The following is a 144179-nucleotide window of genomic DNA, read 5'->3' on the forward strand; positions in this document are numbered from 1 at the left end:
AGAACTGGCTTAGAGGCTGCAGTCTAACTTTAAGAATAATCTCCCGATGATGATCATAAACTCTAGAAGTTTACAATCCAGGCAGTTTTTGTTTTTGTTACACTTGATGTGAGATCTCAGATGGACTCCATTTTCAATCTGACTGTAGCCATAATAATATTTTGTGGATTACCAAAAAAATGGGCAACATGCTTTGTCAGTGATCACGTCTTTCTGTGTTTGACATTGTTCATAGGAGAAGGGTGATTACCTGTTTGCATCTTTAAAGACCAATCTCCATCCTGTTTGCCTCCTCAGCAATTGGAGCAAAAAACAAATCGCTCAAGGAACTCAGCAAGTCGAGCAGCATCTGTAGGAGGAAAAGTTGTTCATGTTTTGGGTCAAAACCCTACAATTAGAACTGTGACTTGTTCTACTTAAACACTACCCCTGTGCAAGACAGATATTTAAAAAATTCACTATATAACAATATCCAGATAAAGCTCATGACTAAATTCAAAATATCCTTCAGAGAAATGTGGTTATATACAACGGAGAATGATGGATCAAAATTAGATCAAGGCAGAGAATATGAGAGATGGTTGCCATGTTCAAAGTAGGTTTATTATCAAAGTACATATATGTCACCATATACAACCCTGAGATTTGTTTTCTTGTGGGCATACTCAGTAAATCTAAAAACCATAACAGAATCAGTGAAAGACTGGACCCAACAAACAGATGCAGTTTGGGGTTCAGCTCAGCGCTAACAACTGGTCAAACAAAACAGCAATGAAGAATCCTTCTACATCTGTATGCGACGGTATTCCCGAGTCTCCATCTGGGACTTGCATGACTGACAATAGTGAAAATCAAGAGGAAGCTACTGAGACGAAGAAGGAAACCCTGAACACCGAAAGACAGAGATGGAGGACCTTCGTTGCCTCCCTAAATCCCAGCAGCTGTAATGGGCAGTAAGCAAATAGGTAGAAATTCATTTCCATTAATGTTAACGTTTGAAGTAAAGTATTTCCTCACTAACTTTCACGTGCATTATTATTTATGTAATTTTTCTCCGGCACATTCTCTAATATTATGTTGGACCTAGAGTATTTCCCAGCACAGCAAATATAAGCCGCTTGTAAAATGGAACTGGATACATGGGTGCACTGCTATAAAATACTATTTGATGCAAAAGTTCATTCATTTAGACAAATGCAATTTCTGTTATTTATGATACAGCATTTTAGCACTGCTTAAAGAGCTTAGAAAGTGATGGCCTATTTAAACTGAGTAGAAACAAAGATACTCAATAAAGGGATGTTAAATATACCAGCTGTCACGAACAATTCAGAGGTTAATATGTAAGAGGGAGAATAAAAGACTGGGTTGAATGGCGATGCGCATTGGTGAAAAATTAACTTCATTAGGTCTATGATAGTGCATAATAACTTTTGAAAGTAATAAACAATCAGATTCCGAACACAGTAAAGAACTGACTTGAGCTTATAAAACATTGTCTGTAAATATCTTCCAGAAATTGTTCCAGGTAACAAAATGGCAATCGTTACAGATAGACTAGCTGCCTGTTCCAGTAATGAAGTTGCTTCAGACCAATATAATACAATATTAATAAGAAATCGAAAGCAGAACACATGCTAACAGCAACCAACTGAAATACACTCCATTGGTTATGTCTACATATCGCAACATGTGACACACTGAAAGAGTAAGGTAATGGACAAATGGGAAACTGCAGTGCTGAGCACTGTAACATCCATGATCAGCCCTGTCCATGGTCTTATGGCCACTGATGGATTAGATACAAATAGATGGGTCTAGGATGCTGCCTGAGGTCCTCCTGCAGAGACAACCTGGGGCATGGAGATTGATTTCTATAAATCAGAGTATGGTTATAGCATAGAGAGAGGTAATTTGACCTGTCAAGCTCATTCAGTTGTCTATAAGAGCAATACTTTCCCGAAATATCTCCATGGCCCTTCAATGATCATTCCTTCTCCATTCTAAAAAAAAACACTTCTGAAACTGCTTTCATTACCTCTTTCTGGTCGTTCATTCAGATCATCAGTCTTTGTACATTTCAGAATGTTCCAGCTTTAACCATTAGTTCCTTTGCCACTCGTCTTCAATTTAGGTTTACTGGTTCTCAACTCTTTCAACAAAGGAAAGAATTTCACTGTGATGCAACACTTCATGACATTGAACTTCATGACACTGTTCTCAGCCTAATCTACATAGAACCTCAACTGCTCCAAGTAATCCATCTAAATAAAATTCAAGTGAATCTGTTCTGAACTCTCTCAATGTCATGATATCCTTCCTAAAGCGTGGTACCAGAATTCACCATGGATGTCCCAGTTTATATCCAAACTCATTGCTTACATAGGACATAGACCAGTACAGGCCCTTCAGCCCACAAAGTTGTGCCAACCATTTAACCTACTTTTAGATCAATCTAACCCTTCCCTCCCACATAGCCCTCCATTTGCAACACAAACAAAATGTTGGAGGAAATCAGCAGGTCAGACAGTATCTACAGAAATGAATAAATAGTCGATGTTTTGGCCCAAGACTCCATTTTTCTTTCATCCATGTGCCTCTCTAAAAGTCTCTTAAATTACCCTAATATATCTACCTCTACTACCATCCCTCAAAGTGCATTCCATGCACATACCATTCTGTGTAGAAACCTACCTCTGACTTCTCCCTATACTTTCTTTGAGACACCTTAAAACCTCGTACACCTCTATAAAGTCACCCAAGTAGGTGTTTGTTTTTGTACTCCCTTCCGCTTTTTATAAAGGGGAATCCTTTATGTTTCTTTTCGTCAACCTGTCACATTATCTTCAAAGTTCCGTCATATACCTTGTGATCTCCCTGTATTTGATGATTTAAAAAAACAAAAAAATTGACACTATTAAAAAAAAAGGTATATAAGGTGCTTCTGGCAAAATCACTCCGCAAAATTGAACTGTCAAAATTGAGATTAAAATTATATCATAGTCATAGTCATAGTCATACTTTATTGATCCTGAGGGAAATTGGGTTTTGCTACAGTTGCACCAACCAAGAATAGAGTATAAATACAGCAATATAAAACCATAAAAAATTAAATAATAATATGTAAATGCCAGGAAATAAGTCCAGGACCGGCCTATTGGCTCAGGGTGTCTGACCCTCCAAGGGAGGAGTTGTAAAGTTTGATGGCCACAGGCAGGAATGACTTCCTTTGACGCTCAGTGCTGCATCTCGGTGGAATGAGTCTCTGGCTGAATGTACTCCTGTGCCCACTCAGTACATTATGTAGTGGATGGGAGACATTGTCCAAGATGGCATGCAACTTGGATAGCACCCTCTTTTCAGACACCACTGTCAGAGAGTCCAGTTCCATCCCCACATCCAGCTCCCAGCTCCCCTTTGGGCCAAGACACTCAAAAAATGGTGAAGTTAGAGGGCGGTAACTTGGTTTTTAGGTCTCTTGCCTTTTCAGAGAAATTACATATCGGCACCTGGTAAACATCTTTTTCTGTTTTGGGTCTTGATGAAAGGTCTCAACCCAAAATTTTCACTCTTTATTCCTTTCTATAGATGCTGCCTGACCTCCAGCATTTTGTTTGTGTTACTCTTGTTTTCCAACATCTGCAGAATCTCTTTATAAAGCTTTTCATTTTTTTCATTTTATGACAAATTCTTTATTATTTCATATCTCTCTGGATGTTTTGCCTCTAAACTGTTGCCTGTCTCAGGTGTCAATCTCAGTTATCTGTATTTAATACAGTTAACAAGAAGTCCCTTTGAAACACTGCCATGGCATCTGTCCTTCTTCTGTCTCAGTAGTAATCCTCCTTGCAATAAAATCCTGAGCTTTCCTATGTTTGCCAATGATTTTCTCTGTACGATTGGAATAAAGGCATAAGAACCCAATGAATGACAATTCTTCTTACCTGCCTATCACCTCCCCACTAGGTTTTTTATTCCTTTTCTCCTATGGTCCACACACCTCTCCTATTTGTAACATTCATAAAACATGGAACACCTCTTATTCTGTCAAGGTAGCCTTCAATCTGATGGCATGAACATTGATTTCTCTAACTTCCAGCAATTTTTCCTCCTCTCCCCTCTTCTTCCATTCTCCACTCTGGCTCCTTTCCTAACTCTTCTGTTTTCCTCACCTGTCTACCTCCTTCTCCTGGATCTCCTCCTTCCCGTTGTCCTGTGGTCCACTCTCCCCTCCTGTCAGATTCCTTCTTCTCCAGCCCTTGACCTTCCCCACCCACCTGGCTTCACCTATCACCTTCCAGCTAACCTCTTTCCCTCCCCCCACCTTTTATTCTGGCACCTTTCCCCTCCCTTCTCAGTCCTGAAAAAGGGTCTCAGCCCAAAACATTGACTGTTTACTCTTTTCCACAAATGCTCCTGACCCCTCGAGTTCCTTTACATTTTGTGAGTGTGTTGCAAATGGCACATTGTATGTGCTTGTTACATGAATCCAGAAATCTGTATCAAGAGTTTTAGGTGTCCTTTTGTGTGGAACATGTTATGATAGCAGCTGCAGTAATTAGGAATTCAGGTGAAATATCAGCTTTTATTGCCCATAGGAGGCTGCATCACAGCTTGGTATGGAAACATCAATGCCCTTGAATGGAAAATCCTACAAAAAGTAGTGGATATGTCCCAATCCATCACAGGTAAAATCTTCCCCACCATTGAGAACATCTACACGAAGCATTGTTGCCGGAAAGCATCAACCATTATCAGGGATTCCCACCACCCAGCCCATGCTCTCTTCTCACTGCTGCCAGGAAGAAGGTACAGAGGCCTCAGGTTCATAAACAGTCATTACCCCTCAACCATCAGACTTTTGAACCAGAGGGGATAACTTTACTCAACTTCACTTGCCCCATCACTAAACTGTTCCCACAACCTATGGTCTCACTTTCAAGGACTCTTCATCCCATGTTTTTATTATTATTATTTATTTCTTTTTGTATTTGCACAGTTTGTTGTCTTTTGCACACTGGATGAATGCCCAAGTTGGAGCAGTCATTCATTAAGTTATTGACCATGCCCACAAGAAAATGAATCTCTGGGTTGTATATGGTGACATACTACTTCGATCATAAATGTATTTTGAACATTTGACGAAGTATAAAAGTAGGAAGTCTTGGTACAACTGTACAGGCACTGGTGAATTCATACCTGAAGTCATGTGCACTATGATGTCTCTTTAGTTTAAGGAAGGAAATACTTGGAGACAAGTCAGATAAAGTGCACTAAATCACCTGGGATGGGAGTCTTACAATGACTGATTGAGCATGATGGGCCCATGCTCATTGGACTTTAGAAGAATGAGAGGTGATCTAATTGAAACATAAATGCTTCTTGAGTGGGCCTTGTTTTTGCATGAAAGTCTGGCTTTTTCTTTCCCTCCCTCCCTTCACTGTCTTGTATAATTTATAGTCTGTCTGCATCTACATGCCTGAGATGCAGCTGCAAGCAAGTCTTTCATTGTACCTACTCCTCACTGCACTTGAACGTATGACAATAAACTTGACTATTGTTGAAAAATGCTTCTTCTCAATGGGGAGTCCAGAAGTGGGGGGTGGAGGGGTGCAGGTTTCAGAATAAGATGTCACCCATTTGAGTTGGAAATACAAAGCAACTTATGGGGAGGAGGTAGAGTTGAAGCCAAAGTCAAATCAATTAAAAAATATATATTTCAATTCTATTATATTGAAAGACAACACAGAATACCCCTTCTGGCCCTTCGAGCCACACTGCCTAGCAATCCCCCGATTTAATCCTAGCCTTTTCAGGGGAGAATTTACAACGATAATTAACCTACCAACTGGTATGTCTTTGTACTGTGGGAGGAAACTCGAGCAACTGGAGAAAACCCACATGGTTATGGGGAGAACGCACAAACTCCTTACAAGGCAGCCGCAGGTATTGAATCTGGGTTGCCTGTTGCGTAAAGCATTATGCTAACCACTGCAAAAGAGGAAATTGTACAAACCTTTACTTTCAGTCGTGTTAACGGATTCAAAACCTAGAGCACCATTGCGACCTCTGGGGCTCCTTGGGGTGATGCATACTTTCATTATTTGAGGGGCTTCTCCACCCTATTCTGCCTTTTCACGTCTGGTAGCCTAGACTGTGGCCCTTTCCCACAGAGCCCTAGTATTGGCGCACTGAGCTCTGTGCATCCCATAGCATGCATTCCTGCAGCTCGGAATATGCCCCTCGGCAGCATTTCCTTATGGGTGTTTTGCTGTGCTGGAAGACCAGCAGTTTTCAGGCAGACCAAATGGTGTCTCTCACCAAACTGATGAACTTCCAGGGACACTCGATGTCTGTCTCAGTGTGTATCCCTGGGAACAAACCATAAATTAGAGACTACTGTTACCCAGCTCATGAGGATCATCCCGTACAAGGACCTTTCCATCTTTCTCCACATCTTTTTTTTTGCAACTTCACAGTCTGCGGAGAAGTGGGTGTCTGTCTTTTCCCCACCACAACTGTACTGAAAGGAGTGGCACCGAGGATGTGGGGATGGTACGTCAACTGAAAAGGAACAATCTGACTGGCAGGGACACTCTCACCGCCAGCCAAGAGACATCTTGGTTCTTGTTAGTGAGTTCTGGTGATGAGCTAGCTGCCATTTTATGTACATAATCTTTATTTATATTTTTAAAAATTACAAGAATAAACGATGCAATTACTTTTTTTTCTTGCATTCTTACCACACAAATGGCCCCATAGGGTGATTAGAGGAATTCCTCACTCGGCCCATTCTCTCCCTGTCCAATTACAGAAGAACCCTATACTGTAGCCCCTCTCCACCGACAGTTTGCTCCTTACCAAATGGCAGACTAGAGGGTCCTCCTGCTCTGATCTTTATGTTCTCACCAAATCTAAGATATGCAGGCTGTTTATTACAAAACTTAAGCTCTGCCACTAGCACTACAAGATTATATTAATGGGCGGTGCAATCTGGCTGGAAGAAGGTTCGAATTTGGATCTTTCACACCACTTGCAGACGGCCACCATCTCTTAAAGGGCAAGTGCCCACTGGCTGAGGCATTTCCAAGACTGAGAAAAAGATGTTTGGCAGAAGGTCCCAGTAAGGAATCTTCATTCTGTAAAATTGTATTTTTCCCTGGGGTTCAGAAGAAGAGCAGGAAGGCAAAAAAAAACTATTTTCCCTTATCAGGGCCTCAACATGCCACCTCTAGTGCTGATTTGAAGGAATTACCGAAGTTCATGTAAGATCAAGTAAATAAAATATTGTATTAATGTCAGCAAATCATGTGTGTGTGTATTGGACAGCATCTATAAGTAGGAAACAAGAGTGAAATTCCCAGATTTCATTTGGGATTTGCCAACAATTCTGCTGCTGTCATGCTCTTCTGGTAACTTGTATCCCTGGACACCGAATGGTGGATCTGGAGCTTGCTGAAATTCTGGAAAATTTACACTAAGGATCCTGGTCCTGGCTTTTGTGCCAGGTTGGAAGAAGAAGAGTCAACTGAACAGAGACTTTATAGCCGTGAGAGAGAAGTTATCATAAGTTACTTTTATTTTAACTATTTTTTGTTTTAACATTTTATATCATGTGCGTGTTTTAAATAATCTTGTGGTTTTTATTTTTTATTAACTACTTTACTTTTATTAGTTGTTAAAAATGTTTGAGTGTCAGAATCATTCAAAAGCATTGAAAAATCTTGATTTGTTTTGACATAGCAAAGGCTTTAGTATCTGCCAAAAGCTTTCAGAGAAGTTACATAGACAGGACTTATACTGGCCCACTGACACAACTTGATAATCTCATTTGAGGTTGATTCCTTTCAGTGGCCTTCACTCCGCACCCTGAGCACTCTGCTGGCCAGTGACATTTGACTTCCAGCTCCAAAGAAGACACAGCAGTGGAAGTGCAGAATATAGGCACCAAGTGTAAGCAGTAAGCCCAAATCAGAAAAATCCAGGCGCATGTTTCGTAAAAATACTCTCATCTCATATTTTCACTTCTCCTCCATTTTCTCCTGCTGAAGAGACCTGAGACACTCCGCCCCTTCCAGGATGAATCTTCTCTATTTTGAGCAGTTGCAGGCCAAGAATCTCTGTGAATCAGTGACTATTTTTTATTTCAAGGAGGCTTTGAATGCTTTTCTTCACTGTGAAAACCTTTTGCTGTGATGAAGCCTGGGTTAGTTATGTCTCGTCTGGGATGTCACATTGTCTGACTGTCTGACACCGAACTCTTTAAACAATCTTTTTATGATTGCAATAATTAAAATTCCAAAGAAATTAAATATGCCTATAATTCATTTCTGGTTAGTAATGCTATATGCATTCAACAGGGACGCCATGCATTTTGTTCCACTTCCAAAACTCTGTTCCGTTCCTTTCAACTGCGACTATATAGTATATGCGTTGTTATTGATTGAAGGGTGAGTTTCTCTAAGCACTAGTTTTACAATAGCAAATTTATCACTCATGTCTAATGTCATGAGATACAATATGCTTTAACTGCAAAATGAGAACATACTTCTCCCTTTTTCACTGCCTTTTAATTCTCTAGATTTAATTAAAATCTTCCCACAAGAGCAATTACGTATTGTGCAAGTACGGACACCTTTGTTCACACCCCCCCCCCCCCACCTTGTTCTGTTTAAAAGTTTTGCATTAAATTATTAAATAACATTATTTAAAAACATTTAAGTAACAAAAAAGGGAAGACGTTGGCTTTTAAAACAATTTCTGTTCATTACTTTCTTCGTTTTTTTTCTTGGACAACTTGGAGGTGGGCATTTTGACTCTATGGAAAGCAAAGACACTAGATTTCTGACCTAGTTGTTCATGGCTAGAACATATATGTGTATTTTGCATGGGCTGATTTATTTTGCATAACCATTGGAAATGAACTAATAGAATACAAACTAACCATTTATTGTTGGCAATAGATTTTAAAGCAAAAATATGCAGGCAATTTGCCAACATTTATAAGTAAAAAATTGTGCTTAAGAACTGGGACATGATATAATTAGAAAAGATGAATTAATATATGATCTCATTGCTTGACAAACTGCACATTATCCTGAATTTGTCTCTATTGATGTTTTTTTTCCAATTTATGATTTCAAAGGTCCGCAGTATATTATAATATATACCTATACACAGAGTGATATATCAGTCCATAGTTCAAACTTAGCATTATTATTCAATTGTCAGTTTTACTTCCTTTAGAATCCCATAGTTTTCTGACATTCACTGTGATCGCTGTTCATAAAAAGTATTATCTACTTTATATAAAAACATGGTGCCTAAAGACAGTAGGTTGTGCCTCCTTGAGTTATAATTGTCAAACCAAATATTTTATAGTGGCTAAATGCTTTGAGAAATCCCTTTTTAGTTGACTACAGTATTCAAATTATTGGTTGCATAGGATTATTGAAAGTCTTTTTGTTTTATTTTTAGCATGTGATCATTCATAAGGAATTTATGATATTTCTCCTTTTCCTGTGAGATTAGATTCTAAAAAGAGATAAAAATAGTTCACATTTTATTTTGCCATATTTTGAGTGAACAATGATGCCTTGCCACCACACCCTGTAAAGCTATCCATTTGTTCTGTACTGCAGAAGACATTCAGTCCTCCGGAAAGGTTTCGGCTGGAGCCGTGCTCCAAGTCCCCGCACAAGGGCATATCTCTTGTTTCAGTGTGCTAATGGAAAATGCTATTTTAGTGGCATTGATTGACCGCTGAGATTCTTAAAATGGGCAAGTTCCAATATCTGTTAGAAAATGGATCATAACCTCCTTGAGTATTGTGCTGACGAAATGCTTAACTGGATGACCTCAATTCTGCCAACTTGCCTTTCTACACTGAACCTGCAGGAGGAGCAGCAATACCATATATAGTGTGGGGTGCATCGTTCCCAATGCTTCCACTATTCCACTTGACTGCAGATGAGCAAAGATTTATTTGTTGTTCATGTTTGGAGGGTCTTGATTAAGTAAGTACAAAAAGATTTTACACAGTAGAATAATTCCGAATATATTGTAATTTATGCCTAGCCTCAAGTTCAAAGAGTAATGTCAAAGTGCAAAGGTATTTCGTCCGCCATATTTTACCATTAGCACCAGATGACTTACTTCCCTACAAAGCCACCAACATGCAGTTTTTCAAGAAAAAAAATATAGAAAAAAAATAATTAAGATGGCCACCATCTTGTATCCTGATTAATTCTAGTAATCCTGATGTGGTGAATTTAATTGAAATGAGAAATATCAATCTCAAAATGTCAATTAAAAATTATAAAAGTGCATTTGACTTCCTCCAACATATAACTTAATGGCTGTAACTTTCAGAGGAACATCTGATATTTGCAAGAGTTTCCAAAGAAATAAAACTTTAGTAACATAGCAATATAAGGTTCCAACTAAAAGGGCATTATTATGTTATTTTTATTTTAGCTTGTCCGCTACCTGCTCTTTTCTGAGTGGAGATTAAATCAAATTTCGCATCCAATTGTTACTCCACTCAGACCCTGGCCATCAAATTTCCCAGTTATTCGAATTAGTGATTAGAAAGCTGAGAATTCAAAATGTAAAAAAATCTCAACCTTCCCTCCCATGCAAGGAATCACAAACAAGAGAAAATCTGCAAATGCTGGAAATCCAAGCAACACACACAAAATGCTGGATGAACTCAGGACTACCAAAGGGTCTCAACCCGAAACGTCGACTGTACTTTTTTCCATAGGTGCTGCCTGGCCTGCTGATTTCCTCCAGCATTTTGTGTGTGTTGCCCCAAGTAAGGATTTGTATTGGGGGTGTTGGTGATGCAATTAATCACCTCTGGGAAAGTATAATGGGGGATTTCAACTCACACCCAGTGTAATACCTTCTCAACCACGTTTGTTTTTCTACCAATATCGATCTAATGCTTTCACCATGTATTAATTGCAGATTATTGACACATGCAGATTCTCTTTCAATCTCAGTGGCTGGAGAATATCAAGGATTTTGGACCTCCATCTGCTTTATACTAGATGTATTTCCCTGGATCAGGTACCATTCGTTGTTCCTGTTGGCTTCCTTCTGCATCCAAGCTCCCTGTTTTGATCAGGAAGGTAGAAAATGGTTGTACACATTTGTACTGCTGATGTGGTTATCTCTAGTAATTCTATTATTTATTGACAGATCTAATTGAATATGTGAAGGTTTTTAGATTCAGATTAGTTTATTTATCACAGTGAAATGCATCATCTGTGTTAACAATCAATACAAACTGAGGATGTGCGGGGGGCAACCAATCAAGTGTGGCACATGACGTGTCCAGAATAGCAGCAAAAACAAACCAACAATGACAATACAAGCCTCTTTCTGCGCGCGCGCGCGCACACACACACACACACACACACACACACACACACACTACCACTAACACTTCCACCAGCTCCAGGCTGCCTCTGGGCCTCCAACATTCAGTTCCAGGCCTGGTCTTGCAAACATCAGGCCTCAAACCTCTGGACAAGTTTTAGCCATTGTAATGCCTTTAATTCAGAAATACACACTATAATGAATCAGCTGCCACAACACGATTCCACTACATACTTACATAAAACATGGAACATCAAACATTACAGCACAGTACAGGCACTTCAGCCCACAATGTTGTGCCAAACTTATAACCTATTCTAAGATCATTACAATGCTTTTCTCTTACACGGACCTCAATTTCTCTATCATCCAGGTGCCTGTCGAAGATGTCTCTTATGTATCTGCCTCTCATACCACCCCTGGCAGCGTGTCATATTCACAGTCATAGTCACAGTCATAGTCATAGTCATGGTCATACTTTATTAATCCTGAGGGAAATTGGTTTTCGTTACAGTTGCACCAAACAAGAATAGAGTATAAATAAAGAAATATAAAACCATAAATAATTAAATAGTAATATGTAAATGCCAGGAAATAAGTCCAGGACCAGTCTATTGGCTCAGGGTGTCTGACCCTCCAAGGGAGGAGTTGTAAAGTTTGATGGCCACAGGCAGGAATGACTTCCTATGACGCTCAGTGTTGCATCTCAGTGGAATGAGTCTCTGGCTGAATGTACTCCTGTGCCCACCCAGTACATTATGTAGTGGATGGGAGACATTGTCCAAGATGGCATGCAACTTGGACAGCATCCTCTTTTCAGACACCACCATCAGAGAGTCCAGTTCCATCCCCACAACACCACTGGCCTTACGAATGAGTTTGTTGATTCTGTTGGTGTCTGCTACCCTCAGCCTGCTGCCCCCCAGCACACAACAGCAAACATGATGGCACTGGCCACCACAGACTCGTGTCCCACACACCCATTACTCTCTGAGTGAAAACCTACCTCTGACATCCCTGCTATACTTTCCTCCATCATCTTGTTGTATCATTATGAGATTTTAAGGCATTGATTTTGGAAATTTACTTTCCTCGCCCTCCCTTGACCTTAATCATGTAATTTGCTTCAATGCCATTGGCTGTCTTGCTGAACAGCCTTCAAATCAGTTGTCATCCTTGGACTTGTGGCATTTCTGTCACAAAATATGCAATCAACACAAAGTTCCCCTCTGTTTGTCTGTAGCTTTGATATACCGTTATATTCGTGAGGACATAGTGCACGTGGGAGTGACAGTAAACAATAACTCGTGCAGCCTGGGAGAGGGAGGAGTTCAAGATGGCACCAGATATTTTTGTGGACCTGGGCGAGTTCTTCCAGTTCATCGGTGAAACCATTTAAATCTCCTGTTCGCATGTCTCTAGGTCTCTATGGTTCATTTTCAAGGTGGCTGGGGTCCTTTCGGAGCCCATGATCTACAGCTGCACTATAAAACCAAGAGATATAGGAGCAGAAGTAGGCCATTTGGCCTGTTGAGTCTGCTCCACCATTCAATCATGGAATGATCCAATTCTTCCAGCCATCCCCACTCCCCACCCCATACCCTTTGATGCCCTGGCTACTCAAGAACCTACCTATCTCTGCCTTAAATGCACCCAATGACTTGGCTTCCACGGCTGCTCGTGACAACAGAATCCACAGATTTACCACCCTCTGCCTAAAGTAATTTCTTCGCATCTCTGTTCTAAATGGACATCCTTCAATCCTGAAGTCGTGCCTTGTGGTCCTAGACTCCCCTACCATGAGAAATAACTTTGCCATATCTAATCTGTTCAGGCCTTTTAACATTTGAAATGTTTCTATGAGATCCCCCCTCATTCTGCTGAACTCCAGGGAATACAGCCAGATGTTCCTCATAGGGTAACCCTTTCATTCCTGGAAGCATTCTTGTGAATCTTCTCTGAACCCTCTCCAATGACAGTATATGCTTTCTAAAATAAGGAGTCCAAAGCTGCACACTATACTCCAAGTGTAGTCTCACGAGTGCCTTATAGAGCCTCAAAATCACATCCCTACTCTTATATTCTATACCTCTCGAAATGAATACCAACATTACATTCACCTTCTTCACCACCCACTCACCTTGGAGGTTAACATTAAGGGTATCCTGCACAAGGACTCCCAGGTCCCTTTGCATCTCTGCATATTGAATTCTCTCCCCATCTAAATAATAGTCTACCTATTTATTTCTTCCATCAAAGTGCATGATCATACACTTTCCAACATTGTATTTCATTTGCCACTTCTTTGCCCATTCCCCTAAACTATCTAAATCTCTCTGCACTCAAACTACGTTCTTCATGAGCGGTGGGTTCTCGCTCTTCAGAACTCACTGAGCAGCCTGACGTTTCGGCATCTCCACAAGCAGCTAGGAAGACATGCACCTTCGGGATACAGCCCTGTGGACAACCCAATTCCTTGCCGATGTCGCTGACATCATGGGAGATTGAAATAATGATACAGCAGGTGTGGCTGTTGGAGGCCTCTGCACTCAAGCAAACTCTGCCTCGATGGTGAGAGTGAGTTTGCTGATTCTCAAGTCACGGGAACTCAAAGAAGCGACGCTGCAGGTTGTAGCATCGAAAGAGCGAGCTGTTGCCTTCCCTCACCTTTCTCCCTCGTTAGTGAGAGAGAAGGACTGTTGAGATGTCGAAGTGTTGGGATAGAGAGTAGTTTTTGATGGACTCTAAATTATGGTCTGCAGGGGCTTCTTATTGCTTGCATGGTGAGTGATGGGAGGACTGATGCTTTAGCTAGAGTAGGTGGGAGGAAGGGGAGTGGAAGGCCTGATGCTGCTTTTGTATTGGAGGGGGCTTTGGCATTCTACCATTTTTCTGTCAATCATTCTTTGTTTTTTTTTCCCTCTCTGTTTTGTGGATGTCTGGGAAGAGTAAGAATTTCAGGTTGTGTACAGTAGACATTCTCTGACACTAAATTGAACCATTGAACTATTAAACTATTGAATATTTCTCCATTTCCTCTTTATGTCTCATTTAAATGCTCTATTTGCAAAACTGAAGGAAAATTTGTTCATATCCTCAGCATTCTTCAAGGAATCCTCCATTTCCCTTTGAAGTGGAAAACATACTCTGGTTTTGAATCAGCTCTATTTTTGTATAGAGAAGATTCAGGTAAAGAACAGAATTAAGACACTCACCTGACCTGTGAAAATAGATATGCAACTTTTGATTATAAGTGGCAGTTTTCTTTTTCTGTAACTGAACCGAGAGAAAATCCCAATACCGTGATTTATTGCTGAGCTTTCAAACTACTTTTCTGAATTGGATAGTTCTAGTAGAACTCTTATCTTTACTAACTGAATAGAAAATCGCTCACAGTAATTGAAGAGACATCCCCAACAAATCAGAATTTAGTTAGGATACTAAAAAAAATCCTCTTGAAGGATTGTGAAATGGCTGTACTGCACGTCGAACCAGACCACACCTCATCAACATGACACCTATAAAATGTGATTCCACTGGAGTTAGATTCTTACAGATTTTCACATGTACTGAGATCCAGTGAAGAGTTTTTCTTGCATACAGATCAGATCATTACACAGTGCAGAGAGATATAACAAGGTAAAACAAGAACAATGCAGGATAAAATGCAGAGAAAGTGCAGTGCAGGTAAACAATGAGGTGCAAGATTATAACAATGCAGATTGAGCTCAAGTGTTCTGCAACTAGAGGCACTGGTCATTTTGTATGCAGTTCATTTGTACAGACATCACTTCAGGTTTGTAAGCTGTTTTTTTGCATCATTTCCTGCACAGGTGAATTGGGATTTCAACTCAGAGCGAACACAGTAAAAAGACATCCATCTCCATCCACTCTTTATTTGCCCTTGAAACAGCTATACTATCTTTTCACAAAGTTTTCTCTTTAAAAACACTGAAGAAAGCTTCCTGCTCTGGTGATTTTTGAGAAGGTGTTTAATTCTCTGCCTAGCTTAGTACAGAACACACTGAGAGGGCAGTCAAGTGAGAAGATAACTTGTCTTCAAAAGCATCGCTCGCAGACTGAAGACACATCTGAACGGCGTCCGTTACGATGTCAGCTTCTGACGCCAGCAATGTCGCTCACCAAGCCCTGGGAGTCAGACCAGAATGCGGGGCATCAATCGCGTCTTCATGATGTTCAACTATGATTAGCATAACTGGAGCACGAGCCTGCATCAGAGCAGAAAAGGCGAGACTGGGAGCTGCGTATGCTAAGCGCAAAATTGAAATGCAAATGGAAAAAGCTTGTTTAGACATGGAGAACGCTTGTTTAAGTATGGAGAAAGCTCATATAGAAGCTACAATGAGTGCGCTCAAGGGAGAGGGTGAAGCTTAGGATGCCTTAGTAGTGACAAAGGTGCATGACTTATACAGTGGCAGTAATCTCTAGGAAGGTAACTGAAGAACTGGCCATGTTGCAAGCCCTCTAATACAATGGGGTTGCTCAACAGAGAATAAAAGCAAAGCAGCAGGCAAAGACAGCAACCAGCTTCCTGTCATGCTTCACACCAAATTTTTACCCAGTTCCCCTCCTAACCCTTTATCCTGTGCTTCAGATTCAAATCCAAAGAAAGATGAACTCTCATCTAAGGTAGAGTAGTATCTATATGAAAGTGAATTTTGCAGGATTAGCCAAAGACAGCCTTTGTAATGGTTGGAACATTTGTAAGCAATTTCTCAGTGTACAGCAGCTGAATTACGCAAAGATTAGAAACCTTCTTGTTCAAATACAGGTAAGTACCGTGGAAGCAAGCAGGAACCTCTTCCCATCCAAAGTTTCCTTAGTGAACTTTGTTCCTTTCTTGACTCTGAGGGGCTACAGTGAGTTGGAGGACACATTAAGAAAACACAACTCACTTCAGAGGTATTTCATGTAATTGTCATTCTGGGTGAGCACCTCGTCACCCATCTGTTCATCAGCCATTACCACGAGCATAAATGTCCTCAAGGATTCTTTGAAGTGAGAAAGTTTAAAGACTGTGCAGTAAGATTGTTTTTAAGACCAGTCTCTGGGACTATCTCTCTTTTGCCAAAGACTTAATGAAATGATCATTTGACTTTTAGTTTCACAAGTTAAGATGTCAGGCAGGGAGTTTTCTGCCTTGAGAGGCACTGTCCATTTTGTACAAACATCACTCCCTGTTCATAAGCTGTTTTTTACATCATTTCCTGCATGGGTTAATTCGGATTTTGACTTGAAGCAAACATGATAGAAAGGCATCCGTCTTCATCGACTCCTAATTTGCCCTTGAAGCAGCAACAGCAAAGAAAAATTTTGGCAGGGTGATTAGAGAGAGTAAATTTGGTTGGGTAAGGGAAGGGATCACGTTGTGTGTCTGAGCTAGGCTGATTTCCCTACTTTCCATGGGTAAGTCAGAGGAACCCCCCCCCCCTCCACTTATCCCCTTTGGTCTGACAAAGGAAATCATTTGGCTTACCTGAAGGTCCTTATTAGTCCTCTCAGTAGCTGACAACCTATGAATATACTCTCTGTCTTGGGCTAAAGCAAAGTTACATTCCTATTAATCTAGAGTACCAAACTGCAGAATCTTCTCCAGTTCCTGCTGTTTCTAGTAACAAGCCACAGAGAGTTGTGAACATAGCTCAGTACATCAAAAAATCAACCTCCCTTCTATGGACTGTCTATACTTCTCACTGACGCAGTAAAGTAGCCTGTGTAATCAAAGACCCCAATGGATGTTCTCTCTTCTCCCCTCACCCATTGGGCAGAAGATATAAAAACTGAAAGCATGTATCACCAGACACGAAGAGAGCTTCTATCCCACTATTATCAGACTCATAAATGGGCCTCTTGTATGATAAAATGGACTCTTGGCCTCTCAATCTGTCACATTATGATCCTGCACTGCATTTTGTCTCTAGCTTTTACACTTTATTATGCATTGTTATTGTTTTATCTTGCTCTACCTCAATGCATAGTGTAATGGTTTGATTTGAATGCAAACAAGCTTTTCACTGTATCTTAGCACATGTGACAATAATACGTGAATATTAACACCAAGTAATGTGGCAGACTATGAGGTAAAGAAACCATCTTATCACACAAGAGGTCTGTTTATGCATCTGATATCAGTGCGATAGAAGCTCTCCGTGTGTCTGGTGTAGTGGCATTGGCACTGAACTTCGGGGTGAATGGTCCTGACTTCAAATCCGGCTGGCTCCTTGCACGCTTTCTGTCTGTGCTGGGTTGAACATTGACCTAGCAACCCAGCCTCATAAAGAAACAGTCAAATGTTATGGAAACTGCAAAATTTCACTTGAGGCACCAGAAGGCATTACTTTCTCCATTACTTTATCTTCTTCTTCTCAAGCCTATCACCTCCACTGGGTGATATCAATAGCATCCTCTGTCCTGGGCCAGTAGAAGATTGATTGGCCCTGGGGCTTCCAATTTCACCACATGATTTCATAATTCTATGAGCCAAAGGTCCTTCCTCTGCCTGGAATGAGTTCTTTTGCACCTCTGTTGGCATTTCTGTAGTTTTTTATTTTTTTAAATATGGGATAGGGGTTGCTATCTCTATGCCTATTATTTTATCATGTTTTCTAGGAATAAAACCAGGATCACTGATTTATGATTTGTTCCTTAAACTTCAACAACCATTTTGGAAACAGATTGGTCAGTGTTTCTTCTTGTATTCTATATGCTGTACATACTGTTAAATCCTGATGCTTTTGCGATTCTGAGGTTCTTCAGATGTTTAGAATGAGGCATAAACTTGTTGCTTATGATCGTTTTATTAAGTGTTACAAGAGCAAATCAGGAAGAAGGTACAGGAACCTTTGGACTCACACCACCAGGTTCAGGAACAGTTATTACCCCTCAACCATCAGGCTCTTGAATCAAAGGGGATAACTTCACTCAACTTTACTCGCCCTTTTATTGAAATGTTCCCACAACCTATGGAATCATTTTCAGGGACTAGTCATCTCATGTTCTCGATATTTATTGTTTATTTATTTATTATTATTATTATTATTATTAGTTTCTTTTTGTACTTGCACTGCTTGTTGTCTTTTGCAAACTGGCTGAATGCCCACGCTGGGGCAGTCTTTCATTGATTCTTTTATGGTTATCATTCTATTATGATTTATTGAATATACCTGCAAGAAGATGACTCTCATGGTTGTATATAGTGACATATCATCATCATCAGTAGCAGCATCATCATTATGTCCTGTGTCGTATGACATAGGTGATGATAGTCTCAGGACCATGATTGTTCTTGGCAAATTTTCCGACAGAAGTGGTTTGCCATTTCCTTCTTCCGGGCAGTGTCTTTACAAGATGGCTGACCCCAGCCATTGTCAATACCCTTCAGAGCTTGTCTGCCTAATGTTAGTGGTTGCATAATCAGCATTTGTAGTAAGCACTAGCTGCTCATGTGACCATCCACCACCTGCTCCCGTGACTTCACATGACCCTGACCAGGGGGCTAAGCAGGTGCTACGCCTTGCTCAAGGGTGACTTGCAGGCTAGCAGAGAGAAGGAGCTCCTTACACCTCCTTTGGTCGAGGCACATCTCCTCCCCGCCACTCTATGGTGACATATATGTACATTGATAATAAATTTGTTTTGATAAATAAACTTAGAACAAAGAACAGAGGAGGAGAAGGATGGTGAGTGGGAATGGAGTAGGAAAGAACAGACAGAGAAAGAACAGGGGAAGACAGCCTAAGGAAAAGAGAGAGATAAAAGTTGGTGCGGTCTTCTTATACAAGACTAAATTTCATTTATAACATTAACCAATCAAATAGACAGATTCAAGTAATATGATGTCTGCCACTGAAACCAAGAAGTTTCCTGCAAAATACAGAGGCAATTGCAACCACTGAAAGACTTGCTGCTGAAGTATCACATGTATATAGATGACCAGGTGAGGGTAGCTGACGGGTCTCAAACCCTTGGTGAGATAGGAAGTTGTCTATCCCAGCATGTGAAGACAGACTCCGGCGGACTGAGTGGACGAGACCAACAGAAGGTCCAACGGTCAAGAAGGCGGTCTCTGCAAGCGTCGTGGAACGTGTAGAGCAGGACAAGGCACAGAAGACATCCTGGTCATCCATTGCGTCTAGTCCCATCTCCAGCCGTCTCGACTCTTGTCTTGCTGCTGGATCCAGATGGGAATTGGGAAGAGAGAGTGAGGCTGACGCTGCGCAACTCTCCCTCACTTAAATCCAAATCAAGCGCTGGTCTCGACACCATCATAATGGTGTCGAGGTCTTCATCAATGACAACAACAACATATATATATAAAAAAACACAAACAAGCATAATAAAGTTAAGCTACAAGAAATATAACAATCTACAGCCCAACCCTGTGATACCCAATTAATGTTTGTTGAGGGACAACCTGTGAATCCCAGCAGGTATAGTGGGGCTTCTGCCTGGGGAAAGAAGTGACTTAATTCAATAAGGATCTCAGTCACGCGCTAAACAAACAACCAGTGTGTGTCCATGTGGTGTAGCTCTTCTACAAAATAAGTGTTTATTGGTAAATGTTAACCAAACAAAGAGGAGGTTCCAGGAGCCAATACCCAAACTATAATTTTCTGCTTTGTATAAATAAATGCATATGCTGTATCAGGTTACTGCAGTCTTTCAAGATGGGAACCGGACTGCAGATTTCAGATAAAATGTACTTGCTTAGTATTATTCCGGCAGTTTTGCAGTTCTAACCAATGTCTATGATGATACATGAATTATTTTAAACTGAGCTTGAGTCTACTTTTGGCTCATTTTTTATAAACACAGTGTAAGTTACATGGAAAGAAATTTGGCCTCTGATGCAAATGTGATTCTTTTGGCTTTTTTATAATTGAATTATTATTTTCCCAGCATCATGCCAGATAATAGATCTCTAAAAAATATTTTTCTATTTTTTTCTGTCCATTTATCTAAGTTATCACATTATATTTATCATGGTTTAAATAAATATGAGTCATAGAAGTTCCAAATGAGGCCTCAGTTTGTAAAAATCCAGAGATTAGTCATTCAGGAATCTGTATTTGGTTTATAGAAAATAGTACTGAATTCAAGTTAAACAAATCTCAAATTACCGTGTTAATTAAAAAATTGTGAATTATGATTTAATAGTTAATGAAAATATTTTGATTTTCACTCATATCCAAAGGTTTCTTGTTGTCTGTTTCTCAGTTCCCTGCTCAAGACTTTTAGTTCACACTGATGTTTTTCAACTGATTACATTCAGAAAATATTTTTTTGCTCTACATATCCCTCTGAATCTTATATGCTTTGCTCATTTGGTACTTAAAAGAGAAGCAACTAATAAAACTGAAAATAATAAATATAGAAATTGGACTGGATTGGATACCGTTACGATCTTTTTGGAGCAGCCTTTTTATGTGTTAAGCTAGGTACTTTTAATTCCTTGATGGATTCATTGACATACCTCTTCAATATTGAAATACAGTTTTCAAACTACAAATAACTCTTATGAAAGTAATATTCATTCATTACAAATTCATTGTCCCAGAGCCTGTTCCAAGCTCTGAACACCTTCCTGCACTGCTCACTTCAAGCTTTCTGCTTGCAAGCTTGCCATGCTCAGTTTGCCCTCGCAGGCTGATCCGTCCATAATGGTGAGGATGGTAACAGGGCCTTCTATGCCGTGAGCCTGTTGTGAGTAGGGCTGGGGAGAAAGGGGTGCATGACCAATTCACAAAGTAGTTGAAAAGCGATTGATATCTGGCTAAGCCACCGCCTGTCGGCAAGATAGCACCACAGCAGCACAGTGCTTAGCACAATGCTTTATAGTACAGCCAATCCAGGTTCAATTCCCTCTGCTGAGAGTAAGGAGTTTGGTTCTCCCCATGACCACGTGTTTTTTCTCTGGGTGCTGCAGTTTCCTCCCACCTTCCAAAGACATATAGGTAGGTTAAATGATCATTGTAAGTTGCCCCATGATTAGACTAGGATCAAATCAGGAGATTGCTGGGCGGAGTAGCTCAAAGATTGATAAGAGCCTATTGCATGCTGTATCTCAATAAATAGTAACTCAAAATAATCAAAAACCTGAATGCATGACATAATAAAATGTTAAAAACATTTTAAAAGTTAAGTTAAAATTAATCATAATTATTATTGCAAATGTACATGGAATTTAAACAAATAATAAAATACTTAACCAAAATGAAGAACATTTAATTGAAAGTAATTCATTCCTTTGAAAAGCTTTGGAGCATTGTTCCTCTTTCATTTCAAATTTTTCATAGTTTGTGTGGGCAGATTCCCCTGCCTAACCACTGTGGAAGTGTGGAAAGTTTGCATGGCTCCACCAGATACCATGAGACATTGAGGTGCAAGACTGTGTTGCATGAACAGAAGGTATGAGAGAAGACAGTGGACAGCAGAAATAATTAAAGCAGGTTAGGAAATGCTGACAAGGGATTTCTAAACACAAAATACTCTGCAGATGCTGGGGTCAAAGCAATACTCAGAACACGCTGGAGGAACTCAGCAGGTCGGGCAGCATCCATGGAAACAATCAGTCAACGTTTCGGGCCGGAACCCTTCATCAGGACTGAAGAGGGAAGGGGCAGAGGCAATGAAGCCTTCTCCTTCCCACCCTCCTACCACCTTCTTTATAGGGCCTCTGTCCCTTCCCTCTTCAGTCCTGACGAAGGGTTCTGGCCCGAATCGTTGACTGACCGTTTCCACGGATGCTGCCTGACCTGCTGAATTCCTCCAGCGTGCTGAGAAGGGATTTCTATCATGAGGTGAAAATAGCTTTATGTCAATTGACCTAAGTGAGTTGTTCTGGTAAAGGGTGGAGTTTACATGAGTCCATTGGTGGGTATGCCATTGGTGTATCTGAATAAGAGTGTTTTTTTTAAAGGACAGAGAATGATTAAGAAGATCTCTGGAAATGTCCAGCATTGACCTGACAAAGGTGTAGACCAGGTTTCTGGCAAAAGTGCAAGAGGAATCATGTGCTCTTCAGAAAGAACAGAGTCAAGTGATTTTCACATAGGGACCACTCTCTTCATAACTTAATGGTACTCATCCCTTCCACCACCCTATTCTCATCCCTTGCTGTTTGCAAAAGCAGAAGGTGTAATTCCTGTCCCTTCTCTTCCTTCCTCACAACTATCCAGGCATCTGAATTACCCCTTCCAGGTTTCACCTGCACCTCTTCTAACCTGCTTAAAATAAGATGCATCTGGAAGCTCAAGATGATAGTTGTGGACAGAGAGAGCTACTCCACTAGTGGGCCCTTGTACAGAGAAAACCACATCACATGCATCAAGCGATGTCCTGAGAAATGATACAGCAGGCAGTTTAACTGGGAGATTACAAAGGAAAGGACTGCAAATGCTGTAACTGGGAAGTTTGAAATAGAGTTGTCAGCAGTTACATGAAAGACTGCAGATATAGGTAACACGGGCTCCCCAGTAAGATCAACATAAAGCAGATTCAGATTGCAGCCCTTCTACAGAGAGTGGGGGCACTTCTTGTGCGTAAACGTGAATACTGGTAGCAATTAAAATCCTTTCCACAGCCTGAACTTCAGAGAGCTTGCAGTATAAAGCAATTTAAATAAGTTTAGTTGTGTATACAATTTAAGAGGTTGCAATTTCCACTACTTTACATTTTGTATAATGGCTGGCAATCAATGTTAGAATGATTAGGCCACGAATCCTTCTTAGTTGACTATTGAGTATTCCAATTACCTACAGATTAAAGGGTTGGGCTGCTGATTTACATGTCAACGAGTCAAGTTTACCATCAGCTGATTAGAGAAAAAAAGCACCTTTATCCTTTGGTGGAGTTGTAAAGCTTGAAATTGTCACCCTGGGGCTCTGCTACTAATTCTAATTATTATCAGGTTGTAGAGATAATGGAATCTCCTGCTGTTACTGATCTAATAGGTTTTGGGACCATTTTACTGCTTGCCTTTCATTGGCAATGAAAGTTACCCTACACACACACACTATTTCGCCTTGGTCTTTCTCTCTCTCTCTTTCTCACTCTCTCTATCTCTTTCTTTCCTCTCTCTCCCTAAATAGAAACATAGAAATATAGAAAACCTACAGTACAATACAGGCCCTTCGGCCCACAAAGTTGTACCGAACATGTCCCTACCATAAAAATTACTACGCTTACCTATAGCCCTCTATTTTTCTAAGCTCCATGTACCTATCCAAAAGTCTCTTAAAAGACCCTTTCATAGCTGCCTCTATCACCATTGCCGGCAGCCCATTCCACGCACTCACCACTCTCTGAGTAAAAAAACTTACCCCTGACATCTCTGTACCTACTCCCCAGCACCTTAAACTTGTGTCCTCTTGTGGCAACCATTTCAGCCCTGGGAAAAAGCCTCTGACTATCCACACAATCAATACCTCTCATCATCTTATACACCTCTATCTGATTACCTGTCATCCTCAGTTGCTCCAAGGAGAAAAGATGAGTTCACTCAACCTATTCTCATAAGGCATGCTCCCTAATCCAGGCAACATCCTTGTAAATCTCCTCTGCACACTTTCTATAGCATCTACATCCTTCCTGTAGTGAGGTGACCAGAACTGAGCACAGTACTTCAAGTGGGGTCTGACCAGGATCCTATATAGCTGCAACATTACCTCTCGGCTCCTAAACTCAGTTCCACGATTGATGAAGGCCAATACACCGTACGCCTTCTTAATCATAGAGTCAACCTGCGCAGTTGCTTTGAACGTCCTATGGACTCGTACCCAAGATCCCTCTGATCCTCCACACTGCCAAGAGTCTTACCATTAATACTATATTCTGCCATCATATTTGACCTACCAAAATGAACCACTTCGCACTAATCTGGGTTGAACTCCATCTGCCACTTCTCAGCCCAGTTTTGCATCCTATCAATGTCCCGTTGTAACTTCTGACAGCCCTCCTCACTATTCACAACACATCCAACCTTTGTGTCATCAGCAAACTTACTAACCCATCCCTCCATTTCCTCATCCAGGTTATTTATTAAAGAGTAAGGGTCCCAGAACAGATCCCTGAGGCACACCACTGGTCACCGACCTCCATGCAGAATATGACCAGTCTACAACCACCCTTTGCCTTCTGTGGGCAAGCCAGTTCTGGATCCACAAAACAATGTCCCCTTGGATCCCATGCCTCCTTACTAATCAGGAATAACCTCTTTAAGAATACACAATTGGATGATAACAGTATTAGGAAATGTTTAGCAAAAAATAATGACAATAAACTTAACTTAAGCAAAGGGCAATGCTTTGGGTGTTGTGAGAGGTATGTTTACCTCAGTTCAAGCAATGGACCTATGTAATTTCAGTGATATAGTGTTCTGATTTATGCACCAATTTGAATGTACCTAGTTGAGAAGATTAAGGGAAATCTACCCTTTATTGCAGATATGACTGGAGTTCAACTTCACCAATTTAATTTGAATTTAAATTTAACACAGCTTGCTGAATTTCTGCTTGATTCCATTCTGGGCCTATACATTTTAAAAGACACCTGAAATAAAATTTGTAGTCAGTTTTAACGTGCTGAACAATCTACAAGAAATCCATTTTTGAATTAAATCTAAGCAACACACACAAGGAACTCAGCAGGCCAGGCAGTATCTATGGAAAAAACAAGTAGAGTCGACGTTTCCTGCCATAATCCTTCAGCAGGACCCACGATCGCAGAGCGGAGGCAGTGAGAGAAGGATTTACTGAACTCCCGTCGAAGGGAAGATTTAAACTTCTTCAGGATAGGCATCCCTGGAAGACACTTGGCATTGTAGTAATCAAATCAGAAACAAGAGAAAATCTGCAAACAAGAGAAAATATTGCTTGGATTTCCAGCATCTGCAGACTTTCTCTTGTTCGTGATTTGAGTTAAATCAGCTAATTTTTTTTTAGACTTACATACATACTAATGTTTTACCTGTGCACTTAGTCATTGTCTTACAACATGGGAAGAGGCCCTTTGGCTCAAGTCAGAAATTAAGTAAGGTTACCTTTGGCATTTCCAACAATTCATGCAAAATATATATTTGAAAGGTATGTTGCATAGAATACCAGTTAAAAGAATACCAGTTATGTATTTTGATAGCTTTAAAGTGGTCAGATACAACATGGAGAGCTAAGAAACAATATTGGTAAACATGCATTATTCTACTAAGTTTACTGATGTAGTTGTCAGTGGAACATAACAGAAATTGTATGTGTCGGTGTGTGTTTGTAGAGTAGAGGCTGGGCCATGTGGAAAGGGTGTCTTCACAATGAATGATCAGAACCACGGATTAAGTTGCTCTTGGCCTACCTAGATCAGTATTCCAATGAAGTGATATCTGAGGTATGGAAAAAGGACATCTGCCCATTAGCTCTAATAAGTGTGTTACCAGGTATTTGTCGCCCTGCATATTGAAGTCAGTCTTACTAGAGTCCTGATGCTTAAATCTCAGTAGGGCAGTTTCATTAACACATGATAGTGTGGTGGCCATGAATGCACTCATAAGTGAGAAGACCTAACCTCCATCTTATGAAGGCAAGAACATTACATTGTTATGGAGGTCCAAAGGGGAGCAGGTTGCTAGAACAATGGTAAGAAGCCAAGAAAAGACTAGAAAGCATGAGGATAGGTGATTTAGCATCTATAATTTATGCTAGCAACAATCATGAGTTCTTCAACCTCAAAGGTTAATGCCAATTTTAAGCTGAAGTCTTTAAAGTACATGCCAGTGATAATTACCAGGGATTCATGGAACTCTCCAGGCACAGACCAGTGTGATTTTGGGGAATGAAGTGTGGGTTGCAAATTGTACAAACACTCACCTCTCATCTCCAGTAGCTTTAATGCAAGACCTGGGTATTGTTCTAATTTATAATCTCTGAGCAACACCAGAGTAACATCAGAAGTCATTCCAGGCGCCAGAGGGAACTTGTTGTCCTTGACATTATACTTAAAGGTTCACATCAGAGTTTACAGAAAACACCCTGTGAGTTACAGGCAGCCTCTGTGCCCTGCAAATCAAGCTCCTGCAGTCTAAATACTTCAGTACAACACACAATTCTGTTTAAAGACACAAAGAGGTATTGCTGATGCTGGAAATCCAGAGCAAAGCACACAATGTGCCAGAGGAGCTCAGCAGGTCAGGTAGCATCTATTAGTGAGAATAAACAGCAAACATTTTGGGCCCAGTCCTGATGAAGGGTGTCAACCCAAAATGTCAACTGTTTATTCCTATTCATAGATGCTGTCTGACCTGCAAAGCTCGTCCATCACATTGTGTGCAATACACACTTTCCTGTCAATGCAATTTTCCTGTCATGGATCTAGAAGAGATATTTAGCAATTTGTTGATATAAATTAGAAAACCATCATTAGCTAGTGGCAAAACTCAAAACAGATAAATTTAGTGAGGGTTCCATATAAATTTACAAGGCAATTATAACAAACTTGCAATCCAGGAGGACACCTGGCAGGAAAACACACTGGGAATTCAGAGATGAAGTTCAGTACTCCCATAGCATTTAACAACTGCTCAGCTGAATTCTGAACATGAGCTAGTAGTCTGCATTAGAAAGACAAGTTTGTAAAATCCACTGTTGTCTCTGTCCATTATGTCACACACACACACACAATCACAAAAACTTGGACACCTCTGTCTTTTACCATTACATGACATTTTCAAGGATGCCGTACAATCAAAGTTCAAACTAAACTTATTATCAAAGTACATATATGTCACTGTTTCCAACCCTGAGATACATTTTTGTGGGCATACTCAATAGAATAATAACCATAGTAGAATCAATGAAAGACTGCACCCACTTGGGCATTCAACCAGTGTGCAAAAGACACAAACTGTGCAAATAAAAAAAGTAAGAAATAGTAACAATAAATAAATCAGCAACATTAGAGATGGTGCTGGTGAATCACGATGTTCTGAGGGCTATGTACAATCCTGCTTTGCTGAGCTATGCTTTGTTGGTTGATAGAATTTGTGTTATTTGATCTTTAATAATCTTTATTTCCTCAAATAATGATTCTGTCCAAAACAGGGCAATGCGCAACTTCAGGAATTTAATGTTACGTTGTCCGATTTTCTCTCAGATTCACCTCGTTACAGTTTGATGGCAGTTTCTTATTGTCCAATGTAATTTGACATAAGTCTATGATTAATGATCAATCAGTATAAAATGAAAAATAAAAATTTGATAATTATTTGTAATGGTGTGGTTTGTAACATTGAAGCAGATAGATTTATTGCATTTTAAGGTTCACAATAATAGGACCGGCCATCGGAATGATCAGCACAGTAAAATCAATGTTCACATCTTTGGGTTTTATGCGGCTGCTGTGGATTCATCTTGCTCCCAATTCCAGTAAACTGTAAATTGCTTTCACAAAAGTAAACCTAAAAGAGAAGCACAGACTGGGAAAAAAAAATCAGACAGCAAACTAGGTATGCACGAAACTGAAAGAAAAAGTGATAGAAAAAAGGACAGGATTGATAGTTTTACAAAACAGTGTTAAATTCTATCCAGTTCCAGGACCAGGAACAGGTTTTCTATCAGTGACATATACAGAGAACAGAGAACATAGAAGAGTACAGCACAGTATCGGCCCTTTGACCCATGATGTTGTGCTGAGCCTTTAATCTACTTACGAAGTTTGTTGTGAAATGTGTTGTTGCAGCAGGAGTGCATTAAAATAATATAAATTACAATTAAGAATATAATAAAGATAAATAACCTATACAGAAAGCTGGAGAAACTCAGCAGGATCTATGGAAAAGAGTAAACAGTCTCTTCAGGACTGAAAAGGAAGGGGGATGATGCCAGAATAAAAAGGTGGGGGTAAGGAGAAAGAGACTAGCTGGAAGATGATAAGTGAAGTCAGGAGAGAATGGTCAAGGGCTGGAAAAGAAAGAATTTGATAGGAGAGGAAAGTGGACAATAGGAGAAATGGAAGGAAGAGGTGACCCAGGGGGAAGTAATAGGCAGTTGTAAAGAAGCGAAAGGTCAGAGTGGGGACTAGAGGAAGGTGGGTGGGGTGGGGTGAGGTGAAATTTGTTCACTGGAAGGAGAAATCGATATTCATGCCATCAGGATGGAGGATATAAGGTGTTGTTCCTCCATCTTGAGGGTGGCCTCATCTTGGCACCAGAGGGTCACAGCCTGAAACGTCGACTATCTATTCATTTCCATAGACGCTGCCTGACCTGCTGTGCTCCAGCATTTTGTGTGTGCTGCTTTGGATTTCCAGCACCTGCAGAATCTCTCGTGTTTACAAAATAAATGAGTAGTGCAAAAAGAGATGAAAATAGTAAGGTAGTGATCATGGGTTGATTGGAAATGCATATAAATTTGACCACTGCAAATACCTGCAATTTGGTTTCACAGTCTTAAATCTGAACCAAGCTATTTGTTTCCACTGATCAAAGGACTGACACTTCAAATCAAACATGACACAAAGATACACAGCTACATGAAAATAATCCAAGTTAAGTTTATTTATTCAAAGAAGCATCTGTTAATAAAATGCTAATATCGGCCATCCAGCTGTTTCAAAATCCCATTGACTTGGCATCAGACTCATCAGTTGATTATTTACGAGTACTGCACTCCCAGCTCCCCGTCGCCCTGCTTCCTGCTATCCCATCTGATTCACCAAGATCCCAAGTTTCCATGTTCTCTTTCAGCTCAGTGGGGTTTTGCTCCCTTGAAACTCATCTAGTTCTGTTTCCCAAGATGCCGTTAAGCAGTTCACTGGAACACTTATCAATCTACTCTGTATACATAAAATAGTGAATTAAAGTGTTTGAAAGCAATGAATGACATTGAATAGTCTGGAAGATCTGCTAGTCTAGCATTATCAAAGTACTGAGAATTTATGAAGTTTTACATTAATTGAATTAATTTAGAAGTGGTAGGCTAATAATTCAAAAGTAATCTATTTCCTTGCTGTCTCCTGATCCGGAAGGGGTAATCAAATGACCATATTAATTCTAAAGGATACAACACAAAAAGCAGGAGTTTGACCCTTCAAACCTATTCTGCCACTTAATATTTTGAGGCATATCAGTTTGTAACTTCAACCTTGCATTGTTCGTCTACCTATGGTAACACATTTCTTGATCTACAGATGCTCCCAGACCTGTTAAATATTTCCAGCATTTCCTACACCAATTTCAGATTTCCAGGATATGCATTAAAAAGATTAAAGCATCGTGTTAGCTTTCTTAATTATTTGCGGTATCTGCATATTCCTTTGTAGCCTACTTATTTCACTTTCACAACTTACTTTCCTATTTTCTGTTATGTATTGTAACGCTAGAAACTAATTGAAAGAAAAACTCAGGAGCCCAGGATAAATTGTCTGCTTAATTTTTTCTTAGTGAGTTGCTCACATATGACGTGGTAGTGTAATGACATATGCTATTCATATATCTCTTACATATGACCATGAACTATGTAAACAATTTGATGACACGGTGGAGATACGTCTCCTCCAAAGGAGGTTTAAGCCACTTCTTCCCTCCTCTAACCTGCAGGTCACCCTTGGGCAAAATGTGGCCCCTGCTAAGACCCACCCCCTCCCTCTAATCAGGGTCACGTGAAGCCGTGGGAGCAAGGGGTGGATGGTCGTATGAGTAGCTGGTGCATATCACAAGTCCTGGTTATGCAACTATTAACATCAGACAGGCAGTCTCTGAGAAGTATTGATAATGGCTGGGGTCACCAGTATTGTAAAGATACTGCCCAGAAGAAGGCAATGGTATTGCACTTCCGTAGAAAAAAATTGCCTGGAACAACCATGGTCACGAGACTATAATTGCATACATCATATGACATAGCATATATGATGATGAGGATGATAGAACAAATAAATACTGTTTAATAAAATAATATATTTAAAATATTACTCAAATATAACAAAAATATTGAATACATTAAACTTACCTTCACACAATTAACAAAGTTAGGAACACCGAAGGACATTTTAATTCACATGGAAGTGATACAGTCCATATCATAGGCATTAGCTGCAACAGGCTGTGATAAATGAGGAATAAAGGAGGGAGACCTTCAGAGTACTAAACAGCTTGCCTAACAACTTATTTGAACTCCTTCTTGTTTGAACTCACAATGAATGAAATTTCACCCATTATATTTAGTTGCTTAATTTAATATGAACCCTCAAATTGCTCACTGTTTTTGTGGTCTCAATAAATAGGGACAGTTTACACTTCCACAAATTTGTGCTCTTCATTTACAGATGAGCACTAGTAAGCACTTGAACTTGAGCTTGTGAACCCATCTGGCTTCACCTATCATCAGCCAGCTTGTCCTCCTTCCCTCCTCCCACTTTTTTATTCTGCTATCTTCCCCCTTCCTTTCTGGCGCTGGTGAAGATCTCGGCTCGAGGCATTGGCTATTTATTGATTTCCACAGACGCTGCCTGACTTGCTGCGTTCCACCAGCATTTTGTGTTTGTTGCTGCGAGCTAATTGATGATTTGTCGAACTTGAATGTAAAAGCCACCTGACACTGCATAAAAATGGATTTGTTTTTTGTTCAAATTGTGCTTTTTCTTGTAAAAGTTGTGTAAAATTTAGTATGTTCAATTTATAATATTTTTTGCGAATGGTTCTCAAAATGATGCTGCTGCAAATATATTTTCCATTGTACCTGTAGATACATGTACTTGTGCATCTCACAGTAAACTTGTCTTTGACTTTTTAACAGAAACACCAGAGGCAGCAAATACTCGGAAAAAATAACATTATCAAAACTAATGAACTTTCCATGAATTTTAATGAAACAGAACAGTGACAAGTATTTCTAAACATCATTTGGGTATTTTCATCTACTTACACAAGTAAATTATGCATAGCCTTTGATAGCCCTTGCAGTATGCATGTGACTTTCAAACTGCTTCTCTTTGCAGAGAAGAGCATCTTTGTCAAAATAGAAAAAAATAATGTGTTTTCAAAGTTCATTTAGAAGATTAACATACATGTTTCTAACACTGAGTTGCTGGAAAGCTGACTTTTGGCCTAGGAAAGTTTTTGAATTTATGATTGTACAAATGAATTTTTTAGTTGTAACAGGAAATTTAACCCAAGTAGTGAAAATGCCAGGAGAATTTGAGAACAATTACCTGATTGAGACCAAAAGAGAGCAAATCCAATCCATGATATATGATGCTGACATGCTTGGAACCTGCACAGAGCAGTAAGATATGGCTATTCATCCCTGGGATCAATCACTTTTCAGTAGAGATCTGTTAAGTCTTCCACACTTCAGTAAAAACCAGTTAAGTCATGTTGTAATTTTTTTCAGGTTTCAGTGAAGATGGGTCAAGCCATAATGTATGTTTTCGCCTTTATCCTGTAAGTAACAATGGTTAGTGAGAAATTAAGGAACCAATGGAATTTAAATAATAGGGAAGGGTCCTTTGGTCCATTACCAGATCTCACCTTTAAGTATGTACAATCTTGCATACTTCTTAGTCCACTTGGCCTCCACAAACATGCCTTGCTGCATATCATCCAGTTTCAATAGCTAGCTCTTGAAAAATAATTGGTATTTATTGGTACTCAACCAATCGGTGTTCCTATGTTCTGCTGTTTCTATAACATTACAGTCCTTTGCTTCAGTACGCCAACACTGCAGATAATCCTCCTTGGAATTATTAAATATGACCAGCTGTCAAATAATAAAAAGAGAAAGGAAGAACTTTTTAGTTTGTCTGTCTATTCCTTCAGCCCGTATTTCTTCCCATTGTGGTATAAATTGTAAACCTGTAGACAGTGAGCAATGAGAACAGTCTTTACACAATGTGAGAGTCAACGAATCAACAGCAGGATTTAAGAGACTCATCAGCCTTTGTTTTCTTTCCTTTTATAGAAAAGATTGGTCTTTGAAAAGATAGACACTTACACAACGGGGTTAGTTTATGGCACCAGCTAGTTGGTGCAAACCAAATAAACAGAAAATACAAACAAGCAAATATTTTGCATGGCAAAGAAAGGGAAAAATAAAAGATGTACAGATTGTTAAAGGAATGAGATTTAGTTAATATAACTAAATACAGTATAGATTTAGGCTCTTGCTTTCTAACCTTTTGTACTGTTTCTGGATTGTTCTGCTTACATTGATCTTTTTCCTTTGATTTAAGCATTCCACACAATTTTGCCTGCTGAAAGCATAAATGTCTGAAATTATAAATAAAAGCGAGCATTTCTAAAGTGTTTTCAGCTTGTCTCAAAGCACTTCTGAAATATTTGAAATAAGCAGCCAATTCATGAAATACAATTCAGCCAATACATTTTGTAAACAATAGTGTAGCAATTGCTTTAATTAACTGTGTTCCGTTATATTGGTTAAGAAATAAAGACAGGATGGACCACTGGAAAAAGTTCTGCTCCTCTTCAAGGCAACATCACAAATTCTTTTATATTTAGATGAGGGGGTATTAGAACAAACTCAAATGCAGAGGGCCCCAATTGTTAAGTGAAAGACTCCCTTGACATTGCAGTAGCACAGGGGTTCCCAACTTTTTTATGCCATAGACCATTACAATTAATCAATGGCTCTAGAGTACCACCCTGACTTTTGTACAAAGTCTATGGTACCGAATGAGAATCCATACCCAACTGACTCACAGGCAGGTATTACCTATGAGTGCACACAAGTACTTGTCCACTGAGAAGGACAGAGTAACATCAATTATTTGGTGAAGATACAGTATATCTTCTGATCCAGTCTTTATCTATTGAGATGCTGGACCATGAGATTTTTGATATATGCTGAGTTAATTGATATAGGTAACTTTCCAAGTGGTGCCAGTCAAATCAATAACAAAGACCTTGCCTATTTAGGTTTGGGCAACACCAAAGTACTTGGTCTTTCCTAAGAACATAATCTAGCTGAGATTGTTCAAATTTAAACTTATTCTGATTTAAGATGTGGCAGGTGAAACACTGCGATGCCTTACCAGCAGCGTACAAATCTACTAGCTTCTCAATCAATCACACTTTTTCAGGACAATGGTCATGGCAATCAATAGTCTGTAACAAATAAACTCTACTTGGGCTTCCAGCCAGGTACAAGTATCAATCATAGCTGACGTTTTGATGACAAACACTGCCATCTTCTTAAGTAATGATCCCAGGTATGTCTAGTCCAGTGGTAGTTATACACCCCATAGTCCATCTCACCTGATTGATTAGTCCTCATCCAATCAAGTTTCTGCTCTCCCACCTTGTTTACAATCGAATTGTAGTTCTTACTTAAGAGTGAGACTTTTGTCTTTGTTAAAATTCTTTTCCTTATTTTTATTTCAATGGCTTTCTTTACCAGGCCGTCCCAAAAGCCACTGGCATGGCACAATAGCTTTGTGCCATTAAAGTCAATCATACGGCTATTGTGAAAGCAGTGTTGTGCTCCCACCTGTCTTCACTATATTTCCATGATTTCTGGAAGGATTGCCATTATCCTGAAGAAATACTAGATTAATACCACCCCCAAACTCGTAAGGAAGCTCAGATCACAGCTTATGTGGGTCAAAGATGACCTGGGACTCAGGTCGGCCGGTGATTACAGGATTTCCTGTGAATGCAGAGCAGCATGTATCAGGACACACGGTGGAAACCCACATCAAGGAGCACAGGAAGTGTATCCATTTGGGTTCCCCAGAAAAATTGGTGATAACAAAACACTGCTTTCACAATGGCTATACTTACGCCTGGTAAAGGAAGCCACTGAAATAAAACTAGATGAAAAGTATTTTGACTAAGACAAAAATCTCGCTCTAAGTAAGAACTGGAATCCAATTGTAATCAAGGTATGAGAGCAGAAACCTGATTGGATGAGGACTAACCAATCAGGTGGGACAGCCTCTGGGGGCATAAATACCACCGGACTAGACATGCGCAGGGATCATCCCTGAAGAAGATGGTGGAGCTTGTCATTGAAACATCAGTTATGACCGATTCTTGTATCCGGTTGGAAGCCCGAGAGGTGTTTTATCATCATATATGCCAAGAAAGCACTAGATCCATTTACAGTAGTCTGTAACTTCCCTTTTGGAGTTGAGGTGTTAAGCCACCTGTATGACCTGGCATTTTTAAAGTCTGGAAGTGCAGAACAGTTGCAGTATGGCGTATTCAGGCTGAATCGAGGCAGCTGGGCCCAAAGAGTGAAAACCAAGCCAATGTTTTGCCATTGCTGGAGCAGACTGGAGCCCATTTGAAGCAACAGGTCCAAGTTGAGGTGACAGGGCCAGGGCCAGGGTCCGAGATCAAGGGAAAAGCTGATGTTTGGCCGACTTAAGCGCCAAGCAAGATTGGAAACGTCAGGTCCTCGGGACCGGACGCAACGGACAGGCTGGTGTTCAGCTCGCTGCTCAGCAAGGTTTACTCCTCTCTGTACTGAACTGAGGCTGAAGGTAATGGGCCAGCTGCAGTGATGGCTGGTTTTGTGGCTGTGAACTCACTTTCATATACTTTGAAAAGTGTACATTTATGGATATCCAGTGAAGGAAATAACAAATGTGGCCAAGGTACCCTATAATAGAGATAGAGAGAGGTGTACATGGCTCTTGAAAGACCATGGGCCTTGGGCTTTCATAAGTCCTGAAAGGATTTTTTTTTTGTGTGGCCCTGCAGCCTGGAAAGGAAAATATGGCATTTCAGAATCAGAATCAGGTGTAATATCACCAGCTTGTTGTGAAATTTGCTGTTTTGTGGCAATAACATTTGACCGCCGAATCTGGGGTTCCCAACCTAGGGTCCACAGATCCTTCGGTTTTTGATAAGACTCCATGGCATAAAAGAGTTTGGGAATCCCTGCACTAGACTTATTTAAGAATAAGGGGTAGGCCATTTAGAACGGAGTTGAGGAAAAACTTTTTCACCCAAAGAGTGGTGGATATATGGAATGCTGTGCCCCAGAAAGCTGTGGAGGCTAAGTCTCTGGATGCTTTCAAGAAAGAGATGGATAGAGCTCTTAAAGATAGCAGAATCAAAGGTTATGGGGATAAGGCACGAACTGGATACTGATTGTGGATGATCATCCATGATCACAGTGAATGGCAGTGCTGGCTCAAAGGGCTGAATGGCCTACTCCTGCACCTATTGTCTATTGTCTATAGACGCTCCAGGTCAGAATAAGCAGAACTGAAATAGAACCACTGTGTCTGTGCACCGTTATGAGTTAATCATAAACCATACTACCTACTCTACCTTTAAGAGAATGTTTCTCTGGAGAATGGTGAGGGCTTTGGGTTGTAGTGACATGTCCAAAATGGCAGGGGGAAGCCATGTTTCTGTGCAGCAGTCCCTGATTTCCCTCTGGTACAGTAATCTTGCTCTGAGGTTTTCAATTTTACTTTCCAGGGACTATACGTTCACCAGCAAGATAGGAGGGAGTGGGGGGCATTACAATGAACCTATAATCCAGCACACCATCCCACCTTCCGTTTTCTGAAAGGGGAACTGCACTCACAACCTCAGCTTGCACTCTGGGATCTGTTGATTTTGAGTATCAATAGAGTTTTTTTATCATCTTAAAATGATGCTGCTTATTAAAGTATCAATGGTGATGACTGTGGATTTCAGCTGTAATAGTCATGAATGGGAATACCCGATGATTCCCATTGGAGTTGAATGCAAAGAGCCACTTATTGATACCATCTTAATCACCCTTTGAGACCAAGGTCAAATCTGGTGAATTGGGCAAGTTGAGGAGGCTCAGCAGTTAAGGTCACGGTCGAATGTGATTGGATGGTACATCAGTTGGTGAAGTGTAGTATTGTGCTGATATCTAAAACCCAATCACAGCATTTAGAAATATTCAAAGCAATTCAATGTCAATTAAAACATTTTTAGATTGCAAACAAAACCAAAATCTTAAATACTTATAAGTACATGAGAAAATATAAAAATAAATTAACAATTTAAGTAAATCCAATTAATTGTAAGAAGTATTTCATATTAACTAATAGTTACCATGGTTTCTCACACCCTGTTTTCTCTACTCAAATGAATAACGATATTGCACTGACATTTCCCTGTAAAATGCAGGAGAATAAAGTCTGATGAATAAACTCTTCTCGGGCTTTCAGCTGGGTACAGGTGTTGATTTTAACCGATGTTTTGATGACCAACTCTGCCAACTTCAGGAATGGTGCCTGTATGTCTAGTCCAGTGGTATTTATACCCCTAGTCATTTCCTCCTGATTGGTTAGTCCTCATCCAATCTGCTGTCCCACCTTGTCGAATTCCAGTTCTTCCTTTGTTAAAATTCTTATCCTCTAGTTTTATTTCAATGGCTTCCTTCACCAGGTGGTCCCAAAAGCCATTGGCATGGCATAGTTGGTTTGTGCTGTTGTAGCCAATCCTGTGGCCATTGCGAATGCAATGTTCTACTATTGCTGATTTCTCTGGGTAACTCAAATGGATACTCCTCCTGTACTCCTAGCTGACCGTGCGTCCCATCTGACTGATATACACTGTTCTGCCTTCACAGGGAATCCTATAAACACCAGCTGTCCTGAGTCCCAAATCATGTTTGACCACATGAGCTGTAATTTCGGCTTCCTTACGGGTTTGTGGATGCTGTTAATCCAGCATTTCTTCAGGATCCTGGTGAACCTTCCAGAAATCGTGGAAAAATAGGGAGGACAGGCAGTAGCAACAGGTTCCCTCTCATTGTAAGGTTTCCTGGATTTTCTGTAGGGCCTTTTAAAGGTCCAATTGATTTCCTTCACCTTGTAGCCATTCTGTAGGAACGTCATGCATTATCATCTTATGTCCTTGTGGAGATTCTCCAGGTCTGAAATAGATTTTGCATGGTTAATCAAAGTAGAAGGATCTGCTCTACATTGGGAGGTGTGATGGTGGCTGTTATTGTTGAGATTTAAGTCCATGTGAGTGGGTTTCCAATAGAAGCCATGTCTGAGACTACTGTCCAATTTCCGTCATGTCCAGGAATGGGAGGTAACCATTGCTCTCTATCTCCATCTTAAATTGAATGTGTGGATGCATGTTGATGAGATGCTCGTGGAACTGTTGGAGTGCCTGGAATCCATGAGGCCACACTACGAAGGTGTCATTGATGTATCTGAAGAAACATTTGGGGTGTAAGGGCATGATGGCGTCTATCGGAAATTCACTCACACAGGTGTATACCTCATCAATAACAGCTACCTTTACACCCCTGAATGAAGAGCATTTTTTTTCAACTTTGATTTATTGTGTGAGCCTCCATGAAGAATTACGATGATTATGCATGACTTTCCTACAGAAGGGCTACAAGGTGAAGGAAATCAACTGGGCCCTTAAAAGGGCTGACAGAAATCCAGGAAAACTAACAACGAGGAGAAACCCATCACTACTGCCTGTCTTCCCTATATTTCCACAGTTTCTGGAAGGGTCACCAGGATCCTAAAGAAATACCAGATTAATACCATCCACAAGCCCACCAGGAAGCTGAAATCACAGCTTATGCAGGTCCTAGATGACCTGGAACTCAGGATGGTTGGCATTTACAGGATTCCCTGTGAATGTAGCGCAGTGTATATCAGCCAGACGGGGCACACGGTGGAAACCTGCATCAAGGAGCATAGTACCAATTGTACACAATTGGGTTACCTGGAGAAATTGGTGATTGCAAATCATTGCATTTGTCATGGCCATTGGATTGACTTTGACAGCACAAAACTACTGTGCCACGCCAATGGCTTTTGGGATCACCCGATGAAGGAAGCCATTGAAACAAAACTAGAGGAAAACAATTTTAACAAATGTGGAGGTCTTTCTCTAAGTAAGAAGTGGAATTCAATTGCAATTGTGGCACTGCTGATCAGAGATAGTGTCATTGCTGCAGAAAAGGAGGCAGTCATGGAGGAATTGGCTACTGAGTCTCTATGGGTGGAAGTTAAAAACAGGAAGGGGTCAATAACTCCACTGGGTGCTCTTTATAGACCACCCAATAGTAACAGGGACATCGCGGAGCAGATAGGGAGACAGATTCTGGAACAGTGCAATAATAAGAGGGTTGTCGTGGTGGGAGATTTTAATTTCCACAATATTGATTGGCATCTCCCTAGAGCAAGGGGTTTAGATGGGGTGGAGTTTGTTAGGTGTGTTCAAGAAGTTTTCCTGACACAATATGTAGATAAGCCTACAAGAGGAGAGGCTGTACTTGATCTGGTATTGGGAAATGAACCTGGTCAGGTGTCAGGTCTCTCAGTGGGAGAGCATTTTGGAGATAGTAATCACAATTCTATCTCCTTCACCATAGCATTGGAGAGGGATAGGAGCAGACATGTTAGGAAAATGTTTAATTGGAGTAAGGGGAAATATGAAGCTATCAGGCAGGAACTTAAAGCATAAATTGGGAACAGATGTTCTTAGGGAAATGTATGGCAGAAATGTGGCAAATGTTCATGGGATATTTGCATGGTGTTCTGCAAAGGTACATTCCAATGACACAGGGAGAGGATGGTAGGATACGGGATCCATGGTATATAAAGCCTGTTGAATCTCTTGTCAAGAAGAAAAAAAACTTACAAAAGGTTCAAAAAACTCGGTAAAGATAGAAATCTAGAAAGTTATAAGGCTAGCAGGAAGGAGCTTAAGAATGAAATTAGGAGAGCCAGAAGGAGCCTTGAGAAGGCCTTGGCAAACAGGATTAAGGAAAACCCCAAGGCATTCTACAAGTATATGAAAAGCAAGAGGATAAGATTTGAGAAAATAGGACAAATCAAGTATGACAGTGGAAAAGTATGTATGGAACCGGAGGAGATAGCGGAGGTACTTAATGAGTACTTTGCTTCAGTATCCACTAAGGAAAAGGACCTTGACAACTGTAAGGATGACTTACAGTGGACCAAAAAGCTTGAGCATATAGACATTAAGAAGGAGGATGTGCTGGAGTTTTTGGAAAGTATCAAGTTGGATAAGTCACCGGGACCAGACAAGATATACCCAAAGCTACTGTGGGAGGTGAGGGAGGAGATTGCTGTGCCTCCAGCAATAATCTTTGCATCAATGGGGATGGGAGAGGTTCTGGAGGATTGGAGGGTTGCAGATGTTGTTCCCTTATTCAAGAAAGGGAATAGAGATGCCCAGGAAATTATAGACCAGTGAGTCTTATTTCAGTGGTTTGTATGTTGATGGAGAAGATGCTGAAAGGCAGAACTTATGAACATTTGGAGAGGCATAATATGATTAGGAATAGTCAGCATGGCTTTGTCAAAGACAGGAAGTGCCTTATGAGCCTGATTGAATGTTCTGAGGATGTGACTAAAGACATTGATGAAGGTAGAGCAGTAGATGTAGTGTATATGGATTTCAGCAAGGCATTTGATAAGGTACCCCATACAAGGCTTATTGAGGAAGTAAGGAGACAAGGAATCTAAGGGGACATTGCTTTGTGGATCCAGAATTGGCTTGCCCACAGAAGGCAAAGAGTGGTTGTAGATGGGTCATATTCTACATGGAGGCCAGTGGCCAGTGGTGTGCCTCAGGGATCTGTTCTGAGAACACCTTCTCTTCGTGATTTTTATAAATGACCTGGATGAGGAAGTGGAGGGATGGGTTAGTAAACTTGCCGATGACACAAAGGTTCGGGGCGTTGTGGATAGTGTGGAGGGCTGTCAGGGGTTACAGCAGGACATCAATAGGAATCAAAACTGGGCTGAGAAGTGGCAGATGGAACTCAACCTAGATAAGTGTGAGGTGGTTCATTTTGGTAGGTCAAGTATGATTGCAGAATATAGTATTGGTGGTAAGACTCTGGCAGTGTGGAGGATCAGAGGGATTTTGGGGTCCGAGTCCATAGGATACTCAATGCTGCTGCGCAGGTTGACTGTGCGCTTACGAAAGCATACGGTGTATTGGCCTTCATCAACCATGGGATTGAGTTGAGCCAAGAGGTAATGTTACAGCTATATAGAACCCTGGTCAGACCCCACTTGAAGTACTGTGCTCAGTTCTGGTCACCTCACTAAAGTATGGATGTGGAAACTATAGAAAGGGTGCAGAGGAGATTTACAAGGATGTTGTCTGGATTGGGGAGCATGCCCTCTGAGAATAGGTTGAGTGAACTCTGCCTTTTCTCCTTGGAGTGACGGAGGATAAGAGGTGACCTGATGGAGGTGTATAAAATGATAAGAGGCATTGATCGTGTGGATAGTCAGAGGCTTTTTCCCATGGCTGGAGTGGCTGACACAAGAGGGCATAGTTTTAAGGTGCTTGGAAGTAGGTACAGAGGAGATGTCAGGGGCACTTTTTTATGCAGAGAGTGGTGAGTGCATGGAATGGGCTGCCAGCGACAGTTGTGGAGGCGGATACAATAGCGTCTTTTTAGAGATATTTGGATAGGTAGATGGAGCTTAGAAAAATAGAGGAGTATGGGTAACCCTAGATAATTTCTAAAGTAAGTACATGTTTGGCACAGCATTGTGGGCTGAAGGGCCTATATTGTGCTGTAGGTTTTCTGTGTTTCTATGTAATCAAGGTGGGACAATGGAAACCTGACTAAATGAGGGCTAACCAATCAGGAGGGATGGACTACCGGGGTCTAAATACCGCCGGACTTGACGCGCCCAGGCATCAGCCCTGATGAAGATGGCAGAGTTTGCCTTCAAAACATCCATTAAAATTGATACCTGTACCCGTCTGGAAGCCCAAGAAGAGTTTATTCATCATATATGCCAGGTAAGCACTAGATCATTTTTCAATAAATTCTGAGTTCCAGACTGTTCAGTTCACATTTATAAAGTAAATGCGAGTGCGCATATTTTGTCCATTATTTTCCTCTGCCAAACCTGTGGCATTACAATTTAGATATTAATATTGAAAGTTTGTTACAACACAATGGCTTAAATATTTTTTAAATAACAGCAAATAACATCGGAATATTTAAATAGAAATATAACCATATGTGAGGATGGAGGAAAATTTAGCAACGGTGAAAGAAGAATATTAGACAATAACATGTCTCAGAGGCAATGTTTTATATTAGATTATGTTTGTGTTATTAATTTTTCTGTCAACCAAAACTGTATCAAAATATAATGGTTGCAATATAAGAAATGAAACTATGTTTAATTTTCCTTTTTGCACACCAATGCCATTATTCAAGAGTCCTGTTCTTGTGCTGGGACCCTCAGGCTAAATTTGGAGAGTATTGTTTGAAATATTGTATTTGGTTTCACTGACTATTTTATATATACTGTTTTGCTTATTCCTGATTGGATGCAGAACATGTCAATCATAGGAAGGCTCCTATTCACTGTGACTCCAGAATGCAATCCAGGTTCCTAGCCTTGTAAGTTAAAAGGACACCATTGATGTGAAGACTAAACATTTAGACATTGAACCAAAAGTTAGTGTTCTTAAATCTATTTTGCACATATTGAGTGATAGAAAAGCCAGAAGCGCAAGAGGTAACTGAATATGGTTGTATAAAAAGTACAGAGCAATATAAACTGTGGACTTCATCGGAGGTAAATGATGTAAATAGCTGAAGACAATGAACTGTTCTAAATACAATCAATGTTTATTAAAGCAGTCATGTGTTTATTTGCTGCTATGAAGACAGACTCCACTTCACATGAGAAGTTTCTTCATTCTGGATATACTTCTCTGGATTTTAGATGTTCAAGGTTATTGCTCACAACAGGCAATTCAGACTATTCAACAATTTATGATCTTGCATGCATCTCCACATAATTTTGAAAAAGAATTGGTGAACATTTAGTTCAACATGTTGAGAAGCACATCAATTTAGTTGGAGGGATACAGGAAAGACAGAGTGAGTCAGGTGGAGTCAACTGGGACACACTGAGGCTCTTCAGCATCACTGGTGCTCGATATGTTCTTAGACTAGACTTGGAGAGATGATGTATGCTGTCAAATTTCATCAGAGAAAGCTGCAAAGGAATGCCTAAGATTTTAGTGCCATTTTATTCCCGGAGAGAATCTCTTGTAGTTCTGCACGCGTCAGCTGTGCAGGCCCACATTCTCAAGAGAATGCTTTGCTGCTGATCGTCATCAACTCTGGCACAGTTGGACATGACTCGGGCAGCAGAAAAACCTATCTGGAGTTCAAAGTTCAAAGTAAATTTATTATCTACGTACATATATGTCACCATATACAACCCAGAGATTAATTTTCTGGTGGACATGCAAGGTCAATGGAAGAAGCAAAATAGAATCAATCAAAGACTGCACCCAAAAGGACAGATAAACAAACAATGTGTAAAAGGCAACAAATTGTGAAAATATGAAAAAAAAATTAATAATAAATAAATAATCAATGAATCTCGAGAACATATGACGAACATATGATGTGAAAATGAGTCCATAGACTGTGGGAACAGTTCAGTGATGGGTGAGCGGACTTATTCCCTCTGGTTCAAGAGCCTGATGGTTGCAGGGTAATAACGGTTCCTGAATCTGTTGTTGTGGGTCCTGAGACTCCTGTACCTTCTTATTGATTGCAGCAGCGAGAAGAGATCATGGCCTGGATGGTGGGGGGCCCTTGGTGATGTATGCTGCCTACCTGCGACAGCTCTTCAGGTAGATATGCTCAGTGGTGGGGATGACTTCAGCAATGATGCACTGGGTCATGTCCACTACATTTTGTGGGATTTTCCATTCAAGGGCATTGGTGTTTCCATACCAGGCCGTGATGTAACCAGTCAATATACTCTCCAACATACACCTATAGAGGTTTGTTAATGTTTTAGATATCATACCAAATCTTCACAAACTTCTAAGAGAGTAGAGATGCAGCCATGCTTTCTTCGTAATTGCACATGTGCAGGACTCAGGACAGATCCTCTGAAATGATAACATGGAGGAATTTAACATTGCTGACCTTCTCAAACTCTGATCCCCTGATGAAGACTGGCTCAAGCACTTCCAGTTTCCTCCGCTTGAATTCAATGGTCATCTCCTTGCTCTTGTTGACATTGATTGAGAGGTCGTTGTGGCACGACTCAGCCAGATTTTCAGTCTCCCTCCTATATGCTGATTCACCACCACCATTGATCCAGCAACAGAGGTGTCATCAACTAACTTAAATATAGTTTTGGAGCTGTGCTTAACCTCACAGCCCTAAGTTTAAAGTGATTAGAGCAGGGGGCTGAGCTGACAGCCTTGTGGTGCACCTGTGCTGATGGAGATTTTAGAGGTGATTGTTGTGTATTTAATACTTCAATAATATTTGTGTGACACTGTAAATATATTGTTTGATTAAGCATTCTTTGTTTACACAATTCATTATGGATCATTTCTAAGAAGTATGTCAATGGCAAATATCATTACACCACCATGTCATATTTGCAAGCCTCACTAAAAATAAAACAATATAGACATGTATCTCTTAGCTCCTGTTTTTTCCTTATGACTAGTTTTTGGAGTTACAAGACATAACAGTGGCGACAAGGAAGTCTTAAAATAGATCTAAGATGACAACTTAGATTGAAGTTTTAAAAAGGGCAGCACATTTTTTTTCAGAAGGGGGAAAGAAAGATGTTTGAGTTCAAAAAAAGGCAGAAAATAGATGAAATTCATGGGTTCACAAAGAGTGAGTACCAGGTGATAGAACCATCGAACCATAGAAACTACGGCACAGAAACAGGCCCTTTGGCCCTTCTTGGCTGTGCCGAACCATTTTCTGCCTAGTCCCACTGACCTGCACACGGACCATATCCCTCCATACACCTCCCATCCATGTATCTGTCCAATTTATTCTTAAATGTTAAAAAAGAACCCGCATTTACCACCTCGTCTGGCAGCTCATTCCATACTCCCACCACTCTCTGTGTGAAGAAGCCCCCCCTAATATTCCCTTTAAACTTTTCCCCCCTCACCCTTAACCCATGTCCTCTGGTTTTTTTCTCCCCTTGCCTCAGTGGAAAAAGCCTGCTTGCATTCACTCTATCTGTACCCATCATAATTTTATATACCTCTATCAAATCTCCCCTCATTCTTCTACGCTCCAGGGAATAAAGTCCTAACCTCTTCAACCTTTCTCTGTAACTGAGTTTCTCAAGTCCCGGCAACATCCTTGTAAACCTTCTCTGCACTCTTTCAACCTTATTTATATCCTTCCTGTAATTTGGTGACCAAAACTGAACACAATACTCCAGATTCGGCCTCACCAATGCCTTATACAACCTCATCATAACATTCCAGCTCTTATACTCAATATTTCGATTAATAAAGGCCAATGTACCAAAAGCTCTCTTTATGACCCTATCTACCTGTGACAACACTTTTAGGGAATTTTGTATCTGTATTCCCAGATCCCTCTGTTCCACTGCACTCCTCAGTGCCTTACCATTAACCCTGTATGTTCTACGTTGGTTTGTCCTTCCAACGTGCAATACCTCACACTTGTCAGTATTAAACTCCATCTGCCATTTTTCAGCCCATTTTTCCAGCTGGTCCAAGTCCCTCTGCAGGCTCTGAAAACCTTCCTCACTGTCTACTACACCTCCAATCTTTGTAACATCAGCAAACTTGCTGATCCAATTTACCACATTATCATCCAGATCGTTGATATAGATGACAAATAACAATGGACCCAGCACTGATCCCTGTGGCACACCACTAGTCACAGGCCTCCACTCAGAGAAGCAATTCTCTACCACCACTCTCTGGCTTCTTCCATCGAGCCAATGTCTAATCCAATTTACCACCTCTCCATCTATACCTAGCGACTGAATTTTCCTAACTAACCTCCCATGCGGGACCTTATCAAAGGCCTTACTGAAGTCCATGTAGACAATATCCACTGCCTTCCCTTCATCCACTTTCCTGGTAACCTCCTCGAAAAACTCCAACAGATTGGTCAAACATGACCTGCCATGCACAAAGCCATGTTGACTCTCCCTAATAAGCCCTTGTCTATCCAAATGCTTGTAGATTCTGTCTCTTAGTACTCCCTCCAATAACTTACCTACTACTGACGTTAAACTCACCAGCCTATAACTTCCCGGATTACTTTTCGATCCTTTTTTAAATAACGGAACAACATGAGCCACTCTCCAATCCTCCGGCACTTCACCCGTAGACAGCGTCATTTTAAATATTTCTGCCAGGGCCCCCGCAATTTCAACATTAGTCTCCTTCAAGGTCCGAGGGAACACCCTGTCAGGTCCCGGGGATTTATCCACTTTAATTTTCCTCAAGACAGCAAGCACCTCCTCCTTTTCAATCTGTACAGTTTCCATGGTCTCACTACTTGATTCCCTCAATTCCATAGATTTCATGCCAGCTTCCTTAGTAAATACAGATACAAAAAATCTATTTAAGATCTCCCCCATTTCCTTTGGTTCCGCACAAAGCCAACCACTCTGATCTTCAAGAGGACCAATTTTATCCCTTACAATCCTTTTGCTCTTAATATACTTGTAAAAGCTCTTTGGGTTATCCTTCACTTTGACTGCCAAGGCAACCTCATGTCTTCTTTTAGCCCTCCTGATTTCTTTCTTAAGTATTTTCTTGCACTTCTTATACTCCTCAAGCACCTGATTTACCCCCTGTTTCCTATACATTTCATACAACTCCCTCTTCTTCTTTATCAGAGTTGCAATATCCCTTGAGAACCAAGGTTCCTTATTCCTATCCAATTTGCCTTTAATCCTGACAGGAACATACAAACTCTGCACTCTCAAAATTTCGCCTTTGAAGGCTTCCCACCTACCAATCACATCTTTGCCAGAGAACAACCTGTCCCAATCCACGCTTTTTAGATCCTTTCTCATTTCTTCAAATTTGGCCTTCTTCCAGTTCAGAACCTCAACCCTAGGACCAGATCTATCCTTGTCCATGATCAAATTGAAACTAATGGTGTTATGATCACTAGAACCAAAGCGCTCCCCTACACAGACTTCTGTCACTTGCCCTAATTCGTTTCCTAACAGGAGATCCAATATTGCATCCCCTCTAGTTGGTCCCTCTATATATTGATTTAGAAAACTTTCCTTAACACATTTTACAAACTCTAAACCATCTAGATCCCTAACAGTATGGGAGTCCCAATCAATATATGGAAAATTAAAATAATAATAATAATAAATGATAATAATAATAAATAATAATAATAATAAATATGAAACCCCGCTGTTTTCCTTGACTCTGTAAGTCTAGGGGATACACATTCCAGATCCCGCCAAACCCGTGAGATTGTGTAGCTCTCCCACCCAAAACCCCAGTTTGTGTGGATGCTGTGTAATCTGTTACCCGGTTATAACTCAGTGCGAAGAAATAACAAACAGCACACCGCATACGATTAAAGGAATTATATTCATGAATCTTAACTGAAGGGTGAGTAAAGGAAAGAAAGAAAAAAAACATAGAAAGGGCCCATTATAATTAAACAGTCAAATGTGCACAAGTTGGAGCTCAGCTCTTCCAAAAGTCACACATATTCATTGATCCTCACTAGACCCCAGCACCCTGCTCCATCAAATCACGGTCCCCCACTGGGTCCTACCCTACAACTAGTTCTCTCCAGCGTCTTCTCTCTTCATCTTCAGCCAAACAAAAATACCTGAGACCAACCTTAGTGTCTGTCACAAAACCTCCCAGTTCCACCATCCTGATTGGATGACACACATTCTTCAGCATCCCTTATCTTCAACAAAAACCCAAACAGGCAGAAAGCAGAACAGACTGCTCTTACAGAACTGCTAAAATGAAATATCTACAGCAGAGTAGTAAAAATGTGAACCAGTGTGTTACAAATAAACAAAAGCAGAAATGGCTGGCTACACAAGAAAGATAGATTTGTTTGATTGCAAACAGATAACGGCCTCATGTATAATGATCAAATTGAGCAGCATTTTGAATCAAATAAAATAGCCAATGAGAAACAAGTTCCAGATTTGCTTAGTGTAATAGGTGGAAAAGAATACAGACTGCTTAGAAGTTTGACTGCTAAAACTAAAACGGCAGAAATAAGCTTTGCTGATATTATGAATGTAATGCAGAAATATTTAGAACCAAAACCATTGTTGATACAGAATGCTTTAGGTTTCATAAGCCAAATCAAAAGGAAGGTGAATCCATTTCAGTTTGTGTGGCGGAACCGAAGAACTTATTTGAGCATTGCCAATCTGTGGCTTAATGATGCCCTAACAAATTGTTTAGTTTGTGGAATCTTATAAGAGAGCATTTAAAAATGGTTCCTAACTGGAGCATAACTCATATTTAAAAAAGCAGTTGAAATTGCTGTATCAATGGAAACAGCAGTCAGAGATGCAATTAAGTTGAACTCAGGAATGAAAGTGAGCATGGACAAAATTGCAACATCTAACCAGAAACCTGTCTAGCTGAATAAATTGTGTTACTGTTGTGGCAGGGACTCTCATATACCAGACCAATGCAGATTTAAAAGCAAAACTTGCAGAAAATGCAACAAAGTAGGATAGATACAATGAGCATGTAAGGAAGACAAAATTAAATAGAATACAGAGAGAAAAGATATAAAGTTGCAGTTTCAAAAAGACCACTCATCTGCACATTGTTGATGAAAATTTTGATAATGATGAGAGTGACGCAGGACAGAGTAGCCTTGAAATTTACAGTGTGAAAACTGACAATAGACAAGCAATGTGGCTTACATCAGAAGTGAACAGCAAAATGGAATTTGACACTGGCTCAATGGCTTCCATCATTGTTCAAAGTCATCCCACAAAATGATCTTGAACAATATTTCGAAGATACTGAATTGAAGCCTGCAGATATTCAACAAAGAATTTGTACTGTAGGAAAGATAACTCCTGTGAGAATGGTATTCACAACCGTAAAATACAACAACCAAATCACCACAATGGGCTTGTGGGCTTGTATGTGGTAAAAACGGGCGGGGGGGGAGCAGCATTGTTGGGCTGTGATTGGCTGAGACAACCGCAACTTGATTGAAGATTTATGCATCTTCTTCACGATAGAGCCAACCAAAAGTTCATCAGGAAAGGTATTGGATGATGCCACAGCAGTGTTCAAGGATGGCACTGGAAAACTCAAACATATCGAGGGTAAAGTTGTGTTAAATGAAAATGCCACACCCAAGTTTTACAAAGCCCACCCAGTTCCTTATACTATCCATGATAAAGTAGCCAGTGAGTTAGATTGTGTGGAGGCTAAAGGAGAACATTCCAAAATTGAGTGGAAGCCATGGGCAATGCCAGTGGTTCCAGTAGCCAAGAAAAATGGGTCTGTCAGGATCTGTGGTGATGTTAATGTCATCATCAACCCAGTACTGTAAGTAGATCAATACCCTCTGCCCAGGATAGACGATATCTTCGCAAATCTTTCTGCAGGGAAACACTTCAGAGAAGTGGACTTAGCTGAGGCCTACCTACAGATACAGAGAGAAGAAGAGTCCAAGGGTTGCTCGCCATAAATACTCACAAAGTGCTTTATTGCTATATAGGCTTATTTCTGGTGTAGCATTAATAACTACCCCCTGGCAGAAAGCTATGGACTAGCTGTTGCAAGGCTGCCTAGGCACTCAGTGTTACCTGGATGACATCGTTGTTACTGGTGAGTATAACAAGGAACATCTTCAAAATCTCAAGACAGTGTTAAAAAATTTGAAGGTTATGGACTCAGAGCATTATGTAACAAGTGTGAATTATGTAAACTACATATCACTTACTGTGTTCATACCATTGACACACAAGAGTTTACACAAGTGTGCTGAGAAAATTCAAGTAGTGGTGAATGCCCCAAGGCCAAAGGATGTGTCCAGATCTAGTATTCATTAGGGTTTGCCAATTTTCAGACTGGGGAGGAAATTCACATCGTCACGGGGAGAACGTATAGACTCCTTACAGACAACGGTAGAAATTGAACCTGGGTTGCTGGGACAATATTCTTGTGCTAACCACTATGCTAGCAGTGGTAGCTCCTCAAGAATGTGTCACAGTTGTGATCCTTTTTAGAATCTGTCAATTACTATACCAGGTTCTTGCCAAAACTGCCTACTGCACTCCATCCCTTGAATTCATTACTGTACTACAGATTGGGAAGAAATGGTAATGGACAAATCAGTGAGAGGTGGTTTTCCAAAGGAGGTAGAGGAAATGGTGATGTCAGAAACCATAGTCACACAGATTGACAGAGAGGCCTTGAGTCTGATTTGGGGTATAAAATGCTTCAACCAGTCTTAGAGTTTACCCTTATTACTGATCATCAACGGTTATGTGTCGATTTTCAATCCGCAGATGGATGCTCCGCCAACAGCAGTAACATGGATGCAGAGATGATTTCTGGTTGGAGGGCACAATTATAAGATCAAATTCAAGAGAACAACCTATCATGGAAATGCTGATGGATTGTCCCATTTGGAAAGGGATATACCTGAAAATGTTACAAAAGAGGACACTCACCTTGATGTATTCTCCCTAATGCAAATCAGAAGTCTCTCTATTACAGCAGAAATGATGCAATGGGAAATCAGAAAGGACCGCACATTGTCTCTGGTCTATGTGACCACCCAAAATGGTTGGAACGTGCAGCAGGAACTCCAGTTCCCCCGTTCTTACCAGCGCCGTGATGAAACTGCCCTTGATGGGTGTTGCTTTATGTGGGGTTTGAAAGTTGTTATACCATCCAAACCGTGGGCTAAGATATTAGAGGAGCTATAGGCAGGTCATTTAGGCATGGTCAAAATGAAAGCATTGCTCAAAGTTGTGTCTGGTGGCCTGGGACAGATCAGGCAGTTTGCCATGTACTTTTTATGATGTAATATTTCCAGAAGATGCCAAAAATGGCACCTCTCCATCTGTGGGAACTGCCTGCATTGCTCTGGCAGAGGATTCATGTGGATTTTGCCAGACCATTCATGGGCACGAGTTTCTTTCTTGTAGTGGATGCAAAAACAAAGTGGCCAGAATAGTTCTCAATGGCCGACCACTGCAACCTCAGACACTGTTGATGTCTTGAGGAGCCTTTTCTCAAGGGCTGCTTTTCCATTGTTTTATTTCACTAGAAAACCTATAAAGGGGGAGGATAGCTTCAAGAAAACAAGGAATACACAAAAGATTTCAGCTTCTGGAATCTGGAGCATAAAAGCAAACTGCTGGAGGAACCCAACTGGTCAAACAGCATCTTTAGGGGTAAATGAGTTGTTGATTTTTCAGGACTGATGTTCGGAGAAATTTCTTCATGTAAATCTTAAGAATTCCCATCCCTAAATAGCTGATGATTTTTGCTCATTAAGGGAATTGAGATAAATGTGGTTCAGGTGGGAAAATAGACAAGACCTAACTGAATTGTAACCAAGTTTTCGGAAATGTAGGGAAGCCTTGGTCCAAATACAGAGTAGCAGAGGCAATTTAGTGGTGAATGATAACTTTTATAATAAATTGCAAAAAAACAAGCCAAGATGGTCCACCACACAAGAGAGACCAGATAGTAAAGACACAAAGGTAACCAAAGGCTGGGAGCAGATGGCTGAGGTTGACTGGTTCAATGGATGGACCAGAACTGTGGATGAGAGCTGGGTTTAAATAGGCAGCAGGTGATGGGTTGGAAACAAGTGGCAGGTGACTTCTGTCAGCTGGGTGGAGAATGAGACGTGCTGCCTTTGCAGGCCTGACACCAAGACTCTATTAATTTGGGTATAGGTTCCAATGGCCTATTTCTGCTTCCATATTTGATATGTTTCTGCTCTTAACTACTAGTTACATGGTTGGAGCTCAGAAAACTTGGTTCTGAAATGGTTGTGCTTAACTGTTAAAGTAAATATTTGAGGGGTGGATATAAACAATGGGGATTTGTGGAGAATACTATTTCCTCATCTTCTGTGGAGACAGAGATCATTGCCAGATACACACATGGTCTGCTTGTGACTTAAGACCAGAATAGTAAAAAGAAACTGCGCAGAGGAAAGTTATTGATTCATTTGCCCAGACCCCAGTTCCTGCTGTGCTGTGCATTGTTGAACACATTTCTTGTGGATGACAGAAACCCTAAACTGGAACCTCCATCCCAATGGGACATATTATTTCCTAATTGCACACCATTGATACTGAGCCAAAGCCATGTAATATTATGCATGCATTTGGGGGTAACAGATGTGACACATAAGGCGGCATTTCTCTATGGGATGAGAAGCTCTAGATGCAAAAGTTAGCCTTGGTCTCCTAAAACCCTTAACACTACTCCCACGATAATACTTTTTTTCCTTCAGAAAGGTGCTTATTGAAGACTTACGCTTACTGCTTGAATTGTTGCTAAGTCTTGGTTAATAGGGACTGACAGGTGAAATGACAGTTCTGGGGCCAGATGCCAATTAATGTTAATTGAGTAGAAACCTTTCTCCATGAAGGACATAGGGCTGATATGAAGAGGCTGATCCCAGATGGGTTTGCAGTGTAACTCTTTGCCTTTGAAAAGACCCATCTGTCTGGCAAAAGCCACGCTCCATCCAGTGTGCACGCCCTTCTACATGAGAAATTGTGTAGGGTTGCCCTTGGCTGCACCGTGCACCCGCTGCAGACTGCTGGATCTAGCAGATGTCTCCAGGAGTGGTTTCAACCGATGTGATGGTATGAAAGTGACAAGCTGCGATGACCTTCATTTTCAGAGGAAGAGTTGTCCCTAATCCAAACATTATGTTCGGATCATTTTACAGCAGATGGTGCAAACACTCCGAAGCTGCTGATTTAAAAATCAGAAGCAGCAGAGATCTGACTTCTCTGTCATGTCCAGTGGGTAGTGTCACTGCGACCAAATCACCTCGGGGATAATTTTCACGTACACTTGTTGGCTTTTCAGAAACTCTTTTGTTCACAATTATATGATGCACCAGAACCCACAAGGAATACCTGTCGTGATGATTTTCGAGTCTTATCTCCTCTTCCTGATTACATTACTTCTTGGATTTCCTTTGTAATCGAATCTCAAATCTTTGCATTTCAGAATGCTTTTCTGAGCCTTGTTTTCAAAGTGAGCATTAAACAAAGTGGACCAAGATAAAAGGCAGCGCACAATTTGCTTATTTTTTTTAACTACTTAAATGAGAACATACTTACAAAGAGTCATTGCTGCTTTTGAAATAAAAACACTGGATAATTACAGTATACAATGTAAAACTATTTTTAAACAATTATTAAAATGCACTTAACAGAAATTGAACACAGCAGGATTATGATACACAATGATTTGTAGTGGAAATCCTGCACCAAACTCTTTACAAGGATAAAAACACAAGTTTGGATTTCAGGGTTAAATCAGACAAGATCCAACGATGGACACAGGAATTTCATACAGGACCAGAGTCAGAATCAGGTTTAATATCACTGACATACTGTATGTCATGAGTTTTTTTGTTTTGCGGCAATGGTATAGTGCAATACATAAAATATACTATAAAGCACAAAAATAAATAAATAAACATGTGCACATAGTATATATAATTAAATAAGCAGTGCAAAAAAGAGCAAAAATAGTGACGTATTGTTCATGGGTTTCTTCATTTTCCTTTCAGAAATCTGGTGGCTGAGGGTAAGAAACTGTACCTAATATGTTGAGTGTGTGTCTTCAGGCTCCTGTACCTCCTCTCTAACCTTCATTAGCTTGCATAAATGTAATCAGTTCCGTTACAATATGTCCCTCAAAACAGTACTATGTAGAGGTCTTAGGTACATGTCAAAAAATTCTATAAATGAAGATACTTTCAAGATAATGAAGTGAAATAAAATATTTCTAGTTATCAAAAATACAATAAAGAACAGTAAACAGTAAAAATAAACTAAAGCAAATCAATATTTGGTGTGACTACCACTTGCTTTTAAAACTGCATCAATTCCCTTAAGTACACTGTCATGCAGTTTTATAAGAAAGTGAACTGGTAGATTGTTCCAAGCATCTCGGAGAACTTGCCACAGTTGTTCTGCAGACTTTGGCTGTCTCTTTTACTTTTGTGTCTGCAGGTAATCCGAGACAGCCTTGATGATGTTGAGATCAGGGCTGTGTGGAGGCCATAGAATCTGAAACCATATAAAATTACTAGAGTGCCTAAGACTTTTGCGTAGTACTGTATTTGCTGTATGATCTTTATCAATCAGATTATAAATTCAAGTGAGTCAATCGGCATAAATAATTAAAATATTATCAACAATATGTAATAATAAACAGCAATAGTTGTTGCTTGAAATATTTCTTCATTGCTTTGCAAGTATTAGATTGTATTACTATATGAGCATACTTCATTGTGTTGAATCCATGAGAGACTAGTAGGATGCAGAGATCATTGCAATTTGAATGTAATGACTTTTAACCAAAGTAGAAAAAGGAATAAAAAAACTTGTTTTATTTGATATAAATTGATGTTAATTCACCATCTTCTAGTCTAGCGAAACAAACTGTCATTTGGAACACCATCTGGGCAGGTGGAAGCAAAGATCTACTATAGCTCTGATTTCATTAAAACTACAAACAGAACTTTCAAAGTAAGATGTTCAATTTCTCCACCTGTTCAGGAGGAAGAAATCCACTTAAGAAGTGATAAAAAGGTAGAACCTTTATATTCCAGCAGTTATTATTATCATTCTCTTCAGTCAGCATAACATAAGATACACAGGCACAGTATAAAACATAGGTACAACATTGTTATACAGAGGTAAATCCACTCTTTGCAGATCAACCAAAAGAAATAAGAAACTTTATCTCTTGTTTCAGTTGATCACTGAAAAAAGCTTTTGAGATGCATATATCCTCTAATGACTTAATCACCTCATTAGGAAAGCTACAAAGGAAATACGTCGTCTGATTCTTGCGTACTGTGGCAAACCAAGAATCCTCAGACAGATGAAGTCCTTCTCTAAAGAAGATTTCTCAGATAAAGAGTTAAGATTAAAGTAAAGCATACTAAGAGCAGGAAATACCAGGTGAATAAGATCTCTTTTTAAAATCAGAATCATTTTATCAACAAGTATGACAAGCAAAAAGTACAGATATAAACTACTGTAGAAGATTTCCCAAGTTACCTCTGTGTCCGTATGAAACACGACCAGGCAGCTTTCGTTCAAATTCAGTAACATTCCCATAGCTCAGGCTCAGAAATAGTGTTTGTTGTTTAATTCAACCCAGCTGACTCTTTAATGATCACCATTTTTATTAGTGGGGACAATGCAAAATTTCCGAATGTAGTTCAACCGCAGCAGAGCAGCCAAGGAATCAAATGTTGAATTGAAGCTGAGGAAAGATTAAATGAATGTGACCTTGTGCAGACTCAATTGTTTCAAAATAAATTTGACAAATGTTACACAGCAATAGTTTATGTTACAATTTATAAAGCTGGACTTCGAACCTGTGCTGGGTACCTCAGTGCAGATCCTTAATTTATGAAAACAAAACTGAGCAATAAGCTGTTTCCAATTACTCAGAAGTTTTATAATCATCATATCAGTCAATTTGCATATGCAATTGTTAAATATATCAGGACATACTTCGGGCATTTCAATATAATTGATGCACCACTGAGGTATGTTTCAGAACAGTTGGATTGTACTGGATTTCACTGATGTATAAAAACTATTTTGTTTAGAAACATGATCAAACCAGGTGGGCAACATATGAAAAAATGTGACTTTTTGATATTGTATAAAAATAGTGCATAAATGAAGCACAAAAACTTGTTTGAACACTTCTAGTATAACTTTCCAACTTGGGAAGAGCGAAATTAGAGAGTTCCCCTGAAGCGGCCATAGGGATTGTGATGGACGATTACCCTCTGCCATTGCTTCCAGTTCAGGCAGCATTTCAGTGTTGTGCTACATGCTAACTTGTATGAGTGCTGTTTGCAGCCATCACTTACAATGCCATTGAATGGCCATTGCCCTCACCAGGGGTGAACTACTGTGAATAAGTAGCAAGCACCACTCAAAGCCAGGCATGGTCCTGTGAAAGGAGAAACGGATTGTAATTGTGTCAAGGGCGGGTACCTGATCTTAAACTCATTTTGATCAGCGAATCATAGCATAAAACACAAACACGAGGAAATCTGCAGGTGCTGGAATTTCAAGCAACACACATAAATGTTGCTGGTGAACGCAGCAGGCCAGGCAGCATCTATCGGAAGAGGTACAGTTGACGTTTCAGGCCGAGACCCTTCGTCAGGACTAACCAAAAGAAGAGCTAGTAAGAGATTTGAAAGTGGGAGGCGGAGGGGAAGATCCGAAATGATAGGAGAAGAAAGCTTAAAACACATCATCATCATCATGTGCCATGTTGTATGATGTGGGCAATGACCATGAGTGCTCGTGGCCAATTTTCAACAGAAGTGGTTTGCCGTTGCTTCTTCTGGGCAGTGTCTTTTCAAAACAGGTGACTCTAGCCATTATCAATACTCTTCAGAGATTGCCTGCCTGACATCGGTGGTGGCATAACCAGGACTTGTGATTATCACCAGCTGACCATCCACCACCTGATTCCATGGCTTCATGTGACTGATTGTGGGGGAGGGAGGCTCAGCCGATGTTACACCTTGCCCAAGAGTGAAGTGCAGGCTGACAGAGGGAAGGAGCACCTTACACCTCCGTTTGTAGAGGTGTATCTCAACCCCACCACCCAATAAGCAATAGCAGGCTCAACATTTCACACATGGCAACAAAGGCCTGGTGAGAGGAGGTAGTGAAACAACAGTTGGGAAGATCTTCACAAAGAGTAGGACTGCACTCCAGACAGATATTTAAGCCATTTAGAAGATAAATTGAGCAGGCTAGGGCCTTTCTCTTTGGAGCGAAGAACGATGAGAGATGACATGATAGAGGTGTACAAGGTGATAAGAGGCATAGACCAAGTGGACAGCCAGAGATATTTCTTTCCCCCAGGAAGGAATCTCTGAGATAAGCACATGGATGAGAGAAAAGTAGTGGCCTATGTAGGAGAGAAGGGTTAGGTTGATCTTAGTAGGTTAAGATTTTGGCACAGCAACCTGTAAAGTGCTATAGTTATCTATGCTCTATGTAAGTAGATAAGGAAGGTTTAGAGAGTTTGCAGTGTACATACTGACAAATGGGACTAACACAGGTAAACAACATGGTTGCCATGGAATAGTTGGGCCGAAAGGCCTGTTTCCATTCTGTATAATTCTATGACAGTATGAAGGCAGTGGGACCAGATATCTGTGGGAGACTATGACAGAGGCTTACTCAAGATGACCTGAAACTAGTTTTGCAGAAGCATGATGACCAGGTATAATCAAGATTAAACTTCGAAGTAAATTTTATTATCAAAGTAGTTATATGTCACCACATGCAACCCTGAGATTTATTTTGCTGCAGGCATACTCAACAAATATATAGAATATTAACTGTCAGTACCTCCAGTTGAACTGTGTCTTTTTGTGTGTTTCCCCCTAGTTGTCATTCTGTGGTATTGCATTGCCATGTGCTCTTGTTTGTTTTCATACCCCACGTGTTCCTGTCCCCGCCCCTGCTCTACTCCAGCCCCTGTATCACTGATTACTCCGCCCCTCACCTGTTTCCCACTATTACCTGTATTGCTGCCACTGTGTCTCATTGTGCTCCACCTATCATCTGCCTCTCTGTTTATTGCTCAGTGTATTTTAGTCCTGTGTTTTGCCAGATTGTGCTAGTCAGTTTTCTTGAGCCTTTCTAGTGTTTGTGCCTGAATTCTGTCCTTCTGTGTATTGACCCTGCCTGTTTGCTGACCCTGATTTTGTCTGTTTATCTTGATTGTTCTGGTTTTTGACTCTGCCTATTTCCTGATTCTGATTTTTGGATTTCTCTGGATTTTTGATCTCTACCTGAACTTTGAAGCAGACTTTGTTGCCCCTCTGGATTTGTTACTCAATAAATATCATAGTGTGCACAGTTCGTGGTCTGCGATTGTGTTCCTGCTCCTACTTCCTGACAATTAACTATAGTATATGTTACCATATAGTACCCTGAGATTTATTTTCTTGAAGGCACTTGCAGCAAAAAAAAGTAATACAATAAATAGTATTTGCAAAAGTCAATTCATTAACAAAGACTGATAAACAACCAGTGTATAAAAGAAGACAGATTGTGAAAATGGAAGTAAATAATACAGAGAACATGGGTTGCAGAGTCCTTGAAAGTGAGTCTGTAGGTTGTGTAATCGGTTCAGAGTTGAGGTGTGTGGAGTTATCCACACCAGTTCAGAAGCCTGATGGTGAGAGTCATAGATTCATAGAAAAGTACAGCACAACTCCAGACCCTTTGTGCTGAACTATTTAAATTGCTTACTCCCATCAACTTGCACCCAAACCATAGTCCTCCATACCCCCTTCCATTGATATACCTATCTAAGCTTCTCTTAAATGTTGAGATCAATCTTGCATGCACCACTTGTGCTGGCAGCTTATTCCACACCCTTATGATCCTTTGAAGAAGTTTCCCCTCATGTTGCCCTTAAACTTTTCACCTTTCACCCTTAACCCATGACCTCTGGTTCTAGTCCCACCCAACCTCAGTGGAAGAAGCCTGCTTGCATTTACCCAATCATTATACCTCATAATTTTCTATACCTCTATCAAATCACCCCTCAATCTTCTACATTCCAAGGAATAAAATCCTAACCTATTCAATCTCTCCTTATAACTCAGGTCCTCCAGTTCCAGTTGTAGAGTAATAACTGTAGTCAACTGCCTTTGAATAGGGTTACTTCTTTACCTAACAGTGAGTACATAGAACATAGACATCTACAGCACATTACAGGCCCTTCGGCCCACAATGTTGTGCCAACCATGTAACCTACTCTAGAAACTGTCTAGAATTTCCCTACTGCATAGCTTTTTATTTTTCTAAGCTCCATGTAGCTATCTAAGAGCTTCATAAAAGACCCTATTGTTATCTGCCTCTACCACTGTCACTGGCAGTGCATTCCACACACCCGCCACTCTCAGTGTGGGAAAAACTTACCTCTGACATCCCCCTTGTACCTACTTCCAAGCACCTTAAAACTATGCCCCCTCGTGTTAACCATTTAAGCCCTGGGAAAAAGCCTCTGGCTATCCACACGATCAATGCCTCTCATTGAGTAATAAACTCAATGATGCATCAAATATTTCGACTTCCAGCCTAGATGTAGTCTGATATATTAAAGTTCTTGATCATGAGCAGCTCAACAACCATGGACAATTCATCCCTTGTCCTGCTCTGATTTTCTTTTGTTGTGACTGAATTAGTTGGCAGATTCTGTTCAGGAAATGTATAAAAGTAAGAAGAAATCCAATTATGATAGTTATGAAGTGAACTTCTTCTCTCAGATAGTGGTGTTTAAGAGGATGTTGGGTAGACATGAATATGCAGGGAATGGAGGGTTGTGATCATCTACAGGCAGAATAGATTTAGTTTAATTTGGCTTTTTTTTGGGAGGGGCAGACGTTGTGGTCTGAAGGGTACTGTATGGTCCTGTGCTAAACTTTGACATGAGAAGACACCACACACACTGTTCCTTAAAGGGGTCCAGGAAAGCAGATTGCTTCCTCAGCATCCCGTATGTGAATGGACTGATGTTGAGGGCCTTCTCCTGCTCCTCATCATTTGTCTTCTAACACCTTAGCCTGTTTCATTAGCTCTCTGCACATACTCCTAATCAGGCTAAATATCATAGGGATTGGTTGCTTGTGGTTGAAAACAACTGATTAGTTAAAAATAAGGTCAATGTTGCTCCATAGCACTCCCTGTCACTTCAGTAACTTTAAAGGTCCAACATGCACCAACATGTAAAATTGTAGCAACAGACAATACAAACATATCAACAGCTAAGCTGTTCAAAATATAGGACTGTGCAAAATTCTTAGGCATATATATATATATATATATATATAGCTAGTGTGCATAAGACTTCTGCACAGTACTGTAGTAATTTTATGTATTGCACTGCACTGCTGCTGCAAAAAAAAGCAAATTTCATGATATGTGAGTAGTGATGGACTTGATTCTGATATATGTCTTTACTGTGGACTGAGAGTGAGAAGGGGACAGGGAGAGAGTTGGTTGGGAAAAGTGGGAGGGAGAGGGAAGCACCAGAGAGAAATTCTGTAATGGTCAATAAACCAATTGTTTAGAATCAAATGACATTGTCTGGTGCCTCAGGGCCGGATGTATTTGCATCCGTTTCCCCACCGCCACCCCCCAGCCGCTTCTCTGTTCTCTGCCACCTGTCCCACACCCCTCCCGTGGTACTGCCTCACCATTCCCAATATGGCAAATACCTCGCCGTGCAAAGTCAAAGGTACCCTAGCTCTATATGTGTGTGCGTGTGTGTGTGCGCACCTAAGACTTCTGCACCGTACTGTAGATAATATTTTTAAATAGCTCTGATTGTGAGGAATGGAGGGATTGCCCTTCTCAATGCAAATTATTGCTCAGGTTTAAAACGTTACCAGACAATAGTTAGAGGATTAAGTCAAGATTGTCAAATTTCAGGAATTATTGAAATGTCTAACATATAGCATTTCTTTAGCATGCAAACCAAGAGAAAATTGCGTTCCATCTTCTGCTCGACTGCTGCACATATGTCTATGTATAAGTGCATAGACATTATTTCACTTACCCACTTCCGACACGGTAGTAAAGACAGACAGAATAAAGAAGTGCTGTCTGCTCCCACCTCTTAGTAATGCATCAAAGGGGAAACATCAGTAGAAACATACTGTACTAGAAATTCTTTCCAGTTGTGCCACATTTTTGTGCACTGTAGAAAGACGTTTAACTAAATCCGATCATTAAACAGGATTGAGTCCTTCGAGCACAGGTCACTTAGTTTTCAGAATTTGTTTCTGATCACCCCGTGTATATGATACACATTTACATGGAAACAACTGGATGTCAAACACTGAACAACACATGTTACTAAAGCAAAATCTATTCGCACATCCAGTACCAACGCTCATACAAACTAGTCCAATAAGGGAGTTGGAGACTGCACTCACAGTAATTAATATAGACCGATCTTACCAAGTTCAAATTAATCATGTAAAGAAAAGCAGAGAATACCAAAAACATGCAAGAAGTCGAGCACATTCTGTGGAGATAGAAACAGAGTTAATATAGCAGCTCTGAGACCCTTCATCAGATGCATATCTGTGAAGTCTGAGATATCAGTCTTCTGCCTCTACACCAATACCCCTATGACTTCACCCACAACAGCAGGGCCAGCAGAGGAGGGGGATTTACCTGATGCCTTCAACAAAGGAAGATGAAACATTGCTGTCTTAGTGGAATGTAGCACTGATTTAATGTGCCTCTTTGGATACAGAAGCAATTCTGAACTATTGGCTCTAGAGGAACAATTTTCCGATAATTATCTTTTACATTTCCCAAATATCAAGCATATGATATTTATCTAACTTGGCTGCAACTTTTGATATTTTAATATGTTTTAAACATAAATTGGAAGAACATTAGCCATTTTCAGTCATCTGGCATTACTTTTATATTTAATGAGTGGAAAAAATTAACAAGTCACGGTTTTCTCCAATGTTACTGCTAGCTCTTTGAGTGCTTCATGATATATTCCATTTGGTCTTGTTGTCTTGTAAACATAGAAGTAATCCAGATTGCATACCTTATATTACAACGCTATTTTCCATTTTTCCCTTAAATTTTCTTTGCCTGTTTCCTTCCTCTATCTGTCTCTGCTGGAAGTGTTAATCATCCTGAGACAAACCTAGTCCCCTTCAAAAATTCCATTCCCAAAGATTAACCATTGCAGTGAGCTCAGTCCAAAAGTAGTGGTAAACTGAATGACCATACCACCTTCAACTGCCCAGTTTAATGCATTCTTCATCTGATTCCCGCCACTGCCTGTAAGAAGTTTGTACATTCTCCCTGTGACTGCATGGGTTTCTTCCACGTGCTCCCATTTCCTCCTACAGTCGACAGATGCACCGATTCATAGGTTAATTGGTCACGGTAAATTGTCCAGTGATTAGGCTCAGATTATATCGGGAGGTTGCTGGGCAGCATAGCTCGAAGCGCCAGAAGGGTCTGTTCCATGCTGTTTCTCAATAAAAAAAGACTTAAACTAAATGTATGGCACTCGCACACAACTTCGATTATTTTTCAATAACTAGAGACAAATAATGTTAATGACTGTATAACGACATGATGTTAAATCAGCTGACAACATCAAGATTTCCCTACACAGAATGCTACATCAGACTAACACAGAATCTGAAAATCTGCTAAAATGGACAATGAAACAGTTGCATGCTACATGGCCACATTAGTCTTCCAAACTGGCTCAGAAGTAGGATCACTCTGTTCTAGCGGAATAAATTTTCACCAGTACGTGCTTTCCCCAAGAAATAATGCAAACTAAAATAGATGCCACCTTTTGTATATACGTCTAGTACTAGCCTCTTGAACACAGCAAATTCTGAAAAAACACGTAAATGCATTGTCAACTTAAACCAGTCTGGCCATTCTCCTCTGACCTCTCATTATCAAGGCATTTTTGCCCACGGAACTGCCACTCACTGGGTGTTTTTTATTTGTTTTCTTTTGCATAATTCTCTGTAAATGCTAGAAAATGTAGGGCATGAAAGTCCCAGGAGATCAGCAGTTTCTGAGATATTCAAACCACCCTGTCTGGCCCCAACAATCACTCCACGGCTAAAGTCACGTAGATCACATTTCTTCCCCATTCTGATGTTTGGTCTGAACAACAATTAAACTCCTTGACCATGTCTGCATGCTTTTATGCTCTGAGTTGCTGCTATATGATTGGCTCATTAGATATTTGCATTAACAAGCCTGTGTACAAATGTACCTAATATAGTGTCTACTGAATGCATATGGCGAATAAGGATTATTGATCCCTGAACTTAGTGGCTCAAAATTTATTAACCAGATTTTTAATTCACAAGATTCTGAGCTGTGAAATACCTTTCCAAACTCGTTCATGCTAGATCAGGTCTTCAAAAATAGTTGATATCTATTCTGATATCATCATATGAGGTGTAGTATGATTTTTATTTTTGTTTGATCATTTTGCTATGCTGAAAATAGAAATGCAATAAGTGGAAGTTGTCCATCACTGACCCCAGCAGCCCACCAGTAAACCTGGTCTGAGTATCGTCACATCTCATGATGATCAGCACTGTTCTTTGCCTACAAGTTAAATATGCCTTTGTCCTTGTTCACATTTGCTGCTGTGAAGTTGCTTGCTGCCTCTCCCAGAAAAAAGGGAGTGTATCAGTGAGTAGATGTTCACTCTTAAAGGCCTGCCATTCCATAACACATCTGTGTTAAAATGCCTGTCCATTGAGTAACTGATTCTTAAGTAGATGATACCAAAGTATTAAAGTACATTTATCAAAATAAGTTTATTATAGAAGTAGGTATATGTCAGCTTATACTACTTTGAAACTCATTTCCTTGCGGACGTTTACAGGAAAATAAAGAAATGCAATAGAATTTATGGAATACTATAAATGACAAAGGCCAATCTGCAGATGATAGGCTAAATAACAACATATGCTTTTTGAATATGAACTCTAAACCTGGCTGCTTATGTTATTCATGAAAGTTCTTCCTGCACTGTATAAAATATTTTTGTAGCAACGAGTCTTGTATTAATATCAGCCATTACTTCCTCTTCAGCCGATGTACAGAAAACTTCCTACCCTTATGTCCATTCAGAATAGCTTTCTATCTCTCTACAACATGCACTAAGTACATGGGTGCATTGCCAGAAATCCTGTAATGCATGTTTCCTTGATGTTACAGCTGCCTAACAAAATTCTTCAAAGTCAATACATTACTTTCAGTGGCCATTATAGATCTTGTCTTTAAGAACTGCCGTGCATGTTGTCTTTGGGCTGTATGGGGTGTCAGGGAGGGGTAGCACCTCTGGTGGGGGAACATGTCGTGTCCTTTTCAAGGAGGTTAGTCCACCTTTGGTCCCCACCTGGCACTCAGCTCTCACTTGCGGCTACGGCTTCGATAAGCCGACTAAACCAGGTGAGGGTAGCCAACGGGTCTCAAACCCTCGGTGAGATAGGGAGTTGTCTATCCCAGCAATGTGAAGACAGACTCCTGCGGATTGAGCGGACGGGACCAATGGAAGGTCCAACGGTCAAGAAGGCGGTCTCTGCAAGCGTCGTGGAACGTGTAGAGCAGGACAAGACACAGAGGACATCCTGGTCATCCACTGCGCCTAGTCCCATCTGCAGCCTTCTCGACTCTGACTTGCCACTGGATCCAGATGGGAATTGGGAAGAGAGAGTGAGGCTGACGCTGCGCAACTCTCCCTCACTTAAATCCAAATGACGCGCGAGTCTCGACAACATCAATGGTGTCAAGGTCTTCATTGATGACGACGATGGATGAACATGTTGACTTTAGGCAACATAAGCCACTTACTATATCAGGCTCCCAGTGAGGCAAAGTCTAATTTTATTGCATGTGATCCTAAGATATTTATTCATGGTTTGGACTCATATTTAATGTTTTTGTCCAATTTTCCATTTCAGCTGTAAGACAGTGTCCTGATAGAAGTAAAGACAGTGAAACATTTAAGAGTTAAAAGGCAGTTAGCTTTTATTTCATTAAATTACTGAGTTGTTTACTAAATACATGTCAAAAAAATTGGTTACAGAGGAATCCGGAGATTCAGAACTTATGTTATCTTAGGATGATAGTGAAGAACTGTGACTGGAATTTGCTGAATCGAAATCAAGTTTTGTTTCCCTCTTAAGTGAAATGCTGGAATGACAAAGCAGGAATCTGGAACCCATTGACTCCTATTGAAGACTCACAGACCAAGGACACTCACACTTGTTTGGCACTTTTTATATCTGACAAGAAACAAGAATCACTTCCATTGTGTTGTCAGCCAGTGGCTCCATTAGAGGCAATTGCTTGCTTTTCAAAGACACACAGTGCATGCTGTAATTCTATTTTCTGACCACAGGAAAGGGAAATTAAATAATGAAATGTAAGAAATAACAAAAAAGGACGCCTTTCTGCTCTGCTACGTCTCTGAGCACACTTGTTCATCCGTGCAAGCTAGAGGCTGCCCCAGAAAAAAGGGAGCACAGCCATAAACAAAGGACTGGTACTGCCTCTGAATGCACCAAGTAGCAAATACAGTCAGTTGTCAGGATCCAATAAGCCAGCTTTTTTTTCCCTTTTCAAGTGGAACTATTTCCCTCACCTTGAAAGCCGCTGACTGAGACCATTTTTATGGCTGGAAACCTGTGCTCTACGCTTCAAGAATCCATTGATGGCAGGCAGAATTGGTGTCTGTAATGTGGGTGGTGGGAGCAGTGCAAAGACCAGCTTTATCAAAAAAGAACACTTTTAACGCAAGCCAAGGATATTATTGTTTCTTGTTCAGTGACATTGTCATGGATATGAAAACAAAATGTTGAAAATCTGCTTGAGTGCTCTCCAACTTCCTTGGACTGAATAAAGCAATCACCTACTTCTTACGATTGCAACACAGCGTTTTCTTTCCCCACTGCAGGGAGTGTAGCATTTATCCCCTCTTCCACACTCTATTAAATAAAGGTTTAGCTTTATTAAAGGCCACCAACAGCCTACTAAATAAACAAAAATAATTTGGCTGATTTTCCTGTTTCAAAACTTTTCATAATCTTTTGCATGTTCAACTATGTAAGTATGGGAAAGCACAATAGACCTACTTTACAGCAGCCCCTGTTGGGGATAGTTATTTGAGGTTGACTTGTTAGTTTTTATGTAAGGGAATAATTGGCATTCATAATCACAGAGCCTGGGAAAATACTTGATTCCCAATTAGTTTCTTTTCTTAGCTAATAGCAACAACCAGACACAACAATTATTTTTTAAATATTACATATTTTTGCCAACTAAATGCCTTATAAAATATTTAATTCATTTCTGCTTTGAAGAAATGTAACCAAAACTGAAAATTCAATGTTTAATTTAAGTTCAGGGTAGGAAACGGCAAGTACCAGACTGAAGGTCTATTGTATTGTACATCAAGTTTCTCTCTCATTGATTACAACGACCAGTAAAACCAGCTATGTACGTAAATAGATGGAACAACAGTTACAACATGCTTTATGCCCCTAGAAGATAGCAAAAGTTTTGTCCACAATGCTAGCAGTCTCCAATCTATCAATCAAATGTTGGAACTTAAAGCGATTGAAGTTTGGGTCAATATTTGGACACCAGATTCTGTCTTTCTCCCCTTTAGGAATAGGAAGAGAATCTAAACCTTCATTCCAATTCATGAATTTTGGAAGGGTTTCAGTAAGTTTGTTCTCTAGTTTACTGAAATAAACTCTGCCTCAGGAAAATCAGAACTACCATGGTGCAGCAATGTTCAAAGGTTTGAATAGAGTCTATATTCGAATTTTGAACATCCAATTCGATTTCTGAATCATAAAACAGAAAAAGGATTATTCATCTGTAAACTTCATCAGAGATATTGTTTCATGGGTCATCTGTTGTAAATTCTAAAGCTAATTTAGACTATGTAAAATAGACAGCATTGATGATGATATATCTCACTTGATTTGAACTGAAAATCAAGAGATACGAAACAGATGCCTAAATCAGTACTGATCTCAAGCTATCACTCAAAGATACAGTATGGCATCAGCGCACTGACTGTGTGCCAACAATCAAAGACTCATTGACTCTAATCCCATTTTTTATCCTCCCCCCCCATTCTCAGCAACAACATCCCAGATTCTACCACTCCCTTATGCGCCAAGGGAGAGTTGGGGCAGCCAATTAAGCTGCCAACCCACATGTCTTTGAGACGTGGGAGGAAATCTGTGCATCTGGAGGAAACTCACACAGCCACGGTAAGTGCATGCAGACTCCATATGGCCAAGATTAGATGCAGGATTGAACCCAGGTTACACTTATGGTAGCTGCTCTACCCGGTGTATAATTGTGCTACTGCTGCTGGTAGTTATTCTAGCTCCATTGGGGAAGACAGACCAGCAAGAATCTTCTCAAAGCCTCCTTAAAAAAAAATGAAACATCCCTGATAACTCTGCTCAAAATCGAGAAGCATTCAGGTTGGATTTCAGACCCTGAGTCTCCTTATTCAGAGGTCACAAGACTTGTCAAAAACGATGGATGAGAACCGTTATCACCCAATCTATCCACACTGTCAAAATACCCCTGTGCATGCCAAATTGGCTTTATCAGACAGCCAGAACCCATAAAACTGGAGCAAGTACAAGTCAGCTCTGATCAATCAAGAACTTACTGGGAAGAGAAGCTTTTACTTTTGCTTAGAAGTGGAAAACTGTGAATACATTTTAATGGATCAGGTATTAGTCCACCTTGATTTTGGGGCTTATCTCTATTTTTGAGAATTTATTGTCAACTCATAATAGTGAATAAAATTTCATTTAGTGACAGTTTGACTGAAGCATAAAGATTATAAAAAACCTGCATTTGTGAAACAATGTTAATCACCATACCTTTGATCCTGTGTTAATATTTATGTATTACTCATGAGAATGAATGCAATATCGTTTGATGAAACAGATTCCTTAAGCTCTTAAGTACTTGGCTGTGCCTCAAATTTCAGTCAGCTTTCATTCTTTTATTCCCTTACAGAATCCAGGAGATGTTCCATTCGCTTCGAATGGAATCATGACAGTGAAATTCTCAGCAGATACAGTAAAAGTATTCGGCCCCCAACCCTTTGTTCACATAAATGATTATTACAAGCATGGAATTTGATCAATTTAACTGAGAAATTTTATTTATGCTTCTTTTTCACAGTCGAGCCCAAAAAAACAGTGAAAATTATAAAGCATGAAAAATTAAAATTCAGAAACTGAAATGGCAGCAGTTTGGAAGTATTCATCTCCTTTTGTTCTGTACTTAGTTGAAACAACTCTTGCAGCTATTTTTGCTAGTAGTCTTTCAGGATAAGTCTCCTATAGCTTTGCACAATGTAATGGAACAAGATTTGTCCATTTCTCTTTGCAAAATTGCTCAAGCTGGGCCAGGTTAGTTGGGGAGCGATGGTAGACAGCAATCTTGATGCCTTGCCAGAGATGTTCAATCAAGTTAAGATTAGGACCCTGACTGGGCCACTCAAGGACATCAATTTTCTTCACTTGAAGCCACTCCATGGTTGCTCTATCAGTGTCCTTTGTGTCATTGTCCTGTTGAAAGACAAACTTCCTCCGCAGTTTAAGCTTTTTGGCAGAGGCTGGCAGGTTTTTATCCATGATCTCTCTGTATTTGCAGGTAGCAGCATTCATCTTCCCATCAGTCCTGACCAGACTTCCAGTCCTAGCTGCAGAAAACATCCTCCAAGCATGGTGCCTCCTCCGCCATATCTTGCAGTAGGGCTGGTGTTGCCTGGCTGATATGCAGTATTGGATTTACATCACACGTACTGCTTAGTGTTGAGTCCAACAAGTTCCACTTTAGTCTCATTTGACCACAAGACTTCCTTTCACCTCTTTACAGTATCTTCTAAATGATGCATTACAAAGTCTTTATGGACAAGGATATGCTTTTTGTTTTTTATCTAGCCAGCGCTTCTTCCTTGTCACTCTTCCAGAAGTACTTTTTTTGTGCAAGGCCTTGGAGATTGCGGAGCCATAAACTTTGTCTCCAGTTGCAGCTACTGACTTCTGCAGCTCATTCAGCGTGGCTTTTGACATCTCAGTAGCCTCTCTTACAAGTGCCATTCTTCTCTGTCGACTAAGTTTAGAAGAGCTGCCTGACCTACGCAGTGTGACTGTGATTTCATGTTTTTTCACTTTTTCATGATGGACTGCACTGAGATCCAAGGTACGTTGAGTGTCTTTGAGATGATCTTGTACTTTCCCCCACATTTGTGCTTCTCTATTCTCATTTCCTCGACATGCCTTGAATGCTCTTTCGTCTTCATTTTGGCTTGGTCTATTGAATATCTACCATAATGTTAAATCTCACAGAGAGAGGGGTTATTTATTCTTATGAATACATTGAAAGCAGATTATACTCCAATATTCAACATCATAAATTGGGTGAGTTGGTAAAGTAATATATTGCACCTGAGGAAAGTTAGCATAGTAATTACAAAGGCAGTGAATATTTTTTCGGTCTCACAATTTTGGTTTTAAATTTTTAATAAATTGTTGACAAGTTTTAAATTATTCTTTTGATTTGATATTATGCACAATGTTTTGTAGATTAGTTCAGAAAATCCTACTTCAGTATATTTTAAAAGTAGAAAATGAGACAGCAAAATGTGAAAACAGTTGTGGAGGTCAAATACTTATTCAAGGTACTGTATATAAGACAGTGCCAAATAGGATTTTGCAAGAAGAAACAATAAAATTGGGAGCATAGTGCTGAATGTCAACTCGCTAAAACAATGGATTGAGTTGATGTTAGAGGTTAGCTAAAATCATTTATAAGAGTGAATAGAGGAGAAATTTGTCTGGTGCTCCTTGAGGTATAGATTATTAATCCAGAAACAGGGTAGCTCAGTTCCCGTGATGCTATTCAGCTCGGGGTGTTGGAGTTTGGAGTTCAATTCCGGCATCCCTAAAGGGAGTTTGTACGTCCTCCCCGTGAATGCGTGGGTTTCCTCCGGGTGCTCTGGTCTCCTCCCACACTCCAAAGACATACCAGTTAGTAGATGAATTGGTCATTGTAAATTGTCCTGTGGTTAGGCTAGGGTTGAATCAGGGGTTGCTGGACAATGTGGCTTGTTATGCTGGAAGGGTCTGTTCCATGTTGTATCTCTAAGTAAATAGGATTTTGAATTGTATCTCTGTACTCATGAAGCTTAAATTCAACTAATAAAATGATCAGGAGTTACAACGCTGGCATCAGCAGAGGTAGTCATGAAGCTGAGATATTGTTGTAAAAACCCAGATGGTTCACTCTGTCCTTTAGGGAAGTCATCTGCTATCCTCACCTGGCATGGCTCCTGACCCATCAATATGGTTGACTCCAGACAACCCTCCGACAGAGCAAAGCAACTTATTCTGTTCAAGAGATAACTAGGGATTACCTCAAGAATCAATTAGTAGAGAGCAAAGTACTGAAAAGAATTGAACTACCCAGTGTTGGTTCTGATGGTGGAAAGTTAAGGGTCAAGCACCCAATTTATTTAAGAAGAAATGTTAAATATTATAATGACTAGGCCTCACACTTTAACAGAAGGAAAGGGAGGAGGGCTGACTCTATGAGACAAGTGGTTCGGAATCATGGATTGCATTGACAAGGAGGAACAGTCATGCTTGCTCCAGTAGGAATAAACCAATCAGATACCTCAATAATAGTGATGTGCCTTTCCTTCTGCCTACCACTGATCATCCATTGCCAACATCAGAACCACCCCTTTAGCTGCAACAAATAGGGCAAATAAATCTTCAGGACATCTTTGAGGTCACCCCAGACATTATGGGAGGTCAGGGAAGTAACCACAGATGCCTTTGCTGAGATATTTATCGTTAGCCATTGGTGAGGTTCCATAGGATTGGAAAATGCCCTCTGTTGTTCTATAGTTCAAGAAAGGTAACAAGGACTGGTCAGGGAACTACAGACCAGTGAGCCTGATTTCAGTTGTAGGGAAGTTACTGGAGGAAATTCTGAGGTCTACCATCAGTTAAATTGTCAAGTTCCGATCAGGAAAGGACAAGATGATTTTGTACATGGGAGGTCCTGTCTGATGAATCATTTGGAGTTCTTCAAAGAGGTAACTATGGGGATAGACGAAGGTAGGGAGGCTTGCCGATGATACTAAGTTTGGGGTCTTGTTGAGATTGAAGCAAATTACAATGAACTACACGGGAATCTTGATCATTTAGGGAGATGAGCAAAGAAAGGGCGAATTGATTTCAACTTAGATCAGCATGAGGTGATCCATTTTGGACATCCAAACCAGGATAGGCTTTTATAGTGAACAGCAGGGCACTGACAATTGTGTGGAACAGAGGGACCAGGAAATACAATGGCATAGTTCTCAGAACCAGCTGCACAGGTACACAGCATGGTGAAGAAGCCATTTAGCATGCTGGCTTTCATTAGACCGGACATTGAGTTTTGGAGTAGGGATATTATGTTGCTATATATAAGTCACTGGTGGGACAACACTTGGAGTATTGTATACGGTTTTGATCACCCTGTTGTAGGAAAGACATTGTCCAGTTAGAGAGGGTGCAGAAGAGATTGACATGGATGCTAGTTGGACTGGAGGGCCTCAGTTGTAGGGAGAAGTTGGCCATGTTAGAATTTTTATTCCCTGGAGCCCAAGAAAAATGAGAGGAGATCTCATCAAAGTTTATAAAATCATGAGCGGTATGGATAGTGTAGACTATCATAGTCTTTTCTCTAGGACAGTCCAAACCGAAAGGGTATAGATGCTCAATATGAGGGGAGAGATTTAGAACAGAACTGAAAGGTAACTTCCCTACACAGAGGGTAGAGTGTATCTGGAATGAGCAGCCAGAGGAAATGGTTAGGACAGGTACAACTACAATCTTTAAGATGGTTTAGAGGAGGTTCACAAGGTTAATTCCAGGAATTAAATGGTTATCATAAGTTTGATGGCTCTGGGTCTGTACTCGCTGGAATTTAGAAGAATGAAGGGGGATTTCATTAAAACCTTTTGAATGTTGAAAGGCCTAGACAGAGTAGATGTGGAAAGGATGTTTCCCAGAGTTTATGTCAAGAGGGCACAGCCTCAGGATAGAGGGGAGTCCATTTAAAACAGATATGCAGAGAAATTTATTTAGCCAGAGGGTGGTGAACTTGTGGAGTTTGTTACCACAGACAGCTATGGAGGCCAGGTGGTTGAAAGCATTTAAGGCAGGGATTGATAAGTTATTGAGCGGCCACGGCATCAAAGGTTATGGGAAGAAGGCCAGGGAGTAAGGCTGAGGAGGGAGAGAGAAAGGATCGGCCATGGTAGAGCAGACTCAGTGGGCCAAATAGCCTAATTCTGCTCCTATGTCTTATAAAGATATTTGGATAGGTACTAAGTGTGTACATAGGAGGGAAGGTTTGGAAGATTGTGTATCTAATTCATGTATCTGGGACTTGCAGGAAGGATGCTGTGGTCAGCATGGACTAGATATGCCAAAGGACCTGATTCCAGGTTGTATTACTCTATGACTCTATGATTCCAAACCATCCTAAGAGATGGATGTTCCCATGATCCAGATTCACTGTATTAAACTGGAACCCAGGCAATTCCCTACGAACCAGACAATTCATGTGATCAAGGTCCATCCAGAGACCCTTATCCAAAACCAACTGACAAAGATTTTGTTTAACTCCCAAATACATTCACTTGATCTTGTAAACTTCAGCCTGAGAAACAGGATTCCTACCCAATAAGCCTTTACTCGATTGTCATGCAGATTGAGGCTAGGAGTACAAATAGATGAAATATTTCCAATATCTTTAAAGATAAGAGATTAGCTTTATTTGTCACATGTACATCGAAACATACAGTGAACGGCATTGGTTGTGTCAAATCAAATTACCGAGAATGTGCTGGGGGCAGGCCCCAAATGTTGCAATGCTTCTGGCTCCAACATAGCATGCCTACAATTTATTAACCCAAACCATATGTCTTTGGTATGTAGGAGGATTCTTGAACACCCTGAGTAAATCCACATAGTCATGGGGAGAACATACAAACTCCTTACAGACAGCGACGGGAATCAAACCACAATCAGTGATTGCTGTAGAGCAGTGAGCTAACCACCATGCTACCATCCTCCCTATCAAGTATATGCCTGAATATCCTCATCACTCCCACATCATTTATCCCACAAACTGTATTGAACATCTCTCCAAGCTAAACTCAAGGGCATCCCTCAATAACTATTTCCAATCAGTGTTCTTTTTCAGAACTTTAAACCTGCTATAAAAGCTGCAGGTTTGCCATTTTTAATGTAATATTTTAAAGCATGCAGTATATGCATATTAAATAGTTTGGGTAGAACTCAAACTGCAGTGTTATTCAGTAAGACCTGCTCATCTTTAGGCGCTACAGGAGTCTCGGCTCCCGCACCAGCAGGCACAGGGAGAGTTTCTCCCCTGAGGCTGTGACACTGCTGAACCTCTCATCACAGCGCTAAGCAGTATTGCACCCATATTGTACTGCCTCAGTACTTTTATATTTGTGTGCTGTAGCACTTTTTATTCACAGTTATTTTGAAAATAACACTATTCTTTGTATTTCTGGTAAGATGCTAACTGCATTTCAGTGGCTTTGTATCTGTACTTGGTACAATGACAATAAAGTTGAATCTAATCTAATCTAATCTAATCTTTCACTTGAGCTCAATTTTCCTACAATATTTTTTATTATATGATTGCTGAATTTGCCTTCCTTCTAACTTTGGAAAACAAAAACATTTATAAGAAGCTAAACTTCTAAAACAATCTGCTTTCTTCGTATCTACCAATGGCTAAATATTGTTCAGTTGATATCTCTAAAGTGGAGAAATTGTCAAACATGCAATCAATGACCACTTTGTTAAGTACACCTGTACACCTGCTCATTAATCAGCCAATCACATGACAGCAACTCAATGCATAAAAGCATACAGGTATGGTCAAAATGTTCTGTTGTTCAGACCAAACATCCTAATGTGATCTAAGTGATGTTGACCATGGAATGAATATCGGTGTTAGACGGGGTGATTTGTTTATATCAGAAACTGCTGGTCTCCTGGGATTTTCATGCACAACAGTCTCTAGGTTTTATAGACAATGGTGCTAAAAGTGAAAGAAAAAATCCAATGAGCAGCAGTTCTGCAAACAAAAATGCTTTGTTAATGACAGAGGTCAGAGAAGAATTGCCAGACTGGTTCAAGCTAACAGGAAGATGACGGTAGCTCAGATGGCCACACCTTACAACAGCAGTGTGCAGAAGAGCACCTCTCAACATGCAGCAAGTCGAAACTTGAAGTGGGTGGGATAAAGCCACAGCAGACGACAAACATAGTGGCCATTTTATTAGATTTAGGAGGTACCTAATAAAATGGTCAGTGAGTGTATAATTATTATTGATTGGGGTGCAATATAATATGAAAAGAAAATAATATAGCCTGTTTGCTACATTTATTGGAAAGTAGAATGTTTCTCTATTAACTATTTTTTTCTTAAATGACATTATAGCATCTCATTTAACTATGGACAAAGACTACATTCTAATGAGCTTTCAGACATAAAGCAGCTGTCCTGAAACTCAGTGCCCAATACCTTCCACTTAATTATCTTGACATTTGAATTAGATTGCATGGTGCTAAAATCCTGAAGTTGATCACAGTCGTACTTACTATCTTAACCGCATTAGTAGACCTTCTCACAAAAGGGAAGTCAAGTTCATTGTTGTTCATTTCTGACATTGTTTGACATAAGAATGGCTGAACGTCTCTGATCATTGACCACTTTTGACATTCACTGAGGTGTCCTGTCGCTGACATCGATTATCAGCCTGTACCTTTTAACTGATGTCAGAACTTTAAACAATCGTGTTAAACAAATTGTCCAAAGAACAGTCTATAAGGTGTTTCATGCTGTAATTGCATTTTTGATTATTTGAAATGAATAAAGGAATGATATTTTAGTTATAAGTTGAACGTGTGTATTTTTTCAGTGCTATTCAAAACTATATTTGAAATAACAGCTCTTTCCTCGTGTAATATGTCAATGGACAAACTAAATACCGGTCTAATCTGTTATTTGAAACAAAACTATATGGATTGGACTGAGTCACATCTTAGCCATTAATCTAAGTTAAGAGAAAATTGCTTACATGCATTCCTCAGTAACCCTTTCCAATCAGTGTTCTTTTATTATTGTTAGCGGTCTTCAATTAACATCACATAAAATTTTTTAAAACTATTGTTTGACAAATCATACAACAATGCACATTTAAACACTCTTCATTTGGCTTGACAGTGTGTTGAATATCTTTCCAGTTATTCAGATGTTACATTTCACAGACTACAGTTAATGAATGCTACATTTGATTGGCATTAAAGTGGATTGAAACAAAATGATCCTGCATCCTTGTCTCATCCTCACTGGTCTAATCAGCAATGAAAGTTACATTTCCTTAACACAAAAAAATTGTCCCTTTTTATGACTTATTGTTATTGTTTTTCATACCTCTTACTGACAATGGTATAACATTAATTGCAAATAATAGAAATGCTTTGAATTTCTTCAGATTCCAGTGATGTGAAATAAGTGATCACTTCACAGCATGCCCACAAGAACTCTGGTCAGCGAATTCAGAAGTGCCAGATGTCCAGGACATTTACTCCTCTTGAATAAACCTTCCATGATATCTAGGGAGTCTATGGTCAGATCTAGAACAGAAGTGTGGTTGGGGAGAAGTGAACAGAAATTGCAGATCAGAAATGGGCTCAGTACAGTTGGCAAAGGTAGATCCTCTAGTCACTGAAACTATGAGTCAGGTTACTGAGTATAGAATGGACGGTTGAGGTTTGAGGAGGTGCATGATTTTGTTTTTGTCTTAGGATTTTGCTGAAAAGGCTAAAGGTGGATTTAATACCCTATCATCTTCTCTTGAGAAGATGATGGTGGGTCAACTTTGTAAACTGCCATAGTCTTTCTAGGGATTTAGACTCAGCAATGAAAGCCTGATGTATCTCCAAGTGAAAATGGTGTGCCACTTAGAGGATATCAAGCAGCTGATATGTGCTGGTGTTCCCATACAACTGCATCTCTTGTTCTTCCTGTTCAGAGAAGTTTTGTGACTATCAAGGCTTTTATTATGCTTTTGCTTATTAAAGATAAACATCTCCCAGCACTCAATGGCATGCATGCCACTTTTCAACTCTGGTCTGAATGTTGTCCAAGACTGCGTGCCTTCACGGATGGCGGATGGCACGGCTGGGTTGTGGTGAGCACAAAACTTTATGACACTGGCGATCAAGGTTTAATGTCTGTTCGGAGTTTGCATGTTCTCCCCATGACTGCTGTAGTGGTTACTCAAAAAAACCAAAACCGCTTAGAGACCAAGCAGTGGGGTATGGGGTTGAATCTGTATAACACGCTATCCATCTAGTAACAAAAGTTTTGACTTTGAAGAATACATTCAATCTTTTAGATTAGATTAGATTAGATTATGAGGACACTCAGTCCTCGTTTAGTGTCATTTAGAAATGCATGCATTAAAAAATAATACAGTATTTCTTTTATTAAGAAACCAACAAAACAAGCCAGGACCAATAGGCTACGGGGCAGCTTCTTTCTATAAGCCATTACACTTTTAAATTGACATGTCTGTACGTTGCGACTGAGTATAACGCAAAGACGTTTACTCCCTCACGTTTTGGGATGGATGTAAGATCGAAATAAATTCAGTTCAATAATTTCAATAAAGTGACCTAGGTTCAATTTTGTCATTGTAAGGAGTTTGCATGTTCTCCCCAAGACTGCGTGGGTCTCCTCCGGGTGCTCCGATTTCCGCCCATGTTTCAAAGACGTACAAGTGAGTGGGTTAATCAGCTGCATGGTCGTAATTCTGGCTCGTTGGGCCAGAAGGCCCTGTTACTGCGCTGTATCTCTAAATTTAAAAAAAAATTAAAAATAAAACCACAACTACAAGCTGAGGACTCATAAAAGAGTCTCCAGCATCAGGTCAATAACCAGCAATAAGGTGACAGACAATATTTTGTAACTGCCTCTTTATTATCCACAAAACATTTCTAAATCTATTAGTTTCTTTGCTTTGGGGTCACAGTATTGCTTAGCACGTGGCTGCACAAAGCATCTGTTTACATTAGTACTGTAATTGCAGTGATAATAAGGTCATTGATTTTGTATTTGAGGAAATAATCAGTCAGAGCAGAGCATTTGTCTTACTTTATTTGACAGTTAGCCTTCTCCTCTGAATGGGAATGCCAGTTCCTTCCTATTGTTCCCTCAGAGTGGGATCGTGGGCCTTGGCTCAGAGTGTTTGCCCTGCCAGGAAAAGTATGACAGATAGCATGGAGACAAACACAGGTATAGCAGTGGCCCATGGCTGACACACTTAAGAAGAAAATAACAAAGTATTGATTTGTTTACCTCACTCTGATAGACCTTGCCATGCTTTACTATGTTAAACAGTGGGCTTTTCAGTCCAGCTGATGACTGTTTACCGAGCAGTCTATTTCACAATCAGAAGTGAAAAGTGAAGGGCAATCGTATAATGGGAGCAAGTGGAAGATTAAATTGACACTGAAAGGAGATGTGAATTCGGCATCAACACATGCCCCCTGCTTCACCTCTCACTTCCTTTCATCACTTCCTGTTCAGCCAAAACCAGGCAGAATTATGGGCCGGTGTGGCCATTCTTTCCATGCTGTTTTATGGAAGTAGCATTCACTCGATGGTACAGAGAGAATTCTTAGACAATGCATGCCAGCTCATCTTGGGCTCTAAGATACAGATCTGGATCAGAGCCTTAAATCTGGGGCTTTCCCCACTCAAGGCAGCACGGCCATATAGCGGTGACCTTGAAGCTTTACGGTGCCAGTGAATGGAAGCTCAGGGTACAATTCCCACCGCTCTCTGTAGGATTTGTAAGTTCTCTCATGAATACATGGGGTTCCTTCAGGTGCATTAGTTTTCTTTCACATTCCGAAGATGTACTGGTTAGCATTAGTAAGTCATTGACAGCGGAAGCATAATGACAATTATGGGCTCAGGCTGTGTTAGTCATTGATGTAAATGACACATTTCACTGTGTCTTTCAATGTTTCCATGCACATGTGGCAAATAAAGCTAACCTTTCTTTCTTTCTAGACGTGCTTGTCACAATTTTATGCTATTGTAGCTCAGGGCGTTCCGGAGTTTGGAGTTTTTCAACTTCGGTGCCGCTCTGTAAGGAGTTTCTGTACGTCCTCCCTGGGCTTTCTCCTCCAGTTTCCTCCCATAGACCAAAAGACGTCCGGTAGGGTAATTGGTTGTGGTAAATTGCAGGGTTAATTGGGTTTGTCAGGAGCTGCTGGGGTGGCGTGGCTCAAAGGGCCAGAAGGGCCTACTCCTCACTATATCACTGAGATTAGAAAAAATATACATAAAATGTCATTGCATAGTAACAAAATGGTCTCTTTCTCTGTGATGGAACATTTGCCTGTGTTTCCTGCCAGTAACAATGCTGCCATCAGGGGCAAGGATTGAAGTAGAAACACAGCTCATGACAAATCATGTGCACAAAGTAATGTTGCATTGCTCAGACGTGCATGGCTGAGTATTCCAGGAAACACTCTGTCTCTGAAACAAGGTAGTGACAACACTATTTCGCAAAAAAAACAGGACAGAAGTACAATTATCAAACTGTTCTTTATATGAAAGCAAAATCTACTTCCCAGCTCAACACACACAAAATGCTGAAGGAACACAGCCGTTCAGGCATCATCTGTGGAGGGTTTCAAGGTTTCTGAGTTTCAGGCTGAGGCCCTTCATCAGAACTGGAGAGGAAAGAGGAAGGAGCTAGAAGCCAGCTCCTTCCAAGCTCTCACCAGCATAAGCAGGTAAGACTAAAAGATACAGGAGCAGAATCTGCACATTTGGCCCACAGAGTTTGCTCCACCATTCCATCATGGCTGATTTATTATCCCGCTCAACCCCATTCTCCTGCCTTCTCCCTGTAACCTTTGACGCCCTTTTTAAATCAATAACCTATCAACCTCTATTTTAAACATACCAAATGATTTGGCCTCTACAGCAATCTTTTCACAAATGAAATAGAAACAGCTCAGGACCAGTATCTTCTACATCCGTCATTTCCAGCATTGTATAAAGACTGTCACTTCAGCAAGCATTACTTTGGGGCCTTTCCCTGTGCCATCCAATAAAATCAATAGAACCTCGCCAATAGAAAAAAGATAGTCAACGTGGCACACTGTGCAGTTTTTCCAAGGTTTTGCTAAGCAGCTAAAGTTATAGATGAGGAGTACTGATTAGCAAAGATTTGCTCTGTACAATTTATGTAAGAAAATTACTAGGATAACTTTCATCTGGCAGCTCACACCCCTGTTGTTTAGCTGGAGAACAGGAAACTAGCAATTAAATAGCTGGCTGACGGTGAGGGCTTTGCACATTCATTTTGTCTGCCTGGGTTAACGTTTACATGAGCCTAAAGCTGTACTGCTACACTAAATAGGCAAAACTTCATCTACATAAATAAACCAAGGTCCCGGTGCCTGCTGTGGGATCCCAGTGGCAGCTTTCACAGACAAAGAGCATCCAGTGCAGGTTAGGGCTGCTTTCTTCAGGAACTGCCACCTCTCCGGCTGAAGGCATTGCCCAGCAGTTTTTCCTTTGTCCTTTTATGGGTTCATAGGAATTTCCAGACCATTTTCTTGACATCTCGCTGAGAAATGCTGCACACATTTTTGCCCTCACTCCCCACTACTCGACTCCTGCCAAAGTCAGCTAGTTAGACATTCAGTTATCTTCTTTGGGATGTCAGCATTATTCAGTGCTTGCAGAAGAGTGAAAGATGTAAATGAGTTCAAAATCTAAATATAATTTGGCCTGCTGATTGGTCGAGTTGTGCAATGCTGCTGGTGGACTATAACTTTCAAAGCACCAGGTTTGAATGTTTTAGACCATAAGACATAGGAACAGAATTAGGCTATTTGGTCCATCAAGACTGATCTACCATTCTATCATGACTGATTTACTATCCCCCTCAACCGCATTCTCCTGCCTTCTCCCCATAACCTTTGACTCCATTAATAATCAAGAACTTGTCAATCTCTGGTTGAAGTATACCCAGTGACTTTATCTGTGGCATTCTCTACCCAATGTGGAGGTTACCTCCATAATTACATTTAAGACAAGGTTGGATAGATTTTTACATAGTAGGAGAATTAAGGGTTATGGGGAAAAGGCAGGTAGGTGGAGTTAGGCCCATGGCCAGATCAGCTGTGATCTTATTGAATGGCGGAACAGGTTCGACGGGGCAGATGGCCTACTCCTGCTCCTATTTCTTATGTTCTTATGGCAGCCATCAGTGGAAATGAATTCTACAAATTCACCACCCTCTAGTCAAAGAAACTCCTCCTCATCTCTGTTCTGAAGGGACATCTTTCTATTTTGAGGCTGTGTCTTCCTCAAAATGTTCTTCCTTTCATAAATATATCAATGACTTGGCTTAAATTAGTGCAATAAGGAAAACAGATTCCAGTATTTTAATTTGTTTTGTACATTGTGTCACTCTTTGATCTTAGCTAACCATTCATTTATCCCATAAAATGATCCACAATTGTTGAGTTAAACATTATCATTTTAAAATATTTGAACCTCCATATTATCACTTTATACTGCATTTTATATTTAGTACCGTAACTGGGAGAAGGGTTTTGAACAGGCACTTTGATTTTTCTGCACTAATTTACGAATTTGTTACCACCTCAAGGTATACCATAGAAAATGGATCGAAAGTAACTTAACCTGGAACCGACCGTTGGATTACAGAAAAATAAAATCCTGGAACATCCTTCAATGTCGGTATGCAGATTTTTAAAAAAGTCAGACAAAGTCCCATCTGTGAGCTCCTGTTCAGTGATCAAACCTTTTCCACAATGTCCTATCATTCTTTTAAGATATAATGACAGCAAATGTTCCACTATTGAGATCAATACCCTGGCCATTATGTTAGCAAAAGAAGCAGCAAATCACATTTACTTGGATTGTCAGACTCATTATTATAAGCAGATGGCAGGCCCTTGCACTACAATGTAGGGAAGAAAAGACTGACATCACTTCAAATTAAAATCTATAACACTAATATACACTTCAGTCTTTTACTAACAGATGAGCATCCATCTCACAAACATTCCTCCTTTATAGACTGTGTTCAATTTATTAAAGTCAGCTCTGCACAGGTGCAGTTGTGTTCGAGCTGTACCTTCCCTGTAGATCTTCTGAATTACATTTTTAACATCATTGCACAGATTCATGAAGGTGCTTGGCCAAGTGTCTCATTAATATGCAAACTAGAGTTTCATGATGCATAAGGTTTATGAATTAGTGTTTTGCAACACCCACTATCAGCAGGGGTCAATGATAATTATAAAATCTGATAAGATCACTTGTGTTTCTCTATTTGGAAACACGAATGATGGTCAACTGATGCAAGACTTGATTCTTTTTTTAAAGTTTCCAGGAATTATAGAAACTGCAATGATGAAAATTGAAAGAGATAACAACTGTTCTTTTTAAAAATAATATTAGTCTGTAAAGAAGACAGCAGCCTACCCACGATATAATTCCCCAAAAGGTTTTGAGTTTGTTTGCTTTTTTTAATTAATGCAAAACATTGCAAAAATAGAGCATAAGGTATAAAGATCAAAAGACTTCTGCATGTTTCAAATAGCTTGGAAGGTTTCCTTTGTGTAATGGATGTAATGAATGTGTAAATTCTTGTTTGATTTTGATTTGAAAATACATTAAGACCTTTGATATTCTCATTTATTTTAAGGACACCACAGTAGATTATTATATACATTCACAACATCAGGAAGAGGCTACTTCTTGCAGAATGTTAATAGCATCATGTTTGGAAGCAAAATTACTGCTGCCTGATATATCATGTTAACATGATTTGTTTTGCATACTTTAAGATTAAAATTTCTGTTACTAAGCATGGCTGAAAATTATTCCTGCAATCTTTCTCAATCAAATTGGTTAAAAATTAGTTCTCCAAATGGGTATGTTGTGAAACGTAACAAGAGATGAATAACGCTGTGGGTTAATAAGCTATTACTTTACCTTCCATTTCCTGTGGGTGCAGGACGATTGAACAAAGCCTGTGGATAATTTGTCACAGGGAACGAGTACATAAAAAAAATCTGTTCTTAGGGAATGAAATTGGGCATAAAACTGATCATTAGAAAAGTTGCAAAGGAATTTAGGAAGAGTTTTCTCCATCTGGTAAGGCTGATGCTATGCTATAAAAATGGAAACAGATTCTAATCTCCATACTAATATTTCTCACCTTGATTAATATTGTTTTCTGTAAAATCTGGTGACTTGGGCCCAACTATACTGCTGACATGCAACCCTATACCTAAAAAAACAAGTGGGGTCATTAAATCCAATTGATTTTGATTCCGCAATTCCAGTTGACATACAACTGGCAAACCAGAAGAATAATTTTATCTACTTTTCTTGTTTGTTACCATTTTTAGCAGTGTCAGGAAGGAAACCTCATCTCATCAGAATTATTCTTAAGCACGATTGTTATCTTCTTGATTTGGCAGTGAGGAAAGCAAAAACTAAATAGTATTTAGGATTATGAAATTGATAGTCATTTACATGAAATAACATTTCTTTAAAAAAACATGTAATAGTACAAGTTTCATTTGCTTAGGGCATTAGGGTAATATAGTAGTTAAATTGCAGGTTTTTTTTCCCTGAGCCCTGGTTCTCTGTTACAGACACAGAAAGTCAAATCTTCAAAGCCCAAATTGAAATTATTATCGAAGTACTTACATGTCACCACATACAACCTTGGGATTAATTTTCTTGCAGGTTTTCACAGTAAAACAAAGAAATACAATAGAAGCAATGAAAAACTACTCACAAAGACTGACAAACAATCAATGTATAAAAGAGGACAAACAATGCAAATAACAAACAAACAAAAATTTAAAAGAACTGAAAACATGATTTATAGAGTCCTTGAACATGAGTCCATAAGTTGTGGAATCAATTCAGAGTTGAGATTCCTGAATCTGATGGTGTGGGGCCTAAGGCTCCTGTACCTCTTTTCCGAAGGCTGGTGCAAAACTAGACAATAGCCTGGGTGGTGGGGGTCATTGATGATGGTTGCTGTTTCTTGTGGCAGTGCTCCTTGTAGATGTGCTCAATGTGGGGAAGGATTTGCCTGTGATGGACTGGGCTGTACCCACCACCTTTTGCAGACAGTTCCATTTTTGGGCATTGGAGTTTCCATACCAGGTTTGTGGGAGGAAACACAACTATTCTTTGCTTGTTCTATATGTGATATCAGCTTCAACAATGTGATTGACTCTTAACTGAGTTCTTAGCGCAGAGGCGAAAGGGATGGACCAAAATGCATTATGCCATGAATTAATAAATTAGGAAAGTGAGACAATTTGAGCAACAACTCCATTGACAGACCATCCAGGTCATGTTATCTTTTCACTGATGCCAATAGGAAGGAGGTCGAGGAGCCTTAGGCCCCACAGCACCAGGTTCAGGAACAGTTATTACCCTACAACCACCTGAACTCATGTGGATAACTTCACTCACCCCAACACAGAACTGTTTCCACAAGCTATGGACTCACTTTAAAGGACTAGGACCCATGTCTCAAAATTTAGTTATTTATTTATTTATTTATATGTGCACAATTTGTTGTTTTTGCACATTGGTTGTATGTATTTTTTTAGATTATGAAGACAGGTACTCTTTTATTGTCATTTGGTAATGCATGCATTAAGAAATGATACAATTATTTCCTCTGGTGTGATATCACAAAACACAGGACAGACCAGGACTGAAAAAACTGACAAAACCACATAATTATAACATATAGTTACAACAGTGCAACAATACCATAACTTGATGAAGAAGTCCATGAGCACAGTAAAAGTTCAAAGTCTCTCAAATGTCCCACATCTCACGCAGACGGGAGAAGGAAGAAAAACTCTCCCTGCCATGCCGACCACAGTCCGACTCTGAATCATCCAAAAACTTCGAGCTCTGATCAGCTCTCCGACACCGAGTACTGAGCGCCATCTCTGTCCGAACGATTCGACCTCAACCTCGGTTGCCAACAGCAGGCAAAGCCATCTTCGTTTGAGTGCAGGTTTTCATTGATTCTATTGTGTTTCTTTGTATTTACTGTGAATGTCTACAAGAAAATGAATCTCAGGGTAGTATATGTGACATTAACTTACCTTGATAGTAAATTTACTTTGAACTTTGAGAATGGTGGCCTCATGTTTAAAGAATTCTGTTGATAGTTCTGCCAACTCTTGGTCAGGTGTCTCCACAGATACTTCTTAGAGATAAAATGACTAGAAATGCTGGGATCTGCAGCAAGAAGTAAAATGTTGGAGGAACCCAGCAGGTTGAGCGGCGTCAGTGGGGGCTTGTTGGGAAGGGGAAAGGAATATCTTCCTCCGTACAGAAGCTGCTCAACCTGCCGTGTTCCCCAGTAGATTACTTGCTACTGACAAGAGGTGCTGTGAAATGTGGCCAACCTTGCCAGACAGACTGTAAATCAACCTGGAGTCAGAGCTAAAAATGGACACCGTAAAAAAAAAATTTCTTCTCTCTCCTAAATGAGGAAGTGTGGCAGTATCTGTGAACAACTAGCAGAATGGGTTGTTGGTGGGGGGGGGGGCGCGATGTGGAGATTTGTAGGGGGAAATAATGGATATATAAAAAAATGCTTATTATTATTCCTGAGGTAGGTGTAGTACAAGTAAGTTAGAGGTCTGTGACACAAGAGGTACAGAAGATGCTGGAAATCTAGAGCAATACACACAATGTGCTGGAGGAGTTCAGCGGGCCAGGCAGCATTCATGGATGGGAATAAACAGTCAAAGTCTTGAGCCGAGACCCTTCATTAGGACTGCATTAAAATCCTGTCACAAACATGAGAAAATCTGCAGATTCTGGAGGAATTCAGCAAGTAAGGCAGCATCTACGGAAAAAAATAAACAGTCAACATTTCGGGCTGAGACCCTAATGGAGGTCTTGTGGCAATTTTCATATTTTTACAGAAATCCAATATAAATATAAAGGAAGTGAACATATTGTGAAGTTTAAAATGTCTAACCAGGAGCAAAGTAAGCAATATATGTTTGTAGAAATTCTCGATAAGTAAAATGCATTGTAAGGGCCTGAACAGCTGGACCAATCCATGGAGACATTAACACTTTTTTTTAAACCATTACACAGATTTAGAAGATGCACAAAGACAAAAGCATAGAAAAAAAATCTGTGACAAATCCAGGAATCAATTTAACGCTGATAATTGAAGGATGTGAGGCTGGCCTGCAGTGTTTGCTGTGTGGTGAAAGGTACAGGCTTCAGCTTCTCTGGAGTGTGATCTGGTTTGTTTTGCTGACTAAATAGTTAAAGAGATGTCTACTTACAGCTGTCAAAAGGTGTAGGAAATGGCAGGGAGGCCATTCCGCCTGACCTGCTTCTGACCTCTCCCACTCAAAGGTCAGAGTGTCGCCCTTACAAGAAGTGGAACTTGCCAGACATGGGTGGGTGAAGAAAGATTTTAATTTAGCCACATACTGGAGCACTGAGTTCAACAACTTGATAAACCATAAAACAAGTTAAAACATAAAAACGATCAAATTACAAAAGCATCTGTGAGCAATTAATTGTCCAGAAAACACCCAAATCTTTCTAATATTTTATTCAATAGGAGTGCACATTCAAAATCTTACTTTTTGTTCATAAAAATAATTGCTTGAATGAATTTGTCTTAGAAATTTGCAAGATATAATTGAAACGAGTAATTGCAGTGGTATTATTTAATTCATTTGTATTTAATTGTCTGGTGAAAAATATTGGTTTGAGCATTACTGTGGTTCCAGTATATTTTCCAGGCAAACAAATATGATTTTAATTTATTTCAGAAAGCTCCCCTAGTTCTAAGGAGTTGATTATTCCTTAATCCACTTTTTAAAGAAATTATTTCAGTTCAACTCTAATGAGAATCTAGGAGTGGTATTTTCTCTCAGGGTTACTGCATTAAGATAAGAAATGCTTCTATCACTCTAAATGGGATGTACACAACAGGCAAAGTAGCAACCATGTGGTCTTAAAGAAAAGGTTGAAAGAGACTTCAATAATGGAGGAAAATCCATATCGTAACATTGCTTTCAATCTGTGCCAAAGGGCTAGGACCACGAGCTTATTGTGTGAAGAATAATAGGCACGCAACTGTGTAACACCTTTTCAGAGAGTGTTCTTTTTTCTCTGGTTTTTAAGGATACTTCAAAATTCAGCACAAATAAGTAGCAACAACAAAATCGATTCTGTACAGAACAATGGTGATATAACCATTCTCTCACAATTATAAAGGTAACCATAAAATGTACGTGTAAATCAAACGATATATCATTCCAGAATTCTGCCAATTTGCTTAAAAAATTGTATTTGATTCTAGATTGTTTTTAGTTCTAAAGCCCTCTCGTCACAAGAGATGGCATTTTTTTCAGCATTGGTCAGTGCTGATATGGTCCAGGATTAGCAGTGTTGTCATTGCATTACATGAAAATGAAGGAAGTTTTCAATTGTTAAGTGAAAATAAGATTGATAGATGGTCTTTGAAGGTGACCATCTGCCCTTAACTGTGGAGGTGTTAAAATGTAGCAAAAGACAGTCCCAATAATCCCAGATGAACTTTGTATAGGAGGCTCAAAACAGAGGTTCCTGTAAGGGGAGAGGAAAATAGTCCAGAGGTAAAACTTTAATGTATGATGGATGAGGCTGTGAAGAAGGTCACATTGTGATGAATTGGAGGAGATTGATCAAGGAAGGCGATAAGTAAAGTTGCCTGATACATTGTATCAATAAAGCTTGTTTCACTTCAACCTCACAGATAGCATGTTGTATCTGGAACAGTATAATAAATGGGTGACATAATTTTAGATTAAGATTTTCTTTCTTCCAGAAACTATTTTCAATGAACTTTTCATCAAATTTTGATGTAATTTTTCTTACTTTAATTAAAAGCGATTTTATGTGACAATAGTAATTATGTACTATTGTTTAAAAAGTGTCCAAATTATTTGCAAAGTACAGAAAATTTAGAAATGCTGGCCCTGCGATTTACTTACCAAATGAGCATATTACTTTCAGTAGGTTGGAGAATCTGCATTTGTAAAGAGGTAGAACAAGCTTGAACTGATCTTTTAGTGAACATTTTGAACACTTGTATTTCATTACAGAATAGCACAATCAGGTTAAAATAACCAACGCAGCCATTGCCCTTTCTAAATTATGTTTGGTCACATCATCCATACTTCACCATCAGCTTTCAAATTTCCTACTGAGAAGTCTTTTTTGTCTCAACTGGCAAGAGTCCAAAATAGGCTAATGGAAGACAGAGCTTTGTGAAGGCAGAGAGATGACAATAAGATCACAGAATTGACCTTTGACCTAGACATGATTCTTTTGGGTTACTGTTGTGGGCTTCTCTTTCTCCTCCACCAGCTTGAACTGTAGCCCTGTCCTATTATATGTGTTTCTTTTGTTCAAGAAGTGGTCACAGCAATCTGGAAAAAAATGCTGATGTTACACAAAACAAGTTGGTTGGGAATAGCTAAAACTAGGGCAGGGTTTATCAAGCAGCGCAGAAGAAATAATAGTCTTTTCATCCTGCTGACAACTGACTGTGTTTGTGTGTTCGTAAAATCGATGTGTGGCTATTGTCTGTTGTGGCCTAATAGAAAAACTCTTCCTGAAATATCTGATACACTCACATTAAGCACTATTTCTTTGTGATAACAACACACAACCCAAAGGTTAATGGTTGTCTGCTCATTTTGTGAAAGAAATACCTGAATAGTTGTTACAAACTGTGCTGGCAAAAAGCCTTCAATTTAAATGTGTTTATTGCCACTGTTATTATTATTAATCATCTTGAAAAGTGGTGTGCAGACACAAGGTTTCATTCACTTGGAAAGTGTTATCAACATATGAATCACTTTAAACTGTTGATGCTTCTTGTGGAACTTTAGTACAATGCAAGATGGCAATCATTAAGCATAGATTTGTTTTTTGATTCTATTTAATACTCTAACTCACTATACATACTTGATTTTGTCCTAATTCAAGTACTGTATATTCTATTAATATACTGGTTCATCAGTATATTGCTGGCTCTTCATTGGTTTTAATATGAGGCTTATATTTTCTGAATGATAGGTTTAAAGATTATTTGAATTGTATTTCTAGGATTTTTAAAAAATGATAAATGGTTGTGCAAAAATTAAGGAAAGGGAGACATAAAACTCAAAGTCTGAGCCGGGCCGTTTAAGAAAAGTTAGAAAATAGTTGTATGGTAAGGAGCATGGTTAGAAGTCAATAACATAGTCTCACAGAACGCATTGGAGGTCAATTCAATTCATAATATAAATTCAAAGGTTTGTAAACTTAACTTGCAGAAATCTATTAAGGGACTATGGGGCAGTAGAGATGAAATGAAATTATGACGCAAGTAGAACATGGACTCACTGAATGGCAGAACAAGCCTCAAGGATTGAAACATCTATACTTATTCATACTTTTCTAAATTTTGAATTAACCCCAATTCATTTGATAATAATTCATCCTCCTGACGTTCTTGTAATTTTTCTTCAGAGGTCCAAAATAGTTGACCTCTTATCTCTAGACATTAATATAAATTAACTACCGTTTGGGTAGCAATTTAAAATGAAACCCACAAACATTTTGGTTGGAATTCTGATTAGTTCTCAATTTCAGCTAATGGCAGTCTCCTGTTCATCTTTAACCTTTGAAATGGAGTAAAGGAGATTGCCAATTGCTCCACTTAATGGATCAAGGAACAGACTGTGTATATACATCTCTTATAATATTCAAAAATGTAAAAAAAACATTTAGACTCAAATATGTAATTGGTTAATTTAACTTCTAAAGAAAGAAAAACTAATTTTTACTTCAATTTGACCTTAAAGAAAATTTCATTTCCTTCTGTACACTTTAGGCAATGGTAATACATTCTTAATTTAGAGAATATCATGAATATTATCATTTACTGCCTTACTAATTTAGTCAAGCTGCTAGATCATTTAATACCTACTCATACTGCCTCCATAATTCAGAAAAAAAGGTGCCCAGCCATGCCAATTCTGAACTGTACTGATTATGTGAATGATATACACATACATTTCCTTTAATTTCATAATATAAAAATCTATAACCTGCTGCAAATTGTAACTTGCAATTATTTTCTTTCTTGCATTAGTGCTGCAACAAGGTTTGAATGATAATAATATTATTTTGAACGCCTTTGTTAAAGCGTGAAATTCCTCATGTCTAATTGAAGCGCTGGTAGGCTGGCATTCGCCTAACTACATTTAATTGTGCTTACCTTCAAAATTAGAATCAGGTTTATTATTACTGACATATATTGTGAAATTTGTTGCTTTGGGGCAGCAGTAGCGTGCAATACTTAAAAAAAAACCTAAACGTTACAATAAGAAATATATAGAGAGAAATCTGATGGCAAATGGGAAGAAGCTGTGACTGAAATTTGGGTGTATGTCTTCAGGCTTCTGTACCTCCTCCCTGATGGCAGTAATGAGAAGAGTGCATGCCTGAGTGGTGAGGGTCCTTAACGACGACTGTCACCTTCTTAAGGCATCGCATTTGAAGATATCCTCGATGGGGCAGAGGCTAGTGTCCGTGATGAAGCTAGCTAAGCTTACAACCTTTACTACCTTGCATGATCAGGCTTGGCAAGGGAATTTTTGTTTTCAGAGTTTGGAACTCAATTGTTGCACTGTAGAATTGATGGGAATTCAATTCGCCCACATTTATGTCTCATCAGGGTACGACTTCTGACACTCGATGTTACACCATCCACTGCATCGTAAGGGCTGCTTCCATCAAATTCTTAATTCTACAGTGCAAGTTCAAACTGCTGTCATAAGTACATTAGAATTTGTTGCTTAGCTTCACAACACATGCATCTGTATTTCCGTATCAGAAAGATATGCTTCCCATTTTTTCCCAATGATCATGTTATCCTCCTACCATGTGACCATAAGACAGGGGGACAATTAGGCCATTCAGCCCATTGAGTCTGCTCTGCCATTCCATCATGGTTAATTTATTATCCCTCTCAAACCCATTCTCCTGCCCTCTCCCCGTAACCTTTGATTCCCTTACTAATTAAGAACCTATCAGCCTCTGCTTTAAATATACCCAATGATTTGGTTTCCACAGCCAGCTATAGCAATAAATTCCATAGATTCACTACCCTCTCACTAAAGAAATGCCTCCTCATCTTTGTTCCATAGGAACATCCTTCGATTCTGAGGCTGTGCCTACTGGTCCAAGAATCTCTCACTATAGGAAATATCCTCTCCACATCTACTCTATCTAGTCCTTTCAATATTCAGTTGGTTTCAATGAGATCCCCTCTCATTCTTCTATACTCCAACGAGTACAGGCCCAGAGCCATCAAACGCTCCTCAAATGTTAACCCTTTCATTCCTGGCATCATGTTTGTGAACCTCCTCTGGACCCTCTCCAATGTCAACACATCCTTTCTTAGATAAGGTGTCTAGATCAGCTCAAAGTGCTCCAAAGGTAATCTGACCAATACCTTATAACACCTCAGCATTACATCCTTGCTTTTATATTTGTCTTCTCGAAATGGATGTTACGACTGTATTCATTTTTGTCTCAGCAGCTAATTATGCTGGGAATAGTCCGTGGGCTAAAAATTCATTTGAACTACACTGCATATTAAATTTGAAGCTTAAATGCATTTGAGAACAATTACAATTACAGTTGGCATTTCAGTGGGACACAGTAGGAAAGTATGTTACAGTCCACCCTGCCTGTGATGAATCTTTGTATAAAGGCAGCTGGATGTGTAACAGAGACCTCAGTCAGCTTTGAAAGCATGTTTGGTACTGTTGCAGCAATACCTAAGTGGGCATAGGCACTTCAGGTTCCATGGTGGCCTTGACTGGAAGAGCGGGCCTTAATGGGATGAGAAAGATCTTGGTCATTCATTATGTATCATGTCGTATGACATGGGTGATGGTGGTCTTTCCATGATCATGATTGTTATGGGCAAACTTTTCTACAGAAATGGTTTGCCATTGCCTTCTTCTGGGCAGTGCCGTTACAAGATGGGTGACCCCAGCCATTCTCAATAATCTTCACAGATTGTCTGCTCAGCTTCAGTGGTTGAAAAACCTGGATTGTGAAATGCACCAGCTGCTCATTGACCATCCACCACCTGCTCACCTGGCTTTATGTGACTCGAATCAGAGAGCTAGGCAGGTGCCACACCTTGCCCAAGGGTGACCTGTAGGCTAGCAGAGGGAAGGAGAACATTGCAGCTCTTTTGGTAGAGATGTATGTTCCCCCACCCCACCCCGCCACCCAGAAGTAGGTCTATTTAGTTAGAAAGCTGTCCTTACATATATGAGACACTGAAAGAGTGACCATCAGTGAAGCCAACCACAGGATTTCATGGAATGAATAACAATGGGAAGACTATGGGGAAAGAATTTGATCTTGGCTAAGGTTATTGTGAGGTATTGCACGTTGGAAGGACAAACCAACGTAGAACATACAGGGTTAATGGTAAGGCGCTGAGGAGTGCAGTAGAACGGAGGGATCTGGGAATACAGATACAAAATTCCCTAAAAGTGGCGTCACAAGTAGATAGGGTCGTAAAGAGAGCTTTTGGTACATTGGTCTTTATTAATCAAAGTATTGAATATAGGAGCTGGAATGTTATGATGAGGTTGTATAAGGCATTGGTGAGGCCGAATCTGGAGTATTGTGTTCAGTTTTGGTCACCAAATTACAGGAAGGATATAAATAAGGTTGAAAGAGTGCAGAGAAGGTTTACAAGGATGTTGCCAGGACTTGAGAAACTCAGTTACAGAGAAAGGTTGAAGAGGTTAGGACTTTATTCCCTTGAGCGTAGAAGAATGGGGGGGGTGATTTGATAGAGGTATATAAAATTATGATGGGTATAGGTAGAGTGAATGCAAGCAGGCTTTTTCCACTGAGGCAAGGGGAGAAAAAAACCAGAGGACATGGGTTAAGAGTAAGGGGGGAAAAGTTTAAAGGGAACATTAGCGGGGGCTTCTTCACACAGAGAGTGGTGGGAGTATGGAATGAGCTGCCAGATGAGGTGGTAAATGCGGGTTCTTTTTTAACTTTTAAGAATAAATTGGACAGATACATGGATGGGAGGTGTATGGTGGGATATGGTCCGTGTGCAGGTCAGGGGGACTAGGCAGAAAATGGTTCGGCACAGCCAAGAAGGGCCAAAAGACCTGTTTCTGTGCTGTAGTTTCTATGGTTTCTATGGTTTCTATGGTTAAAAAGTTCATCCACTCTTGCCTATCAACAATGACGGAATAAGCATCACAGAAAGAACTAAATGGACGCTACACACTTCTTTATGAAGTTAAATGGGTGCAAGTAAAGTCATAGTGAACTAACCCTGAAAATGAATCTCAGGGTTGAATATGTGACATAGAAGTACTTCGATAATAAATTTACTTTGAACATTGAACCTGGTGGTTAATTAACCTGCTGGTGAATATAAACTATGTGGTGAATCCAGCATGATTTATTTTCATCACTTTCTTGATTTTAATTTTCAACTCTTCATTGACATTGGAAGTTTGGAAAACCACAGGGACAGTTGACTTGTAAACTAGCACCTAGATGATTTAAAAACAGAAGTCATTATTCAGGTTTCAAAATCTGTTTAAAGTTTGTATTCTAATTAACACTGCATACTTGCATATAAACACATGACGGACACGTGAATGACGATTAGCAGAGAACCAATTTACTTCTTTTTTTTAGAATTTAACAGAGAGTAAACACAAGAGATTCTGTAGGTGTTGGAAATTACATCTGATGGAATCTGATAATGGAAACTTCCATTATCTGATTAGATGATGGAAGTTTCAGTAACTACCAGCCTTAATGAATTACTCCTTTTTTTAATTTTCTGCTTTCAATCATGTGATGTTGAATTATCACAATGCTGACGTAGTAGCTCACTGAATTAAAATTTACTTTCTGCTATTCTTTCGAAGTGCCTTGAGATCAAATCTTTGCTTTCTTGAGTAATCTTGTCAGTTGAAGTGAACTTGCTGTTCGCATTGCTTCAGGAATCAGAATACTTTATTTCAGATGTGGTTCTGTAACAGTTGGGGCTTATAATCTACATTCTGGTGGTGTGTTTACAGGCTGATTGGGCAATCTGGAGCTTTGCTGTCTCCAAGGGGTTTCCACGAGGCTGCGAGCAAAATGTGCGGCAGGGAGGTTAGGAAGCCTGGAGACTGGGCGTGAGCACGTGATCAACTCCATCCTTCACCGATCGTGAGGAAAGCAAGTGTTCAGCGCCCTCAATCAGCCTCTCGCAAGATGCTGCAGGAGGAAGGTGTTTGCATATGGAGGTCTCTCCCTCCTGCTCGCTGCTCCCGAGGAAAGGTCGCTTTCTCTCCCTCGATGCTTTCGGAGGATGATGCCAGAGCAAGGATTAATCGACGTGGTTTGTGGATTGGATTTCTTCACATTATGGTGTGTTCTATTTTCTGGTCGCTCCTTTTTTCTGTTGTTAATTTTGGGCAATTTTTCAATTGGGCAGCCTGCAGATAATGAGCACTGACCTGAACTGAAATATGCCTTCGAATTTGTGTTTTATACTCTGTGATTTTCTTAATTTTTTTTGTTGCCATTTGCATGATTTGCTTTTTCGGCATGTGGGGGCGGATTGATATTTTTCTTTGAATGGGTTCCATGGTTCTTCTTTGTTTCGTGGCTGTCTGTGGGAAGACAAATCTCAGGGTTGTATACTGTATACATACTTCAATAAGGAATATACTTTGAATCTTTTGAATACTTAAAAACATTGATGATCTGAATCAAGGATTCTTAACCTTTGGAGTCCAGTGGATAGAAATCAGGGGTCTGTGAATTCGGATGGTAACAAAACTTATATCTTTATACTCTCTAACCTCTAACTGAAATTTAGCATTTCCTTCAATTATAAATGTAGACAACAAACCACTATAGTATTAACAGTACCTGTAACTTTGGCATAAAATAGTTAAGAACCCAAATCTAATTCATGGCATGTTAGAATAGAAATACTTGCCAATTCTGTCCTGGAGTCATCGAGTGAGAGAGCTGTATCGCACAAAAATATTTAAACATGGTAGGTATTTCTGACTCTACCCTCCTCCTCTGGCAGCTCATTCCATATGACTGCCACCTTCTATGTGAGAAATTTGCCCTTTAAATCTCTTCTAAATATTTCCCCTCTCAACTTGAACTTGAGTTTTAGACTCTCATCTTGGCAAGAAAAGTGACTATTTTCTGTATAGTCTTATAAATCTCTATAACGTACCCCTCAGCCTCTCATGACATTCTAGTGAAAACAAAACACATTTATCCAATCTCTCCTTGTAACTAAATCCCTCTATTCCAGACAATATCCTGGTGAGTCTCTCTGCAATCTCTCCATCACTTCCTTCCTCTATTGTGGTGACCCAAGTTATAGCCGATGCTTCAATAGCAGTCTAACCATGTTTTGTACAGCTGCAATATAGATTAGATTAGATTATGAGGACACACAGTCCTCTTTTATTGTCATTTAGTAATTCATGTTCCTCCAGTATGATATCACAGAAACACAAGACAAACCAAGACTGAAAAACTGACAAAAACCACATAATTATAACATATAGTTACAACAGTGCAAAGCAATACTGTAACTTGATAAAGAACAGGCCATGGGCATGGTAAAAAAAAGTCTCAGTCTCTCAGAAGTCCCATCATCTCACGCAGACGGTAGAAGGAAGAAAAACTCTCCCTGCCATGAACCTCCAGCGCCGCAGACTTGCTGATGCAGCATCCTGGAATCACCCGACTACAGCCGATTCTTGAATCCGTCCGAAAACTTCGAGCCTCCGACCAGCCCTCTGACACCGAGCTTAACCTGTCTGTGCCTCTTATAATCTTGTATGCAATTAAATTTTCCTTCAGTCTATATCTCTTCCTACATATTCTTTTTTACTTGCTTTTTTACTTGGTGAGTACCTTCATCATTTTGTGTGTGTTGCTTAGATATCCAGCATTTTCTGTTTTTATTTCAGAATTCTAACATCTGCATGTCTTTACCTTATTTCCATTTTTGCAGTCTCATAGAAAACAACCAGAGTCTACCACCCACCAACATCTTCATTTCATTTTAAAAATTTTTTATTGATATATAATCTTCTACGGCTATAAAATACAGAAGTTCAACAAATTAGTATATATATATAATTAATAAAGCTAAAGAAAAAAAACTTTGTTAATGAAAAAAAAATTATAAAAGAAAAAGAAGGAAAAAAGAGAACCCCAACTAACTAAAAAAAACCCCACTAACTACAAAACAAAAAAAAGAGAAAAAAAACAATTAGGAACCAACTCCCGGAGCAATACGTCTTACAATCATTTATATATATAAAAGAAGAAAAAGAAAACAACAACCGCCAAATCACATTTATATAACATAAAATTGGCAGGAACCAACATCTTGTAAATATCCTTGGCCAAGTCTTTAGTGCTATCTACTTTCCTGTGAAATAGTGGCCAAAATTGTATGCAGTACTCAAACTGTAGCTTATTTAATATTTTATACAGTTTTAGTGTGATCTCTCCGCTCTTGTATTCTATGATTTATCCAACAAAGGCAATGATCTCAAAGGTCTTTTAACCACCTTGTCTACTTGTCCTGCTACCTTCTGGGATTTATAGGCATGAACTACAAGAACGCTCTCCTTACAATAGTCCTTGTGATATCTTATCACTGATTGTACATTCTTTTAACATGTTTGCCCTCCCCAAATGTAATTTTCTTGCTTGAATTCTATTTTTGAGACACTTACCTAATCTATTGATTTTTTTTTCAGCATAAGACTTCTTTTCACATGATCTACTGTACTGCGCTACCAATTTTATTATTGTCAGAACCCACTAAGCACCACATTCGCTTTACCCTTTCTTGATTGTCAATGATGTAAGCATATAATTAACCTTAGTACCACTTTGTTGCAGTTTCAGATAAAACATACAGATCTAAATTACCACACAGTACACATACAGTATATTGTTTTAAATTCCACAAGCATTCAATACATTTGTACACTATGTCTATCATTATAATTCCTTTACAAACACTAATGTTAGCATAGCTTAATTTAGCATCATTTTGTCAATGTATTTGACCATGTTGAGGTGCCAGGATTCGTAAAAATATATCTTATGTCTTTTTCATACCAACATGACATATAAGATCTTCATTTAAAACCTCATTGACAAGATAACTGCATAGTTTTATGTGCCATCTTTCTTGTTCGCCATGAGATTTATTCTCAGTGAAACAGAAATTATAAAGGAGCATACAATCAGTAAAATATCCAAAAAGTTCCAAAATTTTCTTGAGATACTAAATACTTAAGAGGCTGCAATATCCACCATGATATCCAAAGTGTGCTGTTTATCTTGGACCACATTAGTAGTATATGTTAAAGGGTAGCTATATGAGTAGGGCCCAGCAAATGAAGTCTAACACTGGGAAGCTGACATCTTCCTCAAACTATCCTGATGATGCATCTCAGCCCCAAATAGTCAACTGTTTATTCCTCTACATAGATGCTGCCTGACTTGCTGATTTCTTCCAGAATTCTGTGTGTTTTGATCGAACTGTTACTAACCATAAGTCCTGCCACTAGTCCTCTCACAGAGCTACACTTGATCCCCCATGTCGAAATCCTCCTGAATGGTGCACAATGAGCTTTCCCCTTCCACAGTCGCAATCTCTACAGATTTCTCTCCCATAGCCACCCACCCTCATCCCTACATGCCAAGTTGCTATATCTTCTTCAAGCTTTCTGTAATGTCAACGTATGCAAACAAAATTTCTTTCACAATTTAAAGGATATTCAGCCGCGCTCAATGACTTGGCCCTTGTGTATTCCAGAATTTTCCAATAGAGGGCCCCCAAACAGTACTTTTGTTGGTCCTCCAAGCAACACCCTGTTAATATAATGAAACAGACTACATGGAGCTTGTAGAACAGCACTATCAGCAATGCAGAACTTCCACAGTATGATAGTAGAATATGAGACTGACAATCGCTCAAGGAGCAAAGCGTTCCCCCATATTCCAAGCACGTGCAAGTTGTGGGCATGCTATATCGGTGTCAGAAGCATGGCGACACTTGCATGGCCACCCACAGCACATCTCAGACTGTTCTGGTCATTGACGCACTGTATGCTTTGATGTCTTGATGTTCACATGACAACTAAAGATAATCTTTATCATTAGCTTCTAATCTAATGAACTGATGTAATATGAAAGTCCAAGACTTGTAAAGGAGTATCACTACTTTCCTTAATTTTATGTGTTCATTTAAATTGGATTTGATCAATCATTAGATAATCAAGAATAACATACTACAACTAAAATTGATCTATTATTAACAACTCCTACTTAATTCAGGAAAGCAGGGCATTCTTCATGTGCACTGTACTTAGTCGATGATAAACTGGTAGGTAAACAGATATACTGACAGTGGTAGAGTTTTTGACCATGATAAATTCGAAACCTCCTTCATCTACTAACCTGTAAATACAACATGCGACTTACCTGAAATAGCAGGATAAAATGCAATGGGTACACATGTAGCAGATAATGAATGTACTAGATTAATCATGTGCCTGTGCATCCTTCTAAGAACTAGATGTCTTTGCCTGGAGGAAGAGATTCACCAGGATGTCATCTGCAATGGAGGACTTTACTTTGAAGGAGAGATTATCTCCTGGTTTATTCTCACTGGAACATAACGGGCTAAGGAGTGACCTTATAGAAATTGACATGCTGTGATAGTCAGTTTCTATTTTTGTCCCAGTACAGGGGAAACTACAACTAGGGGGCACAGGTTAAAGGTGAAAGGGAAAGCATTTAAAGGCATTCTGAGGGGTAACTTTTTAACCCAGATGATGGTGGGCATTCGAAATGATTGGCCAATGGGGTTCGTGGAGGCACTGCAATGTTTAGAAGGAATTCAGATAGCTACTTGGATAGGAAAAGAGTGAACAGGTATAGGCCAAATCCAATAGCGTAGGTAGGCATCATAATCAGCATGGAGAAGGTGAGCTGTGAGAACCTGTTTACATTTTGTACATTTCTAGATTCTAAATTACTTCTGGAATTGTCTGTTTGCAGACCAATATAACTGATGTCTATCCCTCTCTGGGTTGGCAGTCCCTCATATCTTTGTATCCAATGTACAGACTATTACAAAGGCTATTACAAAAGCAAGAGCTCTGATTTAATTGAAGTTTTCAAACTGACCCTTAAGAGTATAATGACATACTATATCAAATATCACTCAAGAATCTCACATATTGAAATAAAGTCTGCATTTGCTATAATAAATGAGAAGTGTTGGAAATACTCATTGGGTATAGCAGCATCAATGGAGAGAGATACAGAATTAAAGTTTCAAGTCAATGACTTGAAACTATAATTCTAGAAATAGTTAGAAATCAAGTATGTTTTACATTACAGAGAATGAGGAGAGGTTGGAGAGCAAGAAGGGTACTTGTTATGAGGTGCAAATACACAAGCTAGAGAAACACGACAGGTCGGGCAGCATCTATGGAGAGGAATAAACAGTCGATATTTCAGACTGAGACCCTTCATTAGGGCTGGAAAGGAACAGGGTAGAAGCCAGAATGAGAAGGTGGAGAGGGGAAGGAGTACAAGCTGGCAGGTGATAGGTGAAGCCAGGTGAGGGCGAAGGTGGGTAGATTGGGGAAGAGGAGGAATAAGAAGCTGGAAACTGATAGGTGGAAGAGGTAAAGAAAAAGAAATCTTATAGGAGAGGACAGTGGGCCATGGAAGAAAAGGAAGAAGGAGGGACACTAGAGGGAACAGATGGGCAAGTGTGGAGAAGAGGAGGGGTGAGAGGGTACCAGAACAGAGAAAGGAAGATAAAGACAAGTAGGAAGGAAGTGGAATTACCAAATGTTAGAGAAATTAATGTTCAAGTGATGAGGTTGGAGGGTACACATATGGAATATGAGGAGGCCATGAACAGACACAATAGAATAAGCAGGGAAAATTGAATTGAAATGGGTAACCATCAGGAGACCGTACCTTTTGCAGTGAATGGGTACCTGGCAGAGTTCAGACCAAGACACTTCACTGGCTTTTGACTCAACCCTGGAACACCTGGACAGCAAAGATGCGTATATCAAGATGATCTTTATCAACTACAGCTCAGCATTCAGTACCATCATCCACCCCAAATCTAATCAATAAGCTTCAAGACCTTGGCCTCAATAACTCTTTGTGCAACTGGATCCTCAATTTCCTCACAGACCCAGTCAGTTCAGATTGGCAACAACATCTCCTCCACAGTCTTCATCAGCATTGGTGCACCACAAGGCTGTGTGCTTAGGCCCCTGCTCTAATCACTTTATACATATAACTGTGTGGCTAAGCACAGCTCCAATACCATATGTAAGCTTGCTGATGACACCACTGTTGTTGGCCGGATCATAGCTGGTGACAAATCAGGACATAGAAGGGAAATTCAAAATCTGGCTGAGTGGTGGCACAGCAACCTCTCACTCATTATCAGCAAGAACAGGGAGCTGATTATTGACTTCAGGAGAAGGAAACTAGAGGCCTATGAGCCAGTCCTCATCAGGAAATCTGAGGTAGAGAGAGTCAGCTACATTAAAGTCCTCGGTGTTATCATTTCAGAGTACTTGTCCTGGACCCAGCATGCAAGTGCCATTACAAAGAAAGCATAATGGCACCTCTACTTCCTTAGAAATCTGCGAAGATTTGGCATGACGTCTAAAACTTTGACAAACTTCTATCAGAGTATGGTGGAGAGTATATTGACTGGTTACATCATGACCTGGTATGGAAACACCAATGCCCTTGTGGATAGGCCACATCATGGGTAAAGTCCGCCCACCATTGAGCACATCCATACAGAGTGCAGTCACAGAAAAGTAGCATCCATCACACCAGGCTCTCTTCACGCTGTTGCCATCAGGAAGGAGATGCAGGAGCCTTAGGACTCACACCACCTGGTTCAGGAATAGTTATTACCCCTCAACCATCAGGCTCTTGAAGCAGAGGGGATAATTTCACTCAACTTCACTTGCCCAGTCACTGAATCGTTCCCACAATCTATGGACTCACTTTCCAGTGCTACTCGTCACATGTCTTTGATATTTGTTGCTTATTTATTTATTATTACTTATATAGACCAAGTCCTGGAATGTGGAATTAGGCTGGAAAGCACTGATGACAAAATGATTAAATGGCTTCTTTTGTATGATATTTTTCTGTGAATTTATTTGAAACCAAATACTGTTATTGTTGTTGATTTAGTGGTAATTGGAGAAGCTTATCAAGAATGGAGTGATGCCAATATTTTTGAGGCAATGGAAAGATAAATCCCTTTGTTTCTTTAACAAATTTAACCAATAATATCATCAGGAATTTCATTTCAACACAGTTTTGTTTCTAAAATTGCATAGAGCTTTTAAACTTCCATATAATTATAGCATGGAATAATACAAAGTACTGAGACATTGAAAATATTAACAGCTTCAGAGTTATTTAATAGACAAACTAGTGTGTTAGTTTGCCAATGCAATTTGTTTAAAATGGTTAAAACCCATGTAAATGATTGAGGAATTTCATGGAACTGACTTTCAGCACAAACTGACCTTGCGAGATGGTGCTGATGAACCACAATGATGTGTTACGGGCAGCTTACAAAACTTCTAAAGAAACTTCGTCTGAACTACTCTCGCTACAATCTGTAGCTTGTAATTTCCCTTTAAGGAATGTACTTTTGAACCGTGTTAGTGAACTAACAATTTCACGATCTCCTGAAGGATTCAATAGACTTAAGCATGCAGGTACAGCATCTTTGAGTAGATGAAGGTACATTGCTATGTCCAAAAGAGAAGAAGGAGGGTATGACTCCGAGCGAGCAAGGTTAAGATGCCAGGGTATGAATCTTCCTCTTTCAAGCATCTTTTTTAGATTATGAGGACACTCAGTCCTCGTTTATTGTCATTTAGAAATGCATGCATTAAAAAATGATACAATGTTCCTCCAGTATGATATCACAGAAACACAGGACAGACCAAGACTAAAACTGACAAAAACCACATAATTATAACATATAGTTACAACAGTGCAAAGCAATACCGTAATTTGATAAAGAGCAGCCCATGGGCACGATAAAAAAAAAGACTCAAAGTCCCGATAGCTCATCATCTCATGAAGACAGTAGAAGGGAGAAACCCTCCTTGCCATGAACCTTCAGTGCTGCAAACTTGCCGATGCAGCACCCTGGAAGCACCCGACCACAGCTAACTCTGAGTCTGTCCGAAAACTTCGAGCCCCTAGCACCGAACACTATCTCTGCCGAGCGCTTCGACCCTACCCCGGCCGCCGAGCAACAAGCAAAGCCGAGGACTTGGGGCTTTCCCTTCCAGAGATTCTAGATCGCACAGTAGCAGCGGCAGCGAAACAGGCATTTCAGAAGTTTCACCAGATGTTCCTCCGTGCTCTCACCTCTGCCTCCATCAAATCAGGATTGTGCACGGCACCCTACTTGACAGATAACAGATATTCATCACTGAAGTGGCCGCTGCGTGCTGCATCGTGTCACCATCTTCTCCTCTCCTTTTGTTAGCAAATGTACAGTTGCTGGAGACCTAAAGGCAAGATTATTGTGTGGAAAGGGAATGAGGAATTGCAATGTTCTGTGTTTCATAGAGACATAGCTTACTCCGGATAAGCCAGATATGTTGGCAAGACACAAGAGCTTCTTGAAACACGAGATGGATTGGCCTGCTGATTCGGAGAAGGCAAAAAATGGGGGTCTGTGTCTCACGATAAACTCGTTGTGGTGTTTGAACACAGTCATCTTGTTGTAATCTTGTTCCTCCGACCTGGAACATATAATGACTAAGTCCTGAACATTCTACTTACCAAGAGAGTTCTCCTCCCTGATCCTGACTGTAGTCTCCATATCAGCATTTTTGCCGAAGTTAAGAAGGCACTCAAGGTACTGAGTGCCATCATCAGCAAACAAGAACCAGCCTACCCTGACGACTGTCAAATCATCATCAGAGACTTCACTCAGATTCTTTGAAGAAATCTCTGCCAAATTATCATCAACATATTACCTGTAACACTACGGGCTCAACACATTTGAGCACTACTATACTATGTTTAAAAATGCCTACTATTCCACGCCTAGACCACATTTCAGGAAATTTGATCACTTAGCTGTCTTCCTCCTACTTACATACAGACAGAGGCTAAAGAGCAAGGCGGTAGGGATAAGGACAATACAGAGGTGTTCACGGGAGGCAGAGGAGTGGCTACAGGATTGCTTTGGATTGGTGGGCTGGGCCATGTTCAAGGACACATCAGAGGATCTGAACGAAGACACCACAGTTATCATGGACTTTATAAAAACAGTCATAGACTTGTGTGTTCACACAAAATCATTCAGAGTCTTCCCCAACTAGAAGCCCTGGATGAGCCATTAGATCTGCAATCTGGTGAGGGCCCAGTCAATGGGGATAACTTCACTCACCCCATCACTGAAATGTACCCACACTTTCAAGGACTTTTCATCTCATGTTCTTGATATTTATTGCTTATTTATTTACTATTATTATTATTTCTTCATTTTTTTCTTTGTGTATTTGCAGTTTGGTGTCTAATGTGCATTGGTTGGTGTGGTCTTCACTAATTTTATTGTGTTTCTTGTATTTACTGTGAATACCCACAGGAAAATTAATCTCAGGGTTGTATGTGGTGACATATATGTACTTTGATACTAAAATTACTTCGAACTTGAATCTGCAAATTTTACAACGATCTTTAAAATATTGCACAAAACATGTTAACAGATGGCTTTAGAAGCTGTGGTGAGATTATGCCAATTTTCCTTTGAAGGATTTTACAATTAACAACTTTATTAAGTGTAAAAGCACTAACAGATCATGTTAAAAAGAAGTAGTTAGAAAAAACTTAAGTTTCAACTATGAAATTTATTAATACTTCTTCTCTGATGTCTAAAATTGTTTTCAGATCTGTAGTTTGACATCAATGATGAGAAGCCTGAAAACTTCACTGACCCCCTAGAATAATTTTCTTATTTGCTGACACTTTTTAAGCCTACATTCCTTCACTTATGCTGGGTGCTGAGGATAAGCAAACCATGTGCAAGAAAGCAGATGAGAAACTTTTGACGGGGTAACTAAGTCCTCCACTCTTATTATCAACCTGTCTTTGACAGACACAAAGACATTCCAAAAATGAATCAAACCAATAAAATGATGAAAAGTATTTCCCTAAGAATATAATAAAAACAAGCATTTAACAATAAACTCAACATAAAAAAATACATAGAAGTATAAAAATGGAAGTAGAAGAAAGACTGCAGAGGCTCGAAATCTGGAGAACACACAAAATTATTTAAGAAAGTGTGTCAGGCAGCATCTGTGGAGGAAAATGGTCCATTGACATTTCAGCTCAACATCCTTTCTTATGGCTGGAAAGGAGGGAGTATATCAGTAGTAACGGGTGGGGAGGAAGGGGATGGGAAGGAAGAGCCATGGGGTGATAGATGAATGCATGTGATGAGGGAAGTTAGGCAGGTAGGAGAGGGGGAGAGTGGGAATGATATAAGAGGCTGTGCAGTGATTAGTGGGGTTAAGCAAGTTCTGCAGAAGATGGAATCAGATATGAGAGGACAATGGACCATGGAACAAAGGGAAGGAAATGAGGAGGAGAAATTAAGAGAGGAATGGGTGGGTGATGGCAGACGGAGTCGATGATAATGTGGGGAAAGGAGAAGGGGTGAGGCTGGTGTGGTAAGGCGTAAAAATGGGGATAGAGGGGAGTGGTTACCAGATGTTAGGGAAATCGATGTTCATGCTGTCAGCTCAGAGGCTACCAAAAAGTACAGAACCTCTTGATAACTTCTCTCAACTATTAGACTCCACAGAGTCTAACGTAGCACGAATTGACCAAGCATACTTCCTAAGCTTAAGAATAGTTGCAAATTTGTAGTCAACTGTGGGGCTTTGTGAATAGTCCAAAGGCAAAGGTCTGCAGTGAACCATGCTGCAAACAGCTCTAAGAAAGTTTAAGATTCTTCCATTCTTGCATATGTGCATACAAATTCCAAGTTTACTCACACTTATCTGGGTTTTGCTATCAGTTGCAAGTTAGACTAGCAGTATTCATTGGCAAAATATATCCCATTAAAACTGCTCAGATTTTATAATTCTAAGTACATTGGGAACGAACTTTTATGAAAAAAATATGTTCTACTGTTTTCATAGAAGGCACAATACTTAGGATTCTGCAAATAAGTTTAAATGAATATTTAAAATAAATTCCAGGAATCTCCACTCTTTGAATGACACTTGAAGTTTATGATCTGTTAATTATTCGAGATAATAATAAAGCTCCATTAAGAGGATGAAACACAAGTACAAAGTATAGCAAACGTACATTTTGGCACTGAATTTTGCAAACATAAGTAATTTGTTTAGGACTAATCCTAACTTTAATTAATTCAACATAAGTAATATCATCCTTTATATTTTCAGATTTGTGTTATATTATTTATCCATTTAGCACCTTCCCTTTGATTCATTATTAATAGGTTATGAAAGTGTTTGTATTTCTCTTTTTTCTTGCTGTTACTACCTAGGTCACGTATGAAGTGCCAGTAGTGTATACTGTTCATTTTTTGACTTGTGTCATAACTGCACCTTACTACTTGTTAATTCGTTCGTGGAAGTATTACCTTATGTGTTGTGTGTGAGTTACATGCACGGTGTTGTGCACCTTGGTTCAGTGGAATGTTGATTCATTTTGGAGGTACAAATGTATAAGGCTGAATGGCAGTAAACGTGAATTTGAACTTTTTCTACCGTTATACATTTCTCTACCTATAACAGCTGCGTTTGAGAGCTGAGAAATATTTGTGGCAGTGCACTGCTCAATAACCTAATACACTTGAAGAGGCTTCACCTCTGCCAATTAATCAATCCAACAGAAAAGAGACAAGAGGGTCTATTCATCTGTAACTCAAAAATATAAAGCTATAACTTTGGCATTTAAAAAATTCTACGTGATTTTGACATAAACAAATGCACGTCAAGAGCTATGTACCTTTGATAAACCAAAATATCTTACCTACCTCTTCAATATGCAGCCATTACCTTCTTAATTGAACAGTGCAGGTTGTTCTGAGTTTATTAACACCATGCACTTCCAGGTTATGAGAACAGACAGCCTAAGTTATCAATCTTGAGAAAACGTTAGTTATGTTGAATCACAGTTTTATTTATTCAGCAGTGAGACTTATTTCATGATAATTCAGGATAAAGTGCAAAATCCATCTATGAATTTGAGTGTATTTTCAATTGGAACAGAACAAGATTTATGTCATTGTACAGTACTTTAATAGAAATCTAACGTATATTTAATGCAGTTATCCATGTGGAACAAAATCCTTATTATAGTGTCGGTTTATAAAATGTAATGGTCAAATGAGTTGTCCAAGCCAAATAGATCTAGATAACATGCAGGCTGCAATGTGCTGCAAGGCAGTAACCCATCAAGAAAGTGAGATGATGTCAGAGTGGCTTATCAACCCCAAGCTAAGTTGCTGCCTTGGAACATATTCCCAAGTGTGTTTTTTTTTGTATAGCTTGTTATTTACTAACTTTACATGGAGAATCACAATCCCAAACAACATCTTGCTCAAGGGCACCTCTTGGGAATGTTTTATTTTCTCATAATCTGAGCTCTTGACTTTAAATGTGTTACCTGGGAAGAGGCTTAGTGAAGGCCTAACATAATCTTAATAAAATCACACAGCTGATGGCTCTAATAGAATTGTGGGCCATACAAAAGTTTATAAAATTTTCCAGGACATTAAAAATACTGCAGTCCCAACAACAGTGTATCTGATATCTTTTACTCCTAAGCAGAAAGAGAGAGAAAAAAATATAAACTGTGCTAACATCCTACTGATGGATGGGGAGTGAACAGTGGGCCAGGTACATGTGTGAGTCAGGAAACCAATTTATTTACTGCAATTTTATTTCTGTTAAATAGACATTTCACACTAAATAAAAGAGAAAATTCTTCCATGCATCAAATGCCACCAAGAATGTTTAGAGCCAATAATTGCTTTTGAAGTGTAATCTCCTTTGGAAATGTAGGAAACCATTATTGCACATCAAGCCCCCACCTGAAAATAAGGTAGAAATACCATTCTGAACCTCAAACACTATTCACAATGAGCAAAAAGGCAGCAACTGTGCATCATCATTAAAACACAAGAGCTTTTGCAGATGCTAAAAATCTTGAACTATGCGTAAAAAATGTTGGAGAAATTCATCAAGTCAGGCAGTGTCCATGGAGAGGAATATACAGTTGACGTATCAGGCCAAGACCTTGCATCTGTCCTGAATAACGGATTGGTGCAATGTAATCTGCTTCAGAAATTTGATTCCATTTACTTCATCTTCGTTACTGATCATCTCAGCATCTGGTTGATGATAAGGACAGACTAAAAGGTGTTGGCATGCCAACATTTATCATGTTTACTCGTGAAGATGTCAATAAAACAAAAGGAGTATTATCTTATCACCCACGAGGCATTTCTTAAATACCTTTGTTTTTTTTCTGTTTTGCGGCAGCAGTACAGTGCAGGTATAGCAAATTACAGTAACTTACAGTAATAAAAGTGTAATACCAAAGAGGATTAGCAAGGTAATGCTCAGGGGTTCATGGACTGTGTTGAAAACTGATTGCAGAGGGGAAGAAGCAGTTTCTAACCAGCTGGGTCTACTGGTTTCTGTATCTCCTCCCTGATGGTAGTAATGGAAGAGTGCAAGTCACAGGTGGTGAGGGTCCTTTATGAGGAATGCTGCTTTCTTGAGGGAACCACCATTTAAAAATGTCCTCAGTAGTGGGGGAGGCTTGTGCCCATTATAGAACTGGCTGAGTCGACAGACCTCTGAAGCTTCTCAGTATCCTATAAATTGGCATTTCCATACCAGATTATGATGTAGCCAGTCAGAATGCTCTCCACATCAGAAATGTACAGCTTTAAGTTCAGTTGCCTGATGTCATCCTGCATGAGTATCCATTGCCTTCCCACAGCAGGTTAGGCTCCTTCTTTCAGCCATACTGCAACGAACAGAGGGCAAAATAGCTTGTAATGATGGTTTTACCATTGGCATTTGTCAATCGAATGAGGGAGAAATAGGGTATGAGGGCAGATTAGATATAACCATATCTTATATAATCATCTTAGTTTGCCTCCTGCTGTACAGAGTGGTGATTTTCTTGTTGTGGTCGGAGAAGCATTTGCATGATACATTTAAGCTCTGGTAAAGGTTGTCATTCAGTGAGTGATGGCTGTGTGCAATGTCAAGTAGTGCTGCACTTAAGTCTAGTTCTGCTATTAGCCAAGGATGGCATCTGATGGTATCTTCACCCCAGGTTGCATTGTATAGCACAGAAATGGGTTGTTCGGCCCTTCACATCTCTGACCTTCTTGCTCATCTACATTTTGTTTGCATTATGACTATATCCATCAAAGACATGACATGACTATTTAAATGACTGTCCAAATGCTCCTTAAATCTAAGAAGTTCAAATTTCAAATGTTCAAAGTACATTTTTAATATCAAAGTGTTTATATAATATACAACTTTGAGATTCATCTCCTAACAAGCATGCGCTAATTCTTCCATCTCCTTAAATAACACATTCCAGATTTCAACCATTTTTTGCATGTAAAACTTATTGCTTTAAAACACCTACTTTCGAACTCAAAACTATGCGCTAATATCCCTACCTTGGGATAAATTGTAAATATCGTGCCGTATCATTGCCATGACTTTGCAGCCCTTTTCCTCATTCTTTCCTCAAGCAGTGCCTCCCTTACTAGTACTGAGCTGTGCACCTGGAGGTCTTTCCAATCTGGAATGGCTGGAAACTATTGCTCCTTAAGAGTCAAGGCTTGCAGAGTTGTGTCGAGAACCTAAGTGACACCATTTGCTCTTAATTTTTCATCTCTTTAACAGACAAGTGTGGATCAAATCCCACCACAGTTTGCAGCCACAAAGATGTTCCACATTAAATCCCAAGACCTGAATGTAGTTTGCACTGGCCACCATGAGCTGGTACTGGAAACTACAGAATTATGCATTAAAACTGAGTACTCATTGAGTCATTTTATTGAAGTAGTGGTATAAAGATAAGCATGTGTCTTGGTTTATTACACAACTTGGACTGCACAGGAGTTTTCTCACTATATTCAATATAGCCACTCAAATTTTCAAGCAAACTGTTTCTGACTTTTATAAATGATTTGGACAAGGATGTGGAAGAATGTGTTAACAGGTTTCCAGATGACTCTGAGGTTGGAGGTATTGAGAATATTGTAGAAAGTTGTCATAGGTTATAACAGGATGTTGATAGGATGTAGAACTGTGCTGAGAAGTGGCAGAGGGGAGTTAACTTCTGAAAGGAGTGAAGTGATACCTTTTGGAAGTCAAATTTGAAGACTGAGTACAAGATTAATGCTAGAATTCTTAGTAGTGTGGAGGGATAGAAGGATAGTGGGGTCTTGGGGCCATGTCCATAGATTCCTCAAAGTTGCCACACAAGTTGAAATACTGTAGTAGTTAAGCAGGTATATGGAGTGTTAGCCTTCATTAGTCAGAAAATTGAATTCAAGAGTCATGGGGTAATGTTGCAGCTCTATAAAACTCTGTTTAGACACACTAGGAGTATTGTGTTCAGTTCTGGTCATCCCATGATAGGAAGGATGTGGAAGCTTTAGAGAGACTGCAGAGGAAATTTACCAGGATGCTACCTGTGTGGCTAGGCATAGCTCAAATAACATCTATAAATTTGCTGATGATACAACCATTGTTGGTATAATCTCAGGTGGTGACAAGAGGGCGTACAAGGAGCAAGATATGTCAACTAGTGGAGTGGTGTCACAGCAACAACCTGGCACTCAACGTCAGTAAGATGAAAAAGCTGATTGAGGACTTCAGGAAGGGTAAGATGAAGGAATACATACCAATCCTCACAGAGGGATCAGAAGTGGAGAGAGTGAGAAGTTTCTATTTCCTGGGTGTCAAGATCTTAGAGGACCTAACCTGGTCCCAGCAAATCAATGCAGTTATAAAGAAAGCAAGACAGCGACTATACTCCATTAGGAGTTTGAAGAGATTTGGCATGTCAACAAATACACTCAAAATCTTCTATAGATGTACTGTGGAGAGCATTCTGACAGGCTGCATCACTCTCTGGTATGGAGGGGTGGGGACTGCTGCACAGGACCAAAAGAAGCTGCAGACGGTTGTAAATCTAATCAGCTCCATCCTGGGTACTAGCCTACAAAGTACCCAGTACATCTTCAAGGAATGGTGTCTCAGAAAGGCAGCGTCCATTATTAAGGACCTCCAGCCCCTTGGGCATGCCCTTTTCTCACTTACAGGAGCCTGAAGGCACACACTCAGCGATCAAGGAACAGCTTCTTCCCCTCTGCCATCCCATTGCTAAATGGACATTGAACCTATGAACACTACCTCACTTTTTTTTTAATATATATTATTTCTGATTTTTGCATGATTTTTAATCTATTCAATATATGTATACCATAATTGATTTACTTATTTATTTATGATTATTATTTTATTTTGTTTTTTTTCTTATATATTATGTATTGCATTGAACTGCTGCTGCTAAGTTAACAAATTTCACAACACCTACCCAATTCTGATTTTGGATTCAAGAGGCTGTTTAACGAAGAGAAGATGAGCACACTAGGGCGATTCTTGGTGGAGTGAAAGAGGAATGGAGGTGACTTGTTAGATGTTAACAAGATGCTAAGTGGCATAAAAAAGTGGACAGCCAGAGACTTTTTCCCAGGTTGGTATAATTTTAAGGTGATTGGGGAAAGTATAGGGGTGATGTCAGAGGTAGTTTTTTTTATAATGCAAAGAGTGGTAGATGTGTGAAACACACTGCCAGAGGTGGTGAGAGAGGCAGATACATTGACGACATTTAACAGGCTCTTTAACAGGACATGGATGAATAAAATGTGGAGGACAATGGGGGATGGAAGGGTTAGATTGATCTTAGAGTAGGTTGAAGAGTGGGCACATCATTGTGGGCTGGAGGACCTGCACCATGCTGTAATGTTCTATGTTCTATGTTCATACAGCACTTGCACTGAAGCACACAGTTCGGACCTCCCCACTGATCTCCCTCTTGGTACTTACCCTTGTAAGCGGAACAAGTGTCACGCTTGTCCCTACACCTCCTCCCTCATTACTATTCAGGGCCCCAAAGAGTCCTTCCAGGTAAGGCAACACTCCACCTACGAGTCTCTTGTGGACATCTATTGTATCCGGTGCTGCAGGTGTGGCATCCTGTGTATCAGTGAGACCTGACATAGACTGGAAGACCGCTTCACCAAGCACCTACGCTTCGTCCACCAGGAAAAGCAGGATCCCCTGGTGGCTACCCGTTTAAGTCCCACTTCCCATTCCCATTCTGACATGCCAGTCCATGGCCTCCTCTACTGCTGCGATGAGGCCACACTCAGTTTGAAGCAGCAACACGTTATATTCTGTCTGGGTAGCCTCCAACTTGATGGCATGAACATTGATTTCTCTAAATTCCCACAATTTCCCTCTCCTCCTTCACGATTCCTCCATTCCCATTTCCCTTTCTCACCTTATCTCCTTACCTCCCCATCACCTTCCTCTGGTGCTCCTTCCCTTCTCTTTCTTCCATGGTCTTCTACCCTCTCCTATCAGATTCCTCCTTCACCAGCCCTTTATCACTTTCACTCATCAACTTCCCAACTCTTTCTTCACTCCTCCCCCTTCCTCGGTTTCACCTATTACCTACCACCTTGTACTTCTTCCTCCCCTCCCCCCACCTTCTTGCTCTAACTTCACATTTTTATTTTCCAGTCCTGATGAAGGGTCTCAGCTCGAAGCGTCGACTGTTTACCAGTGGTGCAGTGCTAGCCAGAGTGCACGGGAGCGCGTCCGGCACGTCCTTAAGAAAAAAGCCGAAATAAACGAGCTAATTAATTAGGTGCCGCCCAGGGTGATGTGAGTATCTCAGAAACTGCTGATCTCCTGGGATTTTTACGCACAACAGACTCTGGAGTTTACAAAGAATGGAGCCAAAAACAAAAAAAAATCCAGCGAGTGGATTTAACAAGATGTTTTCGCTCACAGAACAGCCACTCGCTGGATGTTTTTTTTTGTTTTTGGCACCATTCTTTGTAAACTCCAGAGTCTGTTGTGCGTAAAAATCCCAGGAGGTCAGCAGTTTCTGAGATACTCAAATCACCCTGGGCGGCACCTAATTAATTAGCTTGTTTATTTCAGCTTTTTTCTTAAAGATGTGCCGGACATACTCCCGGGCTAGCACTGCACGACTACTAGATGCTCCCAGCCTGCTGAGTTCCTCCAGCGTTTTGTGTGTGAAGCACACAGTAACTATCTTAGACTTTTGTACTCAATTCCCTGGAATGAGACTGAGCCAAATCCCATTTTGCTCAAAGATTGTGCTGTAAACTGTGTCATTGCTAGCACAATTACTGCTCGTTTTGATTTTTGTTTCATTACTAGATTTTAATGTTAAAAGCTGGTTTGCGTGTTGTGACACATGTTGCTTATAGATCCAGGAAAACAGAACAACTTCCTACTTGCGGCTTTTGCACAACGATGAGCGCAGGAAAGCCACGGACTTGTGATTATGACCTTTCAGGAATTCTTCGCCGCCATGTTAGAATGTTAAACAGCAGCAAATAATGTTGTAGCAAGAGAGAAGGTCTGTTTTTTCCCCTATGACTTTATTCCACACGTTTACCTTTAGCCCCTGACAGTTACAAAGTAAATGCTAGAAAGTACTGTCAAGTATTGCTAAAGGGCAGTCAGAGTTCTCAAAGGACTCATCTTTAGGCAGAGTCAAAACTCTCAAGTGAAAAGACATTGCTTGCAATTTTGTATCTAATGCGTGAAGTGTTCACAGGGTTAGAGTTTTCAGTATTGCGCAAGGAGAGCAGCTAATATAAACAAAGGTACTGCAAGATAGAAATAAAGACAGATGTCATGACGTACAAAGCCGAATCTGTACTCTAACTCGTCTTAACGTGTTGCAGTTGTGAGGAATCTGAACTGTTGCTAACGCATACGAAAAAAATCACAGTGGGATTGCCCATTACTTTTATTTCCATTTATGATTGATATCTGTTTGCATTAGCCCATGTTTAAAAAAAAACCCTCATTGTATCGTATCCATAGGAAAGATTTCCTCTCCCCACATCCTATGAGGGATCTCATAATGGCTGGATTAATCCCTCAGAAGACTGTTCAGCAACATTCTGGAAATATAATTTGTTGCTGTCATATGATTTGTAGGAATCCTTGATTCTTTAATTATTAGAATCAGAATCAAGTTTATTATCACCAGCATGTGTTGCAAAATTTGTTAATTTAGCAGCAGCGCAAGGCAATACATCATAATATAGAAAGAAAACATAAATATATAAATAAATTACAATGAGTATATATATGTATATTAAATAGTTAAAAATAGAAATAATTTATATTAATAAAGTGAGGTAGCATCCAGGGGTTCAATGTCCATTTAGGAGTTGGATGGATGGCAGAGGTGAAGGAGCTGTTCCTGAATTGCTGAGTTTATTAACGGAGTTGATTTTAGTTTATTAAGAAATCCATCCATTTCAGTAAGCAATCTGATCAAAACAATGCAGTGGCATATGTATGCTTGCAGCAGGAAAATTCTGAAAGCGGGTCTTTTTTCTCTGTATCATTTAATTTTTCATTTAAAGATTAGGCAATATTCTTCACGCTAACGAGAGGCCAGCTTATGCTTCGCCTGGCCTGCATCTTGCACTCTCCAGGCTACAGCTGCACTAACCTTTTGCAAATTTAATTAAGCCAGGGGAACTCCCTGTGTAGCTGACTTGAGAAGTAGAGTGGTTTGTGAATAGTGACCAGGCCTCAGGAGGCAGCCCCTGAGAACCTGTCCACAGATTTTCCTGATGGCCTTTTGACAATTCAGGCTCTTTCAATTGATTGTAAATATCTTTGATAAACTGTGACATGCAAAGCCAATAGAAATAGATAACAGACTGTCAAAATAAATTGAAAATATTGAAACTATTGAAAAATAAACTAAATAATATTAATTAAAAGCATTAACATTAATACAAATTTAAGCACAAACTCAACCTGACTTACCTTTTTTTATTTCCAGGTTGGTGCTCCCATTTAAATGAATGGAGACACACCAACCATGTGTGGCTTTGAATGGAGGCATGTCAGAGGCACCACCCACGGGTGGCATAAACTGTAGGAGAGTGTGTGACACACACAAAACGCTGGAGGAACTCAGCGGGTCAGGCAGCATCTATGGAAATGAATGAACATTTTGGGCTAAGACCCTTCATCAGGACTGGAAAGGAAGTACGAAGAAGTCTGACTAAGAGGGTGGGGGGAGGAGAAGAAATAGCGCAAGGTGGCGGGCGATAGGTGAAACCAGGAGAGGGGGAGGGGCAAGGTCAAAAGCCCTTTATCTCTTTCACCAACCAATTTCCCAGCTCTTTTCTTCACCTCTCCCCCTCTCCTGGTTTCAACTATCACCTACAGCTTCGTACTTCTCCCTCCTCTCCCCCCCCCCCACCTTCTTACTCTGATTCTGTCCCTCTTCATTATCCAGTCCTGAAGAAGGGTCTCGGCCCAAAACGCCAACTGTTTGCTCTTCTCCATAGATGCTGCCAGGCCTGCTGAGTTCCTCCTGCATTTCAGCGTGTGTTGTGCCCGCAGATTTTCTTGTGATTTGGAGAGTTTGCAAACTGTACCCTAGCATTGCTCAGCACCACTCAGGTGTGCCTCTGTTTTCAGTGCCATACCCCGAGGTGGAGATGCATGAGCACCTGATCTCCAGCATATTTTGTACCTCTCTAACGTAATAGGCACATGAGTAAGTGGGGAACACAGTGACATACACAGTGTTTGTCTGTTCTTTCTAGCACTGTGGACTGAAGAGAAGCACAGTCAGGGCCAATATGTCAATGTTATATTTTTCTGCTCAAAAATGGGAAGTAATTTATTAAGATCTGGAGAGCTCTTAACAGACTGGAAGCAGAGAGGATATTTCCTCTTGTTAGTGTATCTAGAATTGGGTGGCATTGCTTGCAATATGAGTTGCCCAGTTATAGCAGAGACAAAGCTTTTTTTTCTCCCTGGAGATCATGAATTTTTGGTACATGATATGACAGCCATTCTCTGAGACCATAGTTATGTTTTCAGACATAAAGGATAACATCAAACCACTTCTTATGCAGCTCCCTATTGCATTCGGGAATCACGTCGATCCGGCATTTTGCAATGAAATTCTATGTTTTAAAATAGTGATCGATGTTCAAAGTCTAAACACAATTCATGGTGTTTATTTTTCTATTGCCAGCTCAAAATCTGATACTTTTTTGGTTTTAGTGGTTGGTAATTTGCACTGAACGCTACTTTTTGATCAATGCTCAGATTTTGCCAGGACATGCTGACAGCTCCACCAACATTTCCTTGCATAAGGACCCCTAATGTAAGTTTTGCAAGAGCTGCATGTAAGAACATGAAACCATCAAGCTTGTGGCCAGACTTTTCATCCTTTGGATCCATAAAGATTAGCAGAAAAAAGCCGAGTTGCAGGAATTCCCAAGTATTTAAAATGGGGAATCTTTCTATAGGCAGGTCGTAGGCATGTTGCAGAAATATGTGGCAGGTCGTACGTGTTGCAGAAATGGTGTCTCATTTATTTAAATTAAGTTTATTTAAATGCTTTTAAATGTTTTAAAATATATAATCTATTTTAAAGTGTTTTAGTTTGTTTTTACGTTAACATTGGATATTTTATTTTTGATCTTTACCTTCTTGAATATTTCTGAGTGTTGGAGATATTTTAAAGCTTTTGAAACGTTGATGAAGTTTGATGAACGAGTGAGCAACTTTTAGTTCCTAGGTGTCAACATCTTTGAGTTTCTATCCTGGGCCCAACATACTGATGCAGCTACAAAGGAGGCATAACCGTGGCTATATTTCATTAGGGGGTTGAGGAGATTTGGTTTGTCACCAAAGATATTTGCAAATTTCTACAGATGTACCATAGGGAGCATTATAACTAGCTACATCATCATCTGGTATGGTGGGGTTACTGCACTGGCTTCAAAATAAACTGCAGAGAGTTATAAGCTTAGTCAACACCATCATGGGCACTAGCCTCCATAGTATCCAGGATACCTTCAAAAAGCGATTCCTCAAAAAGGCAACATCCATTATTAAGGACCCCCATCACCGAGGACATGATGTTTTCATTGCTACGATCAGGGAGGAGGTATAGGAGCCTGAAGGCACACACTCAATGACTGAGGCACAGCTTCTTCCCTTCTGCCATCTGATTTCTGAATGGGCATTGAACCCATGAACACTACCTCACTACTTTTTTGTAATTTTTATTTTTGCACTACTTATTTAACTATTGTATGTGCTTACTGTTATTCCATTTATTTTTCTCCATTATTATGTATTGCATGGTGCTGGTGCAGCAAATAGAAATTTCACAACATATACCAGTGATAATAAACCTGATTCTGATTCTGATATGGTTGACAGTCTGCAAAGCCAAGAGCTCACCAATTAGGATCACATTGATGTTGGCTGTCATCAATGCAACAATTTCTACTTACCATGGACTTTGAATGCAACTCATCATTCACAGTAAATTCTGCATCAATACTTCTAACGTGCTCAAATGTCACAAGAACATATCAAAAAGATTAACATATGGAATGAAGAAGCATTTAACAATACATCACTGTATCATAAAAAAATGACATGTTAAAATTTGATGGGAAGCCCTCACTGTAGATGCACAGAGAAGACTTAATGCCATAGAATGATATGATTTTCACTTACGAATGTCAGAAACGAATTTTTTCCCTAAGGAACTTGAATCTGGAATGGCAATAATGTAAATATCACAACACATACTATGGGTGAGTGGGCACGTGGCCAAGTGGTTAAGGCATTGGACTAGTGACCTGAAGGTCGTGAGTTCGAGCCCCAGCCGAAGCAACCCCCAGTCCTTGAGCAAGGCACTTAATCACACATTGCTCTGCAACGACACTGGTGCCAAGCTGTATGGGTCCTAATGCCCTTCCTCTGGACAACATCGATGTCGTGGAGAGGGGAGACTTGCAGCATGGGCAACTGCTAGTCTTCCATACAACCTTGCCTAAACCTGCGCCCTGGAGAGTGAAGACTTGCAAGACTAATGGGTAAAGATGATGATGTTAGGACTACTAAAATTAAACTTCCTAATGTTCATTCATAGAATCATAGTGTTAAATAGGCATGACAGAGATGAATGTAAAACAATGTTCAAATGGGGTTTAGGAGTTTGAGGAAATTTGCTCAGTCACCAAACAGATTTCTGTAGATGTATGGTGGAGAGCATTCTGACTGGTTGCAGCATAATCTGTTATGGACTCTCCAATGTACTGGAATGAAAGATGTTGCAGAGGTTACAGATTCAGCCAGCTCCATCATAGGCACAGCTCTCCTCCCCATCGAGGACACCCTCAGGAGACACTGCCCACAAGAAAGTGGTATCCATCATCATTAAGGATGATCACCATGAGGGGCATGCCTTATTATCTTCAGGGAAGGGGTACAGGAGCCTGAAGACCCACACTCAATGATTTAGGAACAGCATCTTCTTCTCCACCCTTAGCTTTCTGAATGGTCCATGAACCCATGACCACCACCTCATTATTCCTTACTTTGCACTATGTATTTCATGTCTTGCACTGTTCTGCTGCCACAAAACAACACATTTCATGTCATACACCAGTCATAATCAATGATTCTGTTCCTAACAATTGCTAGCACTGCTCAGTGAAATTGGACATCTGTGAAATGACTAAATTCTTCTTTGCAATTGTTCCTTTCATCATGCATAAACCATGGAAATTAAATTAAGGAACATGTATCTTTAAGGATCAAGAATTAATTTTATTCACCAAATGCATTTATATTTACATTTACCATAGGAATTTGCTGTAGTATGTTGGTCAGGTTATGACATGCAACAAAATAAGTACAACATTCATTAATTATAAAGAAAATATACAAGCATTTGTACATATAATATATATATATATAAACTAATAAAGTTAGAAGTTGAAGGATGGATATGGATTAAAATATGCATAAATAAATAAATATTTACAACGTAAACTTTTAAAATGGGCTGTAGGTTTTGTTTTAAAAGCCCTATACCATTTTTCAGTGAGGAACTATTGGAAAAGGCAGTTTGCTGGGTGGGTAGTGTGTGTAATTTTTCCTGCCTGCTTCCTTTGTCCTGGACACATTTAATAGTTTTTAAAATTTGGTAAGTACATACAAGTACATGCAAGCAGGCTTTTTCCACTGAGGCTGGGTGAGATGAGAACTAAAGGTCTTGGATTAAGGGTGAAAAGTGAAATGCTTAAGGACAACATGAGGCGAAATTCTTCTCTCAGAAGTTGTGAGAGTGTAGAATGAGCTGGCAGTGCTAGTGATGGATAATTTCAACATTTAAATAAAATTTGCATATATACATAGATGGGAGGGGTATGGTGGGTTATGGTCTGGGTGCTGGGTGATGTAACTGGGCAGAATAATAGTTCAGGACAGACTAGGTAGCGGGTCTTTTTCTGTGCTGAGGTATTCTATGATTCTATGGTACCAGGGTTAGATTTTAATGCTAAAAAAACTGAACTTTTTTTCTCATTTACTTCAAACTTATCACAAGAACCTCATAAATCAAGCTTCCCTCTGTCACATTTATTTGCTCTTCTTTATAGGAACTACTCACTTCACAGCAATAAAGCTACCTGCAAAATAAAGCAATTTGGCAGAGAAGCTGAAGACTATATTCCAATGTGAAGGTGTTGACAATGTCAAGAACATTTGGATTGGAACCTGGAATACTTATTGGACATCACTAGAATCCCAAAACCGTGCCTTTCACTGTCATCTATCATGTTCATGTTGGCTACTTTTTCAAATTAATGTATTATTTCCAGCTAAATAAGTTGTGTCGTCCATCAGACTGAGAATAGTGAGGGAATTACTGATATCTTAAAGTAATGTTAATGCTTCTTGTGTTTGATGAACAGACAGACATTTTTTTCCACAAAAGAAAAGTCGCCTGAGACATCAGACGAATGGAAAGTATTTTGGTTTAACTGGTTATACAAATAACATTGTATAATTATATAATGCACTGGGATTTTTTACATAATAGAATTAAACTTATGATTCAAAAAGGACAATGTAATTCATCAAAGAAATGAAATGAATGGCACCTTTGTTATGCGATCTAGCAATATTACTCATTCACGAGTCAAAACAAGTACAAATGCATGATGAAAATATGACTATAATTGTCTAAATTAGCTACACAATTGCTGATTAAACATTTTTTAATTAGTTACTGTATGCAAAAGATAATACCTGGAGTACGAAATGTCTACTTCTTTCTTCCCCCTCTCTTTTACTGAGGATTTTCGGTATCATTTAAAAAGAATGACTGATTGATCACGGCCCTCACCTGAAGCCTCATGTTGCCTACTGCATATCCTGCAGCAAGTGGATATTGTTAGTCTGTGCTGCCATTTCTATTAAGCTTCCTGAACAGGTGGTGACAGATGAGGGAGCTGACAGGCAGTCCTGTCCATTGAAAATGGAAGATTCAGTTACATGTGATTTCACTGGCTGGTCATGATCTGAATTACTGCAATTGTGTCTAAGGTGACCCCTGACTCAGGCAGCAATCTTTTACAAACCATGATATTACTTAAAAAAAAAGAAAAATTAACTTGTTATCCTTTCTATTAAACTTGCCAGTGTCTTTTCCACATAATAATTTGTCTGTCATTGTGAATGTTTGCTAAAAAGCATACCAAGATTCGTTTTGTGAATGTTTCTGCCCACCCTGCATTCAGCAGTATTATATTTGGTAATATTTGGTAATAATTTCCACATTGTGACCTGCCATGCTGATTAGCGAAGGTCATTGTGTACCTGTCGCCACACTGACGCCACCTAAAATTCACATTCACTTCAGGAAGTAGATCGTGTTCGCTCTTTCTCTCCATTTTTCCCTTGTGTGCTTTTCAGCAGTAAATGACAGCCAACCCAGTGTGTCTGGAATGTGCAGCAGTGAATAAACCCGGAGAAAGCTGTTTAAAAATTGCAAGCACACAGCAATATTGTACACTACGAAGATCCTTTGAAAAGCAGTTCCAGATCACACAGCTTGCGCAATTATTACTGGGATGAAAACAATCAACTTTCTGTATTTGGAATGGTTAATAAAGAATAAACCTGAACCAGATTGTACAAAAATAAAATACCAAATTTATTTTATTTTGCTGTGCATGTGTAATCGATTATGTGTTTAATGTTTTAAATCTTGAAGGTATTAAATATGGACAAAATTTTTTGAAGATGAACTCATTTACTTCAGATTAATTTTATAGATGAGTTCTAGTTCTTATTTGTGGAAGCTAATTATCTATAAGCAAGAACCCAACTGTACATAAAACTCAACTCTTGTTGTTCGTGCTAACAAACATCAATTCCGAGTTATATTTTTTAAGGAATAAATAAAGGAAAAAAAACATTTTAAGCTTTCAAACAATACACTGTCTGCCCAGAACACTCTATCACAAAGAGAATAAAAGACGTTTGGATTTCCAGGTTTTCTACCTTCATATTCCCTCAGGACAATAACATATTCCTTCTATTTGCTGGTGTTATGTAGTGTTGTCTAGCTAACTACACCATCTACAAGAGCAGAATGTGCTTCCTTCAGTTTCAGCCAGGAAAAACAGCAGGCACTACTATAAATGAGAGGATATCATTCCTCTTGATTCAGTTTATTAGAACTAGTTAAATATCTTAGGACTGGTTGATTTAACCAAGCTATGCTGTGATCACTAACCAAGGACTGGGAAATAAACATCGGGTTTAGAAGAGTTACGCTCATTGAGACCAGATTAGTTTTATTACCAAATCTAAATATTGTGTAGGTCGATGATGTTCAAAAGAAGAATACACCTCAAATCTAAGAACTTGGAAAAACAGAAGGGGCCCAGCATAAATCAGAGACGCAGTTTCACTGCATAAACTGGTGAAGATAAAATGCATTTGACCAATTTGCAACTTTGGTGGCCTTTTAAACCTTAGTCACAATGAAATATTCCCCAGATCCAAGACATCAATGATGCAGCCAAGATTACTCTTCTAACACCCCATGAACGCTTCAATATAGGGAATGTAACATTGGAGTACTTTACAATTCATTGATACAGCTGATTGTCTTCTAAGTAATTTTTCACCTGCTACAGTTGTTCCTTGCTCATCTTTTTGAGATGTGCAGACAGATTAAATTCTCCTAAATACACAAGCAAAGTTTGTCACAATACAGTTGTGCCCACTTGCATTACAATCAGAGTGAAGACTGAGTAATCCATGCATATTGACAATGCAACTGAGTTGCATAATAAAAATCAACAGGTTAATTGAATCTTCTTTTATTGACTGATCATATCATAAAATTGAACAAAAGGATAAAATTTAATTGAATTACCTGGGAATTTTAGCTAATTAAAGCACTGTCAAATAATGACTTATTCTGGACTGTCTGGCTCAGCAGAACTAGATTTACCCTTGACTCTCATTTGGGTCACATCGCTCAGAATATTGTTGTTATTTTTATCACTAGCAAACTGCTTCCACCTGACTTCCAGTTGTTTGGTTTTGCTCTCACAGTATATATATTTTTTTACTTGGAAAAAGTTCTTTCGTGAATCTCTGTTATAAGGCATGTCAATATTTCTTGCTTGAATGCGTGGGTATCACCCCCCATGAATTTGCTAAGCTTCATTGACTCACAGTTGTATTCGCATCTCCTCTAACACTTGGCGTCCTGCCCAACCCCAGATGCAATGTTTAACATACTTTAAACACCAACACTCTCTTCTCACCCACAGAATTTTCTGTAACTGGCTGGCCTTCAACAATGCTTTCTCCTTTCGCTGGGTCAGTATTGATTGTCAAAGGGTCATTAAAACATCTCTAATTGGAGGCTAATTTTCATCGTGTGTAGTCTCACCGAATGAAAGCTTAATTAATTTTCAGGTCAAAGGGCTTGAGACTGATTGGATGTGCTGTTTGGTAGTAAATGTGCAAGGGGTGATTGATAAGTTCATGGCCTAAGGTAGAAGGAGTTAATTTTAGAAAACCTAGCACATTTATTTTTCCTACACTTACACACTTAGTCCAGCGGTCGTGGAGCATACGGATCCTTTCTTTGTAGAAGTCGGTGTCTTGGACCTCCAGAAGTGGTCCACAGCAGGGGTGATTGATAAGTTCATGGCCTAAAGTAGAAGGAGGTGAGGAGAAACTTCAAACTTCCTGCATTTTCACTCAAAGAGTTGAACTGCACGTGCATGTAACGAGAGCTGTACAACTCATCGCCTTCTACCATAGGCTTATTAATCACCCCTGCTGTGGACCACCTGGAGGTCCAAGACACTCTTGTGACATGCACGTGCAGTTCAACTCTTTGAGTGACAATGCAGAAAGTATGAAGTTAATATCTCCTACCTTAGGCCACAAACTTATCAATCATCCCTACTGTGGACCACTTCTACAAAGAAGGGATCCGTATGCTCCACAACCGCTGGGCTAAGTGTGTACATGTAGGAGAGGACTATATTGAAAAATAAGTGTGCTAGGTTTTCTAAAATTGACTCCTTCTACCTTAGGCCACAAACTTATCAATCACCCCTCATAATGCTGACTGTAATGAGAAGCTTAAGGAAAAGCTGGTGGACTAGAAATGGGCCACTTCAGTAGCATAGCAGTTAGCATGATGCTTTAAAGCTCAGGGTGTGCTGGAGTTCGAACTTCAATTCCTGCATCGTCAGTAAGGTGCTTGAACATTCTTCCTCTGAACCGCATGGGTTTCTTCTGAATGCTCTAGCTTCCCCCCACAGATCAATACATATTGATTATCAGGTTATTTGGTCATTGTAAATTGTCCTGTGATAAAGGCTAGTGTTAAACAGCTGAGTTTCTGGGTGATGTGGTTTATTGGGCCTGAAGGGCCTGTTTTGTGTGGTAAATAAACAAGTAAATAAGTAAACAAGAGAAAACCTGCAGATACTGGAAATCCAAGCAACATTCACAATTCTGGAGGAACTCAGCAGGCCAGGCAGCATCTATGGAAAAAGCACAGGTGACATTTCGGGCCGAGGCCTTTTGGCAGGACTGAGGAAAAAAACACGAGGAGTAGATTTAAAAGGTGGAGGAGGAGAGAGAGTAACACAAGGTGATAAGTGAAACCGGGAGGGAGAAGGATGAAGTAAAAAGCCGGGAAGTTGATTGGTGAAAGAGATACAGGGCTGGAGAAGGGGGAGTCTGACAGGAGTGAACAGAGGCCATGGAAGAAAGAAAAGAGGGGAGAAGCACTAGAGGGAGGTGATGGGCAGGCACGGAGATAATGTGAGAGAGGGAAAAGGGAATGGGGACTGGTGAAGGAGAGGGTGGGAAGGGCATTACCAGAAGTTTGAGGAATCGATGTTCATGCCATCAGGTTGGAGGCTACCCAGACGGAATATAAGGTGTTGTTCCTCCAGCCTGAGTGTGGCCTCATCACGACTGTAGAGGAGGCCATAAATAGACATATTGGAATAAATATATGGCTAACAGATTAAAATATCATTTGTTTTATGTCTCAACTAAGGTTGTAAATTATCCTCACAAACTTAATAAAACATGGATTAACAAACATACTAATTCACTAAGAGGGACCGCATGAAATGGATGGAATTGCATTAGTCGACTCCTGTGAGCTTTGCCGATACGGAACTGACTAATAGGTAGCCTGAGTCATTCTATGCATTTTGCTACAGCTCTTGATGAATTTCTTCCCCAAGACGTCTTTTTAATTGAGTTGTTTGACTTTTACTAATGGTGGCTTACTGTTTACAGAGCAGAGGTGCGATTACCACAAACGCTTAACTGCAGCATTATGCACCCTAGTTTAAAATGCTTCGATTGAATTTAAATGAGAATATCATGCCTGAAAATTATGTTGAATTTTTAACTAATTATAGTTCAAATCCTCAGACTTGCCACGTCTATTGCTGGCCTGAGAACCCATTCCAATTATTATCAATGAGATATAGAATAGCCCCATTCAGCCACTTCGTATGATGAGTGAGAGTTCACAGTACTGCCACTCTGTCTTCACCACAGCAACTCAGCAAGAGGGAGATAAGGAAGTTAGGTCATAGGAAACACACTCAAGAAGTCAGGAAGGTCAAAGAGTAGGTCACTACTGAGGATAAGTATTTCCCATTGTCAGGGCTAAAATGCACTGTTAATTTTGCAACAAAATAGCCCTTTGAAAAGCATTAGTTTGCAGTTTAAGTATTTTATTCTTGGTAACCTCGTTTTTCAAAAAATATATATTTCAGTATCTTTTTACACTGAACCAAATCCAGACATGAAGTTTTCCTTTAAAATCAATATTCCCAAAATGTTACTTTGTGACAAGAAAAATAATATGGTTAAAAATGGAGACATTTATTTAAGAAAATAGCTGTCATACTACAAGCTGACTCAATGACATTTGATTAATAAGAGGAAAAAATTAGTCATGATTATATCCACTGACTCCAGAATCAGAATTAAGTTTATTGTCACTGACATATGTAAGTTTTGATTTTTTTGAAATTTGTGGCAGCAGTAGAGTACAGACATAACAAATTACTTTTAAATTGCAATAATAAAAAATAAATAAGAGAATATGACGTGAAAAAGAAGAACATTAACACAGTGTTCATGAGCTCATGGACTGTCCAGAAATCTGATGGCATACAGAAGGAAACTGTTCATGAGTTGTTGATTTATGGGTCTTCAGGCTCCTGTACCTCCTCCCTGATGGCAGTAATGGGAAAAGGGTATATCTCAGGTGTTGAGGGTCCTTAATGATGGATGCTGCCTTCTTGAAGATGTGTTCAATGGTGGGGAGGCTTGTTCCTATGATGAAGCTGGTTGAGTCTACAACCGTCTGAAACCTCTTACGATCCTGTCCACTGGCACCTCCGTACCAGATAGAGTGCACTCCACAGTACATCTGCAGAACTTTGCTAGTGTCTTTGGTGACTTACCAGATCTCCTCAAACTTCTGATGTAGTGCAACCTCCGATGAACCCTCATCAATATGGTGCCTCAGGAGAGATCCTCTCAGATGTTGATGCCCAAGAACTTGAAACTGCTTATCTTTTCCACCGCTGATCCCTCAATGACAATCGAGGCGTTTTCTCCTGACTTCTCCTTCCTAAAGTCTATAAGAAGGCCCACCAGCGCCTTTACTTCCTGAGAAAGCTAAGGAAATTTGGCCTGTCTCCTAAAACCCTCGCTACATTTATAGATGCACTGTAGAAAGCATTCTTCTGGGGTGCATCACAACCTGGTATGGAAGTTGTCCTGTCACAGCCCAGCACATCATACAAACCAACCTTCCATCCTTGGACTCACTTTACACCGCACGCTGTCGGAGCAGTGCTGCCAGGATAATCAAGGACACGACCCACCCAGCCAACACACTTTGCGTCCCTCTTCCCTCCGGGAGAAGGCTCAGGAGCTTGAAGACTTATACGGCCAGATTTGGGAGCAGCTTCTTTCCAACTGTGATAAGACTGCTGAACGGGTCCTGACCCAGATCTGGGCCGTACCCTCCAAATATCCGGACCTGCCTCTCTCTTTTTTTGCACTACCTTATTTTCCCTTTTCTATTTTCTACTTATGATTTATAATTTAATTTTTTAATATTTACTATCGATTTGTACTCCAGGGAGCACGAAGAGCAGAATCAAATATCGCTGTGATCATTGTACGCTCTAGTATCAATTGTTTGGCGACAATAAAGTATAAAGTAAAGTAATCAGTTCTTTGGTCTTGCTAACATTGGGTGCAAGGGTGTTTTTGTGACATCACTTGACTGGCTGAAATTTTTTTCTCCTGCATGGCTCCTCATTGCCGTCCATTGTATCTTTACTTTAAATAGATATATTTTTAGATAACAAATGGGTAAGCTTGATTCTTATTCATATGTGCTGTGTTTTGTTGTGGTCTATATAATTCTGTTGACTATGGTGTGCCTGCTATGTTGGCACTGGAATGTACAGTGACACTTGTGGGCTAACCCCCAGCACATTCTTGGGTGTGTTGGTTATTAAGGGGAATGGCACATTTCGTTGTATATTTCATTATACACTGGATAAATAAATCTGAATCTGATCTGATTATGAAGCATTTCAAATGGGAGTGGAGTGCCAACAATCACTGTCGAAGATTACATATGCACAACGGTCCTTTGAACGATCAGTGGTAGTGTAATCATGCCTCAGCAAAGAATGTAAACACTGAGGATACGATGATGAGAGGAGACATTTGATGAGAAGTAACAGGAGAAAGGGAAAACAAGTGGTTTCATGTTTTCTGCCCTGTCATCTCTTTCACTGTGTCCACCTATTCTCTTTCACTTCTCATATTTCGTCGTTTGCTTTGCCATCAGACGGTTCTGAGATCACAAAGGCAGCAGTGAAACCCATTATTGAAACTGTAAACTCTGCTGCACTGGAAGGGGACTATCACTCCTTCTCCATGTACCTCATCTCCCATCAAACCCTCTTATATTTATTCAATGGGTTTATTAGTTAATAATATGGCCTCTGGTACTATTTAAGAATTTTACAATATCATCCTAGAACATCAAACAGTACAGGCCCTTTGGCCCACGATAATGTGCTGATCCTCGAATCTACTCCAAGGTCAATCTAACCCAGGGGTTCCCAACCTTTTTGATGTCATGGATCAGTACCATTAAGCAAGGGGTTTGTGGACTCCAGATTGGGAACTCCTGATTTAATCCTTCCCTTCCACATAGACCTCAATGGGGTTCAGTAGGCACCTTTAATGTCAAAGAAATGTATACAATATACAACCTGGTTCTTTTTCTTCATTTTTCTTTCATCCATGTACCTATCTAAGAGTCTCTTAAATGTCCCTAATACATCTACCTCTACCACCACTCCTGGCAGCATATGTCATGTGCCTACCACACTCTGTGTAAAAAAGCCACCCCTCCTATAATTTCTCCTAACTCCTTAAAATTATGCCCACTAGATTAGGCTAAGTCTGTCCACTCGATATATGCCTCTTATCATCTTGTACATCTCTGTCAATTCACCTCTGCATCTTCCTTATCCTAATAGGGAAGATACAAGTATTTAAACCTAGTTACAGATTAACACTAAAAGACCGATATTTTACACACATTTTTCATAGGTTGCTTATGGATAGTGGAAAGTATACTCTAGAAAAAAAATCAAAAAAATAAATTCCAGCTATCACCACAGATTGCCCTTGATAGTATTTTGATTTGTGAAAAGGAAAATAAACTTAGCAATCAGCCATTTCATGAACATAAGTGATTCTGCAGATGCTGGAAATCCAGAATAACGCACACAAAATGGTGGCGGAACTCAGCAGATCAGGCAGCATCTATAGAAATGAATGAACAGTCAACGTGTCAGTCCTGATGAAGGATCTCAGCCCAAATTATCAACGGTTTATTCATTTCTATAGATGCTGCTTGACGTGCTGAGCCATCTCAATGATTTTCAATTTTCTTCTTTAATGCTTAGACCATACTATATTTTAAATTTATATTCCTCAATACACAGATAGTTTGAAAAAGAAATACTTAAGACTAATTGTCCATTTAATAAGCTACCCTTGCCTTTATTATTATTTAGGAATTTGCATAGTTTTATTTATTTCACTTGCAACCTCTAAAATAATAATTTTAGAAAAACTATGAAAGTTACATATTCAGTAAAGTATATACCTGTGGTAGAACTCAACACTTTGACAAGGAATTGGTAATAGCTTACATGCCAACTATGTAAGTTATTTTTAATATTAATAGGAATTTTAATTAATTTTAATTTTAGTTAATTATAGAGATAAACCCAGCATTTGTTGCTTATTTTCAGTAATCTCTTAGAAGACGCTGCTGAGCCTATTTCTTCAACATCTGTAGTAAGTGTGGTGAAGGTGTTAGGTATTATGAAGAAACTAATAAATGTCATGTTCAGAGAAATCTTGTTGTGTTGGTTCTAAAGGTACAAAAATGATCAAGAGTTTATAACCAGCAGTTGGGAAAGTGAAATTGATATTGGCAGCTATAAATGTGATTCAGAGTACACAAGAAAATCTTTCCACATGTTTAAAGATTAGCTTTATTTGTCACATGAACATCAAAACATCGAAACATACAGTGAAATGCGTTGCGTCAACAACCAACACCGTCTGAGAATGTGCTGGGGGCAGTCCACAAGTGTTGCCGTATGTGCATCGACATAGCATGCCTGCAACTTACTAACCCACAGGTCTTTGGAACCTAGGAGGAAACCAGATCACCTGGAGGAAATCTACGCTGTCATGGGGAGAATATTCAAACTCCTTAGAGATAGCAGCAGGCATTGAGCTCATTGCTGTTGCTAGAAAGCATTACACTGGTTACTATACTACTGTGGTGTTTTCACCCGGAATATTATATTTTACATTACTCTTTCTATTTGCCTTGGAGTGTGTGTAATAAAGATTGCTTCCTGGGGTGAGGGAGATATACTGGAAGACATCGAGGAAGGAATCCATACTTAATGAAGCCCAGGAAAGGAAGAGATGATTCTATGAGAGATTATAAGAAGATTAATCATATGCGTATCAATCGGCTGTTTCCTCATTCTGCAGGGATTTGAATTAGGGGGCAGAATCTTGTGATTTAGGGCTAGCTATTAGATAGTGATCCAAAGAACAATGTTTCCTAGGAGTTTGGAATTCTTTGGAATTCCCTGTCACAGAGCTGAATATCCTCAGATCTCTTCATTTTAGGACACATTGAAAGGATTTGAGGATTGTACTGGGAACAAGACTTGAGTTAACGGAAGACTACTTCAGCTCCCGTTCCTTAGCCGTGAGGGCCAGGATATTAACCACGAAGGTGACATTAAGGAATTGTGATTGCTTCCAAGGAAAGACAGGATGGCACGTAGCTTGGAGTTGAACTTGATAGCGTTCTCAATTACTTATTGCATCGTACATCTAGAAAGCGCAATTAGTAAACATTATGTGACTCTGTCTATGAAGCCTTTAATGAACTAATTCAGTATATTCTGTAGAGAGAGCACATTGCCACCAAAGTATGATGCAGAAGTAGAGACGGTGTTTCAAAATTCATTGTGATTTATATGAAGTTTCAGCTGTATCCCCATCCACCTTTCCAGTAAGGCAGCCTAGATGATAACAATCCACTGAGTAAAATAGTATTTCTAATCTCTCACTTAGGTTTACTGTCAATTACATGATACCTATCTTTTCTGATTACTGAAGTCTTACAAGTGGAAACAATTTTTCTGGATCTAATTAATCAAACCATTTCATAATATTGAACACTTCTGTTAAAACTCCTCTTAACATTCCATGCTAAGGAGAACAATTTCAGCTTCTCTGGTCTAACCCATATAATTGAAGTCTCTCATCTCTTGCTCTTCAGCATCTTCACTGTCACCTAATCTTCCTTCCTAACATCTGTGTACCACATTCTAGACGTGATTTACTGTATTTATATAATGATGGTTTATCTTGGTATTAAATTGGACAGGTTCTAAAATGGCTGCTCCACAATTTTACCACTTTTTTACCTACTGAAAAGAAAATATTTGAACCAAGAAAATCAATAGGCACTGAATTAATGAATATTTTGTGCTGTGCATTTAGCAGCTGCAAATCTTTACCATCACTGTGTAACCTTACTTGAATCTTAAGTATTTTGCCTTCAGGTTGTCTTTGAGAATATTTGAGATCTAGCTGATTGCACTGTAATTCTCACTGTATGAATGAATAATTGTAACCAGTCTTCGACCAATCACATTGCATCATTCTAGCTTCTTTCTTTGTCCCTGCTGTGCTCGTTCTAGTATTTGCGGTGTTTTTTGATCGAATTTCTGGATCAATGCAAACATTCTAAAATGGGATGAGTAAGTTGCTTTGTTTCTACGAGTGGCTGTCTGCAAGCATGGCAGCAACTTTCTTACATGATAAGCCAAAATTATTCATGTTCATTCTTATTTCTTTAACACCTGTTCAACTATCTAGCATCTTCTTCAAAAGAGTTTGCTGAACTTTGCTGGTTTTAAAACTCCCTGTTAATCTCCTAAGTGATCTCCTTGCTCACCAGTTCCATCTCTTATGTGTTATTATTTTGCTGATCTCAGAAATCAGATTCAGATCCAGATTCATTTATTTATTACATGCCCATTGAAGCACACAGTGAAATGTGTCATTTGTGTTAACAGCCAACACAACCTAAGGGTATACCAGGGACAGTCGGCAAGTGTCAACACACATTCAGGCACCAATATTGCTCTCGGGATGATCTGTTGATCTTGATCTGGATTTATTTTTTACAAATATGTTTTTGTCCCTCAATTTCTTACAAATCTGGCTGACTATGCACTAATAGTGAAATTAATATGTCACTGGATTCATAACGTTATACCATAGATGTTTTCCAATTGGCTACTCTATTGCCTGGTAATGTGAGAAAACAAAATACTCCATTAATGAACCATAAAAAATATTAAATGACTACTATAATCAATTACTGAGCACGGGTAGCACAGATAATCACTGCATACATTTGCAAAATGCTCTGTACATTTTGAACTAACTTATTTTTGTTTGAACTAACTTATTTTTGAGTGCTGCAGTCATTTCCATGTTGAATGTACCTTTCTGATCCTTCACTGTGTTGTTAGAGCAAAGTGGTGACTTTGCTCCAATCACCACTGACATACAGGTATGTGATTGGAACAAAGATTTGATGCCCACTTCTTACTTAATGGTAATTTCACTCTATATCGTGCCCACCAATTTACTTGTATCGTTATATGTATACAGGACATCACCAATGAATACAAAGGATTCAAGATACATTTATTATCAAAGTATGTATAAGTTATACAACCTTATGATTTGTCTACTTACAGGCAGCTACAAAGCAAGAAACCCCAAAGAACCCAATTTTAAAAAAAGACCAGCACCCAGTGAATAGAGAAAGAGGAAACAAAAACATAAATCATGCAAACAATAAAAAGCAAGTCACAGCATTCCGAGCCAAAATGAGTCCGTAGACCAAATCCCAGAGCAGCCAGAGTAGGCCAATAGTCTCAGTCTCAGTTCATCCTACTGCGGGGTAAATCGTCAGAAAGCTCGCAGACACAAAGCGAGTAGCAGCCAGAGTAATACAAGCAAGCACAAACAAAAATTCAAGAAAATGGCAGTCTTAGAAAAGATTACCTTGATTTAGTTTCATTGCCAGCAGGATATTCTTGTCTTCATTATAATGGCCAAGAGTTTTGATTCCTACATTTGGAGAGACTGCTCCCTGTATACTTTCATTCTGAAGGTGTTTCCATGGAAACTGCTGTTGGATAACAGTTGTGGATGATCTTTTTGTTCTTTTCCCATAAACTACTTAATTTATATATTCCAATCATTTAACAATGTTGCTTCAATAATTTGTGAAGAGGTGTTCATTTGTTTCTGCTTTCATCTTATTCATAAATTATTAATACATTAATGTAATTTGCAAAAATAATTCAAAATAGCAGATGAAGACATGTACCTCGGTGCTGACAAGATATTCTCCGAGTCTTCCATGTGTTGGAACCAGAAACAGAGGGAAGTATCAGAAAGATACATTCATCATGGAGGTGACTGCATTGCTCAAAAATAAGATAGCTCAAAAGGTACAGAGCATTCTGCAAATGTTTGCAGTGATTGTGTGTGCTGCCCTTGTTCATTAATTGATTACAGTAGTAATTTAATATTTCTCATGGTTCATTAATTATTGAAACATGTGGCACCAGATTTTGATTAACCTTTCAATATCCATGCTTCTTTAACAATTATCTGGTAAAATGACAATAAGATTTGCTTTTTTGCTGCTAGTTTATTTAAGAATTATAAATCCATTCCTTCAAACTAAACCATACCAAACTTCCTTTAAGGCATGTTAACATCTACAAATCTACTTTGAAGCTTAAAAGAAAGGAAGACTCTGAAAATGGCAAATCAAAATCAAGGCTCTACATGTCAGGAATAACAAAATCCCGGCTTTCTGTTGCAACTTTTACCGGAATGTACAATAACTACAAGAGAAAAAAATAAACAAACTGTATTTCTGAAATTAAATTAAAAGTTTAGATCTAAATTTTTTCATTGCGGGCTTTTACCAACCCAATCTCTGTGTCTGTGGAGTGAATATAAAGCAATGAGTCCCTTTGCAGGTACTGTGATAACGCTGGAGCTATTGCAGTTTGTCATATGGAGCTCATGTGATATCAGCTGCAAGATGAAATTCTTTCAGGTTCACTCATCAAGCAACCTGCATGTGTCAGGTGGCAGGTCAACTTCCCTCTTAACCCTTTCATAGACCTTACAGATTTCCACCAGATTCTTCAGGGAGAATTGTCATTCATGGGCATGCAATCCACAGAGCACATACATTCTATAAAACGTATGTACAGAGGATACATGGGTAGCCCTGCAGGTCGCAAGGCTAAGTAAGCTCTGTCAGTTACACTGCCTAAATGATACAGGCTCCAACTAAGGGGCCTCTTGTGAGTCTGCAGCAGCAAACAACATGTTTTCATTTCCAATGATGGAGGAAAAATATTCTACCTTTCTGATACAACAGAATTCTTTCATAGCAGACCAACAAGTTCCATGTTTTGGAAGGTTTGTGGTTTGAGGAGTCTATCTGACATACTATATAATTGAGCATTAGAGCACCTGTACTATAACTACTGTGCATTTAAGAAGCTGTTTGTATTAAAACGCTCTTATCTCATGCCTAAAATGCAGCAGATCCATCCTCCTCTATATAGTGCCAGAGAGACTGCATCTTGCATAATTTGAGGAAAGAGATTCGTGATAATATGTTGCAGGGTTATATGGGAGGTAGGGTTTAAGGGTCGGCACAACGTTGTGGGCCAAAGGGCCTGTATTGTGCTGTACTGTTCTATGTTCTATAAACATTTTCCTTAGTTATTTTTCTAAAGATGCAGTAAAGTTCCTTTGGTGAAGAGGGTATTAATTCCCCTCTGGCATATTAGTAAATTGCAACGAATCTGCACCACTCTGACATTCTGTATCTTCTCCCAGGAGTTAATTTAACAGAATTGTGTGACTGAATTCTGTCCCTGCTGCAATGTGAAGCTGGTTAACTGAAATGGTCAAAGGAAGGCCATTGTCAAGACCACTAATATCATGGGGGTAGATTTAGTTATCAACTGGCACTATTAATCTCAACCCTAACTCCACAGCTCCTGCAGCACTATTATCTGATTCCAGCATTTCAAATTTTTGCTTCTGGAGATATTCTTGATTTCTACACATGTTTCATATACAGTACTGTGCTAAAGTTTGAGGCACATCCCGTATGTATAGTTAGGGTGCCTAAGACTTTTGCACTGTACTGCATTTGTCAACGTGGAGCAGAGAGTGAATTTGTAAAGCTGGCAGGAGCAAAGGTTGTTGGGAATGGAGAGGGTGGAACGCAGCAGGAGGGGTGTGGAACAGGTGGCAGAGAAAGAGTGCCAGGGCAGGGGTTAGCACAGCTGCAGACAAACCCCAGTCCTGAGACATCAGGCAAGGTCATTTGATTCCAAACAATTGGTTTATCAATCATTACAGAATGTCTCTCTGGTGCTTTCCGCTCCCTCCTCTCTCTCCCATCCCCCTTTCACAACCATGATTCCCCTTTCCCTGCCCTCGTCCCTCTCTCAGTCCACAATAGAGACCTATATCAGAATCAGGTTTATCATCACTCACATATGTCTTGAAAGTTTTTTTTGCGGCGGCCGTACAGTGTAATACACAAAATTACTACAGTACTGTGCAAACATCTTAGGCAGCCTAGTACTTTTGCACAGTGGATTTACTAGTTCTGACTGAGTAATATAATCCTAGATATATCTCATCATTTGTTCTATGTATTGTTTCGTCCAATGTTCCTTTCACCAATAGCATACTTTTAATATTTTGGTACGTTTCTGTTTGTTGGTCTCGTATATTTATTTTCAGAAAGAAATGTTCAGAATTAAGACAATGAATTTTTAATATGGAAAAATGGATGATTTGTTTAGTTGTGACTATTTGTCAAACCCAGTCACTTAGATAAGATCAGGCAATGCAAGAACTGTGGTACCTCTTTCAAATAACAAATTCCTTTTTATTTCAAATTTCAAAATAACATACAGTATTGTGCCAAAGTATATTTATGGTGCCTGAGACTTTTGCACAGTATTGTAGTGATTTTATGTATTACACTATACTGCTGCAAAAAAACAAATACCATGATATATATGAGTGATGATAAACCTGATTCTGCTATAGGTCTCTATTGTGGACTGGGAGTGGGAAGGGGGTAGGGAGAGGGGAATCATAATTAGGAAAAGGGGAAGGGAGAAGGGAGGGAGCAGGAAGCACCAGAGAGAGATTCTGTAATGATCAATAAATCAATTGTTTCGAATCAAGTTACCTTGGCTGGTACCTCATGGCTGGGGGTGCCTGCACCTGCACCACCCCAGCCACCTGACACGCCTTCTCAGCCAGCTGCGTCTCCCCCCCCCCGCCCCCCCCCCGGCCTTCCATGACGCTCCACCCTCGCCATTCCCAACATTCTTTGCTCCTGCCAGATTTACAAACTTGCTGTCTGCTCCACATTGACAAATACAGTACTGTGGAAAAATCTTAGACACTCTAGATATATATATGTGCCTAAGACTTTTGCACAGTACTGTATTTATTTCTCCACTTAATTTAATTTAATTTTATATCTATGTGAGAAATAAATAACACCTTGGTACGTATTAACATATGAAAAAGTGAAGCCAAAATTCAACTTTATTCACAGTTGCCACTAGGTCTAAGAATATTGTTTGTATCTTCCTCGTGGTGTTTTGTTACATTGAAAGTTACACTGAAAGTGTGGTGTAGGGATGACTGATAAATTAAAGCATGATTGGTCAAAGATATCAAGGGGAGCTTCTAATCCAGAATATTTGCTGTGAAGCTAGTATACTATATTATGATAAATTTTATTTGTAGGATGAACTGCTTCAAAAATTTTTGATTTTTACCCTATAGCAGGAGTTCAATGAATATTCCTAAAACTGCTGTGCACTGGGCAATCACCAGCTCAGACCATAAGCATACTCAGTTTTACTGAGGAGTTTGGATTCTTGTTCCAGATGTTATCCATTGCATTACGCTGTGGAAAAAAATGCCCTATATAATTAATAACCTGGTTGTAGGATACAGACACAGAAAGAACAAGTCATTTTTAATAGTAATCTGTCAATGAAGTGAAAAACGTTAACCTTGTCATAATCACCTGTATGACAGAGAGAAATTCTCCTTCATAACTCACACTTGGTTACCCATACTATGATTACTCATAAATCCTAGAAAGAATAGTTAAGATACATTGCCACGCATTATTTATTTAGTAACATAGGATTTGCTCCACAGAATGAATCATGGTTTTAAGTGTAAAAATATAAAAATACATGTTAACATATCATTATGCTTTTTAGACATTCTCCTTCTCAATAGAAAAGTTATTTCTTTTAGTTTAACCGAGAGTCGATCATTTGCTTCTACCAATGCTCATAAGACCATAAGACAAAGGAGCAGAAATCGGCCATTCAGCCCATCGAGTCTGCTCCGCCATTTTATCATGAGCTGATCCATTCTCCCATTTAGTCCCACTCCCCTGCCTTCTCACCATAACCTTTGATGCCCTGGCTATTCAGATACCTATCAATCTCTGCCCTAAATACACCCAATGACTTGGCCTCCACTGCCACCCGTGGCAACAAACTCCACAGATTCACCACCCTCTGGGTGAAAAAAATTCTTCGCATCTCTGTTCTGAATGGCCACCCTTCAATCCTTAAGTCATGCCCTCTTGTACTAGACTCCCCCATCATGGGAAGCAACTTTGCCACATCCACTCTGTCCATGCCTTTCAATATTTGAAATGTTTCTATGAGGTCCCCCCTCATTCTTCTAAACTGCAAGGAATACAGTCCAAGAGTGGACAAACACTCCTCATATGTTAACCCTCTCATTCCCGGAAGCATTCTAGTGAATCTTCTCTGTACCCTCTCCAACGTCAGCACATCCTTTCTTAAATAAGGAGCCCAAAATTGCCCACAGTACTCCAAGTGAGGTCTTACCAGCACCTTATAGAGCCTCAACATCACATCCCTGCTCCTACACTCTATTCCTCTGGAAATGAATGCCAACATTGCATTCGCCTTCTGCACCACCGACTCAACCTGGGGGTTAACCTTAAGGGTATCCTGCACGAGGACTCCAAAGTCCCATTGCATCTCAGAACTTTGAATTCTCTCTCCATTTAAATAATAGTCTGCCCATTTATTTCTTCTGCCAACTGCATAACCATACACTTTCCAACATTGTATTTCATTTGCCACTTCTTTGCCCATTCTTCCAATCTATCCAAGTCTCTCTGCAGACTCTCTGTTTCCTCAGCACTAACGGCCCCTCCATCTATCTTTGTATCATCAGCAAACTTAGCCACAAAGCCATCTATTCCATAATCCAAATCGTTGATGTACAACGTAAAAAGAAGCAGCCGAAACACAGACCCCTGTGGAAAACCACTGGTAACCGGCAGCCAACCAGAATAGGATCCCTTTATTCCCACTCTCTGTTTCCTGCCAATCAGCCAACGCCCTATCCACGTATGTAATTATCCTGTAATTCCATGGGCTCTTACCTTGTTAAGCAGCCTCATGTGTGGCACCTTGTCAAAGGCCTTCTGAAAATCCAAATGTACAACATTCATTGCATCTCCCTTGTTAGCCTACTTGTAATTTCCTCAAAAAATTGTAATAGGTTTGTCAGGCAGGATTTTCCTTTAAGGAAACCATGCTGAGTTCTGCCTATCTTGTCATATACCTCCAGGTACTCCGTAACTTCATCCTTGACAATTGACTCCAACAACTTCCCAACCACCGATGTCAAGCTAACAGGTCTATAATTTCCTTTTTGCTTCCTTTCCCCCTTATTAAATAGTGGAGTGACATTTGCAATCTTCCAGTCCTCCGGAACCATGCCAGAATCTATCGACTTTTGTAAGATCATTGCTAAGGCCTCTGCAATCTCCACAGCTACTTCCTTCAGAACACGAGGGTGCATTCCATCTGGTCCAGGAGATTTATCTACCTTTAGACTACTCAGCTTCCTGAGTACTTTCTCTGTCATAATTGTGACTGCGCACACTGCTCTTCCCTGCCACCCTTGAGTGTCCGGTATACTGCTAATGTCTTCCTCAGTGAAGACTGATGCAAAATACTCGTTCAGTTCCTCCGCCATCTCTTTATCTCACATTACAATTTCTCCAGCATCATTTTCTATCAGTCCTATTTCTACTCTACCCTGTCTTTTACTCTTTATATACTTGATAAAGCTTTTAGTATCCTCTTTGATATTATTTGCTAGCTTCCTTTCATAGTTCATCTTTTCCCTCTTAAAGACCTTCTTAGTTTCCTTTTGTAAGCTTTTAAAAACTTCCCAACACTCTGTCTTCCCATTAATTTTTGCTTCCTTATATGCCCTCTCCTTTGCTTTAACTTTAGCTTTGACTTCTCTTGTCAGCCATGATTGCATCCTTTTCCCATTTGAAAATTTCTTGTTTTTTGGAATATACCTGTCTTGTGCCTTCATCACTTCTTGCATAAACTCCAGCCACTGCTGCTCTGCTGTCCTTCCCGCTAGTGTCCCTTTCCAGTCAATTTTGGCCAGTTCCTCTCTCGTGCCAGTGTAATTTCCTTTACTCCACTGAAATACCGACACATCGGATTATGGCTTCTCTTTTTCTAATTTCACAGTGAACTCAATCATGTTATGATCACTGTCTCCTAAGGGTTCCTTCACCTCAATCTCTCCAATCACCTGCGGTTCATTACACAATACCCAATCCAGTACAGCCGATCCCCTAGTGGGCTCAACAACAAGCTGTTCTAAAAAGCCATCTCGCAGACATTCTACAAATTCTCTCTCTTGAGATCCAGTGCCGACCTGATTTTTCCAATCTACTCGCATGTTAAAATCCCCCACAATTATCATAACACTGCCCTTCTGACAAGCCTTTTCTATTTCCTGTTGTAATTTGTAGTCCACATCCCTGCAGCTGTTAGGAGGCCTGTATATAACTGCCATCAGGGTCTTTTTACCCCTGCGATTTCTTAGCTCAACCCATAAAGATTCTGCACCTTCTGATCCTATGTCACCTCTTTCTAATGATTTGATATCATTTATTACCAATAAAGCCATGCCACCCCCTCTGCCTACCTGCCTATCCTTCCAATACACCGTGTATCCTTAGACATTCAGCTCCCAGAGACATGTATCCTTTAGCCACGTCTCAGTGATGGCTGCAATATCATACCTGCCAATCTGTAGCTGGACGACAAGATCACCCATCTTATTCCTTATGCTGCGTGCATTTAAGTATAACACCTTAAGACCAATATTTGGTACTTTTTGCTTTGATTGCACTGCAACTTTATTGCACTGCAACTCATCCCAATGGCTGTAAATTTGCCCCATCACCTGCCTGTCTTTCCTGACATCTTTACTGCTCACTATCTTAGATTTATTTCTGTTTTCCCCTTCCTCCGCTCTATCATTCCGGTTCCCATCCCCCTGCCAAATTAGTTTAAACCCTCCCCAACAGCTCTATTAAACCTTCCCGCCAGGATATTGGTCCCCTCCAGGTTCAAGTGCAACCCATCCATTTTGAACAGGTCATACTTCCCCCAGAAGAGATCCCAATGATCCAAGAATCTGAAGCCCTGCCCCCATACCAGTCTCTCAGCCACACATTCATCTGCCTGATCCTACTATTCTTGCCCTCGCTAGCAGGTGGCACAGGTAGCAATCCCGAGATTACTACCCTGGAGGTCCTGCTTCTCAGCTTCCTTTCTAACTCCCAGAAATCTCTCTTCAGGACCTCCTCCTTTCTCCTATCTATGTCATTGGTACCAACATGTACTAAGACAACTGGCTGCTCGCCCTCTCCCTTCAGAATATTCTGGACCCGATCCGAGACATCCCCTACCCTGGCACCTGGGAGGCAACACACCATGCGGGTATCTCTATCAGGCTCACAGAATCTCCTGTCTGTTCCCCTGACTATGGAATCCCCTATGACTACCGCATTCCTCTTCTCCCTCCTTCTCTCCTGCATAACAGTGCCAGGCTCAGTGCCAGAGACCTGGTCATCGTGGGCGTCCCATGTCAGGTCATCCCCCTCAACAGCATCCAGAACAAGATATTTCTTGCTGAGGGGGACAGCCACAGTGGTGCTCTCCACTAGCCGGGCATTTCCCTTCCCTCTCCTGACAGTGACCCAGTTTTCTGACCCCTGTCGCCTAGGGATGACTACCTCCTTGTAGCTCCTGTCTATCGCCTCTTCACTTTCCCTAATAAGCAGTAGGTCATCAAGCCGCAGCTCCAGATCCCTAACATGGTCTCTGAGGAGCTGCAACTTGGTGCACCTGGCACAGATGTGGCCAGCAGGGAGGCTGGAGGTCTCCCAGGATTCCCACATCTGACACCCTGAACAAAGCACTAACCCTGCAGGCACGTTATCTAATTCTACAGGAATGAAACAGGAAAAATAAGTCTACTCACCCACTTAGCTCGCCAAACAGACAGACTTTTTAAACCGTTAGCTCGTACTGTTAGCTGTGTGAGCTCTGCAGTTCCTCTGTCTGTCCGGGCCGATTCGCCAAGGGGACAAAAAAAGAGTTGGTGCCTCGCTCTCATCTCTTCCCATTACCGCCAAAGCCCTACACTCTGCTACCACTCACTCCGCTGCCCACTCTGACCGTTGCCTGCTGTATAGGGTGGTCTCCTTTTTAAACTCTCCACGCTGTCCTGTCTACGTCATGCACCTGCGCAGTCTCGTCCTTCTTGCACTCGAAGAAGTTTTTTAAAAAACTGCCTTCCTTCAGAATTCAGCTCCCACACCGCTCTGTTTGTCCCGATCCAAAAGACAGCCGTTGGAAGTACCCTTCCTTTTTAAACTCTCCGCGCTGTCCTGTCTACGTCACGCACCTGCGCAGTCTCGTCCTTCTTGCAATCGAAGAAGTTTTTTTTAAAAACTGCCTTCCTTCAGAATTCAGCTCCCATGTCGCTCTTCTTGCCCCGATCCAAAAGACCCCTCAACTAAAATCTTGTTTGAATGATAAGTTCACATTTGCTGTAAGCAATGCAAGACAGAGTGATAGAATGTTGATGTATTGTTATAGACTTGTGAATGGTGTAATAAGTGGTCAAATGGTAGTTCCGCTCCAATGAAAATTAAATATTATTTCCCACTCAGTTTTGTAGTTGATGAGTGGCAATGAATTTGGACTTTGCAGTGAGCTCTATATAAGCTGAATGAGTACAGGCAGTTGAATATTTATGCAGGATGTAAGTGCAAACATTTTTTATGCATCTTGCAGTGACTGTCATATTGGGCTAAAAGCTTGGGCGTGGCTCTCAAATGTAGGACGTATTTAAGTAGTATTCTGATATTTAATTGAATTTTGATATCAGTGCTGCTAATCTCAACACTGTGACCAATGTCACCTATTTACTCCTCACAGAGGAGCTGATGTTCAGCTCGGAAAGGTGACTCACGCCAAGATGTGCTTCTCATGCGCTTCAATTGGTAAGTGGCTAGCTTGTGACTGGTTCATAGGTATCTTTTATGGGATGGTACCGCAATTTTTGAACAGCTCCTGATTGAAGCCCGAAGGTCGACAGGACGTCCAGAAGTCAGTCCCTGAGTCTGCAAATCTCTACGAGTCAACTGTGGTGAAGTTGAGTGCCCAGTGACTGGGAAACCACAAGCCCACTGGAGGGTGAAGACTGATGTTGCTGTGTCCTGCGATTAGTGACTGTGTGTGGGTGAAATTGGGTGGGTGGGTGGTAGGAAGAAACTAGAGATAAACAAGAGAAAATCTGCAGATGCTGGAAATCCAAGCAACACATGCAAAATGCTGGAGGAACTCAGCAGGTCAGGCAGCATCTATGGAAAAGAGTACAGTCAACATTTTGGGCAGAGTCTAGTCCTGCTAACAGGAAGAAACTCAACTTGTTGCTGCTTTTTCTCTTGGTATGTTCTGTTTTGTTGTTATTCTGCTGGAACATGGTGAACATGTTATGTTGGCGCTGGAGTGCGTGGCAACACTAGTGGGTTGTTCTCAGCACATCCGTGGCTGTGTTGGCTGTTAATGTACATGACACATTTCACTGTATATGTTTCAAAGTACATGTGATAAATAAATCTGAATCTGAATCAGCTCGTCAGAGTTTCCACGGAGAATGCAGTTACAAAATTCAGGTTTGCACCCAGATTCTTAACCCAGTCAAAGAAGGAGAGAAATGGTCCTCTGAATGATTAGTGCACGAAACCCTGGGAGCTGTCTCACCACACAACTGCATCATCTCTGTGCGCTCCCATATTCCACACGGTTTCACCCGTCTTACTACTTTATCACATTGCTTCCATCTGTGGCTACTGACTTGTAGTGGGGACAGCTCTGATAGCCTAGCAGCTCTGGGCTTTTAGATGATAGGATACTACAGCGAAGTATGGGTCCTTCGGTTCACAATGTCATGCTGAACTTATAACCTACTCAAGATCAATCTAACCCTTCCCTCCTACATAACCCTCCAGTTTTCTATCATTCATGTGTCTATCGAAGAGTTTTTTAAAATATCCCCAATACGTCAGCCCCTACCTTTACCCCTAGCAGTGTGTTCCTTTAAAATGCATTGTCTTGCAAGTCAGAGTGGATTATGCCAGTTGACTGACATGTAACTACAAGACCTCTATCCCAGTAGCAGTGATAAAATCTGAAGTACTATTGCACTGGGAGAGAAAAACAGATGTTATTCTCCACAGCTCCATTGCCATTTTCTGCAAGAATACCACCACAATTCTGATATAACCATATAACAATTATAGCATGGAAACAGGCCATCTCGGCCCTTCTAGTCCATGCTGAATGCTTACTCTCACCTAGCCCCACCGACCTGCACTCAGCCCATAACCCTCCATTCCTTTCCTGTCCATATAGCTATCCAATTTTACTTCAAGAGACAATATTGAACCTGCCTCTACCACTTCTGCTGGAAACTCATTCCACACAGCTACCACTCTCTGAGTAAAGAGGTTCCCCCTCATGTTACCCCTAAACTTTTGCCCCCTAACTCTCAACTCATGTCCTCTCATTTGAATCTCCCCTACTCTCAATGGAAAATGCCTATCCACGTCAACTCTATCTATCCCCCTCATAATTTTAAATACCTCTATTAAGTCCCCCTTCAACCTTCTATGAGCCAAAAAATAAAGGCCCAACTTGTTCAACCTTTCTCTGTAACTTAGGTGCTGAAATCCAGGTAACATTCCAGTAAATCTTCTCTGTACTTCCTCTATTTTGTTGACATCTTTCCTATAATTCGATGACCAGAACTGTACACAATACTCCACATTTGGCCTTACCAGTGCCTTGTACAATTTTAACATTGCATCCCAGTCTGTTGGAGGAGTGCCACATAACATTCAAAGGCCTTTGAATGCCGCTATGCAGAGCAATATCAGCAATATACTCTTCCTTTGCTAAATTCAGACATTAGGTAATTTTTGCCATATCCAGTAACACTAAGTCATCAGCTATCTAATGTTGTGTAATTGGATAGTTGCCGTCTTCGCTCTGCATTTAAAAACTGTGTGTTTCACTCCTTGGGATGTTGAGCGTGCTTTCTGCAAGCTTTCCAAAGAAGACTTACACCCAATGGGCTTCGTCCCCACATCTTCCCATTAATGATTGCTAATGACAAGACACCTTCCTCTTTAATCTCATGGGGTCAGTTACAGGCACCTGATCAATAAGGAATAAGATACAATAGTGAAAGGGAATGAGGTGAGGAGAACATGGTATGAGAGAGAAGCACATGGAAAGATTAGCTTTATTTGTCATGTGTACATAAAACCATACAGAGAAATGCAATATCTGTGTTAAATCAAATCAGCCAGGGTTGGGCCGATCAGCCCGTGAGTTTCACCATACTTCGTATTTTCTGGCCAATAAAGATTTCCAACCAAGCCGCACTCCTTCAGTGTCATCAAGAGACATGGCCACAATCATCGTGAGAAAACATTGGAGATGGATTGGGCATGTGATGAGAAAAAAGGCCAACTCCATCATTAAGACAGCACTTCACTGGACCTCTGAAGGGTGGAGGAAACGCGGGAGACCAAAGACAACTTGGCGCCATACCACGGAGGCAGAAATGGGGCACAATAGGCCAAGGACTGTCAGAGATGGAGGACATTCATTGCTGCCCTAAACGCCAGCACCAAAAGGGGAAGTAAGCAGTAACACAGCATGCCCATAACTCACTAACCCTAACAGTATGCCCGTGGAATGTGGGAGGAAACCAGAGCATCTGGAGAAAACTTATACAGCCACAGGGAGAATGTACAAACTCCTCACAGTACTGTGACATAATTTGATCTATATGCACACTATGCAAGACAAACTTTTCACTGTATCTTGGTATATGTAACAATAGTAAACTAATACTAATAGTGCTAGCTCATGGTTGAACTGTGTTAATGCATTTGTAGCACATAAAGTATGCTTTGCTCCAATTTAAAAGATTACCAGCAAAGCCCATAAGCCATCCCTGTACCTTTTTCTCCTGTGCTATCTAACAGCCCCCTTGGGTGAGCAAATTGCCTTGACATCCAAAATTCAACTTTGAATATCAGCTGTAACAATGAGTATGAAAGATGCGTCTTTCTGTCAATTGTAGCATTACTGTGTGAAATATGACAAAGAAGTCGGAATCTATCTCACAGTCATTTAGGTCCCCAACAGGAGATCTGATTCTAACTTCTCACAGGAGGCACTAAACCAGAAAGCTTATTTAGTGACACAAGAGATTCTGCAGGTGCTGGAAATCCAGGGCAACACACACAAAATGCTGGAGGATCTCAGCAGGTCTGGCAGCATCCATGGAAGTAAATAAACATACGATGTTGCAGGTTGAGATCTTTCATTTGGACTGGAAAGAAGCAGGACAAGTTAGATGATGATACTGAAGTCAGGTGTGTGTGGGAGGTGGGGGGATGGAATACGAAGCTGGGTGGTGATAGGTGGAAAAGGTAAAGAGCTGGAGAAGAATGAATTTGACAGGAGGGGAGGGTGGACCATGGTAAAAAGAGAAGAAGGAGGTGCTCCAGGTGGAGGTGATAGGTAAGTGCATAGAAGAGAAGAGAAAAGAGAGAAGAGGTAAGAGCTTATTCAGTGATGTGGTCTATTGTAGTCTTGAAGTGACAAATTTCACACTGCTGCAGTCATTGATGTTCCAAACATTTGAAAAGGTTTTGAGGAATATTTATGGTGTAAAGTAGTTTCACCTGTCTATATCTGACTTGCACAATAGCCTACTACAATAGAGACCAACCAATACCTAAGAACTGCTTCAGAGGATACTGTAGATCCCTTTCCTTGTTCAAGTGCACTGACATTTCTTGCAAGCATGTCAAAGTCCTGCCCTCCAAACAAATTTGCAACATATTGCCAATTCATTGATTTAAATATTATATTGGTTGATAAATCATTCCGGTTTAATTGCACGATCTTGTACTTACTTTATACTCTGAGAAAAGTTTTGTTGTATAATATTGGCAGATCGTGGGCTATTTTTTAAGAGCAAATCCATTTTTCCAGAGGATGCACACATGATCACTATATTTCATTTAACAGAACCATCGAGGCAGTGTTTGCATAGCATTAAAAAAACTTGACTCGTATACATCTTTGACCTATTTATAAGTCACAGTTTCTGTTTTATTGCAAAATAAATGTTTTATTACAACTGTGCTCTTCCCACAGATCATTGAAAAGAATCTAACATGATTATCATAATAATATCTATCTTCTAATAACTAGCTTGAACTTTATCAAACTCTAAGATAAATTAAAATGTGGCGCAGATCTTATTTTCATTGCCTTCAATATCCAGTCTCTGTAGACCTATTTATCTAAGTATGGTGTTTACTGCAAGAACTATGATAAAATTCATTACTGCTCAAGAATAGAATAATATTACCGAGGCAGTCTTAAACGACAATGAGGATTTATTGAGGGAATGACTTCACCTACTGTGATATGGAAAACATATTTTGTTTTGAATACTAATGACCAATAGGTGTACATTTATCATACAGCTATTGTCTTAATTAAATTGAATTGATTTGATTGCTTATAAATCAAGTTACAGAAAGCCATTGCTGCCATAAAAAATAGATCGTGCCTACATATGTAATGCCATATGAGCCTGTTTCTTTCGGCAAAATGAGTTTTTACACCACAGTAATAAATAACAATGGACTAGGCACAGAACACAAAGGCAAGCATATTAATGATAAAGCAAAGAGCTGTTTACGTTCAAATTTTC

At 39.9% G+C, this 144179-nt stretch overlaps 1 long non-coding RNA gene across 1 annotated transcript; it reads right to left on the bottom strand.

Moving 5' to 3' along the window:
- Positions 1-31248: 31248 nt before the first annotated feature.
- On the bottom strand, positions 31249-118056 carry LOC134357687 (uncharacterized). Its single transcript, XR_010020699.1, has 3 exons — positions 117921-118056; positions 31916-32144; positions 31249-31826 (listed from the first exon to the last, which is right to left on the bottom strand). It is a non-coding gene; the product is annotated as an uncharacterized LOC134357687 (long non-coding RNA).
- Between the last annotated feature and the right edge of the window lie 26123 nt (positions 118057-144179).

Source organism: Mobula hypostoma, chromosome 17, assembly GCF_963921235.1.
Source record: "Mobula hypostoma chromosome 17, sMobHyp1.1, whole genome shotgun sequence".
Lineage (NCBI taxonomy): Eukaryota > Metazoa > Chordata > Chondrichthyes > Myliobatiformes > Myliobatidae > Mobula > Mobula hypostoma.